The sequence below is a fragment of the Oxyura jamaicensis genome, chromosome 4 (assembly GCF_011077185.1).
Source record: "Oxyura jamaicensis isolate SHBP4307 breed ruddy duck chromosome 4, BPBGC_Ojam_1.0, whole genome shotgun sequence".
NCBI lineage: Eukaryota > Metazoa > Chordata > Aves > Anseriformes > Anatidae > Oxyura > Oxyura jamaicensis.
The window spans coordinates 34,074,141-34,218,319 of record NC_048896.1 but is presented as its reverse complement, the minus strand read 5'-3'; the positions used below and the strand labels follow the sequence as shown (position 1 = coordinate 34,218,319).

The 144,179-nt window shown below is 35.9% G+C and overlaps 2 protein-coding genes and 1 long non-coding RNA gene across 3 annotated transcripts; 2 read left to right on the top strand and 1 right to left on the bottom strand.

The window, feature by feature from the left end:
- The first annotated feature begins 13,821 nt into the window (after nucleotides 1-13,821).
- AGA (aspartylglucosaminidase) lies at nucleotides 13,822-26,371 on the top strand. Its single transcript, XM_035325337.1, has 9 exons — nucleotides 13,822-14,131; nucleotides 15,879-16,032; nucleotides 16,668-16,780; nucleotides 18,699-18,811; nucleotides 19,715-19,826; nucleotides 21,837-21,912; nucleotides 22,767-22,874; nucleotides 24,894-25,027; nucleotides 25,832-26,371. The coding sequence occupies exons 1-9, from the start codon at nucleotides 13,837-13,839 to the stop codon at nucleotides 25,930-25,932; spliced, it is 1,206 nt and encodes a 401-aa protein (XP_035181228.1). The 5' UTR covers nucleotides 13,822-13,836; the 3' UTR covers nucleotides 25,933-26,371.
- Nucleotides 26,372-43,305: 16,934 nt separating this feature from the next.
- On the bottom strand, nucleotides 43,306-66,746 carry NEIL3 (nei like DNA glycosylase 3). Its single transcript, XM_035325308.1, has 10 exons — nucleotides 66,464-66,746; nucleotides 63,746-63,861; nucleotides 58,485-58,619; nucleotides 57,212-57,425; nucleotides 55,270-55,344; nucleotides 52,582-52,748; nucleotides 49,535-49,704; nucleotides 46,962-47,364; nucleotides 45,046-45,220; nucleotides 43,306-43,619 (listed from the first exon to the last, which is right to left on the bottom strand). The coding sequence occupies exons 1-10, from the start codon at nucleotides 66,578-66,580 to the stop codon at nucleotides 43,443-43,445; spliced, it is 1,749 nt and encodes a 582-aa protein (XP_035181199.1). The 5' UTR covers nucleotides 66,581-66,746; the 3' UTR covers nucleotides 43,306-43,442.
- An 8,245-nt stretch (nucleotides 66,747-74,991) lies between these two features.
- LOC118166404 lies at nucleotides 74,992-141,388 on the top strand. The gene is made up of 4 exons (XR_004750479.1): nucleotides 74,992-75,123; nucleotides 76,600-76,724; nucleotides 133,870-133,932; nucleotides 141,328-141,388. It is a non-coding gene; the product is annotated as an uncharacterized LOC118166404 (long non-coding RNA).
- Nucleotides 141,389-144,179: the final 2,791 nt, after the last annotated feature.

The following is a 144,179-nucleotide window of genomic DNA, read 5'->3' as shown; positions in this document are numbered from 1 at the left end:
ATAGAAATGTACTGTATGCTGGCTCTGAGCAAGGATAAAGGAATGATAAAGCATTTAGGGGCCAATCCATAAGGTTATTTAGGTGTCAAGCTGCCTATAGTCATTCATTGCAATAGAAAGTTATATACCAAATAGGATTTAAGTAACCAGAAGTTTGTATGGCTACAGATTATTTTTTTATATAACAACTTTATTAATGGAGCTTAATGCTTTATTAATGGATGCTTTGCACTAATCATTCTTATTGGCAGAAACAATATGTTTCAAAATGTAAATGCAAATACTAGACATAGCACAAGCAGTATATAACAGTCAGAAGTAGTAAGGATAGGGACAGGAAAAAGACCAAAATACAGCAGCCAATAAGCAGCCCGTGTAATAACATTTTTTAAAGGAAAAGTACTTTTATAAGCTATTTTAAAGAAGGTCTTGTTTGCACAGCAAATTCTGAAGGTATTGGTGTGAAGTATACAATAAATGTAAACAGATCAGTTTATATCCTATTCCAACATGTACAAGGAAGAGCACAACTGCATAACTAAAGATGCCTTTAATATCTGTGATATACAAAAAGTGTATGTAAGGTAGGCATATCCTGTTGATAGAGAACAACATCTGCATTAGAAACACCTTTGTTATTTTCTTGTTAAATTTCTTTGTACAAAAATTTTCCTCTGACTTGTAAAAGATCATAAATGACAATGCTAACATTTGAAAAGCCCTTTTGTAAAGTACAGGGATGCTGCAACTCTGAAACATTTTTTTAAAGAAGAAGCCTTAGAGTGTTCCATTAAATATGCCCTGACATGAACAGAGAGGCTGGTGAGAGAAAGAAAAGTTAAGCAACCCACTATCATCTTGACCTCAAGTCAATGACGAGAATGACACTCCAAATCTGTTCTGGCAAAGTGCATTCCATAGCTGCATGAAAAAGCCATGGGATGCAGAGATGTATAATTCTCCCTCTGAACAAATGAAAGCCCAGCATTTTTACAGTTGAGTAAAACTGGGCCTGGACAATAGGGAACCAAAAACTCATTTAGATACATGTGGTGTTTTAAAACACATCACCAGGATCTTCAAATCGATCCAGTATCTAATGGCAGGCAGCACTGAGATCTCAGTACAGAGACATATGATGACCAGCTATTGTGCATGCTTAAAATCTCAGTGGTTGCATTATTGTACAAGTTCTTGTTTTGTGAAAGGAGGGCTGAGTGAGACCTGCAAGCAGGGAATTATAGTAATCCAGACAAGATGTCACAGAAGCATGAATTAACGTTTCAGTATCTCTATGCGACAACGCTTTCAAACTTGTTATATTTCCCGGTTGATAATAGGAGTTTTGTTCCCCCTGAATGCACATGATCCCCAAAGCAAAGCCCTCAATTAAAGTTTACCTCTACATTTTGCACAGATGAAGACCAAGCAGTATTTATGTGCCACACAGTGAAGAAACAAATCTTCAGATACAGTGTTAACAGCATTATTAAGCACAGTGGTCTCTTCTTTTTCATGTTTAAAGCAATTTGGGGGCAGTCAGAACTAGACTTAATAAGAAATGGGGATCAGATGCTCCTATTGAGTCTGTAGCAAAATAATGTAAGTCTTATTTCCAATAGCTGTGCAAGCTTTTTACTTCTACTCTTCTCATCTTCCCTTGGATCTTCTTATCCTTTTTGTCTATGATACTTAATCAGAGACATAGCAGCTTAAACTGCTATATGACCCGAGAGCTGACTTCTTTATCACCTCTGCACTTTTATAACATAAGTAAGTGAAGGATAAATTATATCAGAAAGCTTAGATGGTGACCTGAGCTAATTTTTGGGGGGCTGGAGAGGGGGGAGAAAGGTGTTAAATCCTGGCATTGTAACCCTTACTCAATATTTGTTCAGGCAAAACCTGTGTGGGAGTAAGGGATAATAAAACCTGAGTAGGGACCTCAAGTTTTGGCCCTTTTTGATCTTCTACTTAAATTAATCAAAAACTTTAGTGATTGGTAGTGCTTACAGTATCAAAAACATATACTCCAACCTACAGCCACTAGCCAACAGGATTCACTGACAAAGCTAAAAAAGAACACACACTTCTTATTTTTCTTCAATAAAGTATCGTAGGAAATAAGGCTAGAATGAGCCTTAAGAAATTTAGTCCAACACTTGACATGACTGCTATATCTGTGATAGATTTTCATCTGCTTTGAATTTCAGAAATTTTTGTAAAACAAGAAAATGTAGTAACGTATACTCAGTGAAAATTGCAATAAATGTTTTTTTTCAATATACTATAACCATCTGTTCCTAGATGGAAGAGTTCATGCAAGCAGCATATTCTATCTATAAATATTTTTAACACATAGAAACTGAAATATCCTGATTTATTATTATTATTATTATTATTTTTAAAGAAGTACTACTGCAGCATATTAGGATACACAATAAATGCTCATCTGAATACCCACAAAGGAACCCAGGGAGACCCTTGGCTAGGGAAGCCCAAATTATGCCCTGCTGAGCTACTGCTAGACCCATCATGCACCTCCACAAGCCCAGAAGGCCAAGGGCAGAAGTGCAGGCCAGAACCCAAATTACAGTCACACATGGAGCAAACACCCCGTGCAGGCCCATCCCAGGTCTGTCCCATAGAGCATCAGCCCCAGTGTCCAGATGTGAAACTATGTATTGGATCTGGGGACATGGAGCTGCAGCAGCCTCACCTCTCTCAGGCTGTCAGATCCATCATGACATATTTTCCTCTAACAGAAGCAAGTTAGACAAATTCAGAACTGTTAATTTTGTAGCTTCTCTTTCTGTTCTCTATCTTTGATTAAACTCAGTTTTAATGTTGTTTTTTTTTTTTTCCATTCTGCTTCATCCCTTTCACAAATTCATAATAGTGGTGAAATATATGAACAGCTTCCCTCAGCTCAACAGACATGGATCCAAATATATAAAAAACAAGCAACAGTTACTGTTAGTTATTACCAGCTATGTACTCTATCAAGAACTTGTTATCAATGCTCAAAAGCCCTGAGAATCCAGTCAGTAGCCTCTGATCAGTCTCATTACCAGTATACATAATGTAAATACCATTGCTGTTATATTTTAGGACTGCTAGTCACTCTCAGGGCAGGTGTTATGTTTGTACTGACTGCACAGGGCACTAATTTTATCATTACCAGAAAGTAGCTGTTTTCTTATCAACTACCTGGAAAGTCGATTTCACTGAAAACAGCAATGCACAGGATTATTTTGCCTGCTAGGATTTTAGAATGTCTTGCCTCCACTTAGAAGCTCTTTTGTCTGTCTCCTGAATGCTCAGGATTTAGTAATCACACCCTTTCCAAAACACGTATTTTTTTTTTCTTAAGTATCATAATAATTTTAAAATAAATTTATCTTTCTTTTCTCTTCTGACTTTAAAAGCCTTTTGGTATATTCAAGTCATATTTTCAAACCTTCCCCTGCTACTAGGAAGATTAAAATGTACATTTTTGTTTAGCTGAAAGCTGAGATTCTTTCTTGAACACAGGGTTCGCAAAATGAATATAGACAGCAAAAAGAAATATAAAATATAGTATGAGTTCTCCTGAATTGCAGCATACATTTTAACAATAACCAATGGCTACTTCTTAGCTAGTCCCCTAACAAAAGAAATCATTCATAAACATCAGAAATTCAGAGATATACAGTAGGCCCAGTCCAGAAATAATGAAATGTCCTAAATAATTACTGTCCACTTGACAATTACAGCAAAGGCACAATCTATCGAAGTAATGCAGAGATAATAGAGACAATTTGACAGAAAGTGCCCAGGCCAAAACAACACTGGGTAAGACAGAATACATTGTCAGGGTTATAAAGCACTGTGGCAGCAAAAACTCCTCAACATAAACATTGCCTATTGCCCTGGAGTAAAAAGTATGGACGTCTTACAAGACAACAAATTAAGCAATCAAGTCAGATAATGAAATATAAGAAAACAAAAGGCTGCCTACAGAAAACTGAACAGGCAGTTAGCCTTACATGAGGTCATTCTTAAAAACAGCAAAGATTGAATCTGCATGACATAAAATATTTCATTAATTCACAAGGCAAATGAGAAAAGGAACATCTTGGCTCTATATAATATAGTATCTGTATTTTAACACTTCACATTTTATGTCCATAAAAAGAAGATTTAATACTGAAGTGATCAAATCATGCAAGCAGCCTATCTACTGTATGCATGGTGAATCTAAAAGGGGAATTGCAACTGGTCCTGCTGGCTGTCTCCCCTGCTGCAGTGCCTTCTTCTGGCCCTGCAGTGCAGACCTTGTTCTGCCGCAGGACTCCAGGAGAGAGCTGCCAGCTCTTACCAGTTCCACAGGGCTGGTGCACCTACTGCCTCCTGCCTGTCTCTCTGAGACTCCTCTGGGCACTTTCCAAAGCATCTGCGTATGGAGAAAAGAGAGGAAACAACAAGGAATTCATAAACAAAGCTATCCACATTCCTCTGTTCTGAACCAGTCTTCACATTGATACTTATAGCACTGACACAATCAGAGAAGGTATGCTTCAGAAATTCCCTCTAATCAGCAAATATTTCTAATTCCTGGCTGTAATCAGGCTTCTCTCATGGACTGAAATTAACTCTTCCCACTGAAGTGACAGAGCTGCATGCATTCCTGTTGGCACCAAACTCCATGGCACTTCAGGCATAAGTACCAGAGGTAATGTGGGGTCCACTGGCTTTCCTGAGCTACCTTGAAATACCTCATGCGACTCTTGTGGGCTTTGCAGTCCACCCCAACCTCACGTCTTTTCTACATAGGGTCTGAATTCTTCTAAGCACATATATATATATATATATATATAATTAAATTAATATTAAAAATAAAAAATAAACAAGAAAGAAATAAAAAGTTATTCTTTATTGCAATCCAGAGTGAAACAATTATCTGGTGCAGTTATTTCTGATCAGTACAGCTCTGCTGTAACTTTGCTACAAATTACGGACTACATTGCCACCTAGTGAGCAAACTTTGAAATTCAAATACAATAAAATGAGTGTGCAGCTGTAATTTTATAATAAAGGTGTCCTGAAAATTCACAGATCCATGACTCCCCTATGATAGTTATGTGGCATATAAACCCATGTTCACTAGCCATCATATTCATTGGGTCTGTGTGCATGTCTGTGCACGTGTACCTTGTCCTGCCTAGTCACAGTGTGCATATGCATAATTATGACTGTATTCGCAGGATGACCACTTTATGAACATAAGTTTCACCATCTAAAATATATATTTGCTGCCACCAATGTCAGGGAAGAACAGAAACGTTATGTGGTGCTGTCTGCCATGTTTGTCACCACACCACTCTAGGTGACATTAAATCTGATTTGTTCAGACGGTTCAGATTCTGCTTAGATAAAAATGTAGCACCCATCAGACTCTGCTGGTTTACTTGGATTCTGCTACCACAAGCTGGCCTACCAGAAGATTTGACATGGTTTTCAACATAGACTGTGTGGATAAAAGATCTGTGGTGGAGTTTCTGGACTGACAAATTGCAAGTGATATCTTGACAACCTCCATATGAGCTTTTATGTCATGCTCAAGGCAGTTTAGGGACTGACATGGGACATGGCAATGCCAGACAAGAGTAGACACAATGAAAATGTACTTATCACAGATTATGAAGGCATAAGGCAGTGCTGTACACTGAAAACTTTTGAATGTACTCCATCACTGTGACTGCCAACAGAGTTGTTTCAGATGACATCTTCCTCACCACCACCCTCTACCGAGCATGCACGGTCAAGATGTGAGAAGTTTAAGGATCAGTTTGTCATTAGTTTTTCTTGCAGGAAACATCCAGTTCCTAAGAGAAAGATGACAAAATGAATTACATGACAGGGATTTTCTGTCTGGAATATTCTGGATCATTGCATAGAAAGACTAATTTAATGCACTAGTTGTTGGTGTATATTCTGTGTCTATACAGAAAGATATATCCATACAAAATCACAACTCCTAACAAACATGAAACAATTATTCATGACATGTATGTCAGCCCAGATTTTTTTTCTAGTATTGTTGAATTTGTAATTAGGATTTCTGTTGTAGTAGAAAGCCAAGTATGCTTCACTATCAGCTGCATTCCTTGCAATGATGTCCTTCATTTTAACTGGATACATATAGGCATCAGGGCAAAAGTAAGTAGTAACCTATAATTAATATGTTTTTAGCTCCAAAGCCTGTTGGTGTGTGTGGATATATATACACTTCCTTTCTTAGTCTTTACTGTTCTCTGCAACAGTAGTGGACGACACATTCAAATGCAGATGATCCAGCTGTGTATCTAATTACAAAGTCATTTGTTGATCAAAGGTCATTCTCAGTGGTATACTTACACAGTTGGGTTCACTCTTCTTAGTATAAAACAAGCAGAATGTAGTCATATAGCTCATGGACCCAGATGCTGCTTCTGCTTCATAAACTGAAAAATGAAAAATACTGCTTGGAAGTCCACACACATACCTGGCAACGCTGATTGTAGAGCAAGTTCCATGTCCCATCTGGTTTTCAAGGGAATTTTGTTATATCTCTTAGATATATTTTTCAGCTTCTGAGTATTATGTTTATTACCTGGATTGATTTGTAATCTGTTTTTCTCCTTGACTGAAACCTGTTTTCATGAGTGAGAAACTGACATAACATTCTCTTTCATCTGCTAGTTCTTACACATTGTAGATAGAATCATAATTTCATACTTTCTGTAGACTAGTGGGAATCTGTATTTGCTACTTCAAAGCCAGATACATGCAAAATTAATGAATGCTTTTTCTTTAAAAACAAGCAGAGGCATTACTTACAACTAATGCTTTTATAGCTCTAGGAGTAAATACTCCTAGAGTCAAAGATGATGCTTTCATTGGAACATCTTTCAATGAACAAAAAAAAATTAAATTGCAGAAAAAGACATGCTAAACTTTTAAAACTACAGATTTACTCATTTCACATTATCAGATCTATTTAATACCTGATTAATATTCTAGCACAACAGATTTTATTTCACAGGAATGAACAGACTCAGTTTCATTTATTTTTACATACATATGTAGAAATAGGTAGTGTCACAGACCATATGACAGTTCAGCAGTACAAAAATCATGATGGGGAAATTGTAGAAAAAACAGAGTGACAAAAATAGTAACCATTTAATTTTGAACGCATATATTACAAGAAAGAAGATTGAAACTGCTGAAGTGATAAACATTGCAAACCAGATTGACACCAGTCAGTCACACCCAGAATGTGAATCATTTCCCAGAATAAGCACCTAAAAGAAAGGGCCATCGCTATCTTATATTGATGAAGCCATTTTTAAAAAATAATTGGGTGATATTCTCAGCATTAGAGAATAGCACAATCCCTGATTCTGTACAATTTTGTGTGTGTGTGTAAAGTGGACACAATTTGTATGTCTGATATGAAATTATACACTAAAATCTATTAGAATGCATGTTTGATTGGAGCAAACTCTCATAAAAACATTGAATATAATATTAAAAAAAAAAAAAAAACAATGTTACCAATCACATCACAGAACAGTGATGGCACTTTTTCAGTCATAGCTGAAATAACAACAGCCATCTTTGTTCTCATAACAATTTTACTAATTAAAGTACCTCCCAGGTGGTACATTACTTAGGCATGACCATATTTTCAATTCAAGGATTACTGAAATTAACAAAATGTTAGAAAAGATTTATATAGTTCAGTCTTCCAGTACTTCAACTATTCTACATACATCTAGTCATTACCTCTGTCTCATTTAACATGTGTTGCTCTTCCTCTGTGATTCACACAACAACATTAAACCTCAAGTCATCATTTTTTCGTCCTAGAGATGCTGTGTAGCTACACAGGCACTGGTGGAGGCAAGGACAGAGTCCTCTGAAAATGCTTACATGTAAGTCTTACTGATATGAAAGAGGCTACAGGTCATTTTGCACATCCCTGAATGCAGAAGATGTAGAATTAGAGCCAGTGTGCGAAGATAGCTGTAGATTTAAGTACAGGCTGAGCAGTTATTCTGGGTTTCACTGTTTTGGACTCAAATGCTTACTCTCCTTATCAGTCTCCTTTTTCAGAAAACAGGCATTGGACACAGGTTTTGTAGTCCTTCTTCCTATTGTGTCCATAGTAAGTAATGGTGTTTAGCTTGTGTAAGTCTGGATTAATAGAAGAGAATATCTGGCACATAAACTAAAAAGCAAGCAGAAAGGAAGATACAAAACATATGGATAATAATTTGGGTAACAGACATACAATACAATGTATTTCTTAGAAATAAAAAATAATAATAATCATAAAAAAGCAATGACAAGGGACCCATAACAATATGAAAATATAAAGCAAAGTAATACAGCTCCTTTAAGTAAAGCCTGAGAGATAAGGCTACCTCTTTTAACAGATTTACAGATGTTAGTGTTACAGTGACTGGCAAGCTTATAAAATTTGATATTTTTTTTTTACCAGAACTACATTTATTTCTAAATAAATAGGAGTTAGAAAGACACTGGGAAAATGAACAGGCAATAAAGACAGTAGACTTGACCAACAGGAATTTTTAGCTTAGTGATGGTTTTGGGTGATATTTTAGATTTTTTTAATTTTTTTTCCAAAAAGGTATACATGAATGCATGAGTTCATGGGAGTCAAGACAATGAAACGATGACTATAGACAATCCTAAGTGAATTCAGTAATTGCTGCCTTGCACACCATTACCATTAGTTGTTACAGACTAAGGGAACCCCAGATTGGAAGGATAGACGTGTCCCTTTTTCGTCAAATAACCACCTAAATTAGCTAGCTGTGCCCTGCATGGCAAACAGCTCCAGTCAGTACCACTATGTATCTCTTAGCTGAACTAGTTCTACTGATAAGGGAGTAGTCATTTACTGGATAAATCTCCAATAAACCCAATGGTACCATCCACAGCAGTAAGCATCTGAGAGGTCAGTTTAACTATTATTTATTCACGATCTGAATTCATATTTTTACTACAAAAGCAATGTAGCCTAGCTTTTCAATGTGACTCTAAAGTCTAAATGTAAAAAGTAATAGTAAAATCATAACCCTGGAGGGAAGAAAATATATGAAGAGATAAATTATATTGAAATTTATCTAGGGTACATAATGAGTTTAAATTATTCCAAAAGTGAATATCAAAGATGACAGCAAATGTGTGAAACAATTCCTTTATCCAAAGTAAAAGCTTCCAGAATTTGAGAAACAGCTGCATCAAATGAGAACACAAAAATTGAAGAAACAAAATTCTGCTCTTGTTTCAATCTACACAGTCTCCTTTGCATTTTGTGGCTTTGCATTTGTGTGAACAGGAAAGGTTGAGATTATTATATACAAACAACCAGACTAAATCCTCACAACATAAGTAAATTCAGAGCCATACCTGCTGCTTAACCGTTGGCTTGCCCTGTTGTCTCAAGGCATCATATCCTATGATTTAATCGGTACAGAAGGTCAATTTCTGGCACAAAAGTGAACTTAAAAATATAGTGCTAGCTCATAACTTCATATTTCTGTGCTTTGTATCTCAGCCATTTCTTCTTAAAATATAGTTGGTAAAATGCTATCTAGAGGGTTTTTGTTAGAGATTCTAGTTTGTCAGTCTGAAGCCAAAAAAGATGTATTTCCCACTTAATAACCCCTGTGGTTAGTATCAGAGTCCAGAGGAACTTCCAAAGGACAGTAATTGAATGGTTGGTACATTGCTGAAATAGATTCTCAAAATGACTTTGACCTGATTTGTACACTTCTTCAGTGATTTAGAAGCACTGCAGAGCCACAGATACATTCAGTTCAGACATCACGAAGTAGTAACTAGCTCTTTACCACTACTCAACCCGATTCTTAAAATGTCTTTAAGGTTTTTTAACCATGTTTACACTGAACGTTACAAGGCTGTGATACCTCAGCAAGCTTTATGTGGATGAACTTAAATATGAGACACAGAAGCCAGTATAAAACCAGGGCAATATGTCAATACACACAGACTAACGAATGTATGGAAAAGCACAGATCAGCATTAGTGTGTCCAAACAAACAGCTACTGCAGAGAAACTGACTTGGGTAGAGCACTCTGCAGAGACATCACACATTTTTTCTTTTTGAAATTGGGGTTCATACATTGTAAATCACAACCCAAAGCAATTAGTTACTACTTTGGGGTGTTCTAACCCTGAAAACACCACAGTGCCAGGTATACTGATATGCTTTCTAGTATTAAATAATCGTAACTCAATGAGGATCCTGTTTAAAAGTCTTGGTAGATATACTCTGATCACTTGAAATAGATGTAGGTGCTGTAAGTTGCCATACTTCTAAAATAATGTTTGTATATATAACACAAGGTACTAGTTACCTTCCTTTCACCATTGAAAACTTAAAGTATGTTTGTTTAAAAATGTCAAGACAACTTTCAGAGTTGGGGGAAGCAAACACTAACTTGCCGTATTTGTCCAACATCGTTATTATTCCCATGGATCACATTTATGAAGACATCATAAAGTTACAAACAGTTGCAATAAAAAACAGTTCCAACAATGTAAAGTGGTCCATTACATGTTCCATATGACAACTTTATTACTGCAGTGGACCAGTATAGCAATTACAAATAGGAAATATATTACACATAACTTGTTTTGAGACAGAACACTACAACAGGCCAAAATAATACCGTGAGAACATATTATTCTGTAAGACATAATAATTATTTTGCGACTACAAAGTAAGAAAGTAAGCCACTGCAATTTAGCAATCAGATTTTAAAAATCTCAAAAACTGAGAACATAATGCTTCCATGAACCTACTCAAAACAGAAAACTACAGCTTAGGGTCATTTAAGAATGTATTTTAATTGCAAGCAAGATGGATTCAAAATTCTAGGTGTCAAAAAAAAAAAAAAAATCACAAGTAAGCTTATCAAACAGTCGATTATTTTTATTAAGAAAATCATTTTCATGCTCATTTTTATGCGTTAATGTTAATATTCAAATATGTAAGTAAAAAATAAGATAAAAATGTAACAAATTATGAATATAACTACAATGCTTAATTAGATTTCAGAGCACACTTATGGAAAATTTGAGACAGCAAAAAGGAGCTAGGCATGTATTTTTGAACAGATGGTGCTAGATAAGGTCACACAGATATAATTGAGGTCAGATTTTGGCCACTGTAGGAACAGACACTCTGTGCGAAAGAGGTGAATTTCCTCCTGTGGTTTTCATTAATTACTCAGTGCCATTCAATCACAGTATTGTCTGTGGTAGATCCTCTCAGTAATCCCTTGTCCATACAAGCCTTTCTCTAGAATATTCTTTCAATATTATACATTTGAAGAAAGATTCTGTTCGTGGAATTGTTGGTTTGCTTTCCTACTGCAGAACCACTTAAAAGCCTACTGGTCTCACCATTTATCTTAGCTACAAGCTGTAAGATATCAGTAAGTATCAAGAGACAAACAGATTAAGGTACTTTTTTCAGCTGATGAAAGAAGAGCTAACAGAAATGACTAGCTAATTTTTATGAAAATTCAAACGAGTTTTAAATTCAAAGACCAATTTTGAAATACTTTGTATCAGAGACAGAAGGCAAATCAAGAGCCCGGATAGATGCAGCAGAACTGACTTGTAGAGCTTGACACATACTAGTTAAATCCTCCTCACCATTTTGCTGTTGATTTTACACAGGATATCTCAGAGCAAAATTTGCTTTTTGAGTCTTTTTCACACCTTACATTAAAGATATATGCCATTAAATAGCATTGTACACATTAAATATATATATTAGAATATGAATTCATTATTGTATTTATTTCTAGCAGGAAATCATTCACTTTTGAATGCCAGTTAGAAATAAAATCAACTGAGTTCCTACATTGGCCTCAAAGCATATTGATATGCTCTTTCAAGTCTTACAAAATATTCTCTCCACTGATTTGCAGCTTCAGCCTGCAAATGCATCCACCACAAGCAATATTTTTATTTGAATGACACCCATGTCAAAGTCTTATTACTTCATAATTGTCTATTTTAGATGGTTAAAAGAAAACAATATTTGAAAAATGTCATTAATGTATCAATTTTAAGAATCAGTTTGATTATATTTTCCTTTTCACTTATTACTAGAATTACTTTCCTGAAAATCTTTTCCTCTGTTTTCCTTTAGTAACATTAAATCAGTTTTTTATTTTGGTTCCTTTCTCTTCCCTAAAAGCTTTACAAAGAAATACGTGGCAGAAAGAAGAACAGTAATATCAGAAATAAATCAGCTCACAGTATTTACCTGAGTCAAGGTTTCTCTAGACTACTTGTAGTTTTACTTTGGGGAACTGGCTGAAACCAAGGCCGTGTTATTACTGAACTCAAACCCAATAGTGTAAGTGTATTTTATTATTTTCTGACTTTCTGCTTTGTGACTACCATTTAATTCCAATGTCTGTGGATCATTTTGGTATAATAAAAATAATATTGCTTCAGGCTTTTTAAACCGGCTTGGGCACACTTAAAGTTTACGTGTGCCTAACAATCTTGGCCTTGTCATGCACGAGGTCCAAGTATCTTCTTACTACAAATACAAGACCAGATACATTGCCGGTAAAGTGTAAATGAGTTTGGCCTATCTTATGTTGCAAAGGACTAATGGCACTGACCTGAAAAATTAAAAAGTAGTAAAGTAGTCTATTTTATATCCACTTCTGGTAGAAACAGAAACTATTTTATTATTATTATTATTAATATTAATATTTTTATCATTGCTCAGAAATAACAGCTGGCTGGTGACAAGCAACTGCCTGAATGTCATTAGCTCTTGCACACAAACCGGTGCATCCCACCAACAGCAGGTGGGCCTGCAGAGCTGAGGTCTGCCAGACCACTACGGCAACATGACTGATTTAGGGTGTCTGTAATGCAAGACTTTCTGTAAAGCTGCCCTTGTGAGGCTCCTCTTAGAGTACTGCATCCAGGTCTGGAGCCCCCAGCACAAGAAGGATGTTGAACTGGGTCCAGAGGAGTGCCACAAAGATGACTGAGGGTTTGGAGCACCTCTCCTACATAGAAAGGCTGAGAAATCTGAGCCTGTTCAGTCTACAGAAGATAAGTCTCCAGAATGACCTCATTGCAACCTTTCAGTACTTGAATGGGACTTATAAAAATGGAGAGCAACTCTTTGCTCAATCAGATAATGACAGGATGAGGGGGAATGGTTTAAAACTAAAAGAGGGGACATTTAGATTAGAGGTTAGGAGGAAAATCTTCACTCAGAGCGGTGAGGCACTGGCACAGCTTGCCCAGAGAGGCTGAACACCCTGTAGGTGTTCAAGGCCAGGCTGGATGGGGCCCTAGACAACCTGACCTAGTGGGTGGCGTCCCTGCCTATGGCATGGGGGTTAGAAGTAGTTAATCTTTCAGGTCCATTCCAACCCAAGCCATTCTATGATTCTATGATTATAAACTATTCCATGAACTATTTGCCACAGTAGATCCACAGAAAATTCTCCGTGCCACAAGATGCTTTTGACAGAAAGCATACAAGGTAACGAGAAGTCATGTAGAAGAGATGCACGTGGACGTCTGGGCACACACAGAGATTGCATTTTATTCAAAAGCTCGCTGAGGAACCTCAGCTTTATCTCAACCTCTTGAGCCCACCAGCACACTGCCCCACAGCCCGGCCGCCGCCGGGCCAGCCGCGGTCCCTTCTGGATGACACTGGCGGCTCTTCCTTGCCGCAAACACACTCCTACGGGGCCGGTAGCATGCCCGAGCGTTTCAGGGAACTTCCACCAGCCGGCAGCCGCCCCTCCCCGCCGCGGCCGGGCGCTGGGCGCATGCACCGCCTCAGCTCCCTCCTCCGTGGCGCCCCTACGGCGCCCATGGGGCGGAGCGCGGCCATGGCGGCGGCACCAGGAGGCGGCGGGGGCGGGCGGCGGGCGGTGGTGGCGGCGCTCCTGCTCGTCGTGCTGCAGCTGGCGAGCCTGTGTGGGGCGGGTACCACCGCCGCCCTGCCCGTAGTCATCAACACCTGGGCGTTTAGGAAGGCCACAGAGAGAGGTGCCCCGGCGGGGGGCAGCGCTGCGCCGCGCGGGGTAGTGGCGGCTGCTGGGTGCTGCCCATGCTGTGCCCTCCACACTGAGGGGCTGGCGGGGCTCCAGGGGGGCTTCGGGTGCTTAAAATCAAAATAAAATAAAAATAGCGGGGTGAGCTGTGAGCATGCGGCCATTAAATGGCTGCGGGGCCCGGCTCGCTTCCTCTCGCGTCAAGGGTCAGAGCAATCCGGAAGGGGAGCTGGAAAATGTCGCCCTCTCGGGGGGCCTCGGCCCCGGGCCTGGCGTCGCGGTGCCCTGGGGAAGGGGCCCAGCAGCGGGGCTTGGAGTGCCCCGAGCGCCTCCGCCGCTGAGCCCTGAGACCCTGCTAGCGAGCGGTGTGCTGGTCGAGGTTGGGAAAAAGCGTAATTAAAAAAAAAAAAAAAAAAAGGCAGTGGAAATGCTAGAATAAAAATGTCGCTGATATGGTGATTTATGCTCCTGTGGCGGTTAGCATTAGTGATTTGTTGTTAATGGTGTCCTTCTGAGATTCATTGCCCCCCTCCCAAGATTTAGGTGGTTCTGAATATTATATTTTTTTTTGGAGCTCGTTGTTTTTTTGTGATGTGTTATTAATGGTCAAAGCGGGTTTACCTCTGGCAATGCTGCCAGCGTAAATTAGTTGTGGATGTTGATTTGAAAAGGCTTGTAGGTTATTTTAGTATAGTTGGGTTGTAAATAACTCATTAGTAAGTCTCACTAGTGAAGCGGGTTACCTGTAGAGGCTTGTGTAGGTCACGGATGTCTTGAAAACTGCAAGGCCTTTGTGCTGCAGGCTTTGAAAGCACGTGTTAAGACTGCTTACAGTAATAATTGTAACAGGAGTCGCATGCAGTGGAAGATGGGGCTTCTTGAGATGGCTGAGACAGGGTAAATAGGTCACCTGTGCCAAAAGGAGCAGAGCTGCGTCCCTCTGCTGGGTCTTCTGGCAGATGGTAGAGGAGGAGGAGGCAGGATTGCAGCTGTCAACGGCAGCAAACTCATACATCTAGGAAAATCTTGCCTCAGGTCCAACCTTGTGAAATGTTGCGCGTATGTAAAGCCTCTAGGCCTGGTTTGGTTAAGTCATGTACATTTGGCACATCTGTAATGTCTTAAACTACACAATGAGCTAGATGGTAAAGAACAGAAGACTAAGAACTGAGCGGAGTATTTCTTACATACTATTTTCAGTTTTTTTGTTCTTGCGAAGTTATTGATGTAGGTTTAGATCTTTTAGATCTCTCAGTTTTAGATCTTTCTATTCTTCAGCTGGGCACTTAGTATTCTTATGGGAATCTTTTGAGGGCTGCTTGTTACAACTTTTTTTTTTCTTCTTTTTTTATTTTGAGGGAAAAGTTTTACTTAGCCTGCTTTACCTTCTTACCCCCACAAAAGGCTTTTAATGGACAGTGTTAAAGTACCTGTTGGTTCTGAGAGGAGGAGGTTATTTAATATATAAATGTTGTTTTCTTTGTTAGTAAATAATACTTCCCCAATCAGAAAAAAAAAAAAAATAATAATAATTTCTCATGCAGAAACACTGTATGCAAGGAAAACAGTATTTAGAAAAGTAATTTTTTACGTTCTTTTGAATATGCTCATGTTTTGACTTTATTTCACCTATAAATAATGGTTTATTTTTTTAATCCACTTATAGTGCATCATCAATGTTCTTAAAGTGGTAATGGAGTCTGTTTTCATTGGTGACTTTTAATTATTTGTGTTGATTACAGCGTGGCAAGTATTGCAGTTGGGTGGTTCTGAGCTGGATGCAGTTGAGAAAGGCTGTGGTCAGTGTGAGATTGACCAGTGTGATGGGAGTGTGGGATATGGAGGAAGTCCAGATGAAAGTGGAGAAACAACACTGGATGCGATGATTATGGATGGGTAAGAAGACCGTGTGGAGAAAAGAACGATCCCTGTAATTTTTAGCATACTTTAATGTCAGATTTGTTACACAGATCTTGTTGGCTTAAGGCTGACTATGGACAAGTTATTTGTTAACTTGTGGAACTGGGAACCGTACTTGCTTCAGTGGAGGAAGAGTAACTAAATATGTTTATTATTGACTTTTCACATGTCGTGCAGTAATTCAGCTCTAGATATAGCAGTTGCAGAGCACAGCGTAGCATTGTAAACTTTCCCTTTAGATGTGTTCCACAAAATATTTCATTTCTGTAGCAATTGTCTTCTGTACTTTATTTGCTATTTAAAGCTGTCTGCTTGAAAATAATTGCAAGTAGTTCATGTTAAGAGCTTATGTATCAAGATAATTGCTCAGAAATATTATTCTGGATGGAATTATTGTTACTTGAGCAACATGCCCAGCCTGTGCAAGGAAACAATATATGTTTAACGTTTTTCCCTACTAGTGTGATGCCACCTGCCTATGGCATAAACAATTAAAGCAGTACATTAAAGCAGCAGACTTTCAAACTTAGATGAGAACAGATTTTGTCTAATAAAAGCTGTGCAAATGTTCTTGTATTTTCTAGTAAGTTCTAAATATTTCTTGTTTCCAGGAACACTATGGAAGTTGGGGCAGTTGCAGATCTCAGACGAGTCAAAAATGCAATTGGTGTAGCACGAAAGGTCATTGAGCACACTAAGCATACATTATTAGTGGGAGAGTCAGGTAATTTTATTCTTTTTACTATTTCCAAGTCTTAGACTCTTTTGCTGTAACTAAATCTGTCATTCATTAATGGTGGTAATATGGGTGGAGGGATTCCCTGACAATCAAGTGAATCTATTCAAATAAATCAGAAGTGTTCACTATATTATTATCTGTGTATGAATTAGGTTTTATTCCATTATTTTCACATGAAAAGATAAATACAGTCTTGTGGTCTTTCCACCAATTTAACTGCAAATATAAACTTGTAATTCCAAGGCTTTGCTAATAACACTGATAACAGATATTAAAAATTATTTGATGCAAGATACTATAGAATCTGAAGCTGTTAAATGCAAATACTTAATTTAAAAGCATGGAGTAACTTTGTCTAAAGAATGACAGAATTAAGATGCTACAATTATGTATTACTGTTTTGGGATATATTAAGCACAATTACCGTATTTCACAGTTTTTAAAATATTAATGAAGACTTTGATGTAGAAAATCACATTGGAGCTGTTCTCGTAGGTGCCATAAAAAAGCTAATTGCAAACTTGAGGAATGATTGAGCTTTTACAATGTGATCTGTTGCTGTTAGAATAATACGAATTTCAAAAGAGATGTACATTTCAGGGAGGTACATGAGTTGGGTTAGTTGACTCACCATTAATAATTTTTGAAGTGTGTACTGACATAGAACCGAGTCCCGTGAGTTGCATTCAGTGCAGAATAATTACAGGGTGGGAGGGATATTTTGGTTTTCATCTGCTGAGAAATTTGCAGGTCTGTCCCCAGTAGATGAGAAAGTTTCATAATCACTTGTGCCTGACCTTTTCCTTTTTTTGTCCTAGCAATACTTAGACCAATATCCAAGTAAAAAGTTCAGAGAGTAAAAGCTAACAACACTGCTTCCTGGAATATAAACAAGGCTTCCAAAGTTGCGGTTTTGCGTGTTTGCCAGTCATCCTTTTACAATTTTATTTCAAAAAAAAAAAAAAAAATCTGCTTTTTCAGAAATGGGAACATAAGTATGCTTCATTGAAGATGTCAGATTACCTTCACTCTGAGTGCAGGGACTTTAATTGTATCTGTTTTTAGGAAAAACACAGAAAAGCTGTCCAGAAATAATTGAAGGCTTTTCTTAATGTTTGGACTGGAGAAACCTGTTCAGATCTGTGTTAAAGTGACATTACTTGTCTATCAAGGATTGGTAATATAAATTGTTGAAGTATCTGAATCTAGCGACAGTATCTGTTATTAAATGACATCAAAGGTATCTACAAATAAAAGATGAGAGAACAGTTGATCTTTAGTTTTAATATCCTTTCCCTAATTGTAACAGCCTTTTCTTTTTCTTCAAAAAGAATTGCAGCATTGTTCTATTACCTGTGTTGGTATTTGTTTTTCTCCCTTGTTACTTACTGTATTAATTTTCAAAACAAGGGAGCAGTCAATTTTAAAGCTGCAAGGAAGAAGTGTAATACATCTTCAGCTGCTCAGTGGATTTCTACACGTATCAGTGTTTTAGTAACAAATATTGTGCCACTCTGTATTGCTCATGTTTCATAAAAGACTATCTTTTTAAGTTTTCATTTCTTTCACACACACATCTCAGGCTACTCATGTTCCAGATTATTTGGGTCAAGTTGATTTTTTTTTTTTTTTAAAGTTGAATTTTTCTCTCTTTCAGTGCTGAAACTTATACCTGTTAACATAGCTGTACTGAATTGAGGAAATTTGATCTTCACCAGTGAAGGGAGTATTTGTTATTGTGGTAATACCTCACTATAATGGCTGGTATCATTCACCAAAGAAATACTTCTCATTCCCAAAGAGAATTCCGTGAATCGTAGATAATATTACATGGATGCATTATCATAAAATATATAAAAACATGAATAAAATGATGGTTTTGTTTTTGCTGTTTTTTTTAAAGCTTCCCTGTTTGCTGTACGCATGGGGTTTCCATATGAAGATTTAACTACCCCAAAATCTCTTTCGATGTATTCAAAGTGGCTTAATCAAAGCTGTCAGCCAAACTACTGGAAGGTACAGTGCAATGGTTGTGATGAAGGGGGGAGGATTAGAAAGCCATTGATGCAATGTTGTGTCTTTTTCAGCTTATGTTGAAGTTTTGCTTTGCAAGTGAGGAAGTGTTGCAATTGTTCTGCCTAATGTGCAGAACGAACCTGGTAGACTCGGGAAGAGTACGTGACTAGCTCTTGCTTCTTAAATCTTACTGTTTTTGAACAGTCTGCAATAGTATTTTGGTACAGGTATTTTTTAGGTCTAAATTTGGGCAGAATTTCTCAGATTAAACAAAGCAGTGACTGTATTTTTTGATGCAAGCATAAATTTCTGAAATGAATTTTTACAGTAGTAATTAATGTCCCTAAATAGTTAGAGTGGCTTTACGTAGAACTGTGAACATATTGGATTAGTTCAGTTTTCCGTGTAAACTCGCCTGTTGTAGTGGGTTTGGTTTTGGTATAGGTGTTGCGAGTTTGCATGTTTGTACATGGTCTCTGTTGTTTCTTGCATCTAAAATGCTGTATTGCTGAGCCACTTTAATTCAGTATGTATTCTCCTTTTCAACTGGGGAAAATATGTTGATGTATTGTCTTGACTGGACATTATTAAAGCAGACCCAATTCATCCTTTTTTAAGCTTGAAAATTTTCCTCATTTTGCTGAAGAATGAACTTTTTTTGATCAGTCTGTTAAGCAGAAGAGAATCTTTAATTTGATGAACATAACTGTGTATTAGGAAAACCTTCTTACCATGTAATGCCAGAAGTCAATCTATGTTCTTTAAACAAAATATTTGTAGGATATTGGGCATTGTAAGTATTGGGCATGTGATACTTGTGTAGTAGTTTATAGGTATTGAGTGTAACATTTACAGGTTTATCTGTAATGAAGTATAACATATTATTCATCCATATAATTACAGAATGTGGTACCAGATTCTTCAAAATCATGTGGACCATATAAAAGACTTGAAAAGGTTACTTGCGAAAAATGGACCGTCTCACAAAGAAGTGTTCATAATCATGATACTATTGGTAACAACTTTTGGTAACTCTAACCCTGTCTTTTTCTCATTTCCCTATTAAGTTATTCTGAGCTGAAAACAAAATATTTGATATCAAAAATTTATTTCATAATAGTTTTTTCCTGTTCATAGTAGTTTCAAGACTGTGTAACTTATGTGTTAGGATCAAGTGCCTAAAAGTAGTTGTTGGTTTTGTTTTTTTTTCCCCACTGCACTTGCTGCATGGTCCCTTGCTTCATCTTTTGACCTCAGCTACTTGTTTGTTGCCTTACTACTTCTCCCACAGCTACCTTGGCACGATTGGCTGGGCAGATACAGATGTTTAGAAAACTGATCAAGGTTAAAAATAACTAATTTTATTCTGATTATAGTTAACTTAGGTCAAGTCTCCTATGTAGCTGTCAGTCCAACTTAAAAGGCTGTGCCAGAGGTGGAAGAAGTGCATAAATAGTCCTGTTGCCAAAAGCAGTGTTTGTCCTTGAACTTACAAAATAAGGCTTACTTTCACTTCGGTTCTCTTCTGGCTAAATCAGTACGTTTCTACAGGAACTGCTATCCTTAAAACAGGTTATCAGTAGTTAACAAAGACTTCTAATGAACTTACTGACTGAGGACTTTTTAATTGCTAAACCTATCAGCTGGTTAATGAGCAGACCTGAGAAAGGCAGAAACTGTTGAGGGAGTGGAATGGAGACTGGATATAGGTTCTTATCTTTCAAAGCTTTATACTTTGCAGTCTTGAAACTTAGACTTTTTGTTTTAATCTGGATTTTCCTCAGCAATTCAGAACTCTGCCTGGCAGTATTTGCAACACCAAGGGTTAACAAGTCACTTCATGGGGGAATCTTTGCTGTTAACTTCCAGTCCACCCTACTCACAACAAATCTATGTTTTCTGAAAGTCAGGCAACCTACCAAATTCTGAATCTGGTAGGTAGCTTTATTTACTGGTGTAGTCTTTAATATGTTCTCAAAAGCTCTAAAATTGTGGAGTGTCAGGTTGAGAGGGGAGTCTGATAAATACAGTTCAGGACATGATATATCATTAAGTAGTCCTAAGCTGTTTTGTAGTAAATGTTGGCACTTATATTTGTACTGCAAGCTCTCTCACCTCATTGTTTGCTTTCTATATGAAATGTCTCCTTGACATTTTGAGAAGAGTCTTCATTCAGGATGCATTTATGAAGTTGTTAGGAACTGATGCCCTTCCAGTCTTCTTGTAGATGATAATGGTGGCCATAGACTCAGTGCCTCTACACTTTCCAATTTCACTGATCAGAAAGCTTTTCTATGAGGAAGAGGTAGTGGGCTCGTGAAAACAGAGAACTGGATTTCAACTTTTAGAATTCTCCTTCTTGGCTCTCACTTTGTACTGAAGCTAATGCCAACAACAATTTTTGCCCTCTCTTAAAGAGGTGAAGTCTCGCCTCATGGAAAAGCAGTGGATCTCAAATCATGTTCTAAGTGTCAATGTAAGCTACTGTAATATGAGGCAATGGCTTCCACATCAGTACACACTTAGCAAGGAATAGGCTAGTCCACACATTTGACAACTTGTCATGTAATCCTGGTTTCTTTGGTAGGCTGTATCACTTCTGACAAACAAACTGCCAAACTCTTCATCTTCTGACTTGACTTTTACGCCCCTCCCCCCCCAAAATCAAGTACTATTTACAGAATTTCCAAACTTTGTTCTGATGGTAGTGGTGCAAAATATGGTGACACCAGCTCCTGGTTCTCTACCAAGTAACATAGGTGCATATTAAGAGGCAGCGGCTGCCTCTTAATGGTGTGTCAGTCACTGATTTAGATTCCTTTTGGCTTCCAAAAGGAACATCCAAAAAGATTCAATTTTTTTTTTTTTTTATGCAAAGAACTTCTTTACGAGTATGATTTTTCTGTTTTTCAGCATATCAGCAATTTAAATAGTCTGGATATCATGGTTCTGTTTCATGAAAACCAAATTTAACAAATTTATCAGAAGTGTTTCTGAGCATGTTTCATCCCTGTTTAAACTTTAGGTATGGTTGTAATTGGTGAGAATGGAACCGTTGCTTCTGGGACATCTACTAATGGTGGAGTCCACAAAATTCCAGGGTTAGTATCTGGTTTTACAAAAAAAAAAACAAAAAACAAAAAAAAACTTTTTTTTTATTTCCTATTTTAAGCTTATGTAAAGGTTAAACAGTGTATGTTTTAGATGCTGACGATCACAAAATGGCCTTGGTTATTTCTGGGCTGCCATAAATCCGATACTAAGCAACTGATGTAGCTGTTGGATGATTTGGGTTTATTTGAGGGAATGGTTGCTTTTCAGCTGGCTTAATTCACTGTACAGACAGACCGAAAATTTGTGAAGTAAATTATAAGGCAAGGCACCAGAGACAAGTGAGCATTTTGGAAAGGTGCACAGTCTCCAAAAAAGTGTATGTAGAATCAGAGCCCTAGGCCTATGTTTTGTCTTTGTTTTTTTGTTGTTGTTGTTTTTAACTCTGCAGTTAGGAATTTTGTTTGTCAACTAATTCAGACAATTTTTGGATTTAGCAAGGGCTACTGAACGCAGTAATGTCCCCAGCTGCTTACTGTTGCCCATTGGCCAAACCTTACTGCCCTAGCTATAATCAGTATAATAAAGAGATGCACAGTGAAGGTGGATTAAGCCTCAGGTAAGTCAGGTTATCTCAGATCATTTTCATCAGTAGTTTTAAGACAAGACTTCTGGTTACAGTAGAGAGACCTTTTTACCTGTTCTGTTCTTCTGTGGGTTTAGCACTAACCCAGCTGGAGGTGGTAAGGCTGACAAAGTTAGAAGTGTGCCCAAGTTGGAAGAACTTGCTGATACTGGGCCAAGAGCTAATACATTAATGCAGTCTCACTGGCATTAGTAAATAGTTTTCTATAGTTTTCAGTCTTCTTCCATAGAATTACTCTTTTTTTGTTGTTCTCTACAGCCGTGTAGGAGACTCTCCAATAGCAGGAGCAGGATCCTATGCTGATAGTACAGCTGGAGGAGCTGCAGCCACTGGGGATGGTGACATCATGATGCGCTTCTTACCCAGGTTTGTCCTTAGTGCAGACTTTACTAGGTTTTTCTAGCAAAATTGGACTCCGCAAATGAAGTAATTGATTGAAAGACGATCTGACTTCCTCGTGGTTGAAGTAGGAGAGGAAGGAATAGAATGGAAAAGAACAGTAGCAAAATCGAGTTGTCATTACAACCTGTCTTAATGAGAGATCCCGTTAATACTGCCAAGCTGAGAGCAAACAGCAATAACGAGTCTATGACCAACGTGCACGCTCTTTAACAGAAGAGTCACTGTAACAATCTTAATGTAACCGGTATCTAATTTGAAACTGAAAGAGGTGTTTTAGTGCTGTCATTGCGGTTGCATAAACTGTAAAATGCGTCTGTTTTCATCACTGAGTCTTGACTGTCATTCTTGTGGGTCAGTCTCAAAAGAAATGCTTTCTGGACATCTGTGTTGTACATAATGAACACTGATGCTTTAAGGAATCTAAAGCAGTGGCCTTTACCGTACTCAAGTACTTCTTCTAAAACTCTGGTAGTTATGAATGCCTGCTAGCAGATGTGTATATATAAAAGTTAAAATCGTTACTGAGTGTGAAGCTATTGCAGACCAGTCCTGAAATAAAAGGCAACTGACAACTTTGTGAATTATTCTGAGGAATTGGGTACTGGCAATAGTAGTGAGTTGGGTTCCACTACGAAGTTAATTGGTAAAAGCTTAAAATTGCTGTTTACCTGCTGTAAAACAGCAGGTAAAATTGCTGTTTAGCAGCCTAAAGGATTTGTTTGTAATGCATTTTGTGTTTGCACCAACTGGTTCTACAAAACAATTTAGACTAGGTGGTTGATCACAGGTTACTTGTAGATCAGACATTCTTAATTCCATACTATTTAGATATTCTTAAACGGGGAAAAAAAAAAAAAAGAGCATTCTCAAAAAAATAAATTGACCTGCCAGAAGTCTGGAAACTGTCAACTAAAGGCCAAAATTGCTAATGTTTTCTGATCACCTTTTTGGAATAGCTTTGATTACTGGAGAAGATGACCCTATGAAATACAGCTTTGTATTCAGATGGAAAGGTTCAAATTATCTACATATAACTGATCAGTATGAAAAATCAAGGGTAATAGGGTGTCAGAAAATGCAAGGGAAGTTCTCTTCTGTGTCACTTTGATAACATCATAGTTAATGCTATCTGTAGATGAGTGTTAGTGTAACAAGTTGAGGTCTTTATGTATCTTTCATCAAAACAAAACATTGTTTGCTTTTAACTAAATTATTCATTGTCTTTTAATCTTCTGTTTCTGAAAGTAAACGATAACAAAAGTTGCTTGTTTGTTTATTTTTTCCTCTGAGGATATTTTGGAAATGCAAGTGATCTATCTCAAACATTGCACATGTTGTTTTTCTAATGATAGTGTGAAGTCATCTTGGTTCTTTTGCATTTAGAGTAAGATTTTTTTTTTAAAAAAAATCTTGCAAAAAATTTTAAAGTGTCTTAAAGTCATGATCAAAACATATGTTCATATTTATGAAACAAATTTTGTTAACTTTGAGTTTTTAAGAAACTTGTATATTTTTTTCTGAAATATATATATTTTAATGCTTACTAGAATCAATAGTAGAAGTGTAATTTTGGAGGTCAATTTTCTTAAAATATGAGTTTAAAAGCTACCTTGATATATGTCTTCATGAAAACTAGTAACGAATTCTAATGTCAAACTTAGTCATTCAATGACAAAGTCAGTGACTCTTCAGCTGCTTTTTTTGCAGTTGTTTAACTGATGTGTGGTTTAGCCTCTTCTGCAAATGATCAGAGTTATTCTATTGCCTTAGAGTTGTTGATGGCATAGATGACATCCTGTAGTCCCTTTTAGTGCTGCTTCTAATTACGTTTTAGGTAGAATTGAATAATAATTTCCAATATGAAGTTAGGCTAAAGGTTGTGCATTGTGTTTCCATTAGTCAAAGAAATCTTAATGCAATATATAACCGAAGTATGACTAACTGGATGTGGGAATGTGTCTGTTTTCGTTTGTTTGCTTTTAGCTATCAAGCTGTAGAGTATATGAGGATGGGAATGGACCCAACCGTAGCCTGTCAGAAAGTTATTTCCAGAATCCAGAAGTATGCTCCAGAGTTCTTTGGTGCTGTTATATGTGCCAATACAACTGGAAGTTATGGTATGTATTTTGCTCAACGGGCCAGTTTTGTTGACCCTAGCTAGGTAGGTGACAGAAATAAAACATGAAGGTGGACCTTAAAGCACCAGTCTTTAATTATTTATTCAGTACAGCGGTATGGCAATTCATAATATCAAATGGTGCTTATCAGTGCAACTGTCCTAGCGTGGAATAAAGATATTTTAATTTTTCCTCTGGATTTGAACGTCTTAGATTTCACAAAATTTACGTAAAACTTTGTAAATACTTTTGTTTTTTACTACTTTTACATGTTCTCCTGGATTGTGTATGATTAACTTGGAAGTTTTTTTGAATACAAATGCTTATGCTTCCCCTAGATATGGCATAAGGCAGGGAGAATGTGTCTGGCAAGTATAGCTTCAAAGCAGTTCCAGATCAGTCATTGTGCCAGGCATCTCATTTGCGAACTCTCAGATCAGTAGCAAATACAGTTTGCTAATCAACGTAGCTTATTTAGACTGTTTATTGCCATTCTTTGATGTTTATTTTGCATAGTTCTGTGTTTTAAGAGATTAGAGTTGGAGGAACTCATTATGTTAACCAGGATTGAAAGAGAGATTTTCCTAATTTATGGTGCTGTTTTGAGTTATAATATACAGTAGTCAGTAGCACTGTATTTTTACTTTAAAAATAAATTATTTCAAGATGTCTTGGGTTAAACAGATTTTAAAAGAATAATTACAACGTGGTAGCAGTAATAACTGCATCTTTAGATGATAAAGCACACTAACAAAGGCACTAATCCTAAATGTAGCAAGTTACACTTTTTTTTTTCTTTCCTAGGTGCTGCATGTAGTAAAATTCCAGGATTCACTCGGTTTCACTTCATGGTTTATAGCCCTTTGCTAAGTCAGGCAGCTGAGCAAGTAGTAGATTGCATTTAATTTCTTTTGGCTTATTGACATCTAAACTTAAAGGGTTAAACTTAAAGTGCTAAGGTTCTGCAGGTGTTACTTTTAAAATTTTTGTTTTTTTCACTGTTCCATAATAATGTGAACAAGTACAAAGATATGTTGATGTTGAAGATATTATTTCACTGTTTTTATTGTGTTCTGCTTTATTATAGCTCTGTGTAGTGCTGCTAAACTCAATCTGTAGCTTTCTATCCTAATTACTTGGTAAATTGATTCTAAATTATTGTGAACAGGTACTTTAGGACAAGATTTTTGAAAATGGACCTTGTAGTGCATCAGGAAAGTGGATATAGTTGCAAAATTAGTTAGTGCTGATACTTTCACAGTTAACATAAGGGATTTCTCTCTGTTTAAAAATGGTCATCTAAGTGAAATGGATGAAAATTGGCCTCTGTAGTGAGGCATATCAGTAAGTCAGCAATTTAGTGAACATTGCCTCACATCCCAACTCAATTCTTAAACTTTTGCAAACTCAACAAACTGGGGATCTGAATACCACTAAAAGTTATCAAGTAATACTTAGGAGTAATGTCAAGTTTCACCTGCTCTTTTGGGGTAGAACTTTGTCTGACAGCTGTAGTAGAACTTTGTCTAACAGCTCTTCTAGTCTGTCTGTTTTCTTAAGAGCTAAATAATCAAAGGGTATGAATAATAGCTATTGAACTGGACCTTCACTTTGCCATTTAAAAGCAAGCATTTGGCAGAAATGTGGAATAAAGGGTAGGAGGGAGGAAGGACTCTGCCTCTACAAGTCTGGGTGCAAGGTGCTGCGCCTGGGTCAGGGCAATCCCAGACATAAGTGCAGACTGGTAGAAGAACTCACTGAGAGCAGCCCTGCAGAGAAGGACTTGGGAGTTCTGGTGGATGAAAAGCTTGACATGAGCTAGCAGTGCGTGCTTGCAGCCCAGAAGGTCAACTGCATCCTGGGCAGCATCAACAGAGGAGTGGCCAGCGGGCTGAGGAAGGTGGTTGTCCCCCTCTACTTTGTCCTTGTGAGGCCCCACCTGGAATGCTGCATCCAGATCTGGGGCCCTCAGCACTAGAAGGATGTGGCTCTGTTAGAGTGGGTTCAGAGGAGGGCCACAAAGTTTATCAGAGGGCTGGAGCGCTTTTCCTCTGAAGAAAGGCTGAGAGCTGGGGCTGTTCAGACTGGAGAAGAGAAGGCTCAGGGGTGATGTAATTCCAGATTTTCAATATTCAAATGGGACATAAAAAATGATGGAGAGCAACCTTTTTCTCAGACGATGACAGGACAAAGCGGAATGGTTTAAAACTAAGAGGGAAGATTTAGATTAGATGTTAAGAAGAAATTCTTCACTCAGAGGGCAGTGAAGCACTGGAATAGGTTGCCCAGAGGGGGTGTGCCCCTGTGTGGCTGCCCCATCCCTGGAGGTGTTCAAGACCAGGTTGGATGAGGTGCTGGGCAACCTGATCTAGTGGCATTCCTTCTTATGGCAGGGCGTTGAAACTGGATGATCTCTAAGGTCCCTTACAACCCAAGCTATTCTGTGATTCTACAAGGGAGACTTATTTTGAGAATGTTTGTCTTTTTAAGATTTATTACTGGTTTTTCTTTTCTCTTGAAAAGAAAATTACGTGCAAATGCTAGCAAGCAAGGGAAGGGTATTGAAGAGTAGTGGAAAACATTTCAAACTCTTAATTAAGAGATTGACAAGCAAGAGAGAACTAGTTTCACGATAGCTGAGAATGCCTTTGGATGGAGTCGCATCCCCACATACATCCCTGTTATTTCAGTACAAGCTTTCAAGGAGTATTATGTTTACTGTAATAGGAAGTTAGACAAATTTCCTATAGTGTAAAATAAATTACAAATCTTAATCACAGTGATTTGCTTGTCATGGATATGCTGTGTGCTTGCCCTTTCCTATCGTATATTATCACTGGAAAGGTGCAGTTGCTTACTTAAAGCGTGACAGTTATCCATAGCTAACAAAGCTGCGTTTGTCACTTTCTATGTCTGGAGATAACAGGCTTCATTTATTTTAGTACTTCAGCATCTTGAGGATTGCTTTATACATGTTTAATTGTCTGTCTGAACTCTTCTTAACATGGTGGCTTGCTGATCAGTTGACTGAGTCTTTACTAAACTTGAGTTTGGTAGGAAAAATTTAAGAGGGGGGAAAAAAGGTAAAATGTTTACACCTTGTCATAAACACTTTAATTATTCTTTGTCTACTTGAATAAAATCTTTGGGTAATAAAAGCATGCTTTAGTGTATCTTTATATAAGTAAGATCGTTTGGATGCTTGTGTGCCGTGTCTTATGTTCCAAGTTGGTCTGTGTAAGAGCTAGAAAAAAAACCTGCAGCATTCAAATTAGAGTAGTCATCTTCAGTGACCTACTGTTGAACTTCATCAACAAAGTCATTTATTTGGAGGATTCACTTTTGTCACTGGATCTTTGGCTTCTCTCTCTCCTAGCATAGTGTTCACTATAGGTAGGCCATACCAAGCTTTTCTCAAAAGCTTGTGTATATCTAGTGTCCATCTTGTGTATATCTAAAGTGGCTTAGGATGTTTTCTACCTGTCCTACCTACAACCCTTCTGCTGTGGCTGCTGTATCTTCAGATGGATTGTAAATTCAGGCAGTCAAATACAAACAGATAAAATTTCAGTGATTGCTACTTTAAAGATAGTGTTGTAGACTGAACACAGGAGGTTAAGTCCTAGCAGCTGAGTGATGATGTCTCAGACTACTGCAGCTGAATCCAGGAGGATTCATTTTCAAGATAGCTTGGGAACATCTTTCTAGTGGGGTTATGCCACTGTATGCTAGCTAGCATATGCAGCCAAAGGTTATGACTGCACATGCTAAAAGATGAGTGCTCTATAAAAATGTATTTGAAGTCACTAAGTTAGAATTCTAACTTACTGTAGAGACAGCTCATCTACAGATGAGAATAAAATTACTCATCTCCATGAGATGTACATGTTAATACACATGGTTTAATAATGTGGGTTGTTTTTGTCATGCTGAATTAATGCTAAATGAAACAGTTTGTGTGAATTATTTGAATATGTTTTTAATTTGACAGTACATTTAACTTATCAATGTACTGTTCTGATGTTATGGACAATCCCTTCCAACTTGGATATTCTATGATTATTTTTTAAGTTTTTAATAGTGCTGTTCTCTTACACTTATTAGACACGTGATTTTTCCTTTTTTAAGAAAGGTTTTATATATGCAAACACTTGACAGAACTAGGCAAGAACTTTGACAGTTTCTGCTGTGGTTGCAAAAAATAAAATCTTAAGTAAAAACCCATGAAATCAGAAAGTTTTTTTAATACTTCTGACTTACTACAAAATACACGTGAGATTTGCAGGTTGGTATAGTTGAATGCATCCTGTCTGTAAAGGCTTTTTGTTTGTTTGTTTGTTTTTGTTTTTGTTTTTTTGAATCCTGCTAAGTACTTTTGCCTCTAACTAATTTCTGTTTCTAAAATTTCATATGGAATTATTTAATGTAGACAAATAAAGAATTTCTTAGCTATATGGTCTGGCTCATAAATCTAACTGCGACATGTTTTTCCATGGCACTGAATTTTTCATTAATAAAAAACTATATGAACTCTGACAACGTTTTGTATGCCTTTATTGAAGAAAACTTGTCATTTCACTGTAGATTGCCATTGAAATGCTTCCTTTCATCTGGAACTGCCTCAATAGGGAGTTAATGCAGATTTTCAAAGACATCAAGGTTGGACTTTGAAATAGAAACTACAAATAATATTATATAAATTGGAGTGAATCTTTTATCTCTTTAAGGGGAAAAACTACAGTGGTGCTGATTGCTTTTTAACTGAGAAATTTTTCTATTAGCATTTGTTTGGCTTTTGCTACTGAATGACTGTTGTGACTGTTTAGCAACCTTTTGAAACAATAGATGCAGGATTTCACTGCAAATAACTGTAGTCTGTGGCGGGGGGAAACATCAGTGAAAAAGTTTTTACTCTAGCTGTAATGTAGAAGCGATGCATTATACAGTAAGCATTGAACTACAAATGTTCTCAGTAGGGGTCCTGTTCATTCCTCCGCATAAGTTCCATTAAGTTTACAGGGAAACAACATTACTGAAATGACCATGGAGATGTGGCAGAATCTCTGGATTTTATGTATGACTTGTTGTGTTGTTATTCTTTGCGCTGCTGAGTCAAGCAGCAAACATTTATAGATGTTTGTGCATTTCACTATATTTGCTGTGTTTTTGTGTTCTTTTGTTTTCCCTAGACAGTTGGAATCAGCAGAGGTAAATACACTTGCTGGTACAATACAGTCTTTTGTTGTGATTAACTGATATATTTACAGTGACAGGTAGTGGTATGTGAAATAAAAACAGTATCAGCTTCAAAGTGTGCCAGTAGCTGAGGGTTTTTCTCTTGCTAGTGTTCTTATTCATTTATGTTTTCCTAATAGGATAGGGAAAAAATCTTTGGAAGATAAGTTTTTGATTATCCTTCTTCACAAGTAAAGTTTTGCAAAAACAGCTGTGTTGTAAATATTAGGGCTTTTTATTGTTCAGAAGTGATGATCTCTTTTGTAACACTGCTGTATACTTTCCAGGCAGACTCCAAAGTACACTTCAGCTGAAATTTTATTTCTTGCTAAATTATTGAGGGAGGAGCTATTAAAATTGAGAAGCAATATCGTAATAGATTGCACTATCACAATACTACAGATTTCAGGTTATACTTCAGCTATGTCATGAATACTTATTGTTCACAAATAAATGCTTTATGGTATATGTGATTATATTACTGAGTACAATGTGGTAGTCTATTTGAAAATAAAAATGGTCGTGTTGCTAGCTTAACACTGATCCTGGACGCTCATCATTAGGAGGAAAAATTCCAAGGCAAGTTGTAGTAGATCATCAGTGAGAATGGAGGCTTGGTTGGCAGACTGATACGTAGAAAAGTGTAAAGCAACTGAAACTTTCCATAAATTAATATTTTTATCTATAGTGCTCTGAGCATTGAGGAGCAACATGGAATAGTTTTCTACTTTTGTTGTGTAATCAATCTTTAAGATTTTTTTCAGAAGTTTTTACAGTAATAGATTAAAGCATTGTAGATTAGAAAGGTGAATGTAAAAAGTATTATCAACAGTCTAATTCATATGCAGTCAAGTGTGTTTTGTTAATTTGGTTGTTAATGAAGGCTTAATTTGTATGGTATGAAGTAGAAAAACAATATACTGCAGTAGCTGCAGTATTAATAAACTCTGCTTAAATTCAATCTTTTGCTATTATGAACCTGTCAACATGAGAAGTCCTATGATCTTGTTTCCTGGCAAAAATTTTGAGAACTTCAGTTTCTGTTTAGTGAAAGTAACGGCTCCACAAAATGAGACTTCAGGCTGGTGATATCACAGCTGCATGGGTTTCAGGATGTTAACAAATAGCCTTGTGCAGTGTTATCCTCCTACCTGTCTTATGTAATCTTCAGAAAAGAGATACTGTTCCTGTACCAGGACTGGCAGACTAGAGTGCATGCACACACGCCAACGTCTCCATGCTGGATACAACAGTCTAACTTCTCTGACCTCTCTCTGCACTTTGTGCTGACAATAGCAGATGCCTGCATCCTGTTCCGTTGGTTCTGCTGTAAGGTTCGTAACTTCAGATCAAAGTGCAGTAGCAAACAGCTCCAGGGCAATTTGATTGTAGCTGTTTGCTGGAGTATGTATCAAAGCCCTCGGGTATGTACAGAATACCATCCTCATTTCTTCCTGTGCTTCTAGGCACGTAGCCACAGTGGTGGTAATAAAATCCATCAGAAGACACTGAACAGAGAAAGATTAGCTAATAAAGTGCTGAAGACAAGGTTATGTTTTTAGCTTTGTCCATCTCTGGAGTGTGGTTTCAGTTGGTTAAAGATTTTACTGCACCTGAAGGGATGGTACTACCTGCATCCTCCAAAGTGCATTCTCTTGTCCAGTTATGCAGTTGGTTTTGGTGATTATGCAGGCCCACAAAAGGGATCAGCCTTCTGGTCTGGCTTTTTTTTTTTTTTTTTTCCCTTTTTTCCTTTCTCAGAGTTGCGGGTAAGCAAACTGTCTGTTTTACCAGACCACCCAGCTGCTAATATCAACACAAGGTAGACTGCAGGAGTATGCAGCAGGGGACTGAGGAATGCAGGAAGTTACCCAGCTGGTGACAGCACATACTTAAATTGGCAAAAGCAGACTTCAAAACTTTCCTGCAGACTGAAGTAAGGTGCCTATCTCGCAGTAGATTTCATACATCAGCCCTCAAGCTAGATGCCCATCCTAACCATTTCTTCCCAGTAAAATTCAGCAGGAGAAGTGAGAAATCAGGGGATTTATGTCCAGGATTTCCACTACTTCTGGGAGAATATCATCAACAGGCTATTGACATGTTTCTCATATTCTCTTCTGTCTTGTAAATAGTTAATTCTTTAACATAAGTTTCCCATCTTCAGGATGGGAAAGCACAATCTCCAATATTTATTTTCTGAGGGCTTTCTCTTGGTTAAAATAGGAATTTGAATTTCCCATGAGGAGGTTGTACAACTACAGATGTCATACTTCAGAGCAGCTCAGGTTACTACAGTGCTTTTGTGAAAATGAGAGCACTATGAATTCTTGACTGACTAATTGAAAGTCACTGTGAGATGTGCTTTGTGTTAAGCTACTGTGTTTTGGGTTGACTGCTGTATTGGTCTCTAGGGGTTCTGTCACAGGGATGTCTGGTTACTGAATCACAAAGAGGTTTAGGCAGGAGACAAGTGCCAATGTGCTTAGCTGAGCTGAGATACCATCTCCAATTGCGTTCAGCAATAGATTTACAACTCTATCTTAATTTGAAAAATCAAGTATCTCAGAGTTAATAAATTTGGTTTTGCATAACGTTGTACAACAACAACGTAATGTGTCACTATAAGTACGAATGTCAGATAAATATTCCAACTGTAGTTTCTAATTGCCATTGATGTACCTTTGATCAGTCTTATATATTTATACTATAGTATGTCAATCAATGTCCTATTTAAGCATTATGCTCTACTTTGTAGCTATGATTTTTCCAGACTTAACGTGCAAGAATGTGAAGTGTACACTAGGAGTTGAGGCAATCTGGTCAAATATTAGACAATCTCACATAAGTGTCAGTGAGTAAAAAATCACTGAACAATACAAAACCACAAAAGACTTTAGTCTCAATATGCAAAGATTTGAATGCTCCATCCTTTGAAAAAGAAAAGTTGTCCTTTCTTTGGTAGGTTCAAAAGGGATTTAAGCACCTGAGTGCAACACTTCAGGCTCTGTGAGGATGTCAGTACTTCATCTCAGGTGCTGCTTTCTAACTTTGTAGGCCCCTGACATCTGTATGTGTTTCTCTTGCTGAATACATAAACCCAGTAACTCCTACTGCTAGGAATTCATTAGGCCCTCAAGCTCTGTTCATTCTCTTACACTGTTGACCTGAGGGCTGGATCCAACAGTCATTCTAAGAGCATTCAAACATACTAAATGCTGCTCAGCATATGGCTAGAGTGAGTTTTTGCACTTGCTTGTTCTAATCGTTATGCCATTGTATGTGAAACATGAAAATCTATCTTCAAGTAGTAACTTGCCTGATTCTTTGGCCTCAGTGCTCTACAGTAACATTTCCCTCTTTATTCTTGTATAAAAAGCAGCAATTCATTTATACAAGGTGGAGCAGTTTCAGCAAGAAACTTGAAGTGCTGATGAAGATCTCAGATGAAGATCTGCTTCTCTGGAAAGGCAGAAGTAAGATTTCATGAAGATATACATCTTGGGATATATGTCCATTCCTATGCAAGTAGTAGTCAGTATGTGGTACCAAGCTTTTGGCAAGCTTTCTTTAAATATTAGCTGAGCTCAGAAAATAGGCTCAGTTCCTGAGCAGTTCACCAACACCAGGATATTAAAGGAAACTTTTTTGGTGAGTAAAGAACATAGATCTCTAATGTCAAGAATCTTTATCACTGGGATTCCTTAAGTTCCCATCTATTAAATTTCCTAAGTGTCTGTTTCCAAGGATGTTATAAAGACTTGTGAAGCACCACTAGATGATCAAGCCCTGAATTCTGAAAAAGTGTATTTTTTGCTTCTTACTGGTTCAAAAAGAAACTTATATTATATAGATACAGAATATGTATATAGAATTGTTCTTGTGCCAGAGAAGAGAATTAGGGGCAGTTGGCAGGCCCATAAAGAAATTATCATAAAATGGTTATCAGCAAAAAGTGGTTGTGAATGGGCATAAAGGATATTTGCAGGTCATTCCCACTTATCTCTTAGTCCACTTCCAGTGCACAAGTTTTTTACTATTTGCAACAGCTAGGAAACAGTATTTTCAGACAGTATTCTCAAACTTAGGCACTCTCAACAAAGAAAGCTAAACTAATAAAGCAAGATAAAATTCCTGTTAAGAACAGCTGCTTTAAAAATAAAAGAATAATTAAAAAAATCTACAGGTCTTGTGGGTTTTGAGTTGAAGAGTGAGAACAAATCTGATATTTAATGCTGAATTTTCTTCATGTTAAACATCAAATAGACTATAATGGTAGTCTGTTTATTTGGACTGTAAATGTAGAATGAGGCAGAATGGCAGTAATTCAGAAAGACTGTAGATACCTAAATCCTCAATGTGTTTTCCTAAAAAGGAAAGGGATGGAGAGTGAATGGGAATCCCAGGGATAGTTCCCAAAAAATTCTAAGTACAGTTGATTTAAACTACTTCAGGAGTAAGTGGGATGTAACTTTCACTTTCAAAGTTGATGTAGGTATGCTCTTTTGACACTTAACAGCTAGCATGAATGGGCTGTGCATCAATTATCAGTCATGAGCAGGTGTGTGGTCTACTGCAGGTTGGTAGCTGAGCCTGCAGTACTGTCACAGAAGCGGAAGCTGAGAGACTGGGATGTGTGTTTTGTTTGCTGCCCAGCATCATTCTTGTTCCTAGGAAACAATGCCAACCTCAGTGAATTTTTCATCAGTAATTTCTTCAATCAAGCAGCCTAAGCAATCTGTAAATACAGATTGAAGATAATCACCTAAGCTATCATTAAAAGATTCATCTCAATCAGCAGAGCTTGCTAGCTGATTGTCACCTGAAGCTTTGCAATTAACACGGCTAGTATTTTTGACAGAATAGCTGAGTGTGGCTTGATTAATGGTGCTATCTCAGGAATTGCCTTTTCCAGTATTTATTACCATCAGAGCTGTCAGTCCTGCATACTGCATTACTTTGAAGAGACTTAACAATAGATACAGGTGAAAAGAAATATATAAGACAGGCTTTAGCTGGCCTTTGGAGATTTAAGTAACAATTGAAGTGGTTGAATTTCTTCATGCGCTTCATATATTGATTATAATAATAAATCAAAAATAAAGTTAATCCCCCTTGTGCAATCAGAGGCTTTAAACTGAATTTAAAATAAATGTATGTTAGGTAAAACCCCAAACTACATTGTGTAGAACATTGAGGAAAAAAACAGTTGTTCATTTTGAGTTGCAGCAGTATCTAATATATATTACATTTGAACTAGCATCACACAGAGCTGGGACTAGCTAAATAAAGTTTTGAGTTTACAGTTAATAATCTAACTGCTCCTTTTCAATGTCTCCTTTTGTGTGTGCACTACAGTTTCAGGGATTTTTTAATTTTTTCCTCTGCCTGAATTCCACCTTCTGTTTCATCCCATAATTACTTAGTGTTCTGTAAATGCTAATATGCTATCCCAATTCTGTGTTTCAGTGTCATAATTCCTGTCCTAGTTTATCTAAACAAGTAATAATTAACAAAATATAAATAGCTGTAGTATTTGTGTACCTGAATGGTTTTATGGCAAGAGTATACAATTTTTTTATGCTTATGGTTCTTTCTGCTTCGCTGTGTAGGAACAAGCAAGGCTTGAAGTAAGGCTTTACAGCCTGACTCTGCAGTGGGAGTCATTACATGGATCTTTGTCAGTATTGGTCCCTGTGGGAATCCAAGCTCCTGTAGTAGCCAGCATCAGGGTTACATGCTTGATACATTCATACATAATGCATAGTTCTATTCAAATACATTCAATTATTATCGTTGTTTAAGAGGAAAACCTTTTTGGTGTGATTATAACTACTTTTGACTTCTAATTCCTTGTCAGTAGTACCATATCTCTGACAAAGATATAAAAATTTAGGGTTTTTTGTTAAGTTTCTAAGGTAATTTTCTGAAACCTCTCATTATTGTGAATTGCCTGTATTTGAATTGCCTGCTACCCTTGGCATCTGACACAGGATTAACCTACTTAAAGTTTTCCTGAGTAATTTATGAAATTTTTAAAATCACTTTTTAAATATATTTTTTTAATCTTTTTTAGTTAAAACACAACTTTCAAGTGGCTGTAACTGTAAATATTTCTATTCTGGCCTACTTAGATTCAGTTAATCTTTTCAGGAAGAGAACTTGCTGAAAGCCTGCTTTTATATAAAAGTTATTTTGTATTTGTAAAACCTTGTCCTGTTGTACTATTTTAGACTGAATAAAGATAAGCACATCCTAGTTCTCTAGTGAAGATGGGTGAAGTGTAACGTGAGACATCAGACATCTTTCTAGGTGAAGATGCAAGATTTTGCAGTACTAGGTAGTGAGTGAGCTTTGGTAAGGAGCTGACAAGTGGCAAATACAGTGCAAATAACATGAGTTACCAGAGAAAGGGTAAGCTTTGCATTCCGTGTAAATGATAAAGAAAAATGATAAAGTGCATTTTGTTCTAATTTCTTCTTTGCACAAATGGATTTTAGTCTTGTTTGTGTTTTTCATTATTGAAGGCCTTTTTTACTTTTATGCTGTTCATCTACTAAGCCCATTATTTGCTTAAACACAATTTCTCAGTTACAATCAACACAAATTACGCTGCTACCATCAAAACCACTTCATGAAGAAGTACTATCCGTAAGAAGTACAACCCACGATCTTTGCCTTCAGAGTGGAACTTGTGCTAAATTGTCTTTTTTAAAAAAACTTCCAGTCTCTGCAATGCTGAGATTGCATTTTAGTTTTTAAACTAGCTCTTAAGGTGTAATTTAGATTGAAATTTGAAAATTAAATTTAACATTTTGTTTATATTGTGTAACTTGAGTGTTTTTCTAAAGACACTTCAAAACTTTCATTTGTATAATACCATCCTGAGGTTCTAGAACATTAATAAAGTGCTTGAGTTTTAATCCTATTTGTTTCTTTTTTGATTAGAACTTTTTTTTTGCTGATATAAAAGTATTTTTACCCTGAGAAATATTGTCTAAATGATTTTCATCAGAGTTTTCTCTAGTTCTTGATTAACATTCCATGAGGTTTGAAGTAATATTATCTTAGACCAATATTCCATTCTACAACAGAGCCACTTAGCTGCAGCACCTTAAAAATGCTACCTAATTAGGTTAGGGGTGCTAAAGCTGGTTATCCTTCTGTGGTGCCTTGTTTTCTGGATAAAGCTCAGAGCACGTTTCTCAGTTTTCCCTATTTCAAGTGTTCTTTCTCCTTTTTTCACACTACAGTGTTGTGGCCTCTAACAAACTGATTTTTTAATATATATTTTTTGCATGTCAAATTATTGCTGTCACTATTGTTATGATCGAGTATTTCCTGAACTAGAGAAAGAGGTTATATTTGAAGGAAACGGCCACAAAGAATTTCTAGGTTCAGTGCATGTGGAGGAAAAATAGTAGACATAAAACTGCTTAAGCTCTTTAAAAGAGCATAATAGATCTACATGGTTTCTGCAGAAGGGTAGGCTGGATGGTCACTGTAATGCCTTCTAGGTCTAAAGACCTGTGAATATATTCCTTTAAGAGGAATTGGATTTTGTTAAAAGTGCAATATATAGAAATTTAATTATTTTGTTGTTTGCAGGGTAAAATTACTATTCCTCCAACCTGTGTTCCTGGATCCTATGGTTGCAATATGGGGAAGGCTTCTATTCAAGTTGCGGCCTAGTGCAGGATGTATATGTAGTTTCCTTCAAAAATATGCATTTGTTCTGAATAAACTACAAACTCCTAGAGTACAAATGAGTTCTTATCTGAAGATGATGCTCAAGCTGCTATGGTAAGGTCCACTTTGAGTATTTTTGGGGGTGGCTGGAGTCAGACAGGAGCATAAATCTATCAGCAAAATTTATGCAAAGGCCAATTTTTTAATCCAGTAAAGTGTGTAGTTGGATTTACCTCATAAATTGAGGTTAAACCCAGTTTAATCTGAGCTCAATATAAAGTATGCCGTATTTCCAGCCTTTTCTAAATGGATTTTGTATGTATGTTTTCCAATATTTAAGTGAAAATTGGACATAATAAACAACCTTTCAAACATTAAAGGAGTAAAAAGAAATACATGCAGGATGTTAACATAGTAGATGTTGAACTTGGGCTGTCATCAGCAAACATCAATACAAATGTAGCTGACAGCAAATAAAATTGCATAGTGCAGATACAGGAAAGAGTTTAATAGTTTTAAATCTAGCAATGGGATTCTCTTTAGAGAGAAAGAGGGCCTGCAGTTGCTGTGAAGTCCATCAAAGACTCTGTGAAAACTTTTGATTCCATGTGAAAGATACTTAGCCACTAATGATGAACATTCGTACTCACGTTCAGCAGATAAAAGGATGGCATCTTCCACTTCATTGAATGTCCCCTTCCCCCACTGAGCTAAACCACTCTTATTTGTTTTCCATTCCGGAAAAATAAGTGAGAACCAACACTGCATTTGCCAGAGTAAGGTGGATGCAGAAATAAATCTGTACATGAATAATAGTAAAGCTCTGTAGTTAATAGCAATAGTTAATAGTAAAGCTCTGTGACATAGTCATGTCTCAAAATTTGAATGTATGTTTTGGGTATAAAATTTATTTCTTAGTGAATTAGTAATATAGGGGCCTTTGCTCCAGCCCTCAGTCTATTTGTTGAATTCATATTACCATCAAATGGTAGTTGTGCATGAACAGATTAAGAAAAATGCATGCCTTTAACAAATAGTTGGTAATAAAAGCAGTTTAAAGAAGGATATAAAGGACTGAAAATGGGCATAATATCTCTTCATTCTAACCAGAATGTCACAATTGGAAAATAAATATTACTTTGAAAGTGAAAGACTTAGTCTTCCTAAATTTAAATGGTAATAGTAACTAACGTGCTACCATAAAGCAGAAACTGGGTATGACATTAGCACTTTTTAGGTTTAAAATTTTTACTTCACATCTTGCATGACTTTGTGATCCTTTAAAAACTGTTTTACATAGCATCTCAGCTGCATTCAAAGAGCTTTATGAGGATGGCATTGTATACAAAACCAGAAATGTTTTCTGCACAGGGTTAAACACTAGCTTCTGTTACAAGTCATGCTATCGCACTTTGTAATGCTAATGTCTAAGAAAGCTCTCTAAAAACTGTAAGAGTATTTAGAAGCCAGCTTTACTAGAAGACTTCTTTTCACTGTAGAGTATTTCACTATAGAGGTCTTTTCACTAAGCCCTTCTTTTTCAGAATGCATCAAGCCAAAGAAGCTTATGTGAGCCAGTTGGTCCTGATGGAGCCACTTGTAACACCACTTGTAACAGAGCCCATTTCCCGGCTGTGTACAGATACAGGAGGTTAAAGTAACAACTCTCTCAGAACCCCGAGGCATCTAAGAATGACATTTTAAAACCATTTATAGTGGATTTCATGAGGAAAGAAATAATAATAATAATAATAATAAAAACTTAGGATAGACAGTTCCTTCTTCTACTAAGGCTTTGCTATTTTTTTATTTTTTATTTTTGTCTTCACAGATGGTTGTATGCAACACAAGCCATTAAAATGGGTAAACAATATAAGAATCTGAAATAAGTGTGTGTGGCGGTTTTACCATGCTAGGCAGCTGAACACCACAACCATTCTCTCACTCCCCTTCCTCAGCTGAGGGAGGGAAGAAGTAAAGGAAAGAACAACACATGGGTTGAGATAAGGATAATTTAATTAAAGAGAAAAAATATTATTAAGGAAATATTATTAATTAAACAATTCAACTAAAGGGAAAAAAGGGAAAGGGGAAGAGGGAGAGGGAAAGGGAATAACAAATCAAGTAAAGGCTATGTGGAAGTGCAGAGGAAAGAAATTACTCTACTTCCCACAAATGAGTGATGGTTGACCATGTCCTTGAAGCAGGGCCTCAATGGACGTAGCCGGTGTTCGGGAGGAGGACAGACGTTTTTGCAATGAGAGCCCACCCCTCCCCTCTGCTTCCTTTTTCCACCTTTTATTGCTGAGTGTGACATCATATGGTATGGAATATCCCTTTGGTTGGTTTAGGTCAGCTGCCCTGGTGATGTTTCTTTCTCACTTTTTGCCCACCCCCTAGGAGGGTCAGAGAGAGTCCTGATGCTGTGCCAGCACTTCTCAGCAGCAGACACAACACCGGTGTGATACCACTGCTGTTCTAGCTACAAGTGCAGAGCACTGTATGGGCTGCTGCAGGGAAAGTTAACATCCCAGCCAGACCCAGTACAGTATGTACCATCATTTGCACTGTAATAGATAAATTGGAGGTGGGGGGGGACACACCACACATTTGTAAACTACTGGGACATACAGCAAAATCAAGACTTTTATCTGGAGCAAACACAAGAGATCCTTTCAAGACCTGTTTACTGGTTTGACCCCTTGGTTGCAGATCCTCTACAGGAGGTTGAGCGGATGTCCATTCTGATATGTTTTCTTATTTATAGGAGAGATAAGAGATTATAATTAATTTGTAGTCTTCATGTTATTTAATGAAAAGCATGTTGGCATTACCTATGTAAAAGAGCAGCTAAGCTCCAATTGACACTAGTATACCCTACCTTCATGAGGTTTAGGGAAGACATAACATACGAACAATTTTTGGACTGCTAATTTTTAAATTTTAAATTTTGTTTATATAATTAACATAAAGGTAAAGATACTCAGTGCAAGCCAAATACTGACAACCTTACACAGGTCTGGATCTTTTACTCTTCTATTTACTCCATAAATAAAACTTTCATTATGCACTTAATAGCCCTGTCTTTCTGAGTGGCTCCTGCCTTATTTCCTGTTTAAACTTCTTAAGTTTATTTTTTAAGTTTCAGAATTTTTCTCAAATATTTTGCACTTTACCAGCTAGATTATGTCTCAAGGTCTTTTTCTGAGCTAAATATCCATTTTGTGAGACTACTCTTTGGCCAGAAGCGGTATCATTAATCAGAGACAATGCAGAAAGTCCGTTATTTAAAATAAAATTCAGGTTGAATTTTTTACTGTTTTAATAATGTAGATTATTTCTCATGCATTTAAATTATTCAAACGTCAGGAGAAATGACTTGTTAAGTAGATGAGCCAATGATCAGGACAATATTTTGTTTTAAACGTTTTTCCTTAGTTTAGTCCTTAGCTTAATCAGGACAAACTATTCATTTCATTAAAGGATTCAGATTTCACATCTTTAAAGGGTAAATGCAATTTATATATCACTGCCTCATTGTCCAAGTTAAATTTTCATATTGCTTATGCATTATTTTCACATATGTTCTAGAAATATAACATAGAAAGAAAAGTAACTGCAATAGCTAATAAAAGTAGTTAATCCTTAAAGCATGTATGTGCTATATGTAAACAGTTACTCATTCACTTCTTGTCTGGCTGGTAAGATAACAGTCAGGCTTTAAGTTTTTTTTTTTTTTTTTTTTTTTTTTTAATCTTTGATGTGTCAAAGTCAAAAAGTCATTTTAGGTCTCTGTTCCGGTGAGATCTCAACATTTGTTAAAGGCAAGTGATCAAAAAGGGTTGTATTTCTTTTTGATTTTTCATGTTTAGCTGAACAACCTAAGACATCCAAATGCATGTAAAAATTGTCAGCCACTATCATAGTAATGACTTGTACAAATGAGCAACTGGTTAGATAACAATTTTAAAGATTTAGATGTATAAGCTCAGCTAATAGTGACATACCATTGTAAAAATAAGTATATAAAAAGACAGCAATAAGGCAGTCTTCCCCATGTGAAGTAGCTTGTTTTGTTCTCCAATGAAGTTCCCTAACCCACTTTAAATAACAGGCTTCATGAAAGACATGCAAATAAATAATGCATCAAACAACATAAGGATTATACTTTCTACTGTCTGATTAGAAAGATTACTTTCACACAAGGAAAGATTTAATACCTGAAATGTGTAACAGGTTACTGAATAGGGGAAGAAGAAAGCCTCCTCTGAATTTGTTGGCTAAGACACAAATTAACTGGTTTCACTTGCAGCACAGCGCTGAAGATTTAAATTGGACTGAAGTTCCACAACTTTCTTAAGAAAATTGAATACTCTTTAAGTTGCTTCTAAGTCAGTACCTTCTTCCCTGATGCTCTCCTCCCCCCTTACCCACCCCCCAAAAAAATGAAAAAGAAAAGCAATCAGTTGTCAAATTATGCAATGAATTTTGAAGTACTTACATAGACTGGTGGACCCTTTACAAGAAATTTTTAGATTTGTTCCATCTCAGACTACTTTCCAGAAAATGACAACTGTTTTTCAAATGAAGCAGTAATGGGTGAGGCTATGGCCATAGCTTCATTATAGTTTTATTTTCCTTGCTGTCTACAGTATTACACTCCAAAGAGACGAATAATTGTTTCCACGTTATTTCACAATTTAGTTTAGTATCTTGTTTACTGTTCCCCTTCGTCAAGGAGGGGTAAGATAAGCAACCGTAAAATGAGTTTTAACCACCTAAGGGATACGGCTTTATTACACATTTCATATGGATTAGGGAACCAAAAAAAATAGTAGCAGCCAGAATCAAATGTTATAGTAAATATGACTCCATAGATTTATTACACATTTTGCTAATTGTGGGGCAGTTTTTGCCTGTTTTCCACATCCAGCAAGGTCGCATTCAACTATGGTAAAATTTGAAGCGTACAGTCAGTTGCTGTTTCATTTTGAGCTCTGAGGAAATAAAGCACGAAACTGTATTAAAGTAGTAAATTTTATTGACTTATTAAATACAAATTTACATTTATAAAAAAGTTACCAATTTAAAATATGAATTTATTTTAAGTTACCCATTCTATACACTTGGAAGTTTACAGTGCTGACAATGCAGTGACATTTATAGGAAAGAAGAGAACAGTTCAATTATTTGACTGGAAATATAACACAGTATGTCACAATATATTGCAAGATATTTATTTCAAAATAGTATGTAGCATACAAGCAGTGTTTAATTTTATTTAAAGTTTAAAATTAACCGTTTACAATTGCTCTCTTTCCCTTTTTTTTTTTTTTTTTTTTTTTACTGTTACATACTGTTACAGGAGCTGTTTTTAGTAATTAACCCATGAACAGGGAAAACCAGACAAAACTAACAACAAAACAGAAATGATTAGTAAAGCTGTACACACTGAAGACATCCTGAAGAACTGATAACTAAAACATCAGCATCAAGGAGTAACCTGTATAGCTGACTCATTTTCTGCCCACTGGAAAAAGCTGCACTGTTTTTCCTTCCCAAAAGAGCAAACAAAGAAGTTCTTTCCATTATTGGGACCAATCTTCAGCACTGTCTTCATAACACAGCGCTTGCCATGGTTACAAAGGGGAAAATGCAAGTCTGCCCACTGCAAAAACAAAGTTTTTATACAGTTATAGTGTATGGAATGGCTGTGAGTTTTGTATTTTAAAGTTAGCAATGGAGATGGATCTACAGGGGAGGCCTTAGCAGAAAACTCCTGGTACTTAATATAGTTTGATCTCTTCTGTGATCAGTGATTTTAGGTTTCTTTGTTGTTTTTTTTGTTTGTTTTTTTTTTTTTTCCAACGTTAAGTGTAAATGCATGCTTATATATATGTGCATTCATACTGCTAATATTTAACAGCTGTTAAATATTGTAACAAGCTTTCTAAGTTTACTTGATGTTAATGCAGAGTTTTCTTCAAATTAACGCATGATAGTCGTTACTGCCTTGAATTCATCCTTTATCTACCTGTTGGCAGGTCTCTTGTGAGACCCCACGTGGAGTACTGCATTCAGCTCTAGGGCCCCCAGCACAAGGACATGGAAGTATTAGAACAAGTCCAGAGGAGGACCACAAGGATGATCAAGGGACTGGAGCACGTCTCCTGTGAAGACAGGCTGAGGGTGTTAGTGTTGTTCAGCCTGGAGAAGAGAAGGCTCAGCAGAGATTTTATAGCATCCTTCCACTACCTAAAGGGGGCCTACAGAAAAGCTGGGGAAGGGACTCCTTGTCAGGGAGTGTAGTGACAGGACAAGGGGGAATGGCTTTAAACCAAAAGAGGGTAGTTTTAATGTAGATATAAAGAGAACATTCTTTACTTTGAGGGTAGTGAGGCACTGGAAAAAGTTGCCCAAAGAAGCTGTGGATGCCCCATTCCTGGAAGTGTTCAAGGCCAGGCTGGATGGGGCTTTGAGCAACCTTCTCTAATGGGAGGTGTCCCTGCCCATGGCAGGGGGGTCAGAACTGGATGATCTTTAAGGGCCCTTCCAACCCAAACCTGGATTCTACCATCCAGTTACGCACACTCACAGCAAGGAACTGTGGCCACCACTTGAAGCTATGACTGTGCAATGGTAGAAACAGTTGTCCAGACAGAATATAGCATGTATATCTGTGGAGGCTTTCAAGATTTTGGCTAGACAAAGATATGGCTGATGTCCAGATCTAGAGTTTGTATCAGTCCTACTTCAAGCAAGATACTGAAGTAAATGATTTTTAGAAGTACCACCATTTCTACTGTGAATCTGTCTTACATAACACTGAAGCAGATTAAGAACATTTGCTCAAACAGGTACCTCCTCAGCTGTAAGAGTAATTAAAATAAAAAGTTTACAACTATGATTATGCTCTTAGTTTCAATTCAGTGTGCAGAACTATTTACAATGACCTCGAGCTTTTAATGGATCATATCTGTTCACAAGTACAGATTATTAGGTTGAGGTGGCTGCATGAACAAGTGTTTGAATTACGCAAAAAACAGTGAGCAATCTTACTTATTAGAATACAGGTCCTGAAGTCTTATACTTACTTGAAAATAGTCGCACCGAGTTTCCATGGGTAGCGGACAGGTGTAAAACTGCCTGCCCTTGTTTTCTCCATCCTTTCTCACAACTCTAAGGCTGCAGAGGCGGCTGTGTTTACTGCAACGAGGATGGCCCATCCTTATCATATGATTATCATCTGTTATATTAACTTGAGGCTTGCTGTAATGACAGATTACAATATAAATTGTGAATAATGCAGAATTTTACTACCCTCTTTAGTAAAAAGTTACTGCAATGCTCCAAATCGTATTCTGACAGGAAGTAATCCAGCTGAGGGGGTGGAATACTGTTCTCTGAATGGGATCAAGTTTCTTCCTTCATCACGATTGAGACAGAGATTATCTGAATGCAATACACAAGGCTTTATTTAAAAATGGTAACATGAAAAAGATTATACGCTATAAATGTGTCTTTCTAATATATTTATGGAGCAGAAAAGCAGTGATGAAACCACAGGGAAAACAAACAAGTAATTAGTTCTTTTCATTCTCGTTAAGCTTCAACTTAGAAATTGTACGTTCGCTTTTATGTCTGGAAGACTACAGTCCTGTGGACGTCAAAGTTTTTGTCTAACACCTCATTAAAACATGGATCCCCACCCCTGAAAAAAACAAACAAACAACATTTTCCAGTATAAAGTTATTTTTTTAAATGTTTAAGTTGGTGACTGGTAATAACTAGTTATCACCTGTTACTGTGATTGATTATGTCTAATTTCTTCTTTGCACTCCCTCTTATTCTCATTTATCCCACCTACATCCTCTCTAGTCCTATACTGAGTCAGCAAGGAGAACAGTGAGATCCTGTTTCAAAACTGGTGCCTCAACAATGCAAGAAATAACTTTTGCATTTCAGAACAGACATATGACCAATAATTTTGTAGCATAACTTTCACATTCACCCTGCATTATTTACAACCATAAGTGACATCTACCTTTTACTCCCATTACAGTTGTGTATGTCTGTCCAAGTTTTCCTTGACAATCCTAATGCGTTCCCTAGTTAAGAGAAATGTGACAATGTGCCTGAATGGGGCTGTGTAGCTAAAAATTTGGGATGGGTGAAGCGTTGAAGTAATTATATATATATATATATAGGATGGAGAGGAACATTCAAAGAAAACAGAGGTGGGAAGTTCATCAAGCTCCCTTGAACAGAAGCTTGTATCATGGAAAAGTGTTGAAAATTGCTAGCTGACAAATAGCTTTAGTTAGAATGTATCATTCAGTTACTTTCCTTATGGTATGAGAATTCACACATTTTAAATGAGAAAGCAAATTCATCTTCAGTGCCTCTAACCTAACTTTTAGACAGTTTACACATTTTAGTAGTCTTCCTTTCCATCATAGACCCGTTTCATTTTAGGTTGCAATTTACGAACATACTGGGTATAATTGTTTTTGCAAATAATGAAAGCAAAAAGATTCTTGTCTTTAGTCAGGGGAAACTAGTTAAGAATCAAGACAGAAAGGATAATCACCTGTCTAATAAGTACTTTAGAAAGGGACATCAGTTTGTCATCTTTCACAAGGACTTCAAGACCTCTCCAAGCAAACAGCAACTACAGTGCTAAGGCAAGCAGTGAATGGACAACTCCTTTGGTATAACTGTACTAGTTTACATATTAGAACTATTTTGTTCCATGGGAATATCTGAACTACAAATGGTTTAATTAACAACAGTACCGGCCAGATGCCAAAATCAGGACTTCAACAACAACAGCCTAGGTCTTTCAGCGCTTTTGAAATCATAGTTTTAGTTACTCACGAGTAAGTCACCTCTGGCAGAAATCCAAAGACCACAATGCGTGAACCTTACAACACAATGTTCCATTCATCTTCAGGGATAAAGATAGTTTATGGGATTATAAAAAGACTTGATCACATTTTAGAATACCTACCCAGTTGCTACGTTGTATTGGTGAACAGAAGGTACATGATGAGTTTTCTGCTTTTTCTTTATGGGTTTCAGAGAGAATGGTTCCTGATAGGAAGGTGAAGCCACAGCAGTTACATTTGTTGCGCTGTGCTTGTCTGTGCTTCTTCCTGACTGGTAGACATTATTGTGGATCTGATCACAATTACTTTTTGGAGCAGCAAACTCAGAGCATCCATCAGATATTTGGTTATCATTTTTCAAAACTGCTTTGTTACCAAGATCTGTTAAGACAAGAGTTGTGGTTCCAAATGCAGCTCTCCTATTGATCTTTATTTCTGTGCTTGGTTGTCCAAATTCATTACAAGGGTACTTCATGAGGTTTATGTTAAAGGCTGCAGAATCTCCAGCATTCTGTGTCTTTGGCACTAGAGAAAAATAGGTTATTAGTTATAAGCCATCTGTGTAGAATAATAACTTGTATTTATTACCTGTACTTATAACTCAAGTGGGGAATGAAAGAGTAAATTTACTATGCCATCTTGAAAAATCTCAAAACCTGTCATAGATTAGCTGTAGAACCAAATTTCTTTCAATACAAAAGCTCAAGTACTTTTGGAGTCATATACCACATACGCTTCAAGATAACATTACTCTTCACTTCTGATCCTATTCAGACAATAGTAATCTTCACATGAAGTACATAAAAGCTATGAGACAATTCACTATACAGAGTGGGATTTAGCACAGACACTGCAATTAAAATATTTAGATTTTTCAAAATCAGCCCATATAATTTCAGTAGGAAATTGCAGGGTATGGTAGCTCTTACATCAATACATCATCCCTTTTTAAGTGTTATTTTACTATTGACATAGAAGGAATATTAATTTGTTTGGTTTTCTACTGCTTTCACAGTTCCTATCATTTCCAAACACAATGCGAATCCAAACTTCTTGATCCCTCATTGTAAGAGGCTTCAGAACCAAGAAGTTCAGACATATGTTTTGCATTTGTTTCCTGACATGAACAGTAAGTTTCTTCATTGAATCAGAAACCTGCACCACAGGCAATCATCATCAAACAAACTAGGGTTAATATATTACTGTAATCTTTCTTCAAAAAGGGTGAAAAGAAAAACATGGAGTTCCTGTGTGCATTTTTTTTTAAATAGCTGTGAAGCCACAGTGTTCAAGAATAGACTACTTTCTTTTCTACCATCTCCAGGGAGCATCTCTACATCTTCTCTCCATCCATGCAAACAAGAGGGAATTAACCAGAAGAAAAATGGGTAGATAAGGTATACACGGTGGCACACTCTCTAGTACCAAAGGCATTCTCACTCAGAAACAAAGTAATAATCCTTAGAATTTACTGTGCATGCTACCTGTGTCCAGACATTTTTTATTTTGCCACTGCTGCACACAATGAAACAGACTGGTTTCAGTGCACTCAGACTGTTTAAGAAAGGCATTTGGCCTTGTACTTAGCAAAGGAGCAAAGAAACTGAGATGCAATGGTAAATAGTTATCTTTGTTGATAGAATGAATTATTTTGGCTGTACAGTCAACAGCAAGCTTTACATACCACAAATTCTATCCTCAAATTCAGACATTTATAATGATAATAGTTAATTTTAGAAACAACATAAAAGCCAAAAAATCAAAGGTAGAGAAATCTCAATGTCTGAAAAGAGAGGTAAGAAAAACTATGTTAAAAAGTTTCAAATACCACTCCTACAATGAAAAAATAAGTTACATTAAAAAAACATAATTTTTTGTAAATGTACTCCACTAAATCCAGCAGATCTTCAAAATTCAGACCTACTTGCAGTAATAGTGTATAGTTAAAGAAGTGGTAGAATACAGAGCTCCTCTTCAGACAGAAAATGGGTGGAAAGTCTGTCCATTACCCCTTTTATCCCTTCCTAGTATCTAATTTCCCATACAGAAATCTAGACAGAAGTTGGCATGTTACTCATTCCATCTTCTTGTCCCTTTCTAGGTCTCATTCACAGCTGCTTCTGCCCACCCACAGGTCTAGAGAGTAGCATACTAAAGCTCCAGGGTACAAACAACAAATGCAGTTAAGCCCAGAATCATCCTTACTCTGTACTCAGAGGGAAAAAACTAGCCCCTAAGGAACCAAACATTCGTTTGGAAAGGGTACCAAAATATACAGTTCCCTACTGTTTTTGTTCACGTGGAAGAATGATAATTACTTTTCTGCCCCCTGGTGATTTCTCTGTCAGACATCTACTGCCAACTTCTAATGATTTTAATAACAGTTTAAAGTGTGGTATTTTGTCTCAGTCCTTGCCCCAGCAATAACAAAGGATCACCCTGGAGGCTTGTCTATAGAATCACCACCTGCATGCAAAGCTGGGAGGCAAGACACTTTCAGGGTTGAAGACAAGACAGTTTGCATGATTGTCTGTGTAAGATTTTCCCCAAATCTGACTTCAAGTTAGCTAAAGTTACATAAATACAATTCACACCAAGGCACTTCTGCAGTTCTGTAGTTCTAAAATCTGCACCAAACCCACAACCATCCTGGCTCCCCACTCCCCAGTACAGGCTCCAGACAACCTTTCAATACCTTCAGGCCTTGAAGTCAAACAGGCATCACAAACTTCAGCAGAAGGCTTGTTTATTAGGGTACAGCACATACACGTCCACTCTTCTTCACATTTCTGAGCTACGTGTTCATTAGAACATGACCCCCTGCCATATGCCCAGCCAATTAGGCTATTTCTAGCTGGCAGTTTGCTGTGAAACAGAAGAATGATGTTAGTCCTTTGTGACGTTTCCTCTACAAATTACCTTACACCGCTATGTGCAGGAAAGCATGGGGCTAGAGAATGAGTCGTACAGTGTTATACCTGCCTATCATAGCTTGGACAGCATGTCATGATAAGTGTTTGATTTTTTTCTTTACCTAAAGGGCAAATCTTTCCCAATGCTGTAGAAGTAATACAAATAAAAATATTCAATCTGATATGGACGGAAAGTTACTAATGAACTGATACACTCTACAGCACAATGTCCAACCTCTCTCAAATTCCTTATCATTTTCAAGTGGTCAGCAAGAATTTGGCAAAAAAGGACAATTGTTTCAGTACACTCCCACCATCCCTTGTACAGAATGCTTACTAACAAATACGTTACTGAATGACGAATTGTTCAGAAGCTGAACTACAGACAGCCACGCTACCTAACAAACATTTTGGCTCTCGCTTAAATGGCACCCATTAGGGCACTTTGTTATTGTTAACAGTCAACAAAAGCGAAAACCTTGAAGTTAGAAAGTCTTTCTTTTGTGACACCACTTTGTGATTTGCTTTTTTAAGCACTTAGGAGCCTGTTCAGACTTAAGAATTTTCTTTCCTTTTTGTGTTCTTCTCATCAGAGTTCACAAACATCCTTGCTGTAATTGATGAGCTAAAGTTGTACTGCAAATACTTCTATAAACTTATCTGTAGTTATTTTCCTGTAAATTACTGCACCCCCCTGTTGGTACATTTATTTAGAGTCATAGTTACTCTTTCACAGTCACTACATGCTACCAAGGGCTAATTTTGTCATACTATTCAAACGATGTTAGCATGTTAAAAATAACATGAACTTAATTCAGTAACATTTATGTGAATTGTGACGTTCCTTAGACTTACCATTTATTCTGTAATTATTACTCTCCTTAACAGGCCAAATTTCTATGGTATGTTTTTCTCAACGGTATGGATATCTGCTCTTTACCACAGTTCTTCCACAACAGGAAAGATATGGAGGCTAATAAGAACTGTTGACATACCAGAGATACTGTGCTGTCAAGAGCTGGAATAGACATTACAGTACCATTCAGCAAAATAGTGGGGGGCTAGATAACAAAACAGCTGAACTGGAAGTATTAAAAATGGATATTTTTACATAATTAAATAATTTCTACTACTGAGCTATCAAAAATACATTATCAGACTGAATATATTCAGTATGTCTTTTTTTGCCGTATAATTCTCATTCCTCCTTTTTGGGGTTGATGAAAGCATATTTTAAAGATTCAAGGTACATTTGAATTTGATGAAGTAGCTTACAATGGGTGCTTTCTTCATTTTCTCAGTTGAGCAAAATCATAAAGCTACTGGACTTGACCCAGGAACAACCGAGTTAAATTCTATTGTTTATGAACTGCAGCAAGTCAGTTTGATCTCAGGGCCTCCTTTTAGCCTTCAAAGGTGAAAAGCTTGGAATGGCAGATAAGCCACCTGAGAGCTAAACGTACTTTTATGTGGTAATAGTTACTGCATAATAGAAAACAGAGCTGTAGAACACAGTGATCTGGCCATTAGGATGAGGACAGCATTAGAAACAACCTTTCATTTTACAGCTACCATTATCATATCTATAATTGAAGTACACCTTTTTTTTTGTTTTTGTTTTTTTGTTTGTTTGTTTTCAGAACCCCTCTACTTGTTCTAATATGGAGAGAAAAATATATTTTTCCCCTGCATCATTTTCTAGTTATCTGACTCAATGGAACATTGCCACCTTCCTACTATTCTGCAAAAGATTTCTCATTAAAACTTTCAGAAAAGACAGCAGATTGGGGTTATCAGCATGTGAAATATTTATCTTCCAAGCTGGAATTTTGAATGTTTGATCTGTACCGAGAGATGATTTTTAAGCTCTAAGCAAAATCCCATCAACCATCTGAATCCTGAAAGAAGACTGAGAGTGGGGGTGGCAGAGAAAGAGAGTTTTATGTGTTCTGTAAATCTTATCTAAATATATATACACGCACACACACACTAATGAAGACAAAGTTTTTAAATTGAAGTAGTATCTCTTATCAAATTGACAGAGCTCAGTATTAAAAGGCAAGATTCTGAGGCCTCAGATGAAAATTTTCAAGAACAACTTAGGTGTGGAAGAGTCTGCAATCAAGGTGCCTTTGAAACTTTTACCTTTTGCCCCTCTGTGACATCAAATACATTTTGTGCTTTTCTAAAATAAAAGGAAGAAGGCTGCTGCTAGCACAATTTATGTGGAACTGAAAGTCTCTGTGTCACACCTGTAGTAAAAGCTTTCCAAAACTGATAAGGAGGAAGACAAGTCCTAAGCTCTACAGTATTTGCTGCACTCTGAATTTACTTTTTTTAGTTTTCCTCGCTGTAACTCTACAGCCTGAAAAAAAAAAAAAAACTGCATTGATGCACAGTTGTCTAGATATTCCTGGACTGAAGAGGCCTTCCTATGAAAAGGAAGAGAGACAAAAATTCCTACCTTCCTTAAGCCATTCAACTCTTTTATGTGTAAATATCCAAGCCTATTATAACAGCAACAATAGGGGGCAATTTCTCCAGAAGCAGTGAGTAATTCTGAGCACTCGGAGTTGTTTTTATGATTCCCATAGTTGATTAGAGCACCAGCTACTTCATAAGAGAAGGGGCTTTTGAAAGAAGTATTCTAAACAAGGATTTTAACCATTTAAAAATAACAGTGGCCAAAACATTTTTCTTTCATAAACACAAGTGAATTTAGATATAAAATGCACATTGGTTTCCATGCATCCATTTTATTTGCTATCCGTTGTCACCATAACAGCACTTTGAGGCATCAATGCTTAAGTTTTATAAAGTTACCTCATACCTGACATTGACAAGCTGGGGATCAGCCTTTTGACATCGAGAGCAGAAGTAAGTCATCCTGTTATTCTCTCCTAAACGACACACAGTGATTTTCCCATTGCACTGACCGCAACTTCGGCACCTGTATACTTTGTAGTGTTTGTAGAGTGGAGATCCAGTTTTGCGGCACTGAAAATGGAGCATTTAAAACCCAAGTTACAGACCCAACATAAAGTATGTCAGCATTTCTACAGTTCATCTGAAACTAAAATAATAATAAAAAACACCCATGTAAATCAATTGCTTAATGACTAAACAAAGATATTGAAGGCAAGCTCATAACAGCAATTGCCTGTATCTCATCTTCTTTTATGGAAATAATTGACATTTTATCTGGCATAACATGATCTGGAATTTTCCACATGTTGGAATAATAGACAGAAAAAAAAAATCACAAAAAATATAGTAGCATGACATAGGCAATTATATGCTAGGGTTCCCTTGAATTCAGAGGGATCAACTAAATCTGATTCAGCACCAGTCTTCTTTGACCAGGCACCTGCGTGAGTGTTTTTGGAAAGCTCATGAGCTCCAATCAATGCAGTACAGAAAAACAAAAACAAAAGAAACAAAAAAATATCCCTACCACAGAGCCTACTCAGTCTTGATGCTACTACAATCTAGATTTTGGGAAGGCAGATTGACCTGAAGAACTGTGCAACGCAGAAGCATTCCAGAGATTCTGCAGGAATTGGCTTGAGCCCAGTAAAAGTGCTCAGCTTCATCTTGGCGCTGGTCACACTGGTGACCAAAGCTGCTTGTGAAAAGCCATTTGGCACTATGGCATGCACCTCTGGATCTGGCAGAAAGTCATATTAAAGTCAGTATAGTACAAGTCCAAAGGGCAGTGACCTAACGAGCTCCCAGAGGGCTGACGAGCAGGCACATTTTAGGAGACAATTCATATGGAGTCAAAGGCATACTCCTGTTAAAACTGGCAGAAAAACAAAAAAAAAACAAAACAAACAGCAGCCCAGCAGAGCTGCAACCAGCTTTGCAGAGCCACATGAATTTCTGCACCACAACTGCACATTCTCAAGCACAGCTTAAACACAACCACAGCTGGACTGACAACACCATCCCAGCTCTGGCAGGGTTCAGTATCTCTCCCTCCGTTAGACAAAAGACTCTTGGAGTTTCCTCAAAATACAGGTGTCTGAGCACATCATATTTGCTCTTGCTGTGCCTCAGTGATTGATCAGCCTCAGTGAACGAGAACCGCTTCTGCTTTTGACTACACAGTCCAGTAATTCAATCAGAAGGAATTATGGATGTATAGCATGAATATTCACAAGCAGTTTGTTTTTTTTGTAGATTTCTCCTTAACATTTATGTTAGTTTCTCCTTAGTAGTTTCATCCCATTTGTTATTTGAAAAACAGATATAAGCAACAGCTTATTACAAGAACAAGATCCCAAGATCTTTGTATCTGTAAGGTGTTAACACTACATATAATAATATGGTATGCTTACTACAACAATTAGCGCATAAGAACATTATACAAACAATGGTCAAGCACTTCTATTCCTATTAACCTATTTTCATGATGCTTTTATCTTTAGGAGGCTTTGGGGGATTAGCTAATCCTTTAAAAGTACTTGACTGGTGAATAGTTGGTAGATACAGGTTATGAAAGTATAAGATAGGTAAATTGAGCTACAAAAAGTTTAAATTGTTTGTTTATTGTCATTCTAAAATCCTATGACACATTCAAGTCATCTAGTATTGTAAGTAGTTACCAACCTGTTTGTTTATCTCTTTACCAGTCAAGAACGTAGAACAACAAGATTTCCCTAGCCAACAGACTAAACACTACTCTTCAGTGGGTTGGGGGAAAGCAGAAATTTAGGCAGGCTATTAAACAAACTACATTTTTAACCTCTACAATTGAGAGACTGTATTAGATGTTAACATCTGAAGTGCTTTCCTCTTAGCCTACCAAAAAACAAGTTTATGTCAACACTAGCTCCTTGCCTTTCATGAAAAATATGAGAAATAATCATTACACTGATGCTGTTCATTTCTCTGCATGCAGCTTAAAAAACAAAACTAAACAAGAAAAATACATGCAAGAATTAGGCCCACTTCTCTCTTTCTCTTTTGGAAAGATAAAGAGCAACCAGAAATTATAGGGTTTACAGGGGAAGAAATGAAATCCTGTTGAAGAATTATGGCAGTAGGGAAAACCTTAGAATTCACAACCTATTTACTCAAATAGATATACTTTCAAGTTTCATAAAAGAAGCTGCATGAATTTAATTATCTTCATACTTCCCTGGGGTGACCTGACTCCCAGTTTGAAAAGTGACCTTATCTCACCATAGAAGCCCAAGCTTAACCTACATCAATTCTGACACGCTCAGAATGATGTTACAGCACATGTAAAGCAAAACTGTGCTGAACTGGCCCTCTGGCAACATGTATGTCTTCTTGCTGCAACTGGGCCAACATTCTGCACATTCTTATAGTCCAGAGATTCCACCTTTCATCATTTGACAATATGCAATTAATAAAGAACGTTTAACACAAGACTCCTATTCACTGAAACACTTGTCTTGTTGCATCTTTTTACTGTTTCCACTAGATGATCAAATACAGTTGACATGCTGGAGTCAAGTTTTGGAGATTTCTCAGTAATGTGTGTCCATACCTTATAAAAAAGCAGAGTAAAGTCACGTGTCATTTTCACCAAGTGATGTATCTGCTCACCTGTCAGCTGGCAAACCTGTAAATAAGACAGGCATGATTTTCACAATATTTTTAAATGACAACAGTAGAAAGATGCATAAAAACAGGCACTCCAAACACCTTCAGTTGATGTGGAATTGCATTGCGTCCTGTTATGATGAGTTCTTTGACTTCACATTTCAGATATACATAATTTATATAATGTGCATATATATATATATATTTAAAAAACAGTAAAATATTAGTCACATTCTACACTACATAAACTCATTCTGTGAACAGCAAACAATGTACTTTGCCTCAACCATGCAAAACATTGACTAAAAATTTCAGTGGTTGATCTTTTATTGACCTAATAGTTCCCGATCACAGGAATCATATGAAGTTAAATACTCTTAATTACCTCTTAATTTCCCTGTGGATTTTATATAACCTACCTATCATCAGAAACTCTTCCTTGAGAGAGATCTTCAGGAAGAATGCTGGAGACAGAGGCATCACAGTTAAAGAGATGTATTAACTGTATTTCTGTTATGAACTCCAATTTTAAGTCCTATTTTAATTTCCTGTGCCATTTCAAATTGCAGATACATACTAATGCACTTTGATTAGTATCTAGGGATGAATTAAGCACTGAAACAGTTTGTCCAGAGGGGCTTTAAAATGTCACCTGATGCATTTTTATTTTTATTTTTAAATTCTTCTGGATAAGATCCTAAGCAATCTGATTTATCTCAAAAGTTGGTCATGCTTTAAGAAGGACACTGGACTAGATAACCTTCCAGATGTTATTAAAAATGGGTTGGAAACAAGATATGCTAGAGAAACTTAATTAACAGATGGCTCCATAGTTTCAGTAGAACTTGAATTCATATTCCACAGAAATCAAGCATCAATAAGGTTAAGGAGGACAGTTCCATGGTTCATTTCTTGTTTTAATTAATACGTTCAACAACAAATGTGAGATTCCCATCCTGTTACTCTTACTTTGACTATTGGATACACAAGTAAGCTGCAGCTCCTATTGACTTAAATTTTTAATTCAGATGAACCAAATGTAGAATCTATGCAATTTTTGAGTAACATCCCCCAGAGAAATCAAGACCCAAGACTCATTTTTATAGGAATACTTAAATATCAGAACTTATAAACAGCTGAGAATGCACCAATGAGCCTCCTCAGACCTAGATGAATATCCACTCACTTCAAATGGATAGTCATCATATCCATGGGTGTCATCATACAGCTCTAGGAAAGAATAAAATCCAGACTGACCCTATGAAGAACTTTCAGAAATATTGCATATAACAAAAACTCTCACTATTTTCACCTTCTTTCCTTTACATTCTATATAATCTCAGTCTGTTTTGCTAACATCAGACTTGTTTTCAACATGCATGTTTGAGGATTTTTACCAAAAAAAGTATGGTAAACAATGGCAGAAAAACACACTATGCCAGCTAGCAGGAAAGTAAGTGGAGGAGACAACTATACCACACACTATTTTGGGTAGTAACTGAGCAAAGTAAACCTGAGCATTCTTCACTTCATTTATAGGCTGTCAATTGAAAGGCAGCACAACATGATGCCAGACAAGGTCAGGATTTGAAAGTTAAATGAACTCCCTAGAAAAGAAATTTCAAGCTGTAGGACTGAAGGCATGGCCTCAACAACTTTGTCCAACTTAGGAGACAGGAGCAACTGCAACAGGTTCCAAGGAAAACCATGACAAGTATCTCCAGTTATAATGATAAAACTGGAATTTCAGTGCCTTGGAATAACTTAAGTAATGATAGGTGAGAAAACAAAGGAAGATAAGAAGATGACAAAACATTATATAAATGTGTATTTACATTCCTAATACTTGGGTGTCATTAAGAACAATCTTGGTACAGTCTACCTACTTTAACAGCTGGATGAAGACCACTGTCAAATAGTGCTTCATTTTTTATGATATTTCCCACTCCAGGTAATACTGTTTGATCCAGTAACACATCACACAACATGCGGGTTTTCTGCTGCTTAATCTCACTTTCTGCTCTTAAGAAGCTAAACTTTGGAGAGCAGACATCCAAGCTTTCCATCATTCTCACTTTCCGCTCACTCTCTGCTGCATTTCTGGAAGAAAGAAATAAACATATATATATATATATATACACACACATATTCATTTATTTTAGTTGTATGCTAACATATCAGTACAGTTTTTAAAACAACATATGAAAGTATAATAGAATAGTATACACAGAAAACACAAAATGTGAAAATACCAGTCACAGGAAGAGGCACAGAAATGATATTAACCCCTCCCTCACTAAGCAGCTCAATGATACATGCACAGAACTTGCAAGCAATATACAAGAAATCATTCCTATTTTCTTCATATTAGCTCAGAAACTAGTTGTAAGGTCCTTGGTTTAAAACTACTTCCAACATTGGAATCGTGTTTGGACATCAACCATAATGAACTGTATGGCTACACGGGTTCAGTAGTTTCAATACGACAAAGATATAATTCCTTAAACCCTGATTTTATCAGGTTAAGTACAATCAAACTGAAGAACAAACAGTTGCAAAGGCTTTTAAGTTTCATAGTATTAAATTTACATATATATATATAACGAATTTACATGTCCCTTTTCACCAAGCTTGCTATGTTATTTTTATTAGCAGCAGAAAGTATGTGCTGATGGACAAATGCATCCACATCATGTTGATTAGTAAAATTATATCAACTTACTTTCAAAAAGAAAAAAATAAAACAACCCTGGGCCATAAAAGTTTGAAACTAGTAATTGTCACAGGTCCTTATTCTTGCTAAGAAAGTTAGACTTAAGTGAAAATTGAAGGAGTGATGGTGTTCAGCATTCAGATAAAAGGACTGAATTAAATCCAAGTTTCATTCCCAGTCTCAGCACTACCTAATGAGGCCATGGTATTGAACTACTTTAGCTGTATGTAAACTCTGATACAAAACCAACAAATTTAGATTTCCATAAAAACAAACATGGTGTGTTTAGGAAGTTTTAATTTATTTCTGTGTATCTATGACAGCATTCATCCAAACACTTAACATTGTGTGATTTTTCGACTACATTCTTAAAAGAACGTTGCACATTTAAACCAAGTTGTGTTTTTTTTTTGTTTGTTTTTTAAATTAGTTAATTTTCACTTTACCTATATTCTGTCGTCACCCCAAAAAAACAAATAGTATCTTCAGTAAGCTGTATCTCCAAAACTGGTAATGCACCATTTCTGTCTTTGCTTCCATCGGGATTAATGCGCATGGAACCATTCATACCAAAGTGAATCCTTGGAAAGAAAGAGAGTTCCTTATGGGTATTTAATTTTAAAAATGTTTCCAAGCACTAGTTCATTAATTATTTATTTAATTTATGAACTATTTTGACCAGTAAGTCAGTAAACACGTACATAAATTCTGGTCATTAAGAGTAACATGGCAACAAATTACTTGTTTGCATAGTGTTCAGTCTCCAGAGAAGAACTGTCCCATCCCTAAATTAGAAACACTCCAAAACATAGCAGTTTTCAAGTGGTCTTCATAATTCATTATGCAAAAATCAAAAGTGATTGTTAACAACCTTTTCTGGTGTATCGCACTTAGCATTTTTTTCCACCCAACATGCTACCTTTCCATAGGTTCTTAAGTCCTCAGGGAGACTGAAAGAAATGAAACTGCTTCAGACAATATACTGCTAAATCAGGCAGAAGTCATTTGGTGTGAAAGCAAAGATTTCAGTCCTTTCTCTGCCAACACTACATTATATCAAAGCTACTTCCAATAATGCCATAAACAATGCAATTAACATCTGCCATATGCTGTTTTCTGATTTTTTATTTTTTATTTTTTTTTAAACCTACAACCAAGGCAAAGACTGCAGGTCAATTAAAAATTAATAAAAGAAAGAAACTGAAAAATGCACAGATGGCAAATGAGTGGAACAGACACTTTCAAGGATTTCTTTTACAGATCACTAATGCTTTAAGAAGTCTTATATTTTATAATATATTCTACTGGGAACTAGTATACTTGAGCAAAGGACAAGTTTGACTGTAGTCTCATAAATTTCATTTATTACAAATTTACCTGGTACATTCACATCCTGTCTCTACTTCTTAGATTAGACACTGTATATCATAAAAGGTGCAATATTTTGTAGCTACAAAAAAGATTTAACAGATGAAACTACTCATATGACAAAACAAACTGAACGTCAGAGCATATGTCCTTTTAATGTCTCCTTGTCACGCATCAGGAAGGATGGGCATTTTAAGTACTTACCGTCAGGTTAAGACAACATTTCAACAAGCATAGTCTAAAGCCAATTTTTTATGTAACATCCTCATAGCATTTATTCATTAATTTCCTTCAGTTTTCAAAAACCTGTGTCCAGCGCTCTCTTCTTGGAAATCAGTTAATATACATATTTTGTCTGGTTTTGTTTGTTAGCCACTTCTCATTCTCAAGTGCCATGAACAGTACTACACAAGATTAACTAGTCAAAAAAAAAAACAAAATAAACCAAACTCTTGCATCCTGCTATCAAATGGGAATGCACTAAAATTTACAGAAAGTTCCTTTTTAGAAACAGCATTGACCTTAATAGCTGGTGGTTCCATTAACCAAACTTTGTTTAAAAGAAACATTAAAAAGTCAGTACTGTTAGCTGCTATAGTGACCTGGCAGTTCATGACCAGAAAATATAATTCAGGATCGTTGCTACACATTTACGTTAAGAAAATGTGTTTCATTATCTTTGATATGCTGAAATCATGCAAAAGAATTCTTCTCATCTTAATTACTAACAGGAAAAAAATGCTAATTAAACCTAGGATCTATTATTAAATGACAGCTAATAGCAAAGAATTGACTGTTTTAAAGTAAAAGGGTAAGTTTTTAGAATTAGTGTAACACAATATCATAAGGCTTAAACCACTTTTTTCCCTGAAAAGAGTTCAATAACAACACAGTCAATATATTACAAGGAAATGTAAGAAGAACACCGACAATTCACATTATCACACTCTATGTGCCAAGATGTAATTCCCAGTCGACGGTGGATGTCTTTCAGGGATTTGTGGTCAATAATTATGATCCCTTTCCTAAGGACATTTCTGTCTGTTTTCAGTTACACAAAAATATAGATACATTATCAATTTTCAGAAGCTTTTCCAAATCATTTACGACTTATTAACATGTATTTAGACATGTTAATAGCACACTACCGAAACTAAGCCCAGTACAAACTCTCTCATATAACTTTCATTTCCTTAGCAAACCCTGCAGTCCATGCAGGCCTCTCCCACACATCTCACTAGTATCACAGATTTTTTTTCAGCTTTGATTTTTTTTTTAAGTGACTTTCAAGGCAAAGTTGAAAGAAAATAAATATTTTTTTTCCTAAAAACTTGACATGACTTTTTTCAGAGACTTTGATGACCTTGTTTAAAGGGGCATCAAAAAGTAGAAATACTAATTTCTCCACAGTCATTATTTTTACTCCTAAATAGCTGCCCACTGTGGATTGCAAGTGACATGGACTTCCTTCATTGGCTAATTGCTACCCATTAACGTGGCAATAACTCAGAAATAGCCTCATTTGCAAGTGAGGCAAACAGTATCCAAACTGTATAAAACAATTCATGGTCAAGTTACCTTCTTCCATCAGGCAGCCCCCACTTGAGAAAACCCAACAGCACAGTATGAGTTAATTACCTTTCATGGCCCCATCTTTCACAAGATATGCTACCTAGGTTTGTCTGACAAACATTTAAGCATCACTACCACGTTTTCAGAGGAAATCTCAGCAGATGAGAAAAGCTGGTTTTATTATGTTGAGAAACTGTACGGACACAGAATCTGTATAACAGTAACCCCCATGACAATAGTGTCCTATATTTGAGTTTACTTTAATAAAGAATACATCCTCTGAAGGCCTGTTCCTTACTTCCTCTCCCAGAACAATCCTGACAGACAATCTTAGATGCAATTGCTGAGGCCTTCCTCTGCCTCCCCTCAACATTGGTTTCAGATGCGCAACATACATTTTTAAAACAACAGAACAAACATCTTAACTACCAGATAACAGGTAACTTCTGTCTGCCATGTAGAGGACACCTTTTCTGTACATAACTTCTACAACATTTCCAATCAAATAAACAATGCAACTAAAAGGACTTCTTAATACAATTCTAGAGTTAATTTAACTAATGAACTGATGAAACTTAAATTTATTATCAGAAGGGAAACAAAGGATATGCCCCTGTCCACAGCAGGGGTGTTGGAATTTGGTGATGTTTAAGGTCCCATCCAACCCATCATTTTATGGTTCTGTTTTTTTGACTAAGTGTGGCATATTACTGAATTGACTAGGAAGCTTAATAATTATTTAATATCTTTGAGGCCAAAAGGTCATATTTTCCACATTTGAACTTAGCCATATTTTCTTGAACTTTGAAGAGAAATTATCCAAAATGCTTGATTACATTTCTTAGAGTAATAGCCTTTTTTCTCTTTTACTGTAAGTCTGTTTATCAAAAATAGTGTTTTGTATTGTACAATTTACTCATTTCTTTACTCAATTAATTTGTAATACACATAATACAGTCATCTAAAAAAGTCTAACACCTGTATCAGGTATGTCCCTGCCATTTTGTTTACCATCTAAAGCTGGCTTATCTGGTTCTTTTTAAAAACTGTTTTTTTCCTGTTTCTATTTAAGAAAGCACAATACAAGAGGGAGAATCTGATTACGACCATATTCCTATCCTTCACAAATACAAGTAGCTCTAAACACACCTGCTGTCCTGTTCGACTAGTTACTTGTATGCACGTGGAAAGCACTGATAAGTGCTTCTAAGACTAGAATCTTGCTGTTCCACAAGAAAGGGTGACCCTATGCTAGGGATTCATGTCAACTGTCATCTTTAGTACAGTCATCTCTAACCTTACCTTAAGTTACAGTTTAAACAACAAATACCATGCCTGAAACCCAGACCAGCCTTTTTTATAGTATATTTTCGTTAACAGAAAGTTTGAGGCATTTTAGGTATTTTATTAAAACGTTTGTTCACATGTTAAACCTCTTTTCTAAGTTGTATTACTGGAAGCTGACCAGGAAAAGACCACTGGTATATATCTCTCAAACAAGAATATTGGGGATGTTTTGTTTCTCTGCATTAGCATTTAGCTAGATGATGCCTAGGTCGATTCCCAGGAGGTACCCCAACCTTTTGCACTGAACTTTAAGGCATCTTTGGTAAATCCCTATATTTCCCCTTTCATTACATCCCATACCACCCAATACTGTTTTTATTAAAACTTGGAAAATACAAACATCTTAACATTGCAGTAAGAAGTCACATAAACAACAATAGCGGTTTCTTAAACCATCAGAACCTATACATAGTATTCTTTAGAATTAACTTGGAATTAATCTTTTGATATACTGTGGTAACTACTATGACAGCAGTTTTAAGATATTAAAGACTCCAATATAAACAGCTATAGAATTTGGGCTACTTTCATGGTTTTTAGACTTCTCTTTTGTTCCTAGAGACTTTTCACAGGATCACATATCAGATTTGGGGCTTCTGGTTTTGTTCTATGATGTACAACTTTTATCACTTTTTTTCTTTCATTGCGCTTTTTTAGCATTAGTTGCTAAAGCATTTAGTATTAATTACTATTAAAGCCACATGTTTACTTTGCTTAATACATGCAAGTCCCTAAGTTGCATTCCCCTAACACTAAAATAAATAGGGATATAGCACTTTACCTCCCAAACAGCAACCCCCTGCCACCAAAGGTTTGTCTACACATCATCCCTGGTAACTTCTAGTGTCACTGCCTTTATCCAGTGTGCAATCATTGTAAACTGTTGTACCTACCAGCAGTCAAACATTTTCAGTTCCATCTCTCTCCTATAACAGAGTCACTGGCAAAGCATTATATTACAGAGTTTGAAGGTGATTTAAGGTTGATACTATTTATCAGTTTTAAATGAAGAAAAATCATGACTCAGCACTTCTGTTCAAGAGCAGTCACTAGGTGACAATAACTATACTGAATGCAGAAAAGACTTTTTTATTTAAAGATTTAGAAAAAAAAAGAGTTTTCTGATTAAAACAACGCATTTCAAGGAACAATTTTCCTTTTCAGATACCTCTACATGAAATCTTAGACTAAGAGTAAAGCAGTAAATTATCTGAAACAATTTAAGTGATTATCCAGTGTTTCAAGCTCTTAAAGAGAGGCTGCAGAGAAGTTTATCTTATCTTTTTATTTTAACACTAACTTCAAATATCTGGAACTGATAATGGCAAGAACATTAAAAACAAACAAACAAACAAACAAAAACCACACAACTGAAAATGCACAGCTTGAATACACAGAAAACTTTTTTCTCTCCTCTTACCTCAAAGCTTTCTGATCAAAATACATAAAAAGTTCCTTTCCCAAAGCCTCCACACCCCTGTAAACATGTCCAGTAAGAAAATTATGAACAGAGGTTCTCTCCTCACTCGTAGCAGTCTGAAAATGAGTACATACACATTAAGATTAAAACAGAATTTACAATACTTTGATACCTGCATCAGTATGCATTCAGCAAGTAGCTGTATGAACTAATTTTCCAATTTAGACAACATCAACCTTTTTCTCCTTAAGCATGTCTATCAAAACCAATGGGAGTATCTACCAAGGAAGCATACAGTCACTATTACTAAGGCTGTAACTTAGCTACTTAGCTCATTCTTTTCTCTTTTTTCATTTTTTAAAAGAAAAAAAAAAATCAGGGTATCATACCTTTTCCTTCAAGTCATGAATTCAAAAATAGAGTTTCCAGCTGATATAAACTAATGGGTATAGTTTGAACATTAAAGACTTGTCAGAGTGTCAACTTTCTGCAATTTGCAAGGCTCCATCCTTCTCCAAATACCTCTCGCCAGAATTTCTAGCCATGCTCATTATATGCTTTCAGTGTTTCACATTGCATATTAGAGTAACCTCCACTGAGCCCATCGAGACGCTTCTCTCTTCCTAACAGCTGAAAGCCTAATCTCAGATGATGTTGAACAGCAAGCGGGACACTACTAGAAGAGAAGTTGACAATAATTGTGTGATTGAAGCAATGATATTTTCTTGCATAGCACATGAAGCTTCAGTACAATTAAAATAAGAGACCTCTATGGGTTATCTGGTCCAAACCACTTGCCCAAAGCAGGACTGACTTAGATCAGGCAGTCCTGGGCCTGGTTCAGTCAACTTCTGAGCATCTCTGGGGATGGGGTTTCTCCTCTCTCTGCGCTCGTTTCAGGGCTTGGCTACTGTCATGGTGGATAAGTTTTCCTAACATCTAATCAGGATTTCTCCTGTTCTAGCCTGTATTGGTTGCCACTCAACCTATCATCCACTTCTGACAATAGCCTAGCTGTCTCCACACCTTCCTTTATAAACAGCCAAAGAGAGCAATAAAGACCCAGTTCCATCAGCCTCTCCTAATGCATCACGTTTCAGCCTGCTAAGCCTATCTCTAGTACATTACCATTTTTTCATACTGGGGAGTTGAAAACTGGACACAGTAATCCTGATGCAACTTCAGAGGTGCAGAATCACCCTCCTCAGCTGTCTGGCTACATACACTGTTAACACAGCCCAGCAGGCAGCTGGCCCTCTTCTCCAGAAGGGCACACTAGTAACCCCACTGAGCCATTTTCACCCGAGCAACACCCATGCCCCTGCCATTGCATGGCATTATTCTGTTCCAGCTGGAGGAATTTGCAAGTCCTGCAAATGCTGAACTTCACAAGTTTCTACCAGCCCATTTTTCTTAATGTGTCAGGGTCCCTCTGAGTAGCAGCTCAAGGTCTCTAAAAGGTCGCTTTCAGCCCCTGATGAAACCTGCAAACAATACACCCATGCAGCCCTAACTGCAAGGGACAGATGCAAATACCAAAGCTTCAGTAACAATGCTTAATTGCAGCATAAACATGAAAGCAACTCCAGCAAATATATGAAAGCAACTCCAGCAAATCAGCAAGGCTTGAGCTGATTAATGAAATTTCAAAGCTACTTTCAAAATAATCCCCCACTTTGCTATTACCCTCAAATTATATACATTCAGAGGGTTTTTCAGTTTGTAATGGATTGAGAAGAAATAAAAGTATTTTTTTGCATGACATCAACGTCCTTTCGTTTGCCCATTATCAAAATAAGAAAGCAAAAAATTCCTTCTTGCATAAACTGCTTGCTCCTTCCAATAAGAGTATTAAAGGAAGTTTGTATGCAACAAGGTTTCTTTTGGATTTATGGCACTCAGGTTTGTTTAAACGAAAACAGAGTAAGAAGTGACAGGAATGGAAAACAAACTTGATTTTCATTTTTTTTTTAAGTTAAATTCATGCCACTTCATTATCAGGCAGGCCCTTATACTCATCGTAGCACGGACATTCTTAAATAGTACAATCTTTAGCAGTGGTCAAGGCTTAGGCCATGGTTAACAGCTGCTTTTGAAGTGCACAAGAGCCTTGTGATGGTCATTTGCTGATGAATGAAGTCAACCCTGAGCTGACTTCTGCTGTACTAAGTTATGAACACTGAAAGGCATTAAGTTTTCCTATGAAACTGTAAGAGTAACTCCCTAATTTTAAAAATCTTGGTCCTAAGGGAGACAAAGCTAACAGGCCCAATCTGTTGCTGGCATCTTAAAAAGATGTATCTTGAGCCACATTCTTTCTTATGTTCATTTAAGCACTATCTTATTGAGCCTTAATCCTTAATAAATTCTCTTACACTGTAGAGGGTGTTGGAGGGGCAGTCCCCAACTTTCTGCTACCACAAGGTCCCACAAAGCCCCAGCAGAGTTTTATATTGTTGCATTAGTTTATGCTGCCGGCAACAAAGATAAAAACTAGTAGAGAAATTACACAATCCATACTGGGAGCAGATGCCACAGCCTTTATTTACTTGAATAGCTGGTCTAATTAACACGATGCTAAAAAAAGCAAATGGTTACCGACATGCAAGTCCCTTAACACCACACACACACAGCCGTTCAGCCTCTGCACACCCCGCCCCTGACCTCAACCGCGGCCTCCCAGAGGACTCCCGAACCCAAACCCGGCCCGGCCCTCACCGCGCTGTCGGCCCCGGCTGGCGCAGCGCCGCCCCGCGCCCCGCGCACGGCCTGGCCGCGGCGCACGCGGGCCCGCAGCCGCTGCGCGAACAGGGCGAGGCACGGGCCCTCCACCATGGCCGCCGAGCGCCCCGCTGCCGCCGCCTCTTCCCTTCAAATCTCCCGCTCGGCTCGGGGGCGGCGCTGCCGGGCTGGGCCGGGCCGTTAGCACCGGGCTGTCCCGGCCCCTCGGCGAGAGGAAGAGAGGCAGTCCCTGTCATCACGACCCCGGATGGGAGCAAAACGCTGTAAGAACGTTAAACGAAAGGCTTTGTGTCCTGAGAGCCTTCAGAGAACGCACGGTATCTCTTACTTGTTTTGCTCTTAAGCGTGAACTTGTAGTGGCTTTGAATACCCAGTTAGTTGTCACAGGCTTCCCTTTATTCTCTACAGCTGCCCTGCAAGTACATCTCATCGTAAGACTCAGTGCACAATTGGAAGTTAATTTCCGCCCTAAAAGAGTCAATATTTAATAGGATTTGCAGCCAGCCCGTGTCTGTTTACACATAGAAAATGTTCTTTTCTCTGCTGCGTTTGGAAGAAATCCTAAGTCAGCATGGATGTAATAAACTCCACAAGCTTTGGGAAATTCTGAGGGGGCTTGTGCCAGAAGGTAGGCCATTAGGTGCCACCCCCGAACATCCACTTCATGAGGCATACTCGCATTTGTTTTTCAGTGACTATGATTTCTCATATAAACAGACCACATCCAATCTGTTATCAAGGCACAGGCTTTGAATAAAATGTGTCTAATTCCTAAGAGGATAAGGGTTTTTTGTTAGTTAGTTTGTTTTTCTTCTCCCCTGGAAGGATGTGACTAAATCAGGTTAAAATTACTATGTTCACTGAAATAAAAGTATGATTTCAGATGTGCTAGTAAAGTTAGAATATGCTCTTATATGTAATCCCGTTCCATGCTCTTGAGTCCTGCCTTAATGTTCTTCCAAGGCAGTTAGAAATCACTGAATACCTCTGGTTTCTGTATTTGCATTTAACCACCTTAAAAATATACTAACAGTTCCTGTTATTTGGTTATCAAAAATATGTTTTGTGATAAGGGAGTTTATAACTGGATATTTTTCAGTGGATGGCTGGTGCAACGTGTTAGGTTGGGTTTTCAATTCCACATCTAATTTTGCAGGTGCATCTGCAGTTCTGACACTAACCATTTTAATAAGGTTCTCTACCCCTTTTTCCACTCATGTACACAAGAGAATTTTAACTAGAGATTCTGCAGTAACAACTATTACATGCACTTTAATTCACAAAAAGTTGAACTCCAGTTTTGTACAAAATGTTGGTGAGCTTTATGTTAAAGTGTTTGGTGATGGCTGATAAACATTTGGGAGTTTTTTTACTTTCAGAAAAGTATTTAAGAATGCATTTGAAACAAAGAGGAGCAGTAACAGCACAGGAGGAGATACCAGTCTGACAGTTTCATAGTTTCAGACAAATGCTAAATGCTGAGCATTGGTTTTGTCCCACAGTGTGAAGTGCAAGTACCTCAATAACAGCATATGAAAGAGCAACAGTAATTGAGGAAAATTATTGCTGACATTTTTTTTTTTTTTTTAAATGATGCAGTAGTGCAGTCAAGAGAGAAATACATAAACACTTCTGTTTTACAGAGTTCTAAGCAGAATAATTTTAGCTGCCTTTATAACAGTAGTTCCTTGAGACAGGAAATCTCAATTGCTGCCATTCAGTTTCAGCTTTGCAGTTCCAAGATACTCAGACTAAGGGGAATGTATTTTGTAAGAGACAAGTTTTAAAAGGAGGCTGATGGATTGTATACAAAATAAAAGCTTTTGTTTATTTTATGTCAGAGTTCTTTGCTAGAATATAACATTTTTTTGGCAGGTAATTTCATCAATAGTTGTTTACACTTTATTTTGACTTTGAAAAATCCAATGGCCACAAGAAATAATATCTCCAGCAAGAAATTGAATGTGCAAATTTCAAGAACAAACAAGCACATATATACATGCCATGAGAGTATAAGTTTAATATTTGACCATTTTGTACTTCCTGTCTGCTGTTCCATCAATGAAATCATAGCATTCTATTGTATTATGATAATAGATGTAGCAAATAACGGCAAATCACCTGCGGTGAAAGGTAAAATCTATTTTTGCAACAGAAATTGAGTAAATCTACATATGCTCATAAATTTATCCCGTTATTATAGTTGTTTGCACAGCTGCCTCTGTTACGTTTCCCAGGGGCATTCTTGGGTGACATTTGTTGATTTGTTTGTACATTTGCAATATTTACATTCAGATAGTAGCATACAGTAGAACAGTGTGCTCACAACTGGACACTCATATTGTTACTGACATAGTTGGCACATTACTGCAGCTATGATCTCATTAGACAATCAAATCAGAAGTATATTTATTTTTAAAATTTCAGGTTTCCCAGAATTAGGAAAAGCATACACATCCTTTTTATTTGCTTGTTTCCATTTTCTAGAACTTGCACAAGAGCCCTGATTTCCTGCCTTGTTTTACCAGTTCACGGCTTAGGACATTTGACATAAAACCGATGTGGTCAATTTGCAAGAGTAGAGCTACCAACATCCAATTGCTCAAACTCTTTGTTTTATGTGCATTTTCTCCCTTGGATTAATGTGTTGTCCTTAGAGCACTGGCACACAGTTTAAATACATTTGTTAAGTTTTCAATTAACAGAACTTGGAAAAAAAAAAAAAAAAAGAAGTTGGCAAGGAATATTAGGAATATTATCATGTGGCAAAAGCAGACTAACAACTGAAATGTCATGTTAAGCCACATACTAAAGTTCAATTTCTCTTAATGGAACACACAAGAGAACAGGAATACGCAGAAGACAAGTGCACCCTGCTCTTCTAAATCCAACAGTCAGAAGTACCAAGTCAGCATTGAGATTTTCGTTAAGGCACAGTTTTTTAATTCTGTCTGGTTGAAGTATACAATGAACTACACAGACATTCCCTTTATGGTGACAAAATCTTGGATAAGAATTAATAAGCAGCGGATGACTGATCTGTTTCATGGTTGCTTAGAGAGTTAATGCGAACTCTTAAGTACACTGAAAGTTACTGATCGTGTAATCCTAATGAAATCCTTCCTAAACCTTGTAAAAACATTCCCAAATCCTTCTAAATTAAGTTTTTTAATGCAATTAATCCAAATAGTTGTGCTGTTAAGGGGAAGTGTTCTGGTTATGGATTTCTGGTCTGCCAGAAAATTTTGAAAGTCACACAGCGTTGATAAAGAGGCATAATTAAATTATTTTTTGTTAGTTATCCCAAAATAAATAATGCCTTGATTGGTGGGATCCTTTAGGTTTTGTAATGTCCTTAAAGCTCCAGTTCTTGTAAACTAAAAGAGGAACTTAGGAAATTGCAGTAAAAATATCAAAATAACATGATTAACTAAGGTGTGAGTGACAGTTTTAGCACGGGAGTTTTCTGCATTATTGCAGTCACAATAAAATGCTACTTACAGCTTATATACTATTCTCACTGAACACGGAGTATGTGTTGAAAAAACTTTTGATTAATGGATTGGAAGTAAGAGAGACAGTTGAGTCTTAACAGTACCATCCTAATTTACACCAGTTGAAAGTTGGACGCATATTCTTAGTGTACCAATTCTTATACTAAACAAGGAAGTCAATTTCTTATTTATAAGTTTAATATATTACACTTCAGGCAGCCAACACAGGACATGAATTTGACAGATAGAGGATGCAAATTGTGTGTACAGTTGTCTATAAAAAATAGATATATATTGATATTGTCACAACAGTACAAGGATTTTCTTGACTAGAGCTTACTAGAGCATTACGAATAAATGACTGTTGCCAGTCACTAAGTAAAAATATCTTATCTCTGCATCAATTCTTGATTTCCCTAGAGATAAACAAATAATAATCCTTGAAAATCTTGGCTAGTTTGACGCATTAGTTTTCAGCAAAGTAATTTTGTTATTTTTAGCCAGGAATAGAAAATTAGCTCTGGATTGATTTTAAACACCAAAAATCATTCATATTTCCTAAGACACCTTTGTACTGTATTAAACTTTTATTTTTTGTTGGGAAAAAAAAAAAAAAAGGAAAGAAAAAGCCAAGCTAATCTAACTTAAATCCAATTTTTTCTTCTGTGTAGACCAAAGGGTTGCATCCACAAGAAAGGCTTAGACTTACAAGGAGAGAGGCAAGCTATTCACTCAGCCTAAAATTCAGTTATCGTAGAGGTCCATTGACTGTGTACTATGGTCTACCTGATCAATGGCAAAAGGTAGGCACCTCACCAGACAGTGATTTAGAGTGGAGGCCTCATGGCATCATTTTCTGTATTAGCCACACAGGGAACAATGCCAGTTCCTGCTATTGCACACCTTTCTGTGTTACTTCAAGCAGTCACCTATTTTCCTTATGCAGTGTAAGAAGAGCTGTGTCTAAGAATATGATTCACATGTTTGCTGAGCTGGGAACAGTCTAGAAGTGCCACAAAGTTGGCTAGGTGCCTCTCAGCACTCTGGGTGCATAGCAGTGAACCACTCCCTTTAGTTAGATACCTAAGCACAGTAAAATTAAAAACCAACCAAACAAAAAACAGAATGTGGCAGCTTTATCTAAGCCATTACAGCAATCTGTTGATACTTGGATAACCTATTGGCACATCCTTCCCTGGGAATTAGAGAAAAAAATGTTCCTAGAGTTTCAAACTCCTGAGAAAGTATGCAGGAAATAGGATATAGTGTTCTGAACTGCAGCTAACTTAGTCTCTCTCATCAAAGTGCTTTTATTTTGCATAACATGCTTAGTCTTTAACTAGAGCAATGACAGGAACCAAGGTCATTTAGATTAGCCTGGAATTATCAAACCTATTTTTCAGCATCTGACTGTGGAATGTAGCCACCTCAGACTTCATATTTTGTAATATAACTGTCTCTGGAAGGATATTCTCATCTTAGGCTGTGATCTTGCCGTTAACTGTAACAGGAGCTTATGAGAGTATTAATATAATTTTGTCATGTTGGGAGTGAATATGAGTCTTAATGATTTGGTTACTAAGTTATGTTATTCAGCATTCAGTATTCATCTACATCCATTTGTATATATATATATATTATATTATATATATATAGAGAGAAGGGAAATGTTTTACCACTGAAGAGATTCCTCTTCCTTTCTCAATCAAAGTGCCTAGTAACCCAGTGATAACGGCAGTTCCTTTGGTGGCAGGAGACCAACAATTCATATCAGATTGTGTGCTTGGAACTTAGATACACTCTTTCTTGTGCAAGTATTTTAAGCTAGCAGGAGAGCTGCAGAGGCCACAATAATTCTTGTTACATTTCTGTTCAAGAGTTGGCCTGGTAAACATAAGAAACTACTTCTCTTGGAGCAGACTCCAACAGTAAGACACATAGAGATTACCTAGTCAATTCCATCCACACATGATGTATAAAGAAACTGGTATTTTCAAGTCTTGATGCTTGAGCATGACCTAAGGGAGAAAATTAGCGACAGCAGAAACATAGCTTCTCAGGAACACAGGTATCTATCTATCTGCAGGTTAGGTTTCATCAAAAGTTGAATGCAGAAAGGCCTGGTTTTGGACATGTCTAGGTATCAGACCTCAGAGATCAAACTATTACAGACTAAGTATTATATATTTTTTTTTTGGAGGACAAGAAAGATCAGAAAATATATGGATTCCTTCAGAAATGTTCTGTGTAGTACACAGAAGTTATGACATTTGAAAGTTCTGCAACCATACCAAGCAACATCCAGTTTCTTTCCTAAATGTTTCTTTGCCCAAAGGAGCAAAATACCTTTTACAGGTATTAAATGACAGAGAAATATTGGAGAAGAATTGAGTAGGACACAGCCTAAATTCACAAATTAAATGTTTAGAAATTCCAAAGCATGAAAAAAAAGATATATATTTGTTTTGAAAATGAAAAACTCTCTTGCTCTCATTCTATTCCTAATTAAATCCTCTGCTTGCTTTAAGGTAGCCAGGTCCACCAGCATAAGTGCCTCTGCCCATTCACAATAGCGTAATCTAATTTATAGTCATAGTTTAACTTCATTTGGATAAATGTTTGGAGAAGTTTGACAGCACTGTGGAACTGCCTCAGGGTGTAAGTAGATCTTACTGAAGCTGGGTATTCATGGAGTAAGTACAGACAATTACGCGAGCAGTTTAAGAACAGCACTGTAGCTACTGCATCTTGAGACACAGTTCAGTGAGTTTTGTTTGTTTGTTTTGTTGATGCATATTGTCTCCTCCCAAATGAAGTAAAATTTACTTTGTTTGTATGGAGAATATTTAAAACTTGCAGTAGCAAAGGGTAAAGCCTTGAAGATATTTTAGAAAGTGTCCAGCAATAGCGCTAGGTAATCTACATGCTACAACAGACAAAAAGGAAAAAAATGGTACCTGGACAGAGGCAGAAACATTGTTTATAGCCTTCCTGCATTGTATTTATACATACAGTGCTCTGAGGTATCTTCTTTTACTGTGGGTTACTTTTAAGAGTAACACCTCAAAGAAAGATGATGTAGAAGAAAATGATCACGGGTTGAAGACTTGCCATCTTTACTTCAGGTTTAGATGCTGTACTTTAATGCTATCCTGAAAAACATTAAAATAATATTTGTTGAAAAACTTAGATATTAGTTAGATATTAGTCCATGAAACTCTAATAATAGAACTAAGTGAGATTTGCAGTGCAAAGCGCAATGAGGGCCGCAGCAAAAACTGACCTAGCACATGCACCTTGGTTTTATTTCTCTGTTACACAAACAGTATAATACCTTGTACCTTGCTGCAAGCCTTTATCAGCTGCCTATCTACATGCAGCACTCCATTTTAATTAGCCTCGAGATTCAAGGCTTAGAAGGAATAGCAGGGGTCTCTAATTATCTTCACAAACTAGTGATCTGCCCAGAAAATGAGGAATGAATAAGCATTAAGCAGTCAGAAGCCAGTATTCAATCACAGAGAGAGGCAGGAAGAGTGGAAGATAAAGTGTAATTTTCACTGACTTTTCGGGGCCTTCAAAATTACTAAAAAGGTATCCTTCTTTAGCAAAACACGCCAACTGTAGATATAGAGGTTTTGTTGTTGTTGTTATTTGGTTTTGTAATCCTTATTAATAGTGTTGGACTAGATTCTTTAGGGTAATTTATTTTTCTCATATCTGTGCAGTATTTTGGATATTTTTATTTTAAATCTATTTGTTTAAGCATTAGTAGCATTTCTTGAAGGACTCTTGTGAGAATGTTTTCCAAGTGTTATTACTAATTTTTCAGTCCAAATTCAGGGGGAAAAAGACCACACTGTTCTTTCCTTCCTTCAAAAAATTATGACATTGGGATTAAAATCATTGCTATTCACAGGCTGGCCTTGACAAGGGAAAAAAAAAAAAAAAAAAGGCTGAGGATTATCTCTTTAGCAACTTTTGAATTGAAGCTGCATTATTGATATGAAGCTAAAAAGCATTTGCAGTTCTTTATATAAAGCAACTGTTATTATGGAAATTTCTCAGAACAGCTGTTGTATTGGAAGAAAGGTTGTACTCTTCTCTATCAATAATCCTTTTAAATCTCTGACATGATGCATAGCTTCTCAAACAATGCCTATAAATAAAACAAAACTGGATGCCTTCCATACCTATATTTATTTATTACCTTTACTTGTACCCCTGTCAGCGATTAGGTAAGAATACAATAACAGAACTCACACTGGCTCATGAAAGTAATGTGGATGTCCTTTCCTGGGAACTTTATTTCTTTCATTTTCCAAAATCACTGTGTCCAAAAGCAGTGTCAGGCTTCACAAGGAAGCCATACAAGCCATGGCCCCAAAAGCTCACAGTCACTACTCTATTCTTGAGCCATTCTTAAACTATTCTTGTCAAGAAAGACATTCTTGTAACAGGAGAGGAGAGACCTCACTAAGTTTGGTAAAGGCTAGAGATGGTTTTGAAACAGAACAAAAAGCTTTAGGTCTGTATGAATTTCTGCCTTTCCTTGTGGAAAGCAGAAAAAGGTTTTTGCTTCTGTCTGGAAAGCAGCCTATCAGCACCATAGCTGAGGTTTTCATTTTGTTCCAGGCTCTAGAAAGGGGAGAAGGACCAGCCACAAGTCCCATGTCCCCCACGCCAGAGGGGTAAGAAGTAGTAGGATGCAGAAGGAAAGAAAACAAATGTCACTCAAACATCAGATGACTTGCTGGGTGTTCAGGGAGTATGGATGGGGTGTGGTTTTGCTCTGTATTTGTAGGCTCGAGGAAAATCAGAAAGAGACGAGCAGGGCCTGATGCAGAAGCCCCTCTTTCAAAGTCAGGCCAGCAGCTGGGAGGAGCGGCTCTGCAGGACGGGATCCTCGGCAGTCGGTCACGTAGAAAATGAATCAGCAGTGCACCCTTGTGGCCACGGCAGCTAACCGCACCCACTGCTGCCCTGGGAGGGATACAGCAGCCAGCAGGTCGAGCAAAACGGTTATTTCTCCTCTCGGTGGCACACGTGAAACCGTATCTGGCTCCATCAGTTTGTTCAGGGGGCTGGAGCACGTGGTGAACTGTGGCTGGGAGAGAAGGGTTTGCTTAGCAGAAGGGACGGGTAACGCTTTCTACACTTCTCCAGTTGCTGTCTTCACCTCCTTAAGGAAAGGGGAAGCTATTAAGGATGCAGAGGCTCTCCCAAGAGGTGCACAGTAAAAGGAGAAGAGGCCATGCAGCACACACAGCAAAGGAAAATTGACTGAATGTAAAAAACAAACAAACAGAAGTTCACAAAGAGGATGCAAGCACAGAAGCAAGTTGTCCAGGGTGTATACAAAATATCCATCATTAGAGAGTATTCCTGGTGAAGACCCTGGGGAACTAGATCTCACTTTGAATTTGGCATTGCTTTGGGTAGGAGATCGGACTAGCTGAACACTAGAGTTCTCTTCCAATCTGTGCATTTCTATGAGTCCGAGATCTATACTGCTTATCAGACAGATTGCTCTGGCTGTTTCTGAATTTTGTGTGAGATACTTCATGTTACTAAGCTGAACTTCAAACTCCGTTTTGCACCTGCTGCAGCTCCTCCCTTCCCCCCCTTTTTAGTACTGAAATGCTATTTTTAAGAAGAGTTGGCAGAGGACTATCAATAAAGAGTTGCTGTTTTAACTGCTATGGCAGTAAGAGGTGGGCTTCTGTGCAATAAAGTTCCTCATGATTTATGAACTGGAGAGACTGTTGCTCTAGCAGCAAGGCAGCTTGGCAGTGCGTAACCTAATAGAAATTGATGGGGAAGAGGTTTGACAGGAATACTAGAAAGTTCAAAAACAACAAAACCCTGCTTTTGGATATATATATATGTATATATATTTCTTTTTCTCAGTTTAAGGGTTGGCAATACTGCAATATTAGAAATGGTATATTCCTTCTGCCTTTGGATATTTTGAACTTTCTTTACTGTATTTCAACCTTTGTTTTGAGTTCCCTCATGCAGGCTTCATAAATGGTTAGAATATTTTATTAGTAGAGTGTGGCCCATCACAGGCTAAGGAGGATTGTTGAGAAAGTAGTAGTGAACTGTGCCTGTTCTCCTAGTAGCATGATTGCAAGTCAAATCTAAGGAAAACAGAAGCTACATAAAACAACGAATAACAGGGTCAATACTGTAAAAGGCAAGGCTTTTGACACTTGAATGACTAGGAAAAGATTAATATTTGTAACTGAATAGAATCTGGTGAGGAAAAAAACTACAGAATTGCATAAAATAAACCAAAGAAGGCCTATAACTACACTTCAGAAGCACACTGGATGAGGATTCTTGGCATTTATATCTACAAACAACATAATATCTGAATCATGAAAGTACAGAGTAAGAAGTTGCCCCAGAAATAACATGCTGTAGTAGTTCTAGGGTTGAGAAGATTCTTTCTTGAACAGACTCTTTTTGTAATTGTGGGAAGGTTCCACGGTTCCGCCATGGTTCACAAGAGATTTTATAGAATATTTACATAAATAGAGTAAAAGCTATCGAGGCTCACAATGACCACTAAATATCTTATTTTATACTTTTTTTTTTTTTTTTTTCCCCCAGATCTTGCTTTGACCATCTGGAGGCTGATTTACTAGAAAGGAAAAACATACACCAACAAGCTATGACAGAAGATTATAGCAAAAGTTGCAAACCACTAATGAAAAAAAGTCAGTTATACCATATAGGTAAGAACAACATTACCTGTGTTATTATCTGGGGGGGGAGGGGGAATCTTGAGAATCCTCCATCTGTAGAAGGTTCTGTCCAAAGTAGTTCAGCTACTGTTAAATAGGCTTTGCCCTCAAAGATGTAGAGGACACTGACTTCTCATACATTACTTTCAGTCTAATATGCTGTTCGGGAGTGCTTTAAGAAAAATAGGTTGCTTTCTTCTAGAAGTTTAAATTTTTGAGTCTTTTTAACTCAGAGTTTGCATCTCAGGTAATTCAGCAGTGCTTCATTTCAGAAAGTAGGGATCTGGTTCTGTGTATTTTCATCGAGAGCATTTACAGTGAGCTGATTGCTGAACTGTCTCAGGTGTCAAGAACCAAAAGGTTTAGAGATCTTCTTTTAAACCTTGTCAACACTCTTTGTTTTCTGGCTTGAAACAAAAAGCAAATAAAGTCAGTGAAGTTTTTTAGTAATTGGTGTAATGTGCTCCCTCTGGTTAACACAGCGAAGCAGGTGGGCAGCCTCCTTTTACATCAGCTATATCTTCCAAACACTCTCCTCCAAACAAAAGGTATGATGAATTATGTTGTGTGGAGAGGTGTCTGCCAAGGCACCATAGGATTAGTGTTGGGCCTGGTCTTATTTAACATCTTCATTAATGATCTGGAAGAGGGAGTAAGCAGGCCATTAATTAAACTGGCAGATACTACACAAAAATAATTCAAAGATCCTAGCTGGACTAGAAGCGAAGGCAGACTAAAAGCAAAAACTGGTATTAAGAAAATAATATGAATATGGGGAAAAACAGTTTTTTGTTTGTTTTTGTCTGCAGCCACATCTGAACAATTTTGCAGATTGTGACTGTGTCCATTTGTATCACCTGTACCCCTGTACCTTTAAACACTGCTTGTCAAGTAAACACTCATCACCTTGAGAGAAGTAACCAGTTTCACAAGATAGGGTTTCCTTGTTTTTAGCAGGGATAAGAGGATAAGGTATGAGAAGCTGTGTGTTTTGTTTTCTTGCTTCATCACCAAACTTGTTTGATTATAAGATTTGCTAGAGATCATGTTTCTTTGGAGGGAATTAATTCCGCTATAATTCCTTGCTGAATTAATGTTGTATCAACAATTTCATGACATTGGTTCCATATCAGTCTGGCCATACTGCAATCACGCCTATTGTTTAATTTCCCTTTTAAATTTGATTTTTAAAAGGTAAACAAAACTTATTTGCTTTGCTATTTGTCAATTTTTATACAAGACCACGTAAGGTACACAAAAGAGTAGTTATGATCAGCACCTTTAAAAATCAGGTACATAAGATCAAACAATATAAATCAAATCTGCTTGATTTTTCAGAATTTGTGAATGTAGTTTGTGCACATTAATATGTATAGGCTGTATATATAGAGTGTGTTCCCTGCTTGTGTGCCTGTGCCTACGTCACAATAGTGTGGGCTGTATGCTTCTCCCTTGGACAAGTCAGTTTTTATAAATCAGGAATAAATGTGCACAGCAAAGATTAAGTTTGAAATAAGTATTGTATCTGTAGGACACAATATTGCAGTTCTTATGGTGCTTGGAAGTCTACTGTAGTTCTTATAAGCACAGGAAGCAGGCTCATGGTACAGCAGTGCTCTCAGGAGGAAGCTGGCAATATAGCAGAATCTGAATAAGTCGAAACAGAAAAGTATTACTACAAGTGCATCTGTCAAATGGCGGGCTGCAGGAGAAAATGAGGAGGTGACAGATTGGACAGAAAGAGAAATAGCATAATATGAAGTGAGTTAATGATGCCAGCAATTTTTAGCAGTTGAGAAGGTAAGGGCTGCAAAGGCAAGGTGGTATTCCATGATTTATGTGCAAGAAGTAGGCAAGGTGATATTTTTGAAGTGTACGTTTTAAGCTGCTGAGTTCAGATGTTCAATTTCACTGTTGTTCAGGATGAACACTATAATTACAAAAAACATGTTGTTGGACTTATCCAGTTATTCAGTGACTCGCTATCTCTTGTGATCCAGTCCAAACGGGATGACTTGCTGTTTAGAAGTATTTATTGAGAATCAAAGGGTTGTTTTTCTTCTGTCAGTTATATGCAAAAAAAGGTTCATAAATTTCAATAGCAGTTACTTCTAACTTAATATATTAAAACTGAAAAAGATTAACTCAATTAAAAATATTTATTATAAAGATATATATATAGAGAAGACCTTTGCCCTGGCCCAAGAAATTGAAATGTAGGGGAAAACTTAAATTGAACTGTAGTATTTTCTTTATGAAAATCAGTGAAAATAGAAGGGATACTTTTGATAAAACCTTTTGACAAAAAGCTACAATATAACTCTCAAAATCCCTTAATAATCTGAAAAATCAAGGGATTTTTCACATTGCCTTGGCAAGAATTTATTTTCAGTGTTTGCTGCTGTTTCAAGGTATTTATTTTTTTTCTGTAAAAATTTTACAAAAAAAAAATGTAAAAATGTACTTCATTGCTGTTATATATGCAACGTATATTTTGTGAGCTGAGCAACTGTTGTTGGGATGAAGTGTATGTTATAGGTTTGATTATTAGTATGATCCTCGATTTGAAGATTCCTTGAAATAAATTTAAAAATGTAAAATTAGTAGGTGCTGGATATTGTGTTAAAGCAATGTTCATTTGACTGTCCATATTTCCAGGCTTACTGAGTATCTCAAACTGTTATTATTTTTTTGCTCTGATGGAGCTACTTGCAGTCATAGGTATAAGCTGCTGACGCTCTCACTTTTTGTGATGACTTCTTGTTCTAGAATGAGCTCAATATCTCTTCTGGAAAGATACCTCAATAATGTTTAATGATGAAACTTGAAGAAAAGAAAAAAAAAAAGTTATCTAGCAGTAGTACTCGGTGCATCGCAGGTTAGGGGGCATCTGAAAATAATGAATAACAGCTGTCAAAGGAAGCTTGTTGAAGTATGTTTGCAGTAAATAGTAATAAATCATCTTAGAGCAAAGCAGTAGAAATTTTCAGTATGTCAGTTGTCAGGTCAGCTTATAGTATGGTAGTCACTGGTCACTGTGAGGATAGTAGCTTATAAAATGGTAAAGAAAATTGGATGTGCATTCATCAGTATATGACTGATGTGCTGACACAACCCTAATTGTTTCATGAACACAAGAATGCTGTAATACAACTTCACCATAATGGACTCAAGGCTGTAAATAAATTTTACCAGCTGCTTTGTGGAAGGAAAATATATTGCAAGAATTTGTTTTTTATGGGACTACTGAAGAGGTGTTGATCATTGAATCAAATCATGAATTCTCAAGATCATCGTAATCAGAGAAGGCAAAGTATCTTTTTGATGTAGGAAACATCTGTTAAGGAATTTCTCCTGAGTCTCACCAGTAGTTGGCGAGTGTCGTTGCCTTAGCAAAGTTTTCATTATTGCCGTGTCTATAAAACAGCATAATATGTTTTATACTACCGGTCTTTTATGTATTCTCAGTGCAAACTAATAACAAGTATTTTAATTTCAACTTCTTGTTAGAAGTTGAAACACTGTATAAGATAAAATAACGTAGTGCTTTTTAACAGCATATTCCTATACTGTGAGCTACACATGTAGCTCTATTTTAAGAATAAGACCTAGTTACTTTTAAAAGTAACTTTATTTTAAAGTTTTCTACTGCAGTTTTCTATACACACCTCATGGGCAAAGGAGATGCTTTACAGTAAAGCCTGTAAGGCAGATTCACTTGTTCGGTGGTGCTTGGGCTGCGCCAATCTGCTGCATGGGGGCTGGGCATATGCATATATGCTCTTAACCTTCTTCATAAGGAACTACATATTTTCATCAAACAAAAGGGAGAAGTTCCTATGGAGATGTTGATGGACAAAATATTTAGTCACTATGCTACTTTAGTCACTATATTACTGTTTCCTCCAATTTACGCAATGTTTGAAGAAAATATTGTTTTGGTGTTAGAACAGTTGTGTATTACAGATCATGCACCACAACGTTAACTTTGCCTGTCAAATACACCACCTTCTCTTATCCATTCTGTGTTTATAAATCTTCAACAGACCAGTATAGACAGCAGAACCAAATGAACAAACAAAACAGCTGTACACATTTGCCTTAGAAAAGGGATAAGGATGAAAGAAGGGGGAGATCTTGACTAAGATGCATGCTAAAAGCTGGAGCCATCAGAATTTAAGTTATGATGCATGATTTGTTTTGTATAAGAGTTGTGATAACAGAGCAGTTTGAATACGGGAATATATAGTATTATTCCTCTTTCACTTCCTTTTATCATTTTGTCATAACATCTGTTATATATGGCAATACTATAATTGATGAAAATGTAACTATGAAAATGTTACACTAGACAAAATATTAAAATACAGTAGCTTCATTAGATTTTTGCTTTTTCTGTCTGTTCCTAACACATAGTTATTATCTTGTGGTGGAGAGGTCAATGTATTAAATAAGTGTTTTACAAAATACTCTGTTTTAACTTGATACGTGTTGTCTTTCAGTTTTCTTTGCTCTTGTATTCTAAAAGAGAATGAACAGATTTACTACATCAGTTTTGACTTAGATTCATTGCTTTTCAGAAATTATGAACAGTAGCAAAGTATTTCATCTACAACTTGAAAAAATCTGGAGAAATTACTTTAAAATATATGCAAGTGTATGCATTCTTGTCCTCCCTACAGCGTATCATGCTTTGGGAACATGAGTTGATCTACAGTTGACCTGGCTGTATGTTAGTATGCTCCCCAATTGTTCCTCATCTTTTTGTCCCTGCTCTGTCAATCACGATCATCAGTAATTACTTTTTATGCATTGAACTCTAGTAAACAAATAGGTACTTTTGACTGCATATGGAATATCATAATCTCCATTTATATGCTAATAGTGTAGAATCACTTTAACTTTTGCTTCTCTTGAAAACAACCTTGTATTAAATGCACACAGCATCTTACTACAAGAAAGTTCAGTACAACTACGCAGTGCTTGTTTTGCTGTGTTAATAACTGTACTAAAATTACTACTAATCATTACCACTAAACTATTCAATAGTATCTTTATATTTAACATGTAAGTTTTAGCTGTTACTGCAACTAAATTGCAACTGCAAGGTCATTAATGTGTGCAGCTGACCTGACAAATACAAGCAGCTGGCTGTGCGTAGTTGTGCCTGAATTCTTACAGGTAGGAAAATTACTTAGCTAAGCACTCACGCTTTTTCTGTAGTGCCAGATGTACAAGTGTTAACATGGGAACCTTAACTGTACCATTAAAGATATATCAACTGCTGTGAAATATCTGAAGAATTTATTCTAAATCTGAGTTAAAATAACTCTGGTAGATGAAAGTAGTGACAAGGCAATGGAAATTACCAATACCATAAAAAAAAGACAAAAACTTCCAAAAAAAAAAAAAAAAAGGTGACAGACAGGCAGTGGCAGGTGTCATCTTTGGAGTCTGAGTACTTCTGTATGACTCTTGAATTTTTCCCATTTATTACTATCAAAGAGAGGATGAAACAGTTTAGCTTCAAGGCAATACCTAATCCCTTTACATCTAACTCCATGCACCTGGCTCTCTTCAGAAAGAAAAGCTATTCATTTGTCAGTCTCCAGCTTGAAACCAGCGGTTCCCAGGCACTCTTTGCCAATATGATTACGTCAGTTGACATGATACATCAGGATCACTGTTAAACTATCACAGAGTTCTAGGAAAGAATTAGTTTCCTAATTTTAAGAGTTAGTGCTTTGGATTTCTTTAAAGGTTGATGTTAATGTAACATACGTTGTAGAAAAATTGATAGCTATGGATATAATAATGAGGTGGTTGTCATGACTGTAATACTTTAGAATCCCTCAAAGTCTGTAGCAGATGTTCCTCAACACAATCGTGATTTGTTTAGCTTGAATTCAAACGTTGACTTATGTTCATCAGTGGATTCCCACATCATGTAGAGATGCATTGAGACAGACCATCCATAAGCCAGGAAAGGAACAAAGAGTGAGTTTTACTGGATGCAAATTTGCTGTGCATCAGAGCAGACCAGAAATTACATATATGGGCAGCTACCACATGTCCGTATCTCAGGTGTGGGGTAGTAATTAACATCTGGAGTTAACCACTTCTCAGCTGAGCTTTAACAGAATATTCACAGATGATTAGCTTTTCTGAAACCCTTCTGAGAAAGTAGATTTGTTAACAGTGTGTAGGACATAACTTGTTAAAAAAAAATGTTTCAATTTGTTGTCAACAGAGTACTTAATGAAGTATAGCTAGACTCATAAAATTAGTTAGAACAGCAAAAAAGGAGGTTAAACACATTGTTTGCAATAAATAGAACCCTAGTGTACCTCCTTTGACTTTATTAGGCGTACAGTAGGAATGAACTTGGCTCACTTTCTCTGGTTGATACCAACCTCCAGTTGCTGATGCCATTATTAAGTTAATTGTTTGGATCATCAGTCTATGTCAACAAAGCTTTCAGAGTGCTTGATGAGATTTCAAGCATCAAGCTGTGAGGCATTAAAAAATGATGAATTTACATCCAGGTAAAACGATGCCCTTCAGCTATAATAATGAATCACTACTTTGTTTACAAATGGGTATTCATCATGAGACATGGCATCCACAGACATTTTTGAAGGGGAAAGGCATTAGCAGAGTAAATGATCTTTGCAGCTAAAGCTGAATACACAGTAAAGTGAAAAAGGAGAGCATGTCAAATTATCTTTTCAGAAAGGAATTATGAATGCAAATTCACACTGGTGTTGCCTGACCCATATTTAAATATTAGAAAAAAAAGATACAATTCAGTATTAAGATGTCCTTCTTCAGTAGAGACAAATCAACACAATATATTTCTTCTAAAAGTTTCATTACTGGACTGAATTGCTCAGTATACACTTTTAGACCCTGAAGAAAATACTGAATCTTATAATGAAAGGCTACTTCCTCTAGCATGCAGCATGTGCCAGTGGTCTACCTCCCACCGTTCTGGCAGCCAAGGAGGATTCTACTATGTTGGCTGTCCCTCCCCACACTATTTCTGTTGTTGGTTGGGAAGATTGATGTCATTGCATTAGGCCTGTCTGCCCAAATAACTGTGTGATCACATCACAGGTAAATTTAGTGTAATTAGTTAGTTCCTCAAAGACAGTAAAGACTGTACAGGCTTAAGCAATCCAAAAACATGCACAGAGTTGCCAGAGGTCTTACATTGTGGTTGCCAGCAAATTACTAATACTGGGCAGGTTATCCGATATATGCCCACCTGTCTTGCAGTCATACCTGGATTGTGCTTTACAACTGTATAATTGGAATTGAATTTATTGCTTGTTACATCTCCAGATTTATCAGTAGTATGTTCCACGTCATAATGTTGTTCTCATTACATATTATAAGTTGTCCAGAAAATCCACTGTAATGGTAGTGGGTTATTCAGATGAGCAGTTATTGAACATGCATTCAGTACTGGGAATGTGTCAACATAACGAGTTCCACAAAGCTACTTAGAGTATAAGCCAGAAGCCAGAGACACATACCTCAGCAATGAACCACAGATACGAAGATCTGGATAAGATAATTGCTAATTCGAAAGGCACCTAGCCTCTCACAATCCATTCTTCAGGAGACGGATATGCTATACAAAATGCAAGAATGGAAGGTGTCTGCCATCAAATGATCCAGACTGGATGCTATCAGTCTTACAGTGATTATGTCCTGAGACTGGCAAGACAACCTTTTTTTAGGATGCCCTGTGTCTGAATGTCTTGAAAGTAGTCTTGGAGGATTTCTTCACAGCTTAGGTTACAAGTTTCTCAACAGCATAGGTTGACAAGTGCCCTGGTCAAAGTGCTGCATTTTGCCAGAACATTTGGTGTTGAGGCACTGAATGTTTCTGCAAGGTAAGCAGTGATTCTGAAGGCAAGGGTTTTTTGTTGTTGTTGTTTTTTTTGTTTTGTTTTTTGCTTTCCTCAGGGTATGAGGAAGGAATTTTTGAAGTCAATGAGCCATAAGCATTTGGTGTTCTTCTTTTCGTAGCTCTGAGCATAATGCTGGTCAGCCTAGCCACTGAAGAAAAGGGGAGGAAACCTCCAAGTAAACAGTAAGACTTGCATACTGCTAACATGGGAGTTATCAATGTCATTAACCACTTTAGTCCCAGAGCTTGCTAAATGGAAAATAGAACTGGAAATAGAAATGGAAAATAGAACTGACACAAAATTCAAGACAAAAGTTAACTTTCCATCTTCAGTTTGAAATGTGCTGGCAAAAGTTTTGATTCTGAATTGAAAGGATGACTTTGTCTTAGAAAATGCAATGAAATGTGGAATCATTTTGTACAGCTTTAAGGCAGTGAATGATATGCACATCAACTACTTGTTAGCAGTGCTCACTACCATCATGCATTATTGATTCTTTTTCTTGAATAAAAACATTTTTTCCCCTTTAGTTGTGGAGTTGTCTGCCAACATTCTGTGCAAAATTACAAATAGCTGTAGGAATTGTTTACATAAGGCAGGAGTATCCTTGTACAGAGAGGCTGGAAATGTTGTAATGGTTCCCATTTCTAAAACACATCACTAAAAATCACCTTTGTATTCAGAGTTTTAATTTACAAACACAAATGATTGGAGTTCATTTGGCTGAAGCAATTACTGCTTGTCTGCCTGGCATCCTCTGAAAGTTTATTGCTCCTGCAGCAGTAGCATCCACACTTGAAACATGTTCTAAACAACTACAGTTTACTACCCAGGGTGTTAAAGTAACCCTAAGTAGCACCAATATACTTCGGTATGGTGAGCTGTGTGAGATAGTAAGCCATCTGTGGTGGTCGTTCCTGCTGTTAGATCAGAAGCTTTAGACAGAGAGACAAGGAAGATAGCTGAGAATGGTAAATGCTGCTGCCATCTGACTGTAGTAATAATGAGCCTCCTCAGATATTTCTTAGTAGTCTGGTTTATTTTACCTTGAAGCAGAAGCGTTTGTGCATCAGAAAGTAGGCATGCTTCATCTGAAATTCTGGCTCTGTAACTTCAGTGAACCTTCAATATCAACTCATTTACTATAACAAGCCTACATTTTTAGATTACAATTGTTCTCTATAATTTCTACTGAAAGAAAATATTTCAATCTAGTACTGGGGACTATGATTTTTATTTTATTTTATTTTTTTCATATTTTTGCTGTTTCCTTATATACATCATTTACTCACACAATAGAACTTTTAATACACAAAACAAACATATCTATAATACAGAATACAGAAAAGTAATGCATACAGAGTTACATAGAGGGAGCTCTTGCTTTGTTTTTTCAGTGCAGAAATGCAAAAAAAATATATATTTCTGGACAATGAATCAGTTTGAGTCAGAATTAAGATTATTTGTCATAGACTAAAACAATAGCTGATTGACTTTCTCATTTGTCTGTTACAGAATTCTTAATTTTCCTTAAAATGCAAATGTTTCCTGCTGCTATTTGTTTCATACACAAACTTTAAAAGAATAAACTATGTGACATTGAATCTTCATGGTCAGTCAAGCATTCAGACAAGCATTTTCTTACTCTAGGTTGTATAAAATGAGAACAGTAACCCTACAAAATTAACTGTAAAAGAATTAATACTTGTCGTGAACCTTGTGTAGTTTGGTTGCCCTCTTTATCTTGGATTTGTAACCACATTTTTGGTTCCCATCATTGTTAACCTATTATGTAATCTGTAGATGCAGCTAAGGACCTTTCATCTGTTCAGTGTGCTTGTTGTGTTTCAATTTTCCTTTTCCTGCAGTTGAAAAGCATTCCTGCTTTTCAGAGAATGTTTGAAGTCTAGCTGCTAAACAAACACTAGAAAGAATGAGGTTTCCTTCCTTGTTACTTATATGGGAACCTGAAAATTCATTTTTATCACAGATTATGTGAAAGCATTTTCTTCTGCAGGGAATCAGACAGGAGAATATACTTCACGGGCCCTTGGGGTAGCAGACAGAGTTCTGTGCAAGGAAAAGTGAAACCTGAACCAGAATCTTAGTCTGCATGTACTAGGAAAACAAGTGGTCTAATTGCTGTGATCTTCTAAGAGTGGCTGACCTCTTTTATGTACTAATTTTCTATCCATCATTGTATTCATCTTACACGTGTCTATGGTCTGAAAATTAGACAAAGTATTTTAAAAATGTTAGTTACACAGCATTTCTATTAGAAAATGGCACCAGCATAGTTTATGAAATAATAATGTATAATATATACAAGCTTTTAAATTATTTACAATTCATAATGGTTTGTTGTCGTTGTTGTTTGTTTTATGGATGTGATTTGTTTGTTTGGTTTTGATAAGCTAGAATGGTTACATGAATTGTCCTACTGTCAATCACAAAGGGCTAAATAATCTGGCTGCTCGGACAGGATGTTGTACCAAGTTCTACTAAATGTGTTGTGAGGTGCAGGTGCATAGCGTTCTCCCATGTCACCATGAGAGTGACATGTAACCCTGTCTCCCATGTAACCCTGAGTTACTCTAATAAATCTGTAGACTGTGAAAGATTTAACAGAAATCCAGAATAAATTAAGATAATTTCAGTAAGATCGATGAAGCTTGTCTGGTTTATAGAGGTAAAAATCCATTGCACCGTCTTCTGAAATATTTTAGAGAGCAGAATTTTTGTCATACCGATGGGTTTAAATCTCCTAGAATGTAGATTCACTACTTTACCTGCTTAGGTAAGTTTACAGTAAACAGGCTTGCACTTGCATATCTCTTTAATTTTTTTTATGGATACTTTAATTAGGTGTTTACTGTAATAGTACCAGTCTGAAGCTTTAACTGACCCTGCAGCATCAGTGGTAGGAGTCAGTGGCATCAATTAGTGTTCCTGAAGGTCAAATGCTCTTCACTGATAGCCATGCCTGAAGAGGCTTCTTTTGATATTGCTTGTATTATAAAGTGTCTTTGTCTTTTGGGAATAAGAGCCCAGTACTTCTGGGCCACCTAATTGCAGAATACCCCAGGATGGGGCAAGAGACAGGGTCCCCTTTGTGCAGTTCATTGTTTGGCCTTTTTTTTTTTTTTTTTTTTTTTGGAATGCAGTGTGTTGTGGCATAAACTAAAGAAAGATTTCTGCCTACTTGTTTCCTGCAGGCAGCTTGCTCTGCACCCCAGTGGTATTAACCAGCTTAGGGTTACAGATTCTCTTTAAGGCCCAGCATCGTGCAACCTGTCAGGTGATAAAGAGATTCTGCACATGAGGCATTCTGGCATGCCCTGCCTTTGCAGGACATGAGGTCAGCATGAGATGGGGATAGGAAAAATTGTTTGTTGTAGATACTCCAGCAGGCCAACCCTATGAAGACATCTACCTAGTGTAGGCTGTCAGCTTCCAGGATGCAGAAGGGCCCTGGGAGGACAGTAGAGAAGTCTGGTAATGCAGAGGCGCTGTCCTGGTGCAAGATTTCCCCCACATTTGCTATGACACACTGGTGGGTGTAGAGGTAGAGCTCTTTATGTAATACTGTCTAATAAGTTTGTAGAATAACCATGGTGTGGAAAGGTTGGAATTAGAACAAATCATAGAAGATCTGCTGTGTGCTGGCAGAGAGGATGCTTTTTGGAGAGGTGCCAGTAGGGATGCCTATCCTAGAATGACTCTTGGGAACTGTAGGACATAGTCACCATCAACAGATAAAAGGAAGAATACCATGGATAAAATTGTAACTGTAATATATAACTGTAAATCAAGTTTCCCTGAGTGCCACCCTTATGTATTACTGTAAGAAAATAATAATAACTTGTAGAGAACAGTACTAATAACAACATTATTCCCAGAGGAAAAAAGGAATGTGTTGTTGAACATGAAGATCTAGGAAATTATATTATTTGACCAGTTGCTACTAAGCTGCCTGGCTGAGCTATCCAAAAAGCTTCAGCTCAGTCCTATAGTAATGACATGTTATTGGAGGTAATTACAACAGTCATTGGGTTACTGGTTTGTACCAGGTGTCTTAACTCTAAACTGTCTTCATTTTTGTTGAAGCTTTTGAATGTTCTCTCTTGAATTTACTAATTTTCACGAAGAATAAAACACAAAGTGCTGGACTGAAATAGTTCTGATTATCCCAAAGTATTAATTTCATTTTCTTGCTTTCATTTAGTTTAAAATTCTGTTAGCTATTCTGAATATTTAAGTATGTGTTTCCTCTGTTTGGTACATACGTACTCTGGTGCACATACTGTTCTGTATACTTGTCTGTGTGGTGTCTACATTTGCAGTGCCTCCTCAGAATAGCAAAGCCCACAAGATTTGAGTGCTCACACAGAAAATCACACTGGGAGTGGCAAGTGAAATAAGAATGTTCCTCAGTCTAGAAAAGAGATAGAAAGGATTAGGTTAGAGAAATAGTACTTTTGAGTCACAGCTTTTAATAGCTGTTGATCAAGTTGTACCACAACTCTCTATCCTAAAATGATCAGAAATAGCTGATGTCAAGTCATGCTTTAATAAGAATTCTTGGCATGAAGTGGGTGATGTTTGTTCAGAATAGCCAATGAATTGTCATGCAAACTTGTTGTAGATGGAAAAGAGTGATAATCTGAACTGCTTTTGTACAGCTAACAAAGTCTCATGAAAATATTCATTGTGTTTGGATTTTGTGAATCTTGTAATACATTTATAGTTTTGTTTTACGTGCTGAATGTAGTTTCATTGATGTACATTTTATAAATTGATAAAAAAAATTAATTCAGACAAAAATATATATATATAAATCCAAAAAAGTAGGCTCATAAAAGGTACTATAAAAATAATCTGTTATATACCCAGTGCCCCAATACTTTCATGTTCAAAACAGAACAATGATTGGAATCTATCCAAATGTAGAAAAATGCTAAATGCTGCCAGTATACTGCCAGTATAAAACCAGTCTCTCTTGCTCGTATTCAGTGTCCCTAAGGGAGTAGTGACCCGTACACTGCCATCCATAATAACTACTTTCTCAGGAACAGATGGGAAGAGAATGTTTTTACAACCAACTTCGGTAAGTTGAATTGTTTTTTCTTCATATTTTCTTCACATTTTATTGTGGTTTAGTGGCAATCAATGGTCTCCAAGAGAAGATAGTCTTGCTGATTGAGGTTTCAGAGGCAGAAGAATCAGTCAGAGGAAGTTTTAACTCTCTACTCATCTGTTACTCTACATTGTTTTCTAGTTTGCCTTTATATCATCCTTTCTGTTCAGCAATGATTTTCTCGTTATTCATTTGGTTTTCCTGTAACTTTCAACTCTTTATCAACTTATTTGAAATATCATTACACAGTTCAGTTTGAGTTTGGTCCTATTGAGCACTAAAATATGAGAGGCCTTACCAAAACTGTCCAAGAGCCAAGATTGTATATGGGAGACAAAGAAGAAAAGGAGTCCAGGAAGTCTTAAATTAGGATTTTCCCCATCTCAAACAAAACCTACAAGACAAAAATACCCCCACGGTTCTTAGCAAAGGAGGATGTTTCTGATAGCGATTGTCTGATTCAGACAAATTCTTAAATAAGGATAAGCAACATAACTCACTAACTAAGTAGTCTTCCCCTTTGACACAAGTTCCACATTCTATCCAGAGTTTATGACCATGGGAAAGGAAGTAAGAATGTTCCTAGATTTTTATGGGCCAGACCGGCAGAATCTGAGCTATTCCAGAGGAGTCTTATCTTCGTCTTCCACGTCACAGTTCCGTCCTCTAGTTCATGAAGACAGAGAGCTATTCACAGCATGTCTAGAATGATTCAAGAGCTGAAGAAAGTTCCCATGCACTGTGAGAACACTTAGTTGGGCAGGGCCTCTTTCGTTATGAGCTAATGGCAGGAAAAGACTTTTTGTCTTTAGTTGGTACATTAGTACAATAGAGCTGCATTCATTGGTAGTGGTGAATTGTAAGATTTTGTATTAGCAGAGCAAGAAGATCTCACTGGTGCCTGTTTTTTTTCCCTTCTTTTTGTTTTGTTTTGTTTTCATTTGCAACCCCTGAAGCACTCTACCCTGTCCTACTGGGTGGAAGAAAAGTAACAGAATGCATTGTAGAAGGCAGAGAGGACACTGTTGCACACAGGGTTGAGACAGACGCAGAGGTTTCTTGGTGGGGTCTGTAGCACACAGAGACATAAATAGCATGAGGTAATTCAGGAGAAAAAGAATGCTGCAAGTGGTGATAATGAAATGATGATGAGGATGATGGCGACAATTTTATACCATGCTGTTCATCTACTGCTATATCATTTTTGTGAGGATTTGCTCAAACTCCCTATTGGTTGTTGTTGTTTATGACGCTATTAGCAATGATTGGAGTATGCTAAATAGGTGCAAATATTGCACTTTGATTGGTTGGTCATGTTATTTAATAATATTTCCTGAAAAATCAAATAGCTATTATCTACTCTGTTGCACCATATGTTTTGATTTTCTCTAAAACTAACTAAAATTTACAAACCAAGAGATGAGAAACAGGGAAGGAAGGCATGGTAGTTGCTTCCTGTGAGAATCTACCATACAGAGCACTTGATGACAATTTGACTGAGTCTTCTAGTTAAGCCTCCTCCAAGTGAAATGAAATTCTGTGATCTGATCCAAGGTACAGTAAAGTGGGGGTGGGGGAGATATTCACGAAAACAGTGTACTGTAGATCTAAAATAAAGCCTTAATGCAGACATACTCTGTGACTAATAGCTTGGTGATACAGAGACACGGGGAGATCCAGAGCAGGGATCAGGAAGCAGTTAGAGATCTCAGAGAATCATGAGTTAGAAACTGAAGTTGTGGGCCCTGATTTCCTCACTCCTGATACAGGCAGGCAGTGCCATATTCCTGCTGTTTCTGTCCACAGACATACTGCAGTAACAGCTGAAACTTGGAAGTAGGTTACTCCTGTTGGTATGTGCTAGGTGTAACCTGAAAATGCCTGATAGATCAGGACTCTGTATTTGCATGGTGTTTGGGTTTTGAATGACACCATTGATTAAATTGATTATATGGAAATTAGGAGCTAATCTAACAACTGAAGCAGAGTGTTGTATTCAATAAGTCATGCAATTCCAGTGTTAAGATTTTTAATTGTGATTTTGCTTTTAGACATTTCTGTTATTTCTCTGTTGTTTTATTTCCTTTCTCAAGAACAGAATTCATAACCAACTCATATTTTGTTTTGTTTTGGTTTTATATGGGAATTGTTCCTGGTGATTATAATCATGATTAAGGAGCTGTCCTGTACAAAACATATCAAGGGACGTGTCTCTGAAGAATATAAGATCAGAATAGCAAGGGGGAAAGAGAACAGGTGAAATACCTTACGTCATTTCAGTACTGGAACAAAGAAAAGTATGTTTGTCTCTTTAGTCTAGTGGTGGTTAACTCCGTGTTGCTGTTCTTCCTGGTTGAATTATTTATTCCCTTCTCTGCTACTGTGTGATGGTAACATGATGCATCATTTAGTTGTATAACTTTCACGAATATTGCTTGCTACTTTTTTTTTTTCTTCATAGTAGCTTACTTGTTTTGAAACATATTCAATTATTCTAACATCTTTCTGGCCCTTCTTGTACCTTTTTGGGAGCTACAAAGTTTGCTGTCTCTGGCCTGATTCTGTAAAATACTGAGTTCCATTACCTCTACTAAACTGAACCTTAGCTCAGGATCAGTAGTAGTCTAACTGCAACATAAATGATCTGAATGAAAGGCTGTAAGACAGCTGTTGAATTACATGTCATTGATGAGTCAACAAAGTTGCAATTTTAGAAGTATTCAGCAGTGTGGAATTCCTAATCTTTCTTTATGGATTATTTTCACGTCCACTCTTCATAATCTGGTATCCTTGTAATATTGCTTGCACTGTTAATTAATAAATGAGAAATTGCATCCTAATATATTTACCTTAAAACTCGATGAACATAGACTGTAGATATTTGAAGGAGCTGCCAAGTCATTATGATAAGAAGTGTAGAGTAGAGAATTACCAAGAGAAGATATTTACACACATACCCCAAAGGAACATTTGGACACATCAGCTATATTAGCAGAATTAACTGTTAAGCATGACCCAATCTCCCTTCAGTCTAATTACACAAGTCCCTGAATTCCTTGAAAAAACAACAACTGAGCAATACACAGCTGGAGGAAGGGCTTCAAATGCAGCTGTCTCATTCCTCTTAACAGAGGATTAAAAAGTTGTTATGTGAGAGATCATTATGATAAACAGAAATCTTTTCCTCATGTAAGCTGTGGGGACAGTTTGCTTGTTCTCAGCTTTCTCAGGAGTGTTCAGTGAGAATGAAAACATGCAAATCTTTTCTCCAAAATGCATAGGTAAGGCAAAAACTGGCTTGTTACTGAGCATAACAAATTCATGCCTGCATGATTCAAATCCATGTCCTACCATTCACAGCTGAGAAAATTCAATATTGATCTAGTGACTCTATCTGAAAGCAAAACCTATTCTTTTGTCACGTTGGAGTATTTTTTTTTCTTCCAACTTAAGTTGTTTTGTTTGTAATTACTTGTTGCTCTTTTGAATTCTTCCTACAAATTTTGTAACTCTACTTTAGAATGATTTTTTTTTTATTCTTATTAAATTCTTATTTAAAAAATACATTTCAATTGACTTTATACACAATGTTCAGGAGTAATTACTTTGAAAACACTTATTATGACTGGTCTGAATCATCATATATTTCAACATATATATTGGTTTGATACTAAAAGTATAATCACCTGAGTTAGGCAGAATTTCTGACTTGTTTTTTTATGATATATTCATTCAGTATGACTGATTCTTGCTCATTGAAACTTCATTCTTCTTCTCTACAGAAAATGATATGAATATGACAAAAATACATTCATCAGTTAAAATATTTTTAGCGAAAGACAGAATTCTGTTGCCAGGAGAAAAAAATAATAATATTTCATTAATCTTCTATCTGGCAGCATTTGTTTTAAGACTTCTTTTTTTTGGAGTATAAATACTATTGTACAGATATCCGGTACTGAAGTGTTAACTGCTAATGCGGTTTACAAAGAACTGGAGTTTACTCATTTTTTAGTCAGCAAAAGTGTTAAGTACTAGTCAAAAAATAATCTGGACTTTAAAGCATCCTAAAATCTAAACATCTGTAGACATGAGTTCAATATAGGAAAATCTGTCACAAAATTGCAAACATCTTGCCTTTGCATGATGAGCAGAATTTTCAATCCAAGCTGTCTTAGTTTGTCATCTACTTCACATGACAGTATTCAGCAAGGAATTACAGCATCAGCTGAAATGTGGAACTCGTCAAGTACAAAGAATGGACTTTCAACTTTTATGCAGAAGTCTGTACGTGCTATGGTTATAGCTGACCCTCACTGTACTCCATTGATTCCATTTTAAGGTGTAATATTTGTTGTTTAAACTTCATTTCTCTGACCCACCCTATGCAAAGGTGTTCAGTCCATGAGTCCATTTCCAGTCAGGAAAAGAATTATGACTCAGAATCATTATTTCTCCTCTGTTTTTCCCTTGCTGTGGTGTGGGACTGCAGGATTACCCCACTGATTTGTGGGGAGCAGCTTATGTCCAGTTGTTTAAATGGACAGGTACTTTGGCTAACCTCACCTTTCCATAACGCAAGCATGTACAGGAGGGGAGAGAGGAAGAATAATAATGAATATTCAACTTGGTGAAAGAACATATCTAATAAATTTATTCACGTGAAGCAATATTCTGCTTTCCCGTCAAGCCAATAAGGTAATTTATATAGTACCGTTGCTTACTAATAGTATCAGAACCTGCCACTGATCTGATATTCCATAATGTTCTTCCAGTAGTCCGCTATTCTAGTCAAGGAATTCCTTATTTTTCTGCAGCTCAAACCTGAAAAACATTTCTCTTAAAACGATTTCTTCATGCCTAGTAGTGCCATTTTGTTAGTTCATTGTCCATAGTTCATTATCCACCACAATTTTTAGTTCATTGCTATCTAACATGTCATATCAAGTTTGGTTATGAAGAATAAATTACAGTTTTTGTAATTAACTATGAAAAATAACACTTTCATACATCTCTGTAAGCATTCTCCTTATCTCCATTAATGTGTCTCATCTTAAGATTCTCCATAAGCACAGTCAATTAAAAGTCATAGAGCAATGCATGCATTTCTCTATTAATACAAGGAAAAAACACTGCAGAACTAAAGTAACAGAAGAGTACATTCTCTTAAGACAACCTTCAGCTTTTGACAGTTAGTTGCTTCTAAACCAAACTAAAAGCTGGGCGACAATTTCAAAAAAATTACCAGAACACTTTGCATTCAACGGTGATGCTTCAAAATCAAGTGAAATTAGGTAGTCCTTTTATTTGCTTTGTTATATATTGAAAATCATTAAGCCAATGTAAATAGCTTCAGCAACATCCATGCCTTAATATATGTTGCATTGTACTGGACATGGAAATTATGCTTGATCCAGAAAAATAAACATTTTAAAACAGCTGATTTTAAGCTGATGGACTTCATTAAAAGCTTACCCTAAAGGTGACCTCTAAAGATTTAGCAAATATATGTTGGAATGGGTAGAAAATCTTTCCATTGTACTAATAAATGTGTTGCAATTACAGCTAAGGTCTGCATTAATTTTATAGACACAGTTCTTAAACACAGTGCAATATAAAATAGAAGGTCAATATTAAGGTTTGCTTTTTTAGGTAAATAGAGTTATTCTTACAGAAAAAATATGATACAGAAGTCTAGACATAGATTTACAAAGGTTTATCTTTTTTTTTTTTTTTTAGATCCTGGCCTACATATGCTATGTTGCAACAGAGAGCAAGCTCATTGATTTAAGTGGGAGGAAAATGTTATTTATTTTTTCTTCCTTTTGCAGATCAGATATGTAAGCAAACTGTGTTATATGGCTGGTACTACCTCAGATCAAATCCAGGGTTAGTGAGGTCAAGATCACAACCTGATGCTGCTCATGCATTGTGCAGACATTCAAATATGCAGACTGCATATCCACCGTCATTTTGAGAACGTCAAGCAAGTAGTAATGCTGAGCTGATTACACACTGCATGTTACAGCTGATGAATTGACCAGCAAGTGTCATAATACCACTTTTAGGGTTTTTAATTGCCCAATAACAAAGAAACATATTAATACAACATGATACTTGTGACCTTTTTTCAGTGATTAATACAAAATGGCCTTCTATCTTCTGATGTCTTAAAATGCAAAACCAGTCTGAACTGGAAGAAAATTCGGTGTCTAATTAACTGCCAATTTTTAGTAAAGCTTGATTAGTTCTAGTCAATGGAATCCTTTATTGAATGTGCGAGGGCTGAGAAAGGAACTTTGTCACATCCATCAGAGTTAACATGAAGAAAGAGAGATCATTATCTCTTTGGACTCAGTTGGTTTTTGGCTTTCACTCTTGTTTCCCAAGCCTTTGTTTGAAGCTAAGATGGAAGAAGAGAACTGAATTAACTGAACAAAGGGAGGCCAATATTAAATACGGAGAAGTGTGTGATTGCCAATGTTCCTGTGAGCTTGATTGTTGTTTGTGATGAGAGCATAACTGGACATCTGAGCAGCTACTCCCACAGAAGGGATAGGAGCTTGGATTTTTCTTCACATTCTCAGTAGTAACATCAGATTCTGTTCCAGCTCTTTGGAGAGCCCATGGGTACACAAAGCCCCCTGTGCATAGGCTTGCATCTTAATTTTTGTGTGTGTGTGCATACTCCTGATGAAAACATTTTGATGTAAAAACTCCGTTGCTCCTAAAGGCTTTCCTCTAAGAAGCATTTTTATGTTGTGAAACATAGATTGTGCAATATCAAAGCACTTACACTAACAGTCCACTTTAACTTGCCTAATAATGTTTTCTTGAACTCATGAAGGCACGTTAATGTGCACAGTTGCTAGAACACTCTCAGCATCCATAGGGTTTTTTTTCAAAGTATCATCCTTGCAGCTGAGAAATGTAATGAATAATACAACAGCCCTCTCCCTACCTTTGAGATCTGAGACTCAACTTGTATACACATATACAGGTGGGGTATGTAGTCTGAGGTACAATTTTCAGAGGGCACTATTTTCATTATTTCTAAGAGTGATTCAGATGTGATAGAAAGAAAAACACATTAAATTGAAAGGGAGAGAAGGGTGAAAGAATGACTGGAGAGAAGGAGATTGTAGTAATATAAAAATAGTTATCTTCCCACTTAAAAAAATGTGATAAATCTAAAAATATGCTGCTATTGCAGATGTTATCTCAGCAAAAAAAAATGGTTTTCTGACATATCAGAGGAAAAATACCAATACCTTTTGTGGGATTATTACTTTCTTTTTGTGATAGACTAGTTTTAGGCTGAAATAGCTTTAAAAATTCACTTATTTAACATCATAAATTTTGTTCTAAGTTCTCATTCTTTTGGCAATCCAGGCATGAGAGCATATGCCCTCCAATTGTTTGGAGACTGAAGGGCACGGTGTTGTTAATAGTGCACAGACACCTTCCTTTAAACAACAGAGTAATAAATCTTCGGACTTTCTTGCCCATTTCCTAGCAAACAGAGGTTTTGAGCAATCGTATTGTAAATGTCCCAGATAAGGATAGCTCTGTTGCTTCTATTCATAATGTCTGTATTTCAATTTAGAATTTATCTTTCTTTTAAGAATTCCTATTCTTAAGCTGGTTTTCAAACTCAAGATAGTAACTTTATATGTAGATCTAATTGTAATGAAATGCATGAGAACATCTCTTATTTCTTGTATTATAATTAAAAGCCGTTTATGGCATTTTCCTTATTCCATTTAGCTCAAAACCATGAAGCTCTACAAATACTGAACATTATTTAGATGGTGAAACTGGGTTGGTTTCCCTACTTTATAAATGCTTTAGTATTCTCACCATTGATACTGTACATATTCATTTAATATTTTCTAACAGAAATACTTGTGATAGCTCTGTGAAATTGTTTTCTACCTTAGAGATTGTTAATGCAAATATTCTCTGAAAATGAACACAAAAAAATTAAATGATTGCAAATGACCAAAATTCATCCAAAACACAAGGGGATGTTGGGAAAACAGCTAGTCAGAAGGTCACAGTACAAATATTTTCCAAATAAAATAGTTTCACCCATCTCACTGGCTGGGAAACTTGATAGGACTTTGAATTCCTAGGTGTTCTCTTTGTTCATACAGTAGATTCATTTGACCTAGGTTTCTAATTTACTGCCTGGTGATTTTATTTTATGAGTTGTAGAGTAGATAGGCTGAGTATAGAGTGAAAAATGACTCAGGGTAACAAAAGAATAACAGAACTGTTACCTAGCAGAAGAATAGACTTTTTTTTTCAGTATTAGATATACCTAGGAAAATATGGTTAAAAGTATTACTTCATGGTTGATGGGTAAGAACTTACCAGTTCTTAATTAATTAATTAATTGGTATAAAAAATCGGATGAGTGATATGGCTAAACAGGATGTTTTTCTGTGCATGAATTTAGGAGAGAGTGTCCTGCAGAATTCAACAAAAACAAGGGTCTCATGTTAGGCACAATAAACAAGAGTTGTTAATATACTTTTATTTACTCAGACAGAGTTGAAATGACTTAGTATTATAGGCTGTATAGTAACACTTTCAATACAAGAGATGTCCGAGTACTGCAGTGATTCCACACTGGCTCTATGGGTTTTTAACCCCTTTATGTTTCAGGCTGCAGACACAAAGAAATTGTGCAGCTGCATTCAGTTACATCTGCAAATGCAACTTAGTGTAGAAAGGTGAATATTGAAATTAACTTCAAATTAATGTATTTGTCCACTTGGCATTGTCTTACAAGACACCATTAAACAGCAATAACTAGAATCTGTAGTATCTGATAACAGAAGACATGAGATATGACTGATGTGTTGTACTGCAAACATAATTTTCCTACCAGTAGGAGCTTAAGCAGTAATGAAAGTGCGTAGGAAAAAAGAAAAACACCCTAAACTTCTTCACATCCTTGCATCTGTCACTTTGCATGAGGCCACTTGTTTGGAAAGCCTACAAAAACCAAGTGTTACGTTTCTTTTTTTCAATCCAAACAAGAACTTTTAAAATAACCTCTATATTTTATGGTGACATAGTGTTTTTGCACTGTATAAAGATTTGGATAAAAGAACTTAATAGTAAGGTATCTTAACTTTTCAGTGATACCTTCCCACTGGTAAGGAAGAAGTTAGTTATTAAATCTAAAATAAAGTCTGTGGAGAGATCAAAAGAATGATGAAGACTAAATTAAAATACGAATTCGGTTCGTATTTGCCTTATTGGCCTCTTACCTTATCCTCCCCCCCCCCCAAAAAAAAAAAAAACTAGTAAATATTTATAGGTACCTAGCAAATACCTCACTTCTACCCTACTTCTCTTTGAATTTTTTTGATGACTATACCAAACATCAGGATCTACAGACTGGAACCTCTAAAATCCAGTTAAAACTATAGAGAACAGATACAGGCACTAGAGGGAGACATGACCATATGATCGTAACCTATGTATTAACATTGTAATGTTTGAGTGTTGTGAAAAATTGCTGTATAGAGCAAATGAAACACTACTTCTGAAGGAAGTCTTTAGATACAAGTACTGAAAGGGTTTAATGTATGACTGGTAATAATTTTGAGAGCTCTAAACATGATTTGAAAATTCCCCCAAATTTAAATCAAATTACATGTCAACTAATGTTTTTACTACCATATCACTAATTAGAAATATCCTTTCAAATTTACCACAAGGCACTGTTTTTAAACTCTAACACTTAATGAAAGTGCAAAGTAAAAGAGAACATATTGTTACAAGGTCATTTACAAGCTCACCCATTTAAATCTGCCTGTATATACATTTCTGTGAAGACTTATTTTGGGCCTGGGTACTATATGAGCAGAGATACAGATGGTTGCTAGACAAATATATGACATTCTTTCTGAGATTTTTAGTATGGAAGAGAACTTTTTATTTTCTTTTGCAGAGTATATTTAGAGGTGAGAGACAGGTTTTTAAATATGTTTATGATTTCATATAAAATGTCACCATCTGCTTAGTTTTTATAAGGTTGTTTGGTAGATAAAGTACAATAATGCATTTTATTATTACTATAATTAGAACTATTTTATTCATTGAAGAGATCACTTTACAGCCAGATGTCTAATCTACTAATGTGTTAGACACATGGAACATTCATTGTTTATAAGAACCTAATCTTTATCTGGTAAAGCAATCAATTACGATCCAGACATCTTGTGACCTGTAATGGGAGATTGAAAGACACAATTTGTTTGTGCTAGCCATCTGTATAAAATCAGGATGTATGCACAAAGATATGTTCAGATCAGATATTCCCAGCCATATTCAGCAGTTTGGGGGTAATATGCTGCTTTCTCTGCTTTTTCTGATTCCATTGGCAGTGCTGATATGTGCATATAGAACTTCTTACACAACCTTTTAAAAACATAATGTGTTTATTTGACATCTTTAATACTTTTTATTGTAGTTACTCAATTTTTTTCAGGGCGACAAGAATATTTTTTGGTGATATATTACCCATGTTGTTATTACATTTTTTTTAATATAAAACAATGGAGGCAACATTGCCTAATTAAACAATGTGGTTTGGGAACTACATTCTTAAAGGGAAATCTAGTTCTTCCTGCTAGCTCTAACTTTGGATAAATTCTTAATAGTTTGTCAGAGAAGATCATAATACTTTGAGCTTCATTTCCAGGACATCAAGCTTTATTTTCTCTTTGGATAATGCTAGTTTACCTCTTCCTGAGATAACATCCTTGAAAGCTTGAAAGTTATTATATATGGAAAGTAAATTATTTATTCATGTACCACATGTCAGCTGTCACTCAGGGAAAAAAAAAAGGAAAACAAAACAAAACAAGAAGGCTGTAGGGGGATGATAGAAAGATGTGCTTTTCCCATCTACAATGTTTGATTTTACCTGTATGCATTTTGCTGTGCACTAGTAATTTAGTTATAGGTAATACCTTGCACTTAAGTTTGTTAGTCTATCATTATAGTATGAGAATGTTTTTTTTTCAACAAATAGGAAAAATAAATGAATAGAGTCCCATTCTTACTCTGTCTCACCCCAATATGCAGTTGATATATTTCTACAATATGTATTTTTAATTATTCAATTACAAGGCAAAAATAAGAACCATGAATGAGGTAAAACAGTTCAAAAGGCACTAAAAAAATCCATAGAAGAAAATAATACAAGCTTTGTTGTATTTTATCAGAGACGAGGTCTGCATGATCAAGTTAAAAATCATATGAATTATTGTTAGGCTTTTGCATAGTTAGGGGTATTTCTGATGTTGTCTGTAAAACTTAAAAAGAGCATAAATGTGATGTCTGCTTCATGTTCTTAGTACAAATGAACTTTTCCAAAAGATTCGCTCTTTTCACCCAGAATATAAATATATGTATTTTTTCAGATAACATAGGAATATTTTTTATTATATATATATAATATATATATTTATTAATATATATAATAAATATATATAGATATAATATTTATATAAATAAATATAAATATATATATTTATTAATATATATAATAAATACATATATTTAATAAAATATATGCATGTCATTTCCAGCATCCTAGGTGTGCTGGGATATATGATCATTCATACACTTGTCCGCTACCCTGATGACCATTTTGTTATTTAGAAATGGTAAAATTGTCAGTCGGAGAAACCTTGTCACTAAGAACCTTTCCCTTTCATGGATGTCAGTCTTCTCACCTAGGATAGCAGTTCAAATTACTGCTCTGCATTATACAGAAAATGAGATTGAACCTATTGTTCCCCATCTAGGCAATTTCTCTCATTCTGTGGTTTGGAGAGTCTTTCTTTTTCTACTTTGTTAAAAAAGACCTTCATAGTAATTACAAACTTTCTTTTTCACTGAAACATAACTATTTATCATTTTAAATATCATTTAATTGGTGCTGGGAACCTTATGCAAACATAAACTGTTAATTTTAATATAGTTCATGCTGCTTAGTTAACATGGTTCCCTTATAAACTTGCCTAATGTCAGGAAACCTTGGTGTTTAACTTGTTTTACAATATAGCTCAATGTGGGGTCAATTTAAAGTCACAAAGATTGGCCCAATTAGGTAGACTCTTGGAGGGATTACATGCATACTCTGCACACTTCTTAGCCAGAAGAAAATCACTTTGAAGTCTGAGATCCGTGAATCTGAAGACAAGCCAAATACAGGCTCTTGTATCTCTCTGACATGGGATAGATTAGTTTTACTAAGACACTTTATAGCTTTATAGGGCTATTTTGGACAATTGTTTTAAATGCAGCTAATCAGCTTGCACTTGCCTAAGCTGTTATTTGTGCCCATTAGTGTTTTTTGTTTGTTTGTTTGTTTTTTGAAAACTGGTTAAAAATCAGGCTGTGTATCACATTCAGGGAATTGAATTAAGTCATCTATGTATAATGAAAAGGTGTTTCTTACACATACAGTGAGTAGAGCTGTTGTGAACTTACTCAAATCTGAGCCTTTACTGATGTCTCTGCTTTTAGATATAGTGCTTTCATAATTATATGGCAAGTTAAAAAATTCAGAGCAAATTTTTAGAAGACAAAATAAATGAAGACTATAGTAACGGACATTTTTTTCATAGAATTCCAAGTTCCATGAACAAGATTTTGGGGTCTTTAAAATTAGCATTTAAATATTTTCTAGAACTATCTTAAACCTCAATAGGTTTGTTTTAAGAACAAACAGTCAAAAGCTGAATATTCAGCTTTTGGATTTGTAACTGGTGAGTTAACATTGAAATTCTTTACTTGTAATTTCCACCTTTAGGAATGTTAAAACAAAGACAGGTCTTCCAAAATGATGAGAATAACTTAAAAATCAAGTATTTCAATGTTCTGTTTATTCATGTTGATTTTTAACTTTTGAGAATCACGCCTTAACACTGTAATAGCTATGAGGGTTAAAATTGGTTACTTTTTAAAAGGAGGATTTTCTCATTTTTGTTATTGCAGGAGTTACAAATGGTTTCAAGATTGATAACACTCTCTGTCCCTACTGCTGTTTCAGGAGTCCTTTTGAAAATGTGTAACATACTGTTTAAGCATAGTGAGGAAAAAAGGAGCTCTTGCAATTGAGTGCCAAATCTAACAGGTCATGCATTTGTTTGAGAAAACAAGGTAATTTGAATGTTGAACAGAAAACTGGTGGACAAGCCAAATTCAATTGCTGAGTGACAGTACATTTCTGCAACTATAATGGAGTTACGTAACAGGCAAAGTTTGTGTATAGAAATGTGAGGGTTGAGGTACAAGTTCAGATTGCTTGTATATATTGTAGTGTCCTAAGGGGATGCTATGGTAAGGAGTAACAGATAAGGACAAACTTGTCTGAACCATTTCATCTGAAGTTATCACTTAGCTATCAAGGTCAGATATTTCATTTTCCCTGATTTTATTTTATTTTATTTTATTTTATTTTATTTTATTTTATTTTTTGTGATGGGTGACGTGAAACTTTGTTTCAGTACTCCAAACAGAAATTAGACAAAGGGAAATTATTATAAATTTTAAAATAATAATTGCTGTTATCTGATACCACTGGCCTTCTGCAATGTTAATTTAGTTTATCTAGCCAGAAGAGACTCATCTATTTAAAACATGTATTCACTATTTCAACCAGACAGATAAAGAACATTAGAATTAGAATTAAAATTAGAACATAGAATTTCTTTTATCTAGAAATTCTACTGGGAGCTCATACTGGCATGGATGAGCCATTAACAATAGTTTAGCTGTGGATATGCTGGGCCTTCTCATCAAAGTGGAAATCAGGACTTGGACAGAAGAATATTTACACAACTAAGTGGTGGTGCACCTTTTGTTTCACAACAGACAGAAGACTCTTGCCACAAAAGAATGTGAAACTAGCATGTAAGATATAAAGTTCAAAGCAATTAGGAATAGGATCTACTGGTGGTAAAAGGCATTTTTCTCTACTGACAGTATTTAGTGTTTCTTTCACATGTCAAAATATTGTGGCTGTAGATGGCTTCTATACATGAGAAATATCAGCTGGGCAGTGTAATTCCAATCAGATGAGTTTTGCTTTTGACAAAAAAAAGAAAAAAAAAAAAAAAAAAGTAGAGTTTCTGGAACGCATACAATAATGTAGTCTCTTATATTTCATTTCAATCTCTACAGTTTTTGTCACATCAAACTCTTCCACAAGATCTTTACCTCTAATTCCATACTGCTAAAACCATGTAAAAATAAGGATACCCAACACCTTTAAAATATTTCATCTAAAAACTCAGCTGAGAAGTGTTGTCAGAAGAATTTTACTGCATTCTATGTAGCAGTTGGGGAAAATGAGAGGTTGTTTTTTCATTTGCTTTTTTGGAGGGGATTGTTCTTTCGATAATGAAAGAAATATGTTCTATTTTCAGTCACATTTTTATAAATCAAGAGCTATTCCATTGTTTTAGTCAACTGGATTTAATCCAGTGAGAAAATATTAAGTGCATTTTTAATTCATTCGGAACCATACTGTTATATTTTGTGTGGTTTCATGTATGTAAGAGATTTTGTAAAACAAGTATTGAATGAATAAACTAGAATAGAATTGTATCCCTTTAGAGTTTCTGCTTTGTTGCAAATTGTCTTGAAAGTTAGGTTATTCTGTGTACTGTAGAAAATGCTTAAATTGTTTCCATAACTTTGCAAGAAGAGGTGGGTGTTAAAATTTTTGAGGAGTGGAAATAATAATAATCAGATCACTGAAATGTAAATCACTGAATAAAAGGAACCTGCAGCTGCCATGATGTTTCTAGTTGATACTGTGATTACAATTTCTGTACCCCAAACATTTTGAATTATGCTAGAGTAGGAAGGTGTTTGTTGTTGTTGTTTGGATTGTTAGTTTTCCTTTGTTTTTGTTCATTCATTTGTTTTTACATTTTGACTAGAGTGAAAATACTTTTGCCAGTGAATTCAGTCAATGCTTTAGTAACTTTGGCATCAGGCATAGAGTGTTCCATTTATATTGTTTTTCAGTATAGAGTTGTGGCATATTACATTCTTTAACAGCCTTAAAACAAACAATGCTTATATTTTCTTCTATGTAAATCTGTACAAAGATGCTGAGAATCTTTGGCAGTCCTTCTTGAGTGATACCATCTTTTCAATGTTGATCTATACAGCATCTGCCATTCATTACGAACCTGACCAACTGAGCTAAGAGAGTCTTATTGACTTTGATGGATCATGAGCTCAGGATTGTCAACTAAGAACAAACACTCCAACTCTTAAATTCCTTAAGCATTTATAGTTTAAAATTACCATTAACAGCTGAATCAAGTAAGAAAGATTTATCTGGTAATTTCTGTTAACTTTTGTTAAAACAGATCTAAAAGGTATAAATGTAGGACCTTAAGCAGTTAACAGAAACAAAATGTCTTCAAGAATAAAAATCTGAAGCATTTCAGAGAAACTTCATCCACAATACAGCACTAAATAACGAACCTGTAAGATAGTCAGATTTGTCTTAATCTTTGCATATTTTGTAATACATGCATATATTTTTTCAATTAATCAAAAAATCACATTGGTAGACTGGTGTCTGAAAAATGTTGCAAAACTTATTTTGAAGTTCTATTCCCCAAATCCCTATTATTTGGTGTTAGATGACTGTTCACATTTTCTGAAATTAAACAAAGGCAGATACTTGCTTAGAGTTCTTTAGCCAAAAAACACATTTCATCACTATGGTTGCAAAAAACAAATACCCACTATTGCTATGTATCTAATAGGCACATAGCAATTAATTGACAGGAGAGGGTTTGCTCTCTGATATTAAGTTAAAAACTGAATTCTTGAAGGAGAGAGAGTGCAAGTAGAGTGAACTGATTAGATCAAATCTCATATATTAAATTTTATTCTTTGTGTAGGTTTGGTTTTGATCAGCTTTGACATATTATTTTTAGAGAAAAGTCTGCTCCTAGCCCCTACTTTGAGTAAATGATCAGTGCTTGTACAATGGCAGATGATCTGTTTCATATCTATTCCAACTGGTGTAATCATTACATTATTTGTGTACTGTCCCCCTAAACAGAAAAGAAAGACATATATGGTAGAGTAAAAAGTCCCGATCTGTAATCCAAGTGTTTAGAAATACAATGAGAGAATTGCTGGGGTGGTAGAGGAGCAGGGGTTAATCTACTACTTTGAAAAACGTTACAGTAGAATTGTTAATGTTGCAAGGCCAAGAATTAGAAGATTTACAGTTGGATTTCACATGCAACTGCAGTGGAGCTGCACACATATTATGATACAGATTTTAATTACAAGGATTTGTGCCTGTTTTCCTAAAAACTAGTCTCAAATCTCATTCAGTACACAAATACTCAATATTTATTTAAAAATTTTCATTGAAAGTGGTCCAGTACTTTATTTGCTAAATTCGTTCAAATCCCAGTTGAGGAGGGTATCATATGTTTATCCACGGACTTTCAGATTTCTTATTCCCTTACAGTAGATGAATGTTACACAAGCATTGAATGTTACACAAGCACTCATGCATTTATTTGAAATGTGGGCTACGTGACTTGAGATGGTGTTGCTGTTCCTGTGTTACGGGAATTGAGTTGTAGAATCAGGTTACAGAATCACGATAAATTACCTGCTAACACTTGTTGCCAAATTAGAAACATCAGAGACCTAAACAAGCTATGTATGTAGCAGTGTATTTTATTATTCTCTCTGTTTCTATAAGCCAAAATTACTTCTTAAACTTAGTTTTGTTCAAAGTTACTTTGTCTAAAGCCACTTTGCCCTTCCAAAGGACCACGGTGTCCTGGTTTGAGCTAGGATAGTTACATTTTCTTCCTTGTACCTGGTACGGTGCCTTGTTTTGGGTTTAGGATGAGAATAATGCTGATAACACACGGATGTTTTAGTTGTTGCAGTGTTCACACTGAGCCAAGGCCTTTCCAGCTCCTCACACTGCCCTGCCAGCGAGGGGACTGGGGGTGCACCAGGAGCTGGGATGGGACACAGGCAGGGCAGCTGGCCCAGGCTGCCCAAAGGGATGTCCCACACCATGTGGTGGCATGTTGAACAGTAAAGCTGGGGGAGTTGGCAGGGGGGCTGCTTGGGAGTGGACTGGGTATTAGTCAACAGTGGGCAATTGCATTGTGCATCACTTGTTTTATATATTCTTTTATTACTGTTGTTGTTTTTCTTTCCTGTTCTGTCCTGTTAAACTGTCTTTATCTCAATCCATTTCAGGAGAATTCATATTTCAGTATATGGCTGCCAGCATTTTCCAGGGGCTGTTCTCTTTTTCATTCTTTTAGTGCCATTACGTTATGCTTTAGACAAATTTAAGTTCATGTATTTTTAAATTTAATACTTGTTTTTCAGAAAGACTAAGCAGACATTTAGATGAGACATTGCATTTATTTTCTGGTTGCTGGAATCATCATCTGTGAACACCTGATTCTACTTCCACCCGTTGAATGTAACTATTTCTGTGGATGTTTGTTAACCCTTGCCTTTACATAATAAGACTTGATGTGTAGATAAGATGAAACTTAGACTTTTTAATGAGAGAAGCATCCCTTGGCACATCTGAAAAATGGTTATTTTCTAAACAAATGTAGTTTAAATAAGGCTGCACTGGTTGAAAAATAAAATAAGAGGTAAAATCAACTGCATAATGAGTATGAAATACCTATTCAAATAATATAAGGTTAATGAAATCCTGCTATAAGAAGCAAGGGCATAATGCATGCAGCATGTGTAATGAGTTTTGAGATAAGTAAACTTTCTTACAAAATTATGCTTCTACATTCAGCACAGGGCCAAAGCTACTGTGTTCAGAAGGCATAATTCTCTTTTTGAACATTGAGAGACACACTGAATAACTGTCTATTTCTAGGAACAGAACATGAGATATTCTTTCCAATTTATGGCACAGATGAATGTGCCAAAGACAGTCCATCTTCCTTATTAGGTTATGTCTTTGCATATGAAAGACAAAATCGGTGCTCAGTCTGCAGCTCAGTTCCTTCATGGCTTTTATTTATTTATTTATTTTAATTGTTATTTTTACACCTACTCTGCTCAAAGATGTACCAGAAGATGCAGAGAATAATCTGAAGAATTTGGTCAATTTACTAATGTTTCTTTTTTCAACTTAATAATGCAAAAAGTGGAAAGATGAAGGTCATAATATACAATTGAACCCTGGATAGCAGGAATATGGAGGAGATGTGGGGTGGTTTAGCATTAAGATGGTGTAGTTTGTGGTAGCGGGGCAGAACATAGATAGCACATGAAAGAAGATGATTGAATAGCAGCTAATGTTCAGTAAAAATAATTTCCCATATCTTCACAGTGTTCAAGTATCAAGATTAAATTTCAACACACAGCTATATTCTGTCCTACCTTCAGCTCTTTTTCCATTTTAAAGCCAATCAGTTCTTGTTTTAAAGAGAAACTTAGTAATCAAGCGTATGAATAGTCCATACAAGCCTTCGTTCTTCCTAATTCCTCTTCTGCTTATAGTGTCATTTTATGATTACCTTCACTACAAAACATCTAAATGTCTCACAGACAGAATTCATTGAAGAACAGAGTAGGAGCATACTGTTTGCCCTGTTTCTAACCAGTTCACAGTACCTGGGATGAAAAAAGGTTGATCCAGTATGCTTTGTTGTCCTGGATGTAAAGCACAATGTGTTTCCACCTTTCTCACCTGAATCTCATAATAGTCTTGTAGTACCATCTTAATCAACTTAAACTGCCATTATCTGTAACATATTGGTGGAATAGTGCAATCCAAATCACACCAGTGAGAACTATGACACAGAAAATAAGCTAGTAAGAATAAAATCCATTTATAAAACGGAACTCTGAGAAAGTTATAAGAAAATTCAATGCCTGAAAAACTGATTTTTAGTAACCTCTCTGCCTCCAAGAAAATAATGATAAAGTATGGAAAATTATATGTAATGTTTGTTAGCTGAAGAAATGTCATTGTTGAAGAAAATGTCTTCAGTGTTCTGCGTAGAGGGAAAGTACCTATTACACATTTAGGTGGCAGAACTCCCATAGTGAATTAGGAGTCTAAAATTAGGAGCAAATGGGCCATTTGACTGTTTCTAATAAAAGGTGATTAGCTTGTGGGAATGCTTTTTCTTTTGAGATTATGACCTCTGCTGCTGAGAACATCATTTCTGAAGACAACAAATAAGTCCCTTGTTAAGGACATAAAAAAGTGAATAACCAGGCAAACATTCATAATGTACAGTCAATTGTAGAGTACTCCTTAGAAAATTAGGCCTCAAGTGTCTAATTAAAGCAATCTGTGAAAACCCTTAGCTTAGAGCTGAAGGAATTCTATGGAAAAATTCCAAAAAGGTTCAGTACTGACTCTAAATCGCATATTAAAGAAGTGTTCTAGATACTGCATTTACTGTTAATAACACGCAAGTAGAGGTCAAATCTTAAAAAAAAAATAAAAATCAAGTGTTTTATCCACATTATTTTGATGTACTATTTTAGGAATGTAAACACTTCTTTATTGAAAGATGTTGGTATAGGAGTTTGCTTTTTCTTTAAAATATAGCAAAGGACTTGGTTGGTAACTTTGAGGAACATCAGAAATAAAACTTAAATATATAAATATTAAATGAATTTATCAATTGATGAGATATAATACATGTAAAGAACGATAAGTTCTTCTTGAATTCCTTAACCTAAAGGGATTGCATCTAAGTATGAAAGTGTTGTTAATCCCAGTGCCTCTTCTGTTTTAGTTTCTCTGTAGCAAATCAAAATAATTCCAATTAGCTCCAAACCTTCCCAGTCAGTTTCAGTTAAGACTGACCTTTATTTTTTTGTTTATTTGTTTTTTTTTTTTTTTTTTCTTAATGTGAGAAATTGCAATGTGCATATAAATATATCACTGAATATCAAAAGCTTAACAAGCTGCTGTCATCTCTGTTAATCATGTTTTGCTGCTGATGTCGTGTGAAAGTCAGGACCAACCCCAACTGAAGACAGCCCGCATAGAGAGTCCACATAAATTTTGCAGAGAGAGCAGACTTCTTGTACTGGTTCTTAAAAATAAATAAATAACAATTTTGAGGGATGTTTGGAAAGCGATGGTGAGAGATTATGAGAAGGTGCAGTGGCCATACATTATTCTCAGTCAGTTGAGAACTGCCAAACCTATAATAGGCATTGGCTGTAGAAGAAGGTGAAGACCAGGAAAATATAGTTGATTTTCATGGATAAGTGGGTGAAACAAAAGACTGCTTCTTGAATGATAGACTAGCTGAGAAAGTCTGAACCAGTAACACCCAACCGTCAGTCTCCTTGCGGGCAGGTGACTTTAGCAACAAACTGTGTTTGCTGTGCTACCATTATGTGCTCCCTTGGATTCGAAGAGAATTGAGTGTTTGCCTGAATAGGGCTACTATAGCCGCTGGCTCCCTGAATGGAAAGACTATGCTTAATAAATCCACTTTGGGCTATTTCAGACTCCAATAACAAAAGTCTTTGTTCTCTGTTTTTAATTGACTGGCTTTCCAAAGTCTTTAATTTTTTACTTCAAAATGTATAAATCTAACCAGGGTCATCCTGGTTTGGAACAAAAATAAAATAAAAAACAATGTAAAGTGATGGACATTGTTCTAACATTTGGGCTTATAGCTGATAGTTTTCTGACAATACCAGAACAAAGTTCATTTCTTAATAGTAGTTCGAATACTAATAATATGAGTTATTAGGAGTGGAAAAAGAAAAAAAAAACACCACCTATGGCTATGCCATGTCGCTGAGTATTCATTACGTTATTGAGCATTCTGCACAGTCCTGGTTCCCTCACCCCCTTGCTCTCCCATTGTGTTTCCTGCTGAAGTAATAGTAGTAAAAAGATAGGAGAATGTTACAGAAAAGCTGAGGAAGATAAGGCTTTTCCACTTGGAAAGGAGACAGCTGCAGGGTGATGTAACAGGTTACAAGTTGTTGGAAATTAGAAGTGCAACTGAGAGAACAATGTTTTCTGTACTTCTCTTGGTATCTGTTTGTTGTTGCTACCTGTGAAAAGATAAGGAGCTAATTAGGCCTTCAGGGCTTTCTTATGTTCTTGTGACTTCTCCAACTGAGACAGTAGCAGTTTATGATTATAAACAATGCAAGCTACTCTAATGTAACTTGTTTCTAAGGGAAGCTAGATAAAATGCAGAAGTAAGGGAAATTCTAACAAGGAATTCTAAATTATTGCTATGAGAACTAAAGATCTGTTCGCTGTATGATCAGATCATTAGCAGAATTAACTGTCAAACATTATGGAATAAGTGATAGATTATAGGGCCTGCAAACAGGTTTCTCCTCATTTGTAATTTGCCAAAATTACAGCTCCAGCTTTGTGAATTCCCCTGTGGTACTAGCTAGATCATTTTTCAAGGCATGAAAGCAGCGAGAGGAAAACAGTGTCATACTCCTGCCCTACCTGTTTGGCTTTTAAGGGTGAATAAGAGTAACCTTCCTAGAAGTACAGTCTTCTTAAGCTCCAAGGAAGAATAGGAAATCTCTCTGAAGAACAGTAACCCATGGATTGATTGTCTTGTTTCAGCTAATCTGTTTAAAATACATAACCGGGACATACTTGGATTTATTTAGTCATAACGCTGTATAGATAAATGGTAAAGTTTATATCAAAGATATTGTTAGAAAAGCTTTAACCAGTTAGAAAAGCTTTAACCAGATATTACCATTTACTCATTCCCATCCACGCCCTCCCCCCCAAGTGAATTATTCATTCCACTCAGTTGAGGAATTATTGCATACTTCTCTTTGTGTATGCAGATATCTAATTTGAGGCTTGAGATACATGGAAAGGAAACATTTCTATTTTCAGTCTATAAATGCCTGGAAATGAGCCCATTTGCAAACAACTTAATTTAGCTTTATTTATACAATTATAAAGGTTAACAACTGTGGTAGCTTATTGCTTTGATGCTTGTAGTTCTTTCAAAAATCACTCTAAGTTTACTTTTGCCAAAGTAATCAAGTTTTGTCATTAAAATTTTGTAGTGTGAATAGATAAGGGGGAAAGTAAACAGAAGATACTTAGTATTGATGAGAAGTCTTTGCTGATAAAGCAATATGCTTCTTATCTATTGATTTAAAAGATCAAATGAAGTACTCAAATTACATTTCTGTTTTGGTTAAGTGAGGTCAAATAACCTTCACCTCTGTACTCTCACCTTACAATTTCTGAATGATTGTGATAAATTAGTTGTCAATAGAGATCAGTCGTACTGAAACTATAACTTGAAATCTCTCAGAACAAATGTAGATAATTTTGTCAGTATTGCTTACTATCAGTGCAAGTGAAAAAGAGAAGCAATTATGTAAATACTAATCATCCAAAAATTGAATTGTCTGCAGTCAGATTAAAGCCTAGTACTCCCTCACTCAATACAGTACCAAACATCGCAATTGCTAGTGAATTTCCAGGCATTATTGAAGCTAAGATGAAAAATTACTATTACTCAACACCTACTCAGAGCTCTGTCCAGCAAATACTACTGTACATGAGAAATACTTGAGTTGGTTTAAACGATAACAATCTGGAATGTCTTCACAAGAGGATTTCTGAGGTGCAGTGCTGTGTTGTACCACATCTCTTTTACTCATCTGCTCTGCAATGCAGACCACAATAAGTTAGATGCTGAGCCTGCTTACTTGATATGAACAAAATTAGATGCCCCAAAGTAGAATCAGGCCATCTTGGAGAGCCAAGTTACTGAACACAACATAAATATGCCCAGGTCAGACCTCTTTACTTGAGCAGATATCCTATCCAAAATATAGACTAAGCTCTAAGATGATTTAAGCACCTCCCACTATATGGGAATCACAGGATGCAATTTTCTCCTTTTAATAAGTGATGATGCCCTTCCTTTCACTCAGAATGACTAATTTTGGTATAAACAGGCAGTGGTGTTACTACAGGGAAGCTCTTTTTCACCTAGGTGATACCTTCTCGTTTTATCGTACTGATTAGAGATCTCATCAAATTGACCTAGGTTCAATTATTTCCCCTTAATAACTAGAGTAATGTGTAGAGAAGAGTTCTGATTCCTTAAATGTCTACCGTTTTCAAGAGCATCCTTTTCACGTGGCTCTATACACTAGTAATTCTCCTGTGAATGTTGTGCAGCTACAAAGAATTAAAGATTCATCAAAACAAAACAGAAGGAAAATGATTAGGATTCTCTAGTCTAATTTCAAATTATTTGTTTTTGTCCTGGTTCTTAGTCCAAGAATCCATGTCCAGGAGAGTAGCTCTCTTCCTACAAAGCTTTACAATCCATGTCTCCCAAAGATCAGTGACTAGCCAGTGTAAGATAGCCAAATTCACTTTCAGGTAAAGAGGTGATCAAAGTCTCCAAAACCATCTTCTAAATTCTCCTCCTTTAAATATGAGTTGATGAAACTTCCATAGAGGTGGCCATCACTACATAAGCCACATATGTTACTAGTCCATTATCATCCAAGTCTTGGTGGACTTTGGTGAAGACTAATGGATTTCTTAGCAGGCTTCACCTGAAGGGTTCCTATGTCTTCCCACTTCTATAATTACAGCCAATGAGGACGGTTACATCTTCTTTCCATTCAGAAATGGGATAATTTGTTAACTGTTAAGATGGAGTCATTTACTCTTTCTTCCAAACTTTATTTCTGGCACCATTAATCCTGATGTGCAGAAGGGAGTCCTGCAACACTAGCCTGATGAGCAGAGCATTCTATTCTGGGAGGAGGGGTTTTTAACTATAGACATTTTTCTGTCATAGCTGGTGATGATGGCACTTTGTAGTCTGTGGAGCATACTGATTCTGGGAGTAGAAGTGAAAAGGTGACACTACTTAAAAAAATAAAAACTATATATATATGTCCAGCACTGTGTTTTCTGAGAGATTCAGTCTTGTCTTTTGTTAAGGAAACTCAGAACACACATACAGTGCTGGGTACTTTAGGTGACATGGCATAGCAGCTTTTGGATCCTGCCCTGTCCTGGAGCAAGGTTTAAACTTGAAACTGTGACAGTTTAGGACAGGTATAAAAATCTAAACAATGGGGAATATAGGCAGGTGCTGAGGAGATGTCAAGTGAATGAGAATGTGCCCTCATTTTCCTCTAGCCCTTAAAGTTTTTGAAATAAGCATAGGATAATTGCACATTAAAAAAAAGAAAAAAGAAAAAAAGAAAGGAGGTTAATTCTGCATTTAAAACAGATTGAACAGCAGGCAATAATTAAGCCTTATATTATGCATATAATATTAGCAATAAAAAAGCATAATTAGGAACTGTTCTTTAAAAATTAGCCACTGATAGAAGTTGTGTTGGAAAAAAAAATTATAGGTAAATTAAAGACTATCATACATTAATGTACAAATGGAAGAATTCAGTACTGAATTTTTGTAATATCTGAGTGTCTAAGTTGCTTTTTATTTTAACATGCTCTTAATGTATTTTGGGCATGTGAGATATACTAGATTCATTAGTCATGCTAATTATTATTTGGCAATAAAGTGCAGAGCATGAGGTAGATTTTTCTGACCATCTTGACTGAAATACCGACACCACTTCTCATGTGACAGAGAAGCCTTATGTTGCTGCATCCCAGATTAAAAAAAATAAATAAATAAAAGAGAGTGTGCTAGAGAATTTGCAGGAATGGAAAACAATTGTCTATACCGAAAGTAAAGGAATTATATCAAAGTATTATGTTCTGTAGTCTACAGTTTTTGACAGCTTTTATAAAATCAACAATATTAAATTAAGGCACTCATATAAACTTCATAATTACTATGCCTAGCAACATCAATTCATGTGAAAAGATTTTCCTGGATAAATAATTAAATCTGTTTTACTGCCCGTTATGGAGCATACTGCAATTTACCAATACATATAATCATAGAATCATAGAATATCCTGAGTTGGAAGGGACCCATAAGGATCATCAAGTCCAGCTCCTGGCACCGCACAGGTCTACCCAAAAGTTTAGATCAGGTGACTCAGTGCACATGATGAGTAAAATGACAGAGGAGCATTGAAAGTCAGGTTGTGGATACTGAGAATAAATGAATTAATACAATCATAGAAAGGTTTGAGTTGGAAGGGACCTTAAAGCCCATCCAGTTCCAAACCCCTGCCATGGGCAGGGACACCTCCCACTAGACCAAGTTGCCCAAAGCCCCATCCAGCCTGGCCTTGAGCACCTTCAGGGATGGGGCATCCACAGCTTCTCTGGGCAACCTGTGCCAGCGCCTCACCACCCTAAGAGTAAAGAATTTCTTTCTAATATCTAATCTAAATCTCCCCTGTTTTAGTTTAAAGCCATTGTTCCTTGTCCTATCACTACACTCCCTCATAAGGAGACCCTCCCCAATGTTCTTGTAGGCCACTTTAGGGCCTGGAGACCTTATAGATTTTTTCTGAAAATCTATAAAGTTTTCTCCTCTTCTTTTTTTTTTTTTTTTTTTTTTTCTTCCTTTAATTCTAAAAGGTGATTCAGCTGTAAATTAAAATGTAAACTTCTGTTAATGTCTTCTAAAAATAATCTTACTTAATTGAAGCAAACAGTTATTAAACTGCTTTCTAAGTGAAAAACTTAACATTTTTTTGAAAAATACATTTAAAGTATGAAAGCAATCAGAGAAGATGGAGGAGAATTATTGAGACTGTATGATAGGAAAGGAGGAAAGAAAAGACAGTAGTTTATATCTTATATCTTACGTGTTTGCAAGTATGTGTGGTGTCAAAGCATTCTGTTTGTTAGTATTTCATTATTTTGTTCTCTCTTCCTTAAAAGCACTTCAAAGCTTTGGTAAAGTACATACAGTTTGTTTTTCAAGTCTGTTTCATGGTAATGCTTTCTCTTTTTATAGTATTTCAGATGAAGAACTTGTTGGATAGAAGTAATCAAGATAAATTTGTTGTTTGTTCTAAATGATCTGTTGTTTGTTCTTTTAAAAAAACTCACTTTGCGAATTTAAGGAATTAATGTGTACTGAAATAAGAGATCTGAATTTAATAGAAACTGTAACTGTCTATCAAAGCAAAACTAGCATTATGACACAAAGTTCCTAAATACGTGTGTTTTTTTTTCCTCAAGATACTAACTGGAGAACATCATGTGGGTTCTTTATAATGGGAAATTCAAACAGGTGCTATAGCTTGAGGTTCCTGCCCTCTGTATTAAGATTCTCTGTAGTTCAGAGTTCTTAAACTTGAGTTGCTCATGGATTATGTTATAATAGAAATTATGATGTATAGCAATTTTTGCCATAAGTGTGAAATCTTAGAGTACTAAATAAAAAAGAATGTATTGATACAGTAGCAATAAAATTAGCATTTAACCATTTACATGAGGGGCACTGCTAAAAGTGCCATTCAAGAAAGCTCTTAAATGTGTGTCTACTTTCAGCACAGTGGAAGAAAGGGTTTTAAGAATGATGTTTACAAAATACACACCAGACATGCTGTATAAAATTAAATCTGCTGACAATTTCATGCATGCAACAGAATTAATTTTCTCATAAAATCCTTTAAGCAAGAAATATTTACTTGGACGGTGTAAAGCACGTGCATACACCTAGTTTTGAATGTGTCTGGAATTAAATGAGAGTTGGAATCAGTTCTAGTGAAAAAGATTGCCACATGAATTTAGGAATATTTTTCTTGCTTAAATTAACTTTTTTAGTGTGGTGTTTTGCTACATTTGACTTTCCTTTACCTTCTGTTTTAAGGTAACATGAATTCCACTGCATAGCTAAGGGAAGAACTTGACTTACAGAACACAAATTTAAAAATGATATGTCAGACAGAAAAGAGGGATTGGGCCTATGTCACTTGTCACCTGCTGGACTGTGGTTTATAATTCAGGTACAGCTCATAACGTAAGGAAGATCAATACCCTATCTGACAGTTTTTTCAGCACCATTTTTAATCACCTACACTTTTGCTTCATATTTTATTTCAAATACAGTTGCCATCACCAATTCTGAAATATGTATTAAACCAACTACTCTTTTTAGACTCGAATCTACATCTACTCCTTATGCATCAGCATCAGTGTATTATGCCAGAATGTGAACTGCTTAGTTTTCTCTTTAGCTCTCATCCACCCTCCTTCCTTCATTAGGAAAAGTAACTCTTTTACACTCCTTTTCTGAAACTGTCATCTCAGTATTTTGCTTGAATATCTACCCTTTGGATTCACATAGGAATATTATTTCCTTTACAAGGTCAGGTTACTTCCTTTGTAAAGAAAATCTGTGACTCTGATAGTTTCCTGCTGCCAAAATGTCTGGTTAGCAATCAATTAATTCCTACTGCAGTGTGTTCTCTGTTTTGCTTGCTACAATGCTACTTCATCTCCAAAAAGCACAAACTATTTGCAACCATACTCTTACTTCTTGAAGCATATGGATATTTAACAACATCTTTAGGACAGCTCTTACTGAATACAAACATCTTGCTGGCTATTGAATAGAAATCTGTATTTCTTATCTTAAAGTTAAAATATGTCTTCTTCATCATTTTTCTATGTATCTCTTGTGTCCAGCTTTTGACAGTGGATGCATTATCAAACTTATGAAAATTCAGCCATTCTTATTTTCAACATCATTCATGTTGAAAAGATTAACACTACACTTTGTAATTGCTGAGACTTTTCTGAGTATGTGTTACTTATTGCAGTATCTAGGCAACTTACAGTTTGAAGAAACTGAGACACTGAATATTTCATTATGGTATTACAATTTGTTTTGGCAAAAACTGTTTTTTTCCATTCTGTGTAGGGCAATACAAAAATGCCATTATCTCAAAATACTGCTTAGTTAACCTGAAAAACAAATCAAATAACTCTTACTCAACATCTCTTCAAAACTGGCTTGTCTAGAAATTACAAGAATAGTTACTTGGTCGCCAGGACATAGGTTTGGCAGTCAAGGGCTAACTTATGTTCTGGTTCTTCTTTAAACTGTTTTGGTCCTCAGAAACCCTTTGTACATATATATATATATTTTTTCTCCATCTGTAAAGTGAGGATTAACATAACCTTTTCTGTAAAATGTCACATGGTCTACAGATGGAAAGTGATTTGTAAATCTACATAACTGCTAGTTGGATTGGGTATAACCAAGCATTTGTTATTTTATACTCTGCTTCGCACTTTCCTGCACTCAAGATAACAGCAACAACTCCCCTGCATAATAGTCACATTTGCAGGGCAGGAGAAGTCTCACAACCTTTCTGCTCATTTTTGGCAAGATAGGGGTAGAAGTTCATGGCAAAAGCAACAGTACAGGCTGGAGGGTAGCATGTGCTGGAAGCAAAGAAAATGTGTCGCATGATCAGTGGCCTCCCAGAGATCCCGGGAGGCCTTGGCAGAGTGTAGGGCATGCAGCCCCAGCAAGATTTCACAATACAGAGCAGAAGCTGCAGAAATCACTGCTGTCTGTTGACAGTAAATTATACTTTTCTTTGGTACAGGTTTTCCTGTGAGGGAACATTGAATTAAGAGGGTCTAATTCCAACTCATTTTTTTCACCAGTGTATTAGAGCTTCTGTAGCATGCGGTTGAGCATCCTGCCTTTGTTGTTGGCCTCACAAGCAACCATGGGTGCAGGCTCCTGTTTTCCTTACAACAGCTAGTAGGTAGAGCACAGAGACCTAACTAGCCATAGTGTTCTAATGACTTCCATGCTACAAATCGTTTAACTTCCATTTTTGAACCTTTCTGCATTTTTTTCTTCAATGTATTGATATAGGTATCCCTGACTTAGTGAAATGTAAGCACTGAGCAGTGAAATGACACTTTATTTATTTATTTATTGACATATTTTTATTTGATTGCTGAAAATCAGGCCTATTTTCTTTGACAAGGTAGTTGGGCAGAATTTGCAAATGGCAAGTTTTGACTGTACATAGCTCAATAGAGCTACATTTTGTTTTCTAGTCATTAGGTGTGCCAGTCTGTTTTAAAGTAGTTTAGCATTTTAGGTAATAATTAGACCTCTGAAGTCTGAATAACTGAAACTTAGAATTTAGCATAGTTTTAAATACTTAGGGAGGTTCATTCCCAAATTATGTCATTCATATGCAGAATTCACATCCTCTGAAACAATAAAATGATATGCAAATATTAAGGCAGAATTTAGCACCAAAGGAATGGGATGCTTAACTTTTGGATTCAGAGCTTTAAAATATTTGTAGCTTTTAAAAGCTTCATAAAAATCATGAGGTAAGACTTGAAATAAAATTCCTATTAGTAAATACCAAAGCAGAAAACAGCATTTCTCTCAGCATTAAGTGTATCTCGGACTCTTCCACTTGTAACTAAGATATTCTTAATGGAAGCACAACACTCTATTAAGGCATAAAAGGTTAAAATTAAATACAATTTTAAAATTAAAATAAATTAAAATTAATTTTGATTGCAAATTTTCTAATTTCTAGATATAAAGAGGTTCATATATAGCTCTTCTTTTTTCTTAATCATATCTTAGGCACAATCACCAGTAATCCTTTCATTCCGAACTGGGATTTTGTGGAGAATGTGGGAATTGAGTTGACTGCCAATGTTGCTACATTTGGGAATGTCTTGTCATTACAACAAATCTTTGACTTGCAGAAATTCTTATGTTTTTGGTTGTTTGTTTTTTTGACTTTTCAGAAATTCTTGTGGTCTATTAAAAGAAAAGTGGAAATTCTTGTGGTATATATAAGAAAATCAGAGCTGTAGAACAAGAACTCAGCTCAATGCCTCAGATAAGGTACTTAAAACCTTAAAACCTTAAGCCAGACCTTTCTTTTCTTGTGCTTATGGAGGTACTGAAGGCTTACTTTGACCAAAATGTCAGCATATGCCTGTGATGACACTGCTGTGATTGTGCCACTGTCTTCCTGTTATGATTGTTCAGTAGAATATTTAAGGGAAATGTCTAAGTCAGAAGAAAAAGAAGGTGCCTTTACCCTTTTATGATAATCTACTGTTTATTTCCAGTCAAGCTCTCTATAATACATGTATAATGGATGTTATACAAACAACAAGCAGGAGATCCTTCCTTCTGATTTAATTGAAACTTAATTCTCCAACATGTAATACCCATTCAAGATGAACCACCAGATGAGTATTAGTACTAGTATTTAAAACATCCACAATGTACAAGCCAGAGCATAGGGTTTATAGGAATTAGTGATCACAAAATTTTAAGGCAGGTCTAGAAACCTGCTCCTCTCCAAAAAGGGTTAGATGTTTGGAAAAATAATGTTTGTTTAGTCAGAAAAATTTAAATAGTTGTATATTTTTAATTAGAAACAGATCCATATTTCAGATTTAGATCTGAATATGGATATGGATGTCCTTAAAATTCAGGAAAAATTGTGTCTAGATATATTGGCATAATTTTAATGATAATTTTACATCACTGTAACTGAATACCAAATATTAGGAGATTAGAAGTAGCCACAAACAAGTTGTTCCATGCAGTATATAATAATGCATTAACTTAACTATCATATTTTTTTTCAGTGAATTTTTACTGTTTCTTCTGGATACAAAGAAAAATTGCAGATTGTGAGAATTTTGTACTCAGTAATTCTTGGTAGTTTAAGAAGAATGAAACACTAAAAAGGTTGTGAAAACCTCAGCTGTGTCAAGCAGAGTATAGAATTAACCTTCTCCTCACCTTAAAATGACATTTTAAAGTGACATTGATCTCTTTCTAGAGAGTGAGATTTTTTGCATTCTTTTGGTGAAGAAGGATTTTTTTTTAAATTCTTTCACATGTGTATGGCAGTCACTTGGCAGAACATGAAACACATAATGATCAGAAACAGCTTTGTAAAATCTAGTTGTCCTCTTTCAAATGTGGTGTTTTAATCTGCTTAGATACAGAAGTACAGTCTTAAAAATTCCTTGTGGCGTATTTTGAACATGTTTGTTATTCCAGTCCAAGCCATGAAATACTGGACCTCTACAGTGTATTTCAAAACATCTACTTAAAATGTTGGAAATACAAAACTTTGTGTTAGAAAAATTTATTATTTAAATTTTTCAAATACATTATTATTTATTTATATTATTTTATTTAAATACATATGAATAAATGTAGATGTAAGTTGTATAAGTAATAATCAAAAATTATTTTTAATAATCAGTTATTTGGTTCTGAGTGATAGTATGAGTATGCATCTTCAATGCAATCCTTACACGTGTTGGCTTTGATTAAGGATTAATCAACACAGGAAGGTGATGACTGGCAATGTCATCACTGCAGTGCATGGCAGTGGGCAGACAGGAGCAGTGAGTTTTGCAGAATAGCAAGTCCTCCACTGCAGAGCAGTGACAAGCAAATCTCTTCCTGTTGCATGAACGTGGTGCCTGAATACTTTGAACTTCTTATGATGTATGCCATTAGTTCAAATTTTTGCACACATGCTCCAGCAATTTATATTTATTCAGTAAAAAATATTCCAACATCTTGATTGCAATTTTCTTTGTAGCCTAATGAAACCCGTCATTTGTTTCAGAGTTAGAGCAAGTGTGAGTGATAGATTTGGCTGCCTACTTTCATTTATTCTGAAATGACAGCAAGTGTGGGTTGTCTGGCTAATATATGAAAACCAAATCACTAACAAAAAATGTACTCATCCTGTTCACTTCAAGATTGCTGGCACTGTATTTCAAGCAGCTTAATTCAGTCATGAAAATCCCTATGAATTAGCTCTCTCGCTCTTTTGTTCCTGTTTATCATTATCTGTATCTGTTCCTTGGGTTTTAGGCAATTGTTTCTTTGCTGTACTGGCAATGCCGCAAATGATTATTTAATTCTTTGCAAATGTGGTCCAGTAACACCGTTCTGTCTCTTTCTTTTACAGTTTATCATACATCAGTCACAACAATATCTAGTTACCCTTTAGAATGCAAGTCATTGTGGTCCGTTTGGTTTAATAGACCTTTTTTTTTTTTTTTTTTTTTTTTTTTTTTTTTTTTTTTTTTTTCCACTGGTTACAGCAGTGTGAGAAGTTATCCAGGATGTAGTTAGAGCTCTGATTTCTTGTTGCAGGTTAGAACAGCTTTGGGTTTGCTCTAACAAGCATCTACTGAAGGTAAATCTCACAGCTATCTTTTTCCATGAATCCTATCTGGCACAGTTTTTCTACATTCTTGTGTCCAAATTATGTAAAAGTGGAAGTATAAGAAGGCAAGGTCAGAGTCCTATCTGATCAAATATTTCCAGAATGTGATTAAAGAAATCTAGTGAGCCAAAAACCCCTTTACAATGTATTTTGTGTATTTACACTGTATTACACTGTATATTACACCAAATACAATGTATTTGGTATTTTGTAATGAGTCTGAATGACTAACAAATATCGATATGCAGAGCTGCCTGAATATTAGCACAGGGTTGTTTATGTAGCCCATACTTTATTTATTCATGGTTTTCATCAGTTAATCAAATCTTTGTGCTTTTTCGCATTTCAGAGGCTATATTGCTATATTGTGCAACATTAATATTATATTGTGCAGCAAAGTTAAGACTGAATAGGTGATTAATAATTTAAAGCAGTGTCTTAGAAATGATGGCATAAGTTAATGTGTGTATTTCAGGTGTGCTTAGTACATTTTTCAGCCTGCAGTATTTTCAGCACAAAGAACACACATATATATATGATTCTGTGTCATGTCAGATTATCAAAACAGCCTCTCTTCTCTAGCCTTTATATTCCTAAACATTTTTTGGGAATGATATTCCAGTTTTTGGCGTTCTGTTATTCCAACAGACCTTTAAAAAATCACTAATAGAATAGCACTTTGTTAAGAGAAAGAAAAGGTGATTTACAGCTACCAAAGAAGTCAATATTCACAGCTAAGTAGAGCCCTATAACATGGACTGGAGTAGAATATTATTGCTGGACAAATTAAATTAATAAAAAAATATTTTTAAAGTATTATTTTCTTCTAATATTATGTAAATATTCCAAATCCAAACCAGATGTAACTGATACCAAATCAATTTCCGTACATAGTTCATTTTCAGCAACTTGGAAAATGATGTGATTTCTGCTTAATGAAAATGAAAATTGGTCCAAGAACCAAAAGCCCAATTCATATGGCTCTAACTCCTGCAGCTCTCTACTGTCCCTAACCTGTTACCTATATTAATCTTCTCTGAACATAATTAGTTTGATTTTATTTAATTTGGTGTGTTTTTTTATTGTTGTGGTTGTTGAACTCTCATCAGAGCAAAATAGAAAAATGCAGAATTTTAATACTAGAAATATTAATTAAAATCTGTCATTGGTAATCAAACCAGCGCCAATATAGGCTCAATAAGAAAGAAAATGAACTTTCTATACATATCTTGCAAGCTCTACTTCCAAAACCAGTCAAACCAGTATTTATTAAACTTCTTATAGACAAAAGCTGCATATTTAATGCTCTTGTTTGTGAAAATATATGATTTTCTTTATTTAAACTATACATAAATAAACAAACATGGTAAATACAAATATTCCATTGCAAAAATGGTCAGTACAAGCAAGTACAATGAAAGGAGATAATGAAAAAACTGCTAAATCACTGTAACTTTGCTCTGATTAAAATTTATTTTTTCATTTTTTTTAATAATTTAAATTATATTGGGATTAAAAATATATTGGGATTAAAAATAATGTCTTTTTGAGCTTTATTTATACACAGAAGAAATAGGTTTAAAAATGGAGAAGTGAATAAATTGAATACCTACACGCATCTGTGAATTCTGAGGACAGTTTCCTACAAAGAAACCATCCAGAATGCTGAGGAAAATATCAGAACCAAACATAAATTTGGAAATTGAACTGAAAAAAGCTGCATGTGCAAAAGAGCGTTTATGGTTCATGAAATCTTTTAAGCTCAACATTTGGATGTTTTTCCTCACATGATATCAGGTAAATGAGCTACATTATATTGCATGCTATATATAATAATAGCATTATATATATATATATACATATATATATATATGTATATATATATATAATGCAATTATATCTCTAGATACCTAAGTATAAATTCCAAAATTGTTCTAGATTTTCAAGTTTACTTAACCCTGGCAAAATAAGCACCAGTATAATTCACATTCACATGTATTTTATTTTTTATACTAAGCATGAGATAATTCTAATTTGCAAGTTTTAGTTAACTGTGTTATCTTTATCACATTATGCAGTTACACATTCTAAGCTCACACACAAAAATAAAACTAAGTGCAAGCATGTCAAAGTTCATTATTAAGAAGGCAGTTACTCAAAGTACATATACGATATGCTTTTGGAACTTGAAACTGTATTACCCTGACTGTATAATCAAAGAATAATTTAGATATAAATCTACATATTCTGCTTCATTATTTTTATGCATACTATTGGAAGTATGAGTAAGGTGTATTTCATGCTGTTGGATGTATCGTTTAATGCAGAGGACATTGAGAACTGATTCCTAGTTGATCCATGTTAATTACAGGGTTAGAGGGCAAGTGATAGATGGGCTCAACAGAGTTTATCAGAAGTTAGCTTAGAGCACCCATATGATGTCTTTCTGGGAGTTCCTGGACATAAATATGTTTGCGTTCTGTGTCACACAAATAGAGAAAATGAGGTTAATTTCCCTTAGCATTTATATGTCCACATCTCAGCCAGTCATGTGAAGTACTTTACATAGTCAAAGGCTTTTAGTCAACATAGTCAACAGAATCAGAGTCCACTTCCTGTAACTCTAAGTTGGTATCTGTATTTGCCTAGGTGAGGCACGCTCCAAAAGTACCTATTTCTGATTGATGAGTACAGATGCCTTCTGTGCTGTAGATGCCTTTGCTTCAGGGAGAAAAAAGAAACTGCACAGTGAATCTGAGTTGTCCGAAGTCAGAAGTTTACTGCATATGTGCAAACTGCTGGCTCAGCAAAGAGTCTACAAAACCTTTATGTTTTAGATTTTTTGATACATGTCCTATTCAAGTAATCTGGGCATTTTCAGTACGTCATACCAGGACTTACTGAGTGTTCACAACCTATTGCCACAGAATATGTCAGGTTGAAATCCAAAATGCAAAAGGTCAGCACATGGGCCACTCAGATGCATAGAAAACTTACCTGGTGTTTCTTAATACGCAAATGTTATACCATCTGAACTATTGGACATTTGGAAATCCAGGATAAATGTCCACTTTTCCGGGTTTTTCTCAGGTGAGATTATGGAAAAGAGAATGTGTCTGGGGAAACCCAAACTCGTGGGTTTTTTTTGAAGAGCAAGTCAAATGTTGTATTGATTTCTTTCAACTGCCCTCCAAATTCCAGCATAGTGGTTTCTCATAATGCAATATAAATATAATCACATGCATGTAACAAGAAATAGAAGAGAAGGATTGATCTTTTGGACATGTGGTCATTAGTCCTCAAAACTAATTTATCACTTTGGCTTTATTAACTGTTGGAGCTGAAAAGCCTTGGAGACCTTTCTGAAATTTCTTGGCAGAGGCAATGCATTTGGCGGGGCCTAGTAAAGCACAAGGCATCTCAGCTAGGTTTGAAACCGTTGTTATCATTAGAAAATCACTGGCCATCTGGTTGGGCATAATGCACAATAAGCCATAGACTATGGATGTAAGATTCAGCATTAGAAATATTTTCTTGAAAATAGAAGCGCCAAGTATTTGCTACATCATTAGTATTCATAACTAGAAGGGAAAGACAACCTTTTAAGGTCTGAACTCTGGAGTGTGAAAACTATTTGAGGGCAACCAAAATAATCTGTTCAGCTGAAGAGTAAAAGAGTACACAAGGAGGATGAAACCCTCATTTAAACTCAGTTTCCAAGGGACAGTGCAGTAGAGCTTTAGATATAATTTACAGCCCTTATTAGAAAAGCTTGTGTACATATCTTAGAAGTTATGCAAAGAGCATACCTTTTTTTTTTTTAAAAAAAAGAAAACGGATACAAGAAAGAAGTTTCCTGTTTGCTTAATTGCAGACTTTATTTTCACAACTTTAAGTGCTCTTTGAAGTAAGGGAAATCCATGGAGCCATATTAAACACACAGGTAGTGCATACAAAGTAGTTCTGATTAAAACCCAGATTATCCAAGCAGCCTATCCATATCTTTGCAGTGATCTCTTACAAATAGTGTTTGATAAATAAGTGTTTGTGTTGTAATCTAAAGCTACACATACTCCATTTTCTAGCTGCCTTCAATAGATTTACATGGCTATGTACTGAAAATTAATATGAAATTGCTGTTTATTTTCAGAGACCATATGGATCTAAGCAGAAAACATTTTGCAAATGGATAAATTTTCATTTTTGTGTTGATTTGTGTAGATGAATGAGGAAAGAATTATTGGAAAGTTAGGAATAATCTGCCTGAAAAGAATCACAGCCCTGGTAAAGCTGTTAAACACATGCTTTTGCTTTAGATCATTTCTGTTTGGACACCCTGGACAGGCTGTTGACAACCTCACAGTATGCCTCCAGGCACTCTGAGCTGCTCTGGGGGACCCTTCGCTGACTGTGTCTAATGTGCCAGGAACTTGCAAAGTGCAGTACTCCTTTTCTCATTTGCTGCACCAGGTGCCTGACTGGAACACCCTATAACATCTTTAGAATCCACATGGCCTATTTTTTTTTTTTTTAGAGAAAGCAGAATATATTCATGTCTCGGGGGAGTGTACAGGAAAAAGCATTTACAGGTCTTCTTCCAGGAGTTGAGAAGCAGTTTTGGTTCAGAATTCTCTTGTTTCTTGTGAAAAGCAAACTATCCAAAACAAGTAGAGGATATGATTATAATCCTCATAAAGATAAAGGGTGTTAGCTATTATTGTCATTACCTCATAGTTCTCAATGTCAGCTCTTGGGGATAAAAACCATCTGGGTCTCAGATATGGAAGTTTAAGTGAAGGAATCGATTTGACCAATTTGTTAAATGAAGCTGAGGCATTAGCAACGAGAGTGAAGGGAATATGCTACCTCTTTTATAATTTAAAGAGGAGTAAGATGTCAATTTTTTTTCTTCTGAACATCGTTTGCAGTTGTTTTGGGCAAAGGTTCATTTACGTACATATGTACATACGTTACATTTAATTTGTTTAATTACAGGAAAAGTTATCTGTCAATTTCCTATCTACCTGTAATACCATGTACTCATCCTATGTTAAATCCAAGACCTATGAAAACTGTGACGTGAACCAATACCCAAATCTTGCAGATCTAGTCCTTGGTAATAGTAATTTGTTCCTTTCCTGCTACATGCTGACTCTTATCAACACAGTTGTTGAGTGTCATTAGGATAATGTTAAGAAACCCAACACTGATTGTTATGGACTCACAAATTAACATTGTTATGTCCAAAAGTCTCCTTTACATAAATAATGTGTCTTAAAAGCTTGAGGGAGAATGCTTTTGTCAGATGTTTCACTTATAGTTTATGTAACTTAATCCTAAATTTCTTTACTAGTTCTGTTGAAGAAGATAATAGTGTACCTTGTATATATTGTACTGTATATGTACAGACGTATAGAAGTGCACGTGCACTTACACACACACGTGCTAACAGGATAAGTGTGCCAGAAAAAATACTGAAAATTAATTGAAAAACTAGTAATAAGGAATGCAGACTGTTTTAAAAAAAATCAAGAAATGTAAGGAAAGCCTAATGTTTGTCTTTTTACTATATTTTTATTTCATGGAGCACATATGTGATGTTTCTATGAGGCACTATCCTAGAATAAATTTCCAGATGTAATATACTGGCCTAAAAGCATCAGGAGAAGTTTTTAGTTATCAAAGTAAGTTCTGGAGAAAGATCTTGCAAACAAAAATGGCTAGATTTGACCACCATTGCAAAAGATGAGTCATTTAAACCTTACATAGATTTTTGGGTTTAGCTAGTGACCTGGGATAAAGGGCATATCTGAGTTTGGATGCTAGTGAATGAAATTCACTGATTCACCGAAAGGAACAATTTGTGAAATAAATAGCAAAGAGTTCATTTGGTCATTATTTCAGGTACAGCTAATTTTTTATTTTTTTATTTTTTGCTTTAAGTTTGGCATAGCAGAGATTGGACTCAGATAAGAAGTCTAAAACTGATCCAAAGTCAAACACCTCCCCAGTTTTGACAGAATTTCTTGTTTAGATTGGACAATAGGTTTAAGAGAGTTTGAATACCTGCTGCATCACAAGCATCATAATAGACCATTGTCTTGTTCACTTATAATTTGCTGTTGATTTTCAAGAAAAATTTTGCATTTCAGTGGGGATTCTGATTTATAAACTTCCAGGGATAACATGTTTAAGGCTTACATTGCTGTACAAACTGCAGGTAGTAGATACTGTAATAGAAGGTTCTATTTTTTCATTAGCATAAACATAAAAGAAAACTATTTAAAGGTTTGAACAACAAAAATAAATGCTTTTAACCAAAAAAAAAAAAAAGGAAGAAAAAAACCTCTATTAGTATCACTTCATAAATGACTATCAAAACATCATTAAAGAAGCAGGGAAGTCAAAAAGAGTACTAGAAACTAGAGCTGAGTGGAACATTCTTTATTTTGAAAACAGCAACTTGTAAAAGCCAACAAACGGTTCTCTCAAAAAAAGTTAGTCTCATCAATGCTTTGTGTGTTATTGAAAAAAACAGAGTGTGAGATTTCTGGTCAAAAAGAGAGATTCCCTTGCAAAATGGGTACAAGAGTCCTTTACTATAATGATTCAAAACAAAAATTTGAGTTTCAGGTTTTTCATATTCTAGTTGACAGTCTGATACTTGATCTAAAACATTGTTAAAGAATTCTGGATTACATTTTTAACTGCACCATATGAAAACTTTTGCAGTCAGTAACAAAGATAAATCTTCAGTAGCTCCCAAGTAAAACATTTTTCAAAACATTAAGTGAAATGGATTTCAGCTACTATCTGCCTGTTGTAGTTAGAATGCCAATTAAGTAAGCTTTCAGAATTACTATTTCATAAATGTAACATGTGAATCGTATATTACACCTGTTTTCTCTGCCATCCAAATTACAATATTTAATAGTATGCACAACTGGAAAGGGAACCCAAGGAAAATGCATGATGTAAATTAAATGTTTACAACACTTAATGTTGTATTTCTGAACAGGTGTTAGAAAGCAGTTCAATTCAATTAAAAACATTTTTACTTCCTATGAAAGCCAAAGAAAAAATGAAATAAATCTACTTTTTTTTTTTTTTGAAATTCATATTAATAAACACCAAATTGAAATTCGAAAATGAGAGTAATGTTTTTCTCTGTCATGTTGTTATCTAGATGGAGTATAAAATTGCCTTCTTACCAACACCCCTAATGTAACATGTGGCTGACTTTTAAACAAAGGTCCCATGACAAGTGTTTGTTGTGAAACACATATTATTGAAATTACTCAATTGAGAAAATAATTTCTATTACATGTTTCTCTAATATCCTTTTAGCAAAAGTAAAAAAGTGTTTTATTGTCCAATTTGTAACTTTCCTTATGCATCTCTACTCTTCGTTTTTCTGAGTGCCTAGCAAGAGAAGTACTAGCATGTATGCTTTTCTGGTCAAAATCAAAAGCCTGGTATTATTTGCCTTTTCAAAACATGAGGCTTAGGCTGGAGCATGTTCCAAATACATCTCTAATTAAGAAAAGTGTGTAATCTCTATCCCTTTTCCACCCGCCCCCCTTCTTTTTCCTCACCTACTTCAGTCCCCCTTCTTACTCTGTAGAACAGACCCAGGTAAAGTTCATCATCACCAAAAATCTTACAACAGTGCCAGAGTGATGCTGAGTTACAGAAGACCCCCTGTATGTCTGTAAGTCTTTTTAACATATGGCAGCAAATGGAATTAAGAGACACTGGTCTTGTGGCAAATGTGATTCAAGAAATCTAGGCTGTGATTATTTGCTTTCCCCTGTAGCAAGGAAATCACAGTGTGCTTCAGTTCTTCCCTTGCAAGCCATAGATAATCTATCTTTCCTCTTATGCTTTTTTATTTTATCAAGTATTGTTAATATTGGGAATTGGCCTTCTTCTCAACAATAGCCACAGCACTCAGCACATTGACTCCCTTAATATCAACAAGTCAAGAGTTTGGCATTGACTTGATCTAGTGGCAGGGGGTTCGGAGCTAGATGATCTTCAAGGTTCCTTCCAACCATTCTATGATTCTATGATTGACAACAGGCTGCTCATGAAAAGCAGGAAGCTTTTCTATTTCTTAGACATGAAAGTAAGGAGTAGTGATTGTATCGGGATAAAATCAATCAATGTATGACAGTTCTTTGTTTGGCCTTTCCTATGCCTGAAAGACTATGCCCCCCTCCCCAAGAATTCCTGATCATCATGGCTTCATTTTGGGAACTAAAATAAAATTGTGTAGTGTGAGTGTAGAATAATCTATACATGAAACTGTCTGTATAAACTTGTTTGATTCTGCTTGTGCATGCACAAAACTGTAAGATCCAACACTATACATACAGTCACAAGTTTCACTTGGCATAAAAGACACTTTGAAGACTTTGAATTAGTCTAAATGATTTTATTCAGTCACCTTTAAGTCAATCTGAAGTAACAGCATTTCAATACAGGAAGCAATTTCAGCAGTGAAAAAATCTCACTGTCATGCTAGGAGGAATGAAGGAGCAGAGATTTGTGGAGCAAAGTCCAAGCACTATGCTGCCCCAAGAACAGCACAGAATATTTCATGGTATGTACACATAGAGGAATATTTACGGGTGTGTATATAGATACTTATGCACTCCGTTTCCTCAAGCAGCAGGAGAAGAGTAAAAAGTTCTTCCTGACACCTTTTTTTTTTTTTTTTTTTTTTTTTTTTTTTTCTGCTGCTGCTTGTGTTGACACCAACATAGCTAGAATTAACAAAACGTTCTGTGGATTTTTTTGATGAGAAATCTGTTAATGCTGCCAAGTCTGTAGTCATTTGTGCCATGAAGGCTAGATGAGAAAGATTGTCAAGGAAACAAACAATAATGAGTTACAATATAAAATGTTGCCTTTAGAAAACTGGTGAGACAGGAGCCAAAGATCTACCAGACTAATCTGTAATTGCTGTGGCTTTCACAATAGAACAAAACACTAAATGGATACCCTGGGTTTTGATGTGGAAAGTTTATTTGTAAATGCTTTAATGAGTTTTCAAGGAACATTAAAAATGATAGGTGGCAAAGACTGTTTTGACATCATACAGAAAGGAGTGCAATCATTTTCTGAATTGTGTTCCAGATATCTGCCTGAGTCTTTTCTATGCACATTAAAGATTTTTTGAAGTAATAATATCATATGAAAAACCTTATTTTCAGTACAAACTGGAATGTGATCGTATGGAAATTCTGTGAAGGCCACGTGAATTAATTCAAGGGGAAAGGAGCATATCTTTTATCTTATTGAGGGATATTTTCCAGAAGTCCATTAGTTTCCCAGGGAAGGTCATTGTTTAATTACATCAAAATTTATGATGTGATTATATCATACATTGGGATTCAAATATTTAACTAGGCAAACAATTTAACATCGATACAAAGGAAACTTGCAAGTATGTCCCTCTCTTTTACCTGAAATATTCCTGCCTATTTAATGTGAGTTTATTTTGTAATGCAGTTTTGGAAGAGGATTTTTTTTTCATTTCTTTTGTTGAAATACTCATCATAAAAGCTATTGGTAGGCTATTAAACTATAAGAAATATAATTTCTATTGCACTGGGGCAGAATGAACCCATATCATCCAACTGGTAGCTAATGTACTGTCACTAGTACACTACAGAAAATACTGACAGTTTTATGCTTCTTTTTGTTTTGCTTCTTAGGGTAGATTATATACTACCCTCTAGAAGATTAGCATTAGAAGGAAGGAAGGGTTAGATTGGAACCTGGTCTAGAAGCATATCTGGAAGCATAGCATACTGTAACATGCTATTTTTTCAATACATCTTTGAGAAATAGCTCTCTATAGGACCTTTTTTTGGGGGGTATCAGACATGATTTGCAAATGAAAAAGAACACAGGTTCAACAGAGGTAATAAATACTGCTGGAAGGCAATATGTACAAATTAGGAAAAAATATTATTGAGGTACAGAAAAATGTCTACAACGTATTTCTAGTCCTTAACTCAGTGATATTTTCACCTTTTCAAGCATCTAATAAAAATGTTATATATAAAAATGTATAAAAAATAGAATTAGTAGAGATACATAATCACAAATGAGGTTCACATGACTAGAAAGGGTTTTTATACAGGTCCTGCAATCCAAAGGGGAAACCCACCAATTTTCAGAAATCAACATTTTCATATCAACCCCACATGCTAAGTGTGCTAAGTCACTCCCTGGAGTGACAACACTTTGTTGTCAACCCAAAGACAGAATCATAGAATCATAAAGGTTGAAAAAGACCTCCAAGATCATCTGGTCTAACCATCACCCTACTATCAATGTCACCCACTAAACCATGTCCCCAGGCACCAACCTTTCCTGATACCACCTGCTGACGCCACCACTTCCCTGGGCAACCCTTTCCAATTCCTGACTGCTCTTTCTGAGAAGAAATGTCTCCTCATTTCCAACCTAAACCAGAGCCTGAACATGGGAAAGATAATGTAGCAACTGCTGGATAACACAGTGCTTGAATGTATCCACACATTTAGCTGACCCCCTTGGAGTCGATTCAGCAAGCCTGACAGCTTCTGTTGCCAAGAGGGTGGTGATACCACAGTAGGAACTTCAGAGCTGTCATTAGTCGGCTGTCTAGCTGTGTGAATAGTTTGTCTGAAAGCCCCAATACCTGGAAAGTTCACAGCCCAACATGTTATCTGCATGATGGTGGTCATAGATGTCACATCTATGGTCATCTGTGTTACATCAGTTAAATAAACAGTCAATAGGAAAAGCTTTGGCCTTTTGGTCTTCTGCTGTGGGATTTTAGGTACTGATTTAATAGCAAAGTGAAAGACCTTAGAAAGCAGATTCTGAGACTTCCCATCACTGCAGTAGAGGTAGGATTAGGCTTGGTACAGCAATATGAGGCACATAATGGTTTATCACTGTCTCATTATTGTGTCCTCTTTTGCCTCCTCTCTCCTAAAGTTGTGGCATTTTTATGAGAAGGCTATCACAAAGAAAACACTTGAAGAGGAGTACAATCCCTCTAAGAACTGTTGTATGGAACAGAGTTGTCCAGGTAGCCAAAGCTTGGTCACAGAAACACAAATGTACTGGGATCCAGCTATAGTATCACACTAAACCAGGTCTTATCTGTGTTTGGATTTATTCATGACGAAATAGCTTTGCTGCCCTGTTTTATCATGCATAATCATGTCTTTTCAGTTTTTCTTTCATTTGAAAGATGAGGCTGACAGCCTTATGATGATGATGTTCTTGTGTAAAGATACTAACTTTTCACAGTCAGTAGCTCTACCAGCTAAAAAGCTGCATTTCTTTTCTTTTTAAAAATAATTAATCTAGCTCAAAAAATGGATTAGTGTTGACATCTCTTCTTAACAACGTGGATAGGAACTCAGAATGAACAGCTGTTTGGACAATCTTGGATGAAAGCCTTTCCCTAGGCAAATGCAGTAGTTGCACAGACGCAGGCAAGGGCACATTACTGCCATTACTGATGCCCATCTGTTGGACTGGCAGAGTGCCCACTCAGCAGCTGAGTCTAAAGCAAGGTCTTCAGGATGTAGACTCTGCCTCCTCTATGACAGCACTGCCACCTGGGTGCCAAATAACTTTTCACAGTGGCTTCCATTTTTAGGGGGGAATCAAAATAATATTTAAGATGGAGGAAAAAATGAATGTAATCAAATGACAAAGTTGTTTTACTTTTCAGGTAAACTTGGTGTAATGACATGGCTTTATGTATATATATATTACATATTTATATGTAAATATATATGTAAAATAACTTTGTTTCCTTTTGTGGTAGGTGACTGCAGTTGCTCATCTTCAAGAAGACTTCAAGAATTTGGCACAGGTGACCAAACAAGAGGTACTGTATTCCAAGCACTTCTGAAATATCTGTCTCTAATATTTCTGAGGGAGTCAATGTTACCAAAAGCCTAGCAGCAGTCTTTTATAGGCAGTGAGTAGAAGTCAAGGTAACTCCTACTGCAGTGCATAATCCTTCTCTAAGCAGTTAGCATGACCTTAACTATTGTATGCAGAATTACAGCTGCAGTGTTTTATGTCCTGCCAAAATTCAGCTTATACTTTACACAGTGTTGTCTTTAATTGTGTTTTCTTCAATAGAACTGTTTATTCTTTTTATTTTATTGTAGTCTGGCAAATGAGGTACTAAGTTTTATGCCATGTGCAATAGTATTATATAAAAATATGGGTAAGTTTAAAATTTATTATTGATACGTCCTTAAGTATCAAAGTGACTGTGAGTTTGGAACCCAGGCCTATTGCCAGTCTAGCCTGAAAATCTCACTGATGAGATTAAGAAAAAATAATTTAAGAATATTCTAGCTTTTCCTGTTTAACAGAGTATGAGGGTTTTGTCTTTAAATGAGTACAATTTTATTAATATTAAAAGAATTACATTTAGTCATCAAGAACATAGTAATATGACAATAACAGTGATAAAAATAAATGGGAAGTTTTGAAATAGAAATGTTACAAAAAGTTTCACCAGGGGGCAATATGACATAAAATCTCCCAAGTTCATTTCAGTGTGTAAGCAAATAGTGAGTTTTAGACAGATGTCTTAGCCTAAGTTATGCAAGACTCTGCAATAATAGCAGATGAGTATCAGAAATGTATACCATCTCCTTGACTTCTGTTTGGAATTCATCATTGAAGCAGACCTGGATATTGATGACTAAATACTGTTTTCTGAACTGTGTGAATGGGTGTGGTGGTTTTACCATGCTAGGCAGCTGAACACCACAACTGCTCTCTCACTCCCCCTCCTCAGATGAGGAGGAGAAGAAGTAAAGGAAAGAACAACTCACGGGTTGAGATAAGGATAATTTAATTAAAGAGAAATATATATATATATATATATATATTATTAAGGAAATGTTATTATTAATTAAACAATTCAACTAAAGGGAAAAAAGGGAAAGGGGAAGAGGGAGGGGGAAAGGGAATAACAAAACAAAACAAGTAAAGGCTATGTGGAAGTACAGAGGAAAGAAATTACTTCCTACAGATGAGTGATGCTTGACCACGGCCTTGAAGCAGGGCCTGAACGCACGTAGCCGGTGTTTGGGAGTAGGACAGACGTTTTTGCAATGAGAGCCCACCCCTCCCCTCTTCTTCCTTTTTCCACCTTTTATTGCTGAGTGTGACATCATATGGTACGGAATATCCCTTTGGTTGGTTTAGGTCAGCTGCCGTGGTGATGTTTCTCTCTCACTTTTTGCCCACCCCCTAGGAGGGTCAGAGAGAGTCCTGATGCTGTGCCAGCACTGCTCAGCAGCAGACACAACACCGGTGTGATACCACTGCTGTTCTAGCTACAAGAGCAGAGCGCAGCTCAGTATGGGCTGCTGCAGGGAAAGTTAACATCCCAGCCAGACCCAGTACAATGGGAAACATTATGCCTTACAGGCTACTCAGGCTGCACAACATAGTTTTAAGGCTCTAAAGTGACCTCCTAACTGGACTGATAGAGCAATTGCTGTGAAAAGCCCTTAATATGGGGATAGGTCTTCGGTATGAAGAGCTTTCCAGACGCCAAAGAAAAGATTTGGTTTATTTCCCTTCATTACCATAGAGCTCCCTCACAAAATAAAGGCAATATTGGAATGTGTTGTAATGGCTTTTTGCCAAAAGCTAGTAGCAACAATATCTTTGAATCTGTTGCTGCTGCTGCAAAAAGCAACAAATGCTTAGTTAGTATTTCATGTTCCCAATAGGGAAAGATCATTCAAGTTGGTTAAGGTAGGAAAGATGTGCCCCAGAACTGAGAAAGAAAGCCTACTATCCATCCCTGCTCCCAGATACAAAGAATAATCTTTTTTTTTTTTTTTTTTTCAATGAATTAATGGAAAGATATATCTAGAACTGTCATCATTCCTTAATTGTATGAAGCAGAAGTAAGAAATATTTCATGTCTGCCTTCATCCAAAATGTTTAAACTGCAGCTCGTATTTTTAAAGTGGCTACTGCTTTGACTTATGAAGTCCTGAAAGCCATGATACCTTGCTAAACTTAAAAAAGAGAAATTCCAAATCCACCCAGGGCTGGGATATTTCAGGTTATTTTCAGCCCATTTTCAAGGTAATGATTTAGTGAGTTGCATTTCTATACAGAAATTAAATCCTTTTTTTTTAATTATTATTATTTTTATTTTTTTATTTTTTTTGTTATTCAGAAGCCATGGAGCACTTTGCACATGGAAGGTAATATTATTGTGGCCATCATCTAAAATCATGCTTTTGAAAATAGTAACATAGAAAAATAATTTAACATCAGTTCCTGGCAAATATAGATGGAATTAAAAAGGCTTCTGAATTACCTGATTATGTTGCAACACCAAATCCTATGGAATGTGGAGTGATTTGCATATGAATGAGTATCTTATTCATTTACTGTATTGCTGCAGCTGACTTCAAGTAATATAAACAAAGTAATCTATGCACAAAGCAGATAGAGACAGTTTGGGTCCAGGTGTAGCCCAATGGTTATTCATCAGGTATATAAAACAATTCATACCACTTTCATTTGCCTTTAAGGGGACTGAATTTCTGTGAATTTGCAACAAAAGTTACTTATGAGTTTTGAAAAGTGATTTTATTGATTCCAAGGTAAATGCTCATCTCTAGCCTGTGGTAAGCCTACTTACAGGCTGTCAAATAATGGATTCAATAAATAGATATAAAGAATATTTAGCTTAGAAAACGTAACATTTATTATCTACTCTTATGGACTTCCAGCTTCTGGAATTGAATGACAGCATTTGAATCACTTTGCTACTACAGATATCTCTGAAAACAGGGTGTCAGAATTGAGGCTGAATGGGACAGTACCATAGCTACTTTTTACAAAACAAAACATGAACGCTGGAAGAACTCCAAACCCAAAGAAAATTAGCTCTGTAAAGAGATGTGGGAAACCCAATGTCATACACTCTCCAGACATGCCCAGATAGATGGTTTATAAAATACTGCTTTGTTTCATGCATGAGACTTTAGATGTCCTGAAATAGTGTGACAGGAAATCTTTATTTACCAATTTGTTGGCTACTATTCCATATAAATGTTTTAAATAGTATTTTCCCATTGAGATGCACTACACATAAACATTTCATAACTTAATAATTCTAGTTACAAAGTGCCTTAACAAATTACCCTACTTTTGACAAATAACCAATAAAGTCTGCACCGGCAGTCCTACTACACTTCTTTGGGGCCTCGAGAGCCACTTCTGCTTTTTACCAATGTTTCATCACGTCTCTTTACCAGGAGTGGCAGAGGGATCTAGGGTTTGCACTAAAAAACTGAGGAGCTTCGGATTGGTAGTTAGATGTCAGGAGCAGACTAAGTCCTGAATTATCTTATCTTTGGTACTCCTAGCAGTATTTTAAATAACTGTTTGCTGCGGATATGCCTGCAGCAATTTTCACCATCTACTACTTTCTTTTTGTGTGTCTTTCACAGTTTAACGGTTAATTACATTGCTTTTGTGTTTATACAATGTGCTTTTCCTGCAGTAAGGGGGAAGTTTTGGCTTATTCAGTAGGCAGTAAGATTGTCCTATTGTCTTAGATTTTCTTGTCATTTTCTTTCCACAAGTTTCTTTGTCATATCCCTACCCCCACATACACCCCGCAGCATCACCTATCTGGAATTAACTTGTACATGGAATCTAGCTGTTTTCGAGACTATCTCTATTTCTCCAGCAGCTGGAATTAATGAGGATATTATGTCTACTGAAAGAGGCTTTCAGAAAATTAGGGACAGGGCATTCTCAGTGCGTTTAATTTATCTACTTATCTACATGTGCTATGTGGATGCTTTTTAATTGTTATACAAACATAAACAGTCTGTTCAGAAGAAGACATTTGCGTTTGTGTAATGATGTTCTCACAGGAAGAAAAAATAAATTCCATTTTCACTGACAGGAGTTCAGTGGCTTTCATATAACAAATAGATTGTTTTTATATATATTTCTGGCCATACTGAAATGCAGAGCCAAAAGAGTTGTCCAGAAATCACATAGGTTTTCAACAAAATCCAGCAATATTTTAATGGAAATCTAGATAAACATAAGAAATAAATCTCAATCAAATAAGTTGTTGAAATGCCATTTTTGCTTTTCCCACGATGAGTGTAAAGTAACTGTGTCTTAAAGAGGTTATGTAAGTAATATCAGAATAATCTGCAGTATCTGCTACATTATTTTATCTTAAATTCAAGTTTTTTACAATATAGGGAAGTAGAGTGAAAAACGATATGTAAAGATGAAAGGATTCCTTGTAACAATTATAAACTTAGTTAGAAGAAGAAAGCTATAAATGAAAAGGAAAAAGCTATAAATAAATAAATAAAAAGCTATAAATAAAAGGGAAGATGCAACATGAAGTAATGTTGGACATAGAGGAAAATACGGAGTGTCTTTTCTTTTAATTTTTGGAGCCTGCAGGTGGTGTAAGCACCTTAAGAAAGTTTTGAAATTCCAGAACGATGGTTATTTTCTTCTTTTCTACTAAGATTTTTTACAACTACATTTTGTTTGTTTGTTTATTTTTGTTTTGTTTATTGAGTTTGTATTTTTTTAATCTGGTATAAATCTTTTATTTTTTTTTTCTGGATAAAGGAGCAGCGACTTCACTTCAGATTGTTCAAAGAAGACCACAATAGTGCAGGTTTTAAACTCTCTCACCTAGAAATAATTAAAATAAATTGTATTAGTTTATTTATAGCTTGTTTGTGGAAGAAAAAATGGATGGGATGCTAGGATATAACAATGGATACTTTCCTATGAGAAAACAAATCACACATATCACCTCTTTTTGAGAGGTATTTAAAAAGGATGCATATGCTTAAACTAACATATGGAGCTGTACCAACTTGCTGTTTTTTCAGCACAAAAAATACAGCAGCCAAATTATCTATGCTAGCCAAATATTTTATCAAGGTGATAACATACTTAAAGATAATGATTTGTTCATAGCTTGAAAGTGTCTACGGGCTGATGATTTTCACATATGCACCTTATTCTTGCTTGTTATCTACAGACGTCTAATAATCTTTTGTGATAACAAATGAGGATCTGAAATAAATTTGGTTAGATCCTTTCAGCACTGTGTTTGCAAATTTCTGGTGAAATTATCACTTGTAGTTACAATAGCTTCAATTACATAACTGATTTTTATGAGGCTTCTTCAACACATACAGCCATTTACTGTCCCCAAACTGTCCCCTGTGAGCAGGGTGGGAGGAGGCCCTGGAAGAGGCCAGGCAGGAACAGAAAGGACTGGTCATTCCCCCGGATCCTGAGCTTACATCCAAGGATTTTCTTTCAAAAATGACTTTGTACCTTTGATTGATGGGAAACCCAGCCTACCTGGTAATAATACTAATATTCATCATGCATTTTTGTAATCATTTTTGATAAGTAACTTTATGACTCTGAGTCTCAGTTGCAGGCTGACAAAAAATGAAGTTAGGTGGAAACTCTGTCACTGAACTGAAATAGGTATTATTGTGTGATCACTAAGTACACAAATTATGGGTTGATTTATGTTGAGACCGTTGAATAAAGTGCTACATTTTCTGTTTTATACAAACAGAAAAAAAAAAAAAAAAAAAAAGGGCAATAAGGAGTTATTTGTAGAAATCTTAATGTTTTTAATGTTTTTATCACACCTTCTTAGGAAAAAAATATTTTTTTTCTCAGGAAAATTTTAATTTCTTGAGTCAGGTTAATTACTGTTTTTGTTTGTTTTTCCCAGGGAGGGCAGGGTTTTAGCCTAGGATGTAAGGACAGATGCATCAAATTTTAACTGTGAGATTTTTTTATTTTTTTTTCTGAACTAGCTGCCTTTGGAGGGAGTACTTTGATAATCTAGAAGACAGGAAGTAAAAGCTATAACTAGTAACTTAGAAAGACATCCATCAGCAATATGCAGAAACTATTTGGAATTGTTGATGTTTGTTCTTATTTTAAGACATTTTCTCAAGAGAGCTGTATGTGTTGTTTGAGAAATGCTTGAGGCATAGCTTGAAATAAACACATTAGTACCTATGAATTTGTACAGAGAGCAGTTTTTTTTATACTGAAACTCAAAAATTTAGAAACACTTTATGTAAAAGAGGGATTAGGATTCTTTTTCTTTCTTTCTTCATTTTTTTTGAAAGGTGAATGTGAAATATATTCGGTTCCAAACTTTTCCCTTGAAATAATTATTAAAAAAGCAAAACCACTGGCAGTTTTTCCTGTCCTTTTGTAATATTCACAGCCCATTAGTTTTTTTGCCAAATAAAAACAAAATACATGCCATTATCTTTATTATCCCTCTAAATGCTAGGAATTAAGTAACTCCATAGAGTTTAAAGCTGTAACTTGCTACACAAATTACAAAAAAAACAAAAAAAAAAAAAAAAAAAGATGACGTGATAATCAGAAGAAATCTGTGAATAAGATGCATGCTCTCTCAAACAAAACCAAACTGATACATTCTATATAGCTAGATTGCATTGTTTCTAAAAGAAGGTCTGATGGCAGTATATTGTAATTTGCTTCACAAATTAAAAAGTATAGCTAAATGTATGTAAGCAGCTAAATAGTAAATAAATATAACAAGCTGGGTTAGCAAGTATTATATTATACCTTGCATTCAGAAACCTTTCAACTCCTCAATTTATTTTACAAAATTATATACACTAAGTATGCAAAATTATATACACAGAGTATGCTCAAATACGTATCAAAGGCTCCTACATCTACTTTGCACTGTAATTTGCACATGGATTTCTGGACTAAGTCAAAATTTGTCTGCAGTGTTGATATGTAGAAAATTATTCATTTCATTTTCATTATAGCTCAAAGATCTGTTGATAGTTACCCAGACTGTACCACGAATAAAGTTCTAGTTAAAAAAAAAAAACAAAACAAAAAACATTGGAAGTAATTCTAAAATTAAGTAATTAATTAAGTAATTTCTTATAAATATACTTACTGGATTTCCAAACATAGGCTATTCAATGTTAGAATAGTAAAGCACTTTCTGAGGAGTGCTTCCTTCTTTGCTTTGGCATAGCTACTGTATTGTCTTAATAAACTGCTAAGCACATTGGTTAGAATACCTAAAATAAAATAAAATAAAACAAACAAACAAACAAATAAATATATAAATAAACTTTTCCAGATTCCAACCCCCTAACACACATTCTTGTCTTAGACATCAGAATTTTACTATTTTTCTTTCTAGATTTTTAATGAACTGGATATATGTTCTTTAGCGATTTTTTTAAAAGCAAGCCCGCAATTTGTAAGCAAGCAACTTACACTAAAACAATTCTACAGGATAGAATAGGATTATTTTTCCCTTTGCAGAAATAATGGGCCTTTCTACTTTCTTCACTTTACTGTTCTATATATCTCTTCCCTTACTGTTTTAAGTGTAACAAAAGAAAACTCTATTTTTTTTTTTCCAACAGTTAAATTTGGATTGTTTCACTCTACCTGATCATACCAATCCCAAGACTTAAACGAACAAAAACTTATTTAGTATTTTCTTCTATTTCCTTTCTTTTTCTAAGACTTCTGTCTTTTAATCTTTGTTCACTAAAAATATGGTAGTCCCACAACCTCAAAACTCCTTTGGTTTCGTTTGTCATACTGTATTTCTTATTTTAGTGCAGTTTGCTCTCAATTCAAGACAGGACAGGTGGGAAAACATGATTGATGTATTCCAAATGGAAAACAAATAAACAAACAACCCTGTTAATGTTTTAAACCTGAAGCACCAAACGTAAATTAAACAACATATCATTGCAACAGAACATTTTTGTTTAATTAATAAACATTGCTACAATATTAATTTTACTAGCTTTTAAGAAAATAATAATAATAAAAAAAGATTATTAATTTTTATAACCTGGACTTTTAAGAAACCTCTTGGTCTGTTTATTTCCCTGAGTAAAGATTATGGAAGCTTCTGTCTTCTCAACGATGCTTGTTGTTGCAAGTTATAGTTGTTCTGAGTATTTTGGCAGTATATGGATACTGTTAGATGATAAAATAATGTGTTTAGTAACACTATCAAAGTTTTCTTACTTTGATTGAAATATCAAGATATAGCATATTTTCTAAGTAAGGGTAAAATTATAATTTTAATATAAAAACTTCAGTGTTATGTAACATATACAACAGGACAGATTGCTAATAATGGAAGTATTTCATATTTTACTGTCTCATTTTTTTTCTTTTCTGCTTAGTTAAGTGCCTGTTGCCTAAAAAATAATAGATTTCCTGTTCAGAAATTAAATGAAGTATTTCATTGCCTGATCAAGCTACATCAGGTAATTTGACATAACCTGTTTTTCAAAAATACTGCAGTTGTAGGGGGCACAGGATATTACAGCTGGTCAAAACAACGCAATTGAGTCATCATATTTTGCTGGATTGGTCAAAAGGAAGCTTTTCAGTTCTAAATAACTCATTATGACAGTTCCAAATCTCACTTGCCAGTTCCACTGGCAAACCTTTTTTTTTTTACCCTTAAAAGAAAACATTTCAGAATAATAGCAGACTTTCAGACCTGAGTTCTGTTATTTACTGTTTATCAGAGCAAAACTGTAGTGATCACAGTATCACAGGCACACAAGACTGACTTCACACTTCACAGTGAAGTGTCAGCATATTTTGACAACTGACATTGATCTTCTGAAAGTCACCTCTATATCTCTATCAGTTTCCGATGTTACCTGCGTGACATGTTCACTATTATCAAGATTCTGATACAGAAAAATAAGTGAATATTTAATGTAGGTTGGTGAGAGCTATTGAACTTAATAGGGGTCTAACTGAGCACTTAATTGAAAAAAACGAACTAGTGTAAAAAACGAAGAAATGTATATTTTGACATATTTTAGCAGGAAAAAGAAAAAAAGAAACAAATAATGATAATTTGGAACAAGAGAGTACATAATATTCTTTGGTGCCTTACACAGCTGCTTACATTTTTAGAGGTAAACATAAACAGAATAGCAATGCTTTGGATTCAGTTCAGACAATGTAAAATGATTACAAATTATGCAGAGCGGGAGAAGATCTGATCCTCTGTTATTGGACCAGCTCTATACTTATTTTGTCCTGAAAAATCACATAGTAAATATTCACTATAAGCCTATTAAGAAATTGAAGCACATCTCTTGAGTTACAAGTATTGTTTATAACATTTGTTATATTAATTAATGCTCCTAACTTGCAAAAATAACATTTAATTTTTTATTTTCCAAAATTTTTCATGGATGCCATGCAAAGTAAAAGAAACCTTCAGAAATGACGGTGGTGCTGAATTGGATTAATTGTATTGTATGGAATTGTATTGTCTTTAATGAGTTGTCAAAGCCAGAGCAAAAGTTAACTATTTGTCTCTGACCTTGGCACAAGTCAGGAATTAGAGTGTATATTTATCACAACATATAAAAAGTATGCACTGAAGTTTGAAAGCTGGTAGAAGAAAAGCTTTCTGCCAAAAAAAGTAATCATAGATATAGCAGTACATGGCAGAGATCCCAAGGTTAAGAGACCAGATGTGAGTTATATAATTTTTGAGGAAAGATGTTTAATGTGACAACTGCACAGTCAGTGCAAAGTAATACTTGAACAAATCAATTGTTGTGTACATAGGAGACTACAAAATGATAGCATTACTTTGTTGAAAAACATTTATTACACTCTGTGGTGGTCAGAAGTGAATAAATTTGATACAAATCACTTCATGCTCCTGGGAATAATACCAAAGAGATCTTCAAGACAGCAGGAGAGCACAGAGCTGATTTTTCTATAACTTGCATAATGCTTTTCTCAACTGTAGGGAAACATATTTTCAGTTAGCCAAGAACCAAGTGTTACTAGAATTGTGAGATAAACTGTAACAGGAGAAAACTTCTGCCAAGCAACCCATTCCCTGTAATCCTAGTCTAAGAGAGATCCAAGAAATAAACAAAGTTTAAGAAGTAGAAAACCAGTTTATTAAGTATGAAATGAATATTTTGTGAAAAATGAAGAAAAAAAGCAGGCAACCATTTGACTACATTCACTTAACCAGCTTGC

Excerpts from the sequence above, each read along its gene's own strand:
- AGA (XM_035325337.1), top strand. The coding sequence starts at position 13,837 with ATGCCCGAGCGTTTCAGGGAACTTCCACCAGCCGGCAGCCGCCCCTCC. Across the intron at positions 16,033-16,667 it reads GATGCGATGATTATGGATGG|GAACACTATGGAAGTTGGGG; the intron begins GTAAGAAGACCG and ends TCTTGTTTCCAG. Across the intron at positions 18,812-19,714 it reads GTCAGCCAAACTACTGGAAG|AATGTGGTACCAGATTCTTC; the intron begins GTACAGTGCAAT and ends ATATAATTACAG.
- NEIL3 (XM_035325308.1), bottom strand. The coding sequence starts at position 66,580 with ATGGTGGAGGGCCCGTGCCTCGCCCTGTTCGCGCAGCGGCTGCGGGCC. Across the intron at positions 57,426-58,484 it reads GGGGTGACGACAGAATATAG|AAATGCAGCAGAGAGTGAGC; the intron begins GTAAAGTGAAAA and ends TCTTTCTTCCAG. Across the intron at positions 49,705-52,581 it reads CCCCAGCTTGTCAATGTCAG|CAAACTGCCAGCTAGAAATA; the intron begins GTATGAGGTAAC and ends TCTGTTTCACAG.